The sequence below is a fragment of the Sus scrofa genome, chromosome 1 (genome assembly GCF_000003025.6).
Source record: "Sus scrofa isolate TJ Tabasco breed Duroc chromosome 1, Sscrofa11.1, whole genome shotgun sequence".
Lineage (NCBI taxonomy): Eukaryota > Metazoa > Chordata > Mammalia > Artiodactyla > Suidae > Sus > Sus scrofa.
The window spans coordinates 82,183,953-82,328,131 of record NC_010443.5 but is presented as its reverse complement, the minus strand read 5'-3'; the positions used below and the strand labels follow the sequence as shown (position 1 = coordinate 82,328,131).

The following is a 144,179-nucleotide window of genomic DNA, read 5'->3' as shown; positions in this document are numbered from 1 at the left end:
CATTTTGTTATTTTACATTAAAAATGGGTAAACATATAATTAAGGGCTTCTGTTTCCTTTCTAACTCTGAAGCCCTATAGTGGTTTTGATTCCGTGGTATTAGTGATTCAGATAATCCTTCAGCTCCTTCTTTGTTTCCTGTACTTCAAGAAAAGTCGCTTTGTAACATTTCAATGATTCCCTCTGTTTCTTCCACCTTAGCCTTCTTTCTTAGAGCTTTATCTTTTAGAAGTACAGCGAAATTAAGAGCTCTAGGACTTTCAAGTCTTTTTTTTCTTAATGTGTACATAGGTCTTTCCCATCCACTGTTGGATAAAAGTAGTGATAGCAGGAATCTTGTCTTCTCACTGATTTTAAATGTATTAAATGTTTTGCTATTGCATATGATGTCTGTGATGAGGTTTTGGTAGATTTTGTTTTTCAGGTTAAGGAAGTCACTTTTCTCCCTAGTTTGCTCAATTTCCACTATGATTGTTCTGCATCTATTCAGGTAATGATTCAGGCTCTCTCTTATTCCCTAGTAATGTGGATATACTATGTTAATAAAATTTTAAGCCAATCTTGAATCTTGAAATAAATCCCCCTTGGTTATATCATGTTTTAAACATTGCTAGATTTATTTTGCTCATATTTGATTTAGAAGTTTTCATCTTGTCAGCTGCATCACTTGAAACTGTTTTCTCCCATTCTGTAAGTTGGCTTTTTGTTTTCTTTTTGGTTTCCTTTGTTGTGCAAAAGCTTGTCAGTTTAATTAGGTCCCATTGGTTTATTTTTGCTTTTACTTCCGTTACTTTGGGAAAATGACCTGAGAAAACATTTGTAAGGGTGATGTCAGAGAATGTTTTTCCTATATTCTCTTCCAGGAGTTTGATGGTGTCTTGTCTTATATTTATGTCTTTCAGCCATTTTGAGTTTATTTTTGTGCATGGTGTAAGGGTGTGTTCTAGTTTTATTTATTTGCATGCAGCTCTCCAGTTTTCCCAGCAATTCTTGCTGAATAGACTGTCTTTTGCCCATTTTATGTTCTTGCCTCCCTTGTCAAAGATTAATTGACCATAGGTGTCAGGGTTTATTTCTGGGTTCTCTATTCTGTTCCATTGGTCTGTATGTCTGTTTTGGTACCAGTACCACACTGCTTTGACGACTGTGGCTTTGTAATATTGCTTGAGGTCTGGGAGAGTTATGCCTCCTGCTTGGTTTTTGTTCCTCAGGATTGCTTTGGCAATTTGGGGTCTTTTGTGGTTCCATATAAATTTTTGGATTGTTTGCTCTAGTTCTATGAAAAATGTCATGGGTAATTTGATAGGGATTGCATTGATCTCTAAAATATACAAACAACTTATACAACTCCACAGCAAAAAAAACAACAACCCAGTGGAAAAATGGGCAAAAGACCTGAATAGACATTTTTCCAAGGATGATGTACAGATGGCCAATGAGCACATGAAAAAATGCTCAACATCTTTGATTTTTAGAGAAATGCAAATCAAAACTACCACAAGATACTACCTCACACCAGTCAAAATGGCCATCATTAATAAGTCCACAAATAACAAATGCTGGAGGGGTTGTGGAGAAAAGGGACCCCTCCTGCACTCTTGGTGGGAATGTAAGCTGATACAACCATGATGAAAAACAGTATGGAGATACCTTAGAAATCTCTACACAGAACTACCATATGACCCAGCAACCCCACTCTTGGGCATATATCTGGACAAAACTTTCCTTAAAAAACACACATTCACTCACATGTTCATTGCAGCTCTGTTCACAATAGCCAAGACATGGAAACAACCTAAATGTCCATTGACAGACAATTGGATTGGGAAGATGTGGTATATATACACAATGGAATACTACTCAGCCATAAAAAGGAATGAAATAATGCCATTTGCAGCAACATGGATGGAACTAGAGACTCTCATCCTGAGTGAAGTAAGTCTGAAAGAGAAAGACAAACACCATATAATGTCACTCATATCTGGTATCTAATATACAGCACAAATGGACCTTTCCACAGAAAAGAAAATCATGGACTTGGAGAATAGACTTGTGGTTGCCCAGGGGGAGGGGGAGAGAGTGGGATGGATTGGGAGCTTGGGGTTAATGGATGCAAACTATTGCCTTTGGAATGGATTAGCAGAGAGATCCTGCTATGTAGCACTGAGAACTATGTCTAGATACTTATGACAGACCATGACAATGGGAGAAAAAAATTATGTAAACATGTATGTGTAACTGGGTCTCCATGCCGTAGAGTGGCAAAAAAAATTCGTGTTGGGGGAAATAACAATAAAAAAATAAAAATAAAAATAAATAAAATTTTAAAAGTTTTCATCTATGTTTATGAATATACCATCAATGCTTGGAAAGAATATAAAATGTCAAAATTCTTTGAATATCACTATTCAATTAATTTATCCATGATAGATTTGATACAATTTTTAGTGATTCAAGACTTTCCAGTATCCCCTCTAATAGTAGCAAGAACCCAACAGGCTGGATTGAGGACTGCTCTGTGGTGTTCCAAACACTTGGACAGGATTAAGGGGAAAAGAAAGATTCTTCTGGACTGCAGTGCTTGACCTAAAACTAAGCAAATTGAAATGCCACTATCATCTAAGGGAGGAATAAATGTGCTAATAATTTAGGGATGAGGGAATATGTTACTAAACTGGGGAGGTTAACAAGTCATGAATTTCAAAGGAGATGGTAAACAAAGTGCCTGGAGCATTTTCATTAAATTCAGGAATTTTTTTTTTTTTTTTTTTTGGTAGTGACTCCAGTCTATTCTTGAGCCACCTTACTCATTCCATACAACATTACCTCGGTGGCACCAGTCATCCTATGTTCTAAAAAGTGAAATATAAAAAATAACCTATTTTTAGAATGTATGGTTCAGGGCCATTTATTTTAGTCAAAATTCTTTTATTGTTATAGGGAAATATAAAACAACTAGGGTAACTAAAAAGCATATTAGGTATGAGTTCTGAATGGGATATGCTTCTAACAAAAATCCTGCTTGGTTTTTAAATACATTTTATTCCATGTAAGCCAAAACAGGTCAGCTTTTACAAAGTATTTGCTCTTGGTTCCATATCTGGTTTCTTTATATGTGCCATCAGAAATGACAATAAATGCATTTCCAATGGCCTTATATAACAGAGATTTGAGATTTAACTTTTTTTTCTGATCCTAAGTGGTTATCTAACTGTAGTCTGTGCTTTCAATGTCTGAAAAATGGCACATTTGCACACACATATTACCAAACCAGAATGAAGTCTGACACAGGTGGCCCATCCCTCAAACTTACCAGATTTTGGATATATAATTATAAAGACATCATCATCTCTAATTTCAAAATCATCTAGATGTTCTAGAAGGTCAACTTTCAATGAAAAACAATGAAAATAACAGTCTTTAAAGTTCAATAAATATTCGTTGGTGTTGTCCATAATTATCACCTACAAGTAAAATCAGATAAAATTCTTTTCATGTTGTTTGTATTTTATAACAATGACTAATACTTATTAAGTGCTCAGTGTGTGTCAAGTACCATATAAATGTCTTATGTCTATCAACTCATTTACTGTAATAACCACCTTACACATATTAAATCATTTAAACTTCACAGCAACTCAGTGTTACTAGAAGTATTGTCATTATCACTGTGTTGAAGATGAGGAAACTAAGGTAACTAAGAGCTGATGCAACTTTTTCTAAAACCATATGAAGGCAGCATAATCATGATTCCAAACATTTAGATGAGGAAATTGAGGCAAAGGAAGTTTAGCAAACTTTTCATGGTGGTTCAAGTAGCAAAGCTGCAAGATTTGGTGCCAATTTGTCCAGAGTGTCCATACTTTTAATCACTTTATATTTTCTTAATTTGTATTTTTAATCTTTACATTTTCTCATCATTCTAGAAATTCTTTAATAAGTGTGCTTTTTCTGTTTTGTTTTGTTTTTTGTTTTTTTTTTTTCTGGAACAAGAATAATTTGTTTCTGAAAGACACTTTTGAGGGTTTGGATCTCATATGCAGTTTCAAAAGAATTGTGGTATATGCTCTACATGAGTAATAGGAATTGGGTTTACTTTGAAAATGTTGCTCTCATATAGTTATGTGACATCATATAGTAATTATTATATTTTCCAAAAGAAGTTTTTATCAAAAATCTTAAAGAAATCTAAATAAGAAAGTTAAAATAAAAATAGGGAGAAAATAGTCTAAAAATATATCTGTTCAAAAATCAGATCAACCAAGCATTCCCTCATGAGCTCTGCCTGAGAAACCTATTCTTGTGTGTTAAATATATGAGGAATCCCAGAAGTTCTAACATTAGGTTAAAACCAGCATATGTTTCCCTTAGATACTTAAAAATTTTTGTGCACATCAAGAAATCAAATTTGTTAAAATTGTGCAAGTATGACTTTGTCTAATTGCATGTTAAGAAAGTATCCTTTTCAAACCACATAATTCACCTGATCAATATAGGAAGTAAAAGGCTAGAGTTTTGCTGAGTAAGAGTAGAAAATGACATATAAGAATCACCTGGGTTTTTGGGTAAACATTCATGGTTCTAGGTCCCAGACCAAGTTGGTAGAATCAGAGTTTCTGGGAAGTGTGATTTAGAACTCTGCATCTAAAAAACCCAGCCATTCTCTCTATACACACACACACACACACACACACACACACACGCACGAGAGAGAGAGAGAGAGAGAGAGAGAGAGAGAGAGAGAGAGAGAGAGAGAGGAAGATAGAAAGAGGGAGAGAATTAAAATAGTAACAAAGCACAGTCTTTATTGGATATTTTATCTCAATCCCAGAGGAGCCTTTGTGGGATGTTATTTGACTTACAATGATAATGTCCAATTAAGGGCCTACCAGTAGTTTCCCCACTCAGGTAAAGTCCAGGCAATATCAACTATGGAATCAGGATAGAGTAGATTTGGCTGATGAACCACAAATAATGGTTTCAATAGAGGAAGACAGAACACTATTTTGACATTGGCATGGCAAGTTTTCAAGGAAAAAACCCTAATGAACTCAGCCTGCAGAGTGTGGTGAAGAATTTATACTGTGTAACATGGGAAAATGCAGAAGGATTTTGTAGGATATATAGCTGAAGCAAAAGGCTAAGATGAAAGTGTGTGTGTCACTATCAATCACCTCCTGACATCCAACAATGTCACCCCAAAAGCAATGAGAAATCAGAGCAATGAGCAAGCAAATATAAAGTCCAGATCTTGATTTCTAAATAACATTCTCTGCTTTGAAGATTCAAGAGAAATGTTGTTTCCAGAGATGGGGCAAAGAAAGTACAAATGATCACGGAATATTTTATTATATCAGAAAGTGAAGAAGTACACAATAATCTGGAGACATGTCAGAAACATACCAGGGCCAGCCTGGACTTATAGTATCTGACCAATTCTTGGACAGTTTGTACATTGAAATAAATCATGATTGTATGGAATATAACTCTTTGAACAATGACTTTTATTACTTTGCCCTATCTAATTGTTCTGGTAGGACTTCAAATACTGTGTTGAATAGCATTGATGAGAGTGTGCATCCTTGTTGCCGTTTCTAGAGGAAAAGTTTCAAACATTCATCATTCAGGATGATGTTAGCTGTGGGTTTGTATTTATTATGTTGAAATATTTCCTTCTATACTCAATCTATTTAGATTTTTATTTACCAAAGAATGTATTTTCTCTAATTCTTTTTCTGTGTCTATTGAGATGATGATAGTATTATTTTTTAGATTACTGACTTGGCCTACTGTATTTATTTATTTCCACTTGTTGAACCATCTTTGATTCCAGGATTAAATCCCACTTAGCCATGGTGTATAATCTCTTTAATAGTGAACTAATATTTTTTGAGATTTTTTTGTGTGTATATTAATCAGGAATATTGATCAATAGTTTTCTTATAGTATTCTTATGTGCTTTTGGTATCAGACTAATTCTGCCTTCCTAGAATAAGTTTGGAAATGTTCCCTCCTTGATACTTTGGAAGAGTTTTAGGAAGATTGGTATCAATTCTTTAAAGATTTAGTAACATTCACTTATAAAGGCCTTTCATCCTGGTGTTTTCTTTATTGAGAAATTTTTGATTGCTTAATCCCTTTACTCGGTATTTTTCTGTTAGGATTTTCTATTTATTTCTTATTCAGTCTTGGTAGGTTGTGTTTCTAAAAATGTATCTATTTCTTCTGGGTTATGTAATTCATTGGCATATAGTTGTTTTTAATAATCCCTTATGATTCTATGTATTTCTGTAGTATTTGCTGTAATGTTCCCTCTTTCATTTCTATCTGTATTTATTTGTCTTCTCTCTTTTAATCTCAATCTAGCTAAAAGTTGGCCAATTTTATTTATCTTATTTAAGAAGCAGCTCTTAATATTATTGATCTTTACTTTTGTTTTTCTTATTTCCATTTCATTCACTTTCACTCTGATTTTATTATTTTTTCCTTCTACTAACTTTGGGCTTAATTTGCTATATTTTCTAGTTTCTTAACTTATAAAGTTTCATTGTTTAATTGAAATCTTTCTAATTTATTAATGTGTATATTCATTATTATAAAATTCTTCTCAGATCTGCTTTTGCTGCATCCCATAAAATTTGATATGTTGTATTTCCATTTTCATTTTTTTAAAGATAATTTTTGATTTCTCCTTTGATTTCTTTTTGACCATTGTTTAATCAGAGGTTTGTTTAGTTTCCACATATGTGTAGTTCTTCTCCTTGTCCTTTTGTTGATTTCCAGTTTCTTATCATTGTGCTCATAAAAGATATTTGGTATGATTTCAGTCATCTTAAATGTTTTAAGATTTTATGTGACTTCTATCCTCTGTTCTATCCTTTACAATGTCATGTGTGCACTTTAGAAGAATGTGTACTCTGTTGCTGTTGCAAGGAATGTTCCACATGTCTGTTAAGTTGCTTTGATTGCAAGAGTGGTTCATTCCAATATTTCCTTATTGATTTTCTGTCTAAATGACCTATGCATTGCTGATAGTGGGTATTGAAGTCCCCTAATATTATTTTCTATTGTCTATTTCTCCCATAAGATCTCTTAATATTTGCCTAATATATTTCAGTGCTTGGGTTTTAAGAAAATGTATATTTGAAAATACATCTTCTTGATGTATTAAAACTTTATTATTATATAATGACTTTATTTGGCTCTTGTAACCATTTTTGGTTTGAAGTGTGTTTTGTCTTATATGGAAAGCAGGCTATACCATCTTTCCTTCAGTGCCACTTGCTTGGAATATTATCTTCCATACTTTCACCACTTTGAACCTATGTGTGTCTTTAGAGCCGAAATAAATTCTTATATGCAGCTTATAGTTGGTCTTTCTTATCCTTCCAGCCACTTGGTGGGTTTTGATTGATTCCCATTTGGAGTGATTATTGATATGTAAGGACTTACTGCTGCCGTCTTATCTTTTGACTTCTGGATATTGTGTATCTCCACTTTTTTTTCTCTTTCTTTGTAAATTGGTAGTTTTCATGGTGAAGTACTCCCCCTTTCTTTTATGTTTCTTATCTTTGCTTTAGATTTTTGCTTTGTGGTTGTCATGAGGCATACATAAAACATCTCATAGTTAAAATATTCTTTTCAGTGCTGCCAATGTTACTATTGTGACTCCCTTGGCACCTCCAAGGTCCAGTTCATCCAGTCATTGATGCTCAGATTGACAGGTCTTTCAGGTGTCCTCGTGCATTTGCAGTTAGCTAAGAAACAAACCACAGTATCAAGACGCTGATGTCACTCTCTAGTTTTCTCATTTCATTGGTTCTGATTGAGAGATTGAAAATAAGAAATCTCTTTTATCTGGAATTTTTTCTAAATGAGAATTGAGTTAAGGCTTAATTGAAGTACAGTTTTTATCTGGATAAAGTAGGTATCAAGGAAAAGTCAGATAGAGAACAAGTACTGGGGCGTTTTTTCTGATCAAAAATATTTCTTCTACTGGAATAGAGAGAATCCTACATGGGAGTGAAGACTTTGTCTGAGGTCATTCCAGTCTATAGAGCTTAAACCCCATCCTGTTCGTTCAAAGTTTCATAAAAACCTAGAATCAAATCCTTTTACTAAAATTATGTTTCCTGGATGGTGGCATAACCCCCTTCAACCTATCTTTCAAACATTAATGAACTCTTGGCAAGGAAAAAAAAAAACACAACTAGCTAGGATGCCAAAGAATAAACAAAGACAGGTATTTTGTGGAGGAGAGATAAAAGTTGAAGAAATAGTCAGGATCAGGGATACGTTTTTCAGATTTTATTTCTTGGTTTTGATTTTTGCTACCTTTGTCTTGGAGCAGTCATCAGTTGTACAACAGTGCTGGCAGATGAAACACTATAGATTTTTGACTACCAGAAGGCACTTGTGAGCCCAGCATTTTCAAGATTATTTTGATAGATAGCAATGGTTTCCTTTTCATGATCAAAGGAAGATTTTAAATTTAACATCATTTGCATATTCACCAGAGCAAGTAGTCTCATGAATACATCCTGCACTCAGCAAGAGGAACTTTATTAAGAACAAAAAGTTTCTTATGATGCATGTCAACTAAAAAAAAAAAAAGAAACAAGTGCAACATGAGGGTTTTAAGTTAAGTTTTACTTGTAGCAAATGAGGACTTAAGCCTGAACTGATCTGAGGAGGTGAGGGGGACCAGGATATAAAGGAGTTTTGCAACAAAAGGCAGGTAGTCAGAATGAAAGATTATTGTTCGTAATAGAAAACTAGATATCTCAAGTTAAGGAATTTAGCACTTTTCTATGAATGAGAAGATGCAATGATCTGGACTCACTGAAATCATTCCTTTGATATGCACCTCAGCTGTCTGGAGCCAGTATCTTGTATTATGACAGCCCCAGTTTCCCTGGGGTTCACCACTGGGAGTGGCTGCAGTGTTAAAGTTGCTACATGGCAGGGTTCTTTGTTTCCTCCCAGAGTTCCCTCAAGGCTCACCAGAGTTAAAGGTGGCTGCAATCACTAGTGACTGTGATATCCTTTGTTTACTGATATGGCAGGCAATATTTTATTTCTTGAAAGATAATGATGTATTTGTATCATGGCAATTCTGATTAAAATTCATAAAAATTAATTCACAGCTATGTCAGCTAAGCTTGGGCATGGGCTTATTTTTCATCATAAAAATATGCCAAAAGAAAAAACATGCCGAAAGAAAAGAAACTCATCTCATTTGCTTCAATGCAAACACTGCTGTCTTGGAAATAATAAACTCAATATTCTTGAAGTGTAAAATGCAGGACTTACATGATTTTCCCTATTCAAGAGGATTTTTTTTTTTTTTGCTTTTTAGTGCTACCCCTGTGGCATATGTAAGTTTCCAGGCTAGGGGTTGAATTGGAGCTGCAACTGAAACTTTTGACACATTCACAGCAACAGGAACTCCTCAAAAGGATCTTTAATAGATATTCTATGCTTATTCATTAGCTAAGGGGCTTCCTCAAAGCTGCTTCCTAGCACACATTCAAATACAAGAGAGGCTTTAATTATATCATCTCATTTAATTCTTCTGAGTTAATGGATTACACTATTACTCTGCATTGTGTGTAAAAAAAGTTATTTTTTGTTTTCTGTACCAATTCATCTTATTCTCAAATCCTTATTCTCACTAATAAATAAATAAGTAAATAAATAATAAATAAAACCTATAGACTGTTGGGGACATGACTCGGATCATCAGTATCGAAAAATGAGACACATGAACATGGGGAGATCTCCACAAGGCTCTTCATTTCTGCAGAAGGGCGCAGGTACTTCAAAAAGTGGGCACACCGAACAAAGGACCCTCCCCTGTTTATCCCTAAAGCAGATGATTTACTGTCCCCTTCCCATAGGTCAGGTCGGGGCGCACATTCTTCCCGGTTGGCTAATTTGAAATAAATTGTTACTGGGAGAAGAGGGAAAGAAGGAGGGGTGTGGGGTCGCAGGAATGCAAACAGGAGCAAAATGGAGTAACCAAGATTTCCTTTGATAGAAAAGCTATTATGTTACTTTCCACAAGACCTATCTTCTCCCATGTCTTTTTACTTTCTCTTTTTGATATTTCATTTTTAATGTAAAGAAGTGCAACAAATTCCTATATATTAGTCTTGTATCCTGCTACCATGCTCAACTCATTTATTACTTCTTATAATATTGGTGTGGATATTTTAGGGTTCTCAATATAGACTATCATATCATCTGCAAATAATGACAGTTTTTCCTCTTCTCTTACAATTTGGATACATTTTATTTCTTTTTCTTTTCTGATTATTATGCCTACAACTTCCAATACCATGTTGAATAAAGTGGTGATATTGGATAACATTGTCTTTTTCCTAATTTTAGCACAAAGGCTTTCAGCTTTCATAGTTGAGTATTAAGTTGGTTGTGGGTTTGTTGTTAATGGCTTTTGTTATGTTGACATATGTTCCCTCTATACTCATTTTGGTGAGAGTTTTTATCATGAATGGATGTTTAATCTTATAAAATGCTTTTTTGTCTTTATTGTAATGATCATGTAGTTTTTGTCTTTCCTTTTGTAAATGTGGTGATCACACTCATTGATTTTCCTATGTTGAAATATCCTTGCAACCCTGGAATAAATCCAACTTGATCAAGGTGTATGACCATTTTTAAGTATTATTGGTTTAGAGTTTCTAATAATTTGTTGAGGCATTTTGCATTTACATTCATCAAAGTTATTGACCTGTAGTTTTCTTTATTTGTAGTGTCTGTCTGGTTTTGTTACTGGGCGGGGGGCAGTGTCTTCATAGAATGAATTTGGGAGTATTCACTCCTCTTCAGTTTCTTGTAATACTTTGAGAGGAACAGGTATAAATTTTTCTTTTGTAAAATTCTCCGGTGACGTTGTACTATTATTGTATTCCTGTCAATTTCTCCCTTTATGTCTCTTAATACTTGTTTTATATGTTTAGGTGCTTCTGTGTTGGTTGCATATATGTTTAAGAGTTAATATCCTCTTCTTGTATTGATCCTCTTACCATTACATAATATTCTTCTGTGTCTTTTTTTATGGCCTTTTAAAAAAGTTTGTTTTGTCTGATATGAATATTCTTACCCTACTTTCTTGTAATTTTTGCTTGTGTGCAATATCTTTTTTCCATCCCCCTCACTTTCAGTCTGTTTGTGTCTGTTGCCTTGAAGTGAGTGCCTTATAGGCAGCATAGTGTTGGTTCTTATTTTTTAATCCAGTCTGTCAATCTGTGTCTTTTGACTGGAGACTTACTCCACTGACATTTCAGGTAATCATTTATAGTTATGTACTCATTGCCACATTAAACCTTGTATTCCAGAATTCTAGGAATTCTCTCAGTTGCCTAATTATTTACTACACTACCTCTCAAAGGAAATCAATTTCCTTCTAAACCCATAGATTAATTTCACTTGTTTTTTAAACTTGAATAGTAAGTCATGCAGTAAATATCTGCTTTTCTTTCCCACTGATTATCATGTTTCTGAGATACATGTATATTTTCCAATAGTTGTAATTCATACACCCTTACTGGTATGTATTCAGTGTTTCCATATATGAGTGCCATAATTTACACTTATTTTACTGTACGTGAATGCTCGATTGTTTCAATTTCTTAATTGTCATGGAGGGTGGTGCCTTGAAATGTTTGATTGTAAATTTGCTAAATTTTTTTTTTAATTTTCTTTTGTTGCTTTTATGGTTTACAAGTTCTCTCATGTTGTGAATTATAAATTAATTTATAATCTGTATTTTATAGTTATTCAAAATGATTTTATCTTAAATATTTAACTCATATACATGTGGAATTTGTTAGTCACATATTATGGATACAACTTTTTTTTTTATCCAAAGAGTTACATGATTGAACCATTAAAAAATTTACCCACCTTTGGAGTTCCCGTCGTGGCGCAGTGGCTAACGAATCTGACTAGGAACCATGAGGTTGCGGTTCGATCCCTGGCCTTGCTCAGTGGGTTAACGATCCAGCGTTGCCGTGAGCTGTGGTGTAGGTTGCAGACGCGGCTCGGATCCCGCGTTGCTGTGGCTCTGGCGTAGGCCGGTGGCTACAGCTCCGATTCAACCCCTAGCCTGGGAACCTCCATATGCCACGGGGAGCGGCCCAAGAAATAGCAACAACAACAACAAAGACAAAAGGCAAAAAAAAAAAAAAAATTTACCCACCTTTGAACCTTTGATCCTTTGAATTCTAAAATAAATTAAAAAAAAAGTCAAAATAAAAATTGGCACACAGGATCTAAAGACATATTTGTTCAAAAATCATACCTGCCAAGCATTTCTTCATTTACTCTGCCTTAAAATCTATTCTTAAGTATTAAATAAAGGGGGAAATCCAAAGAGTTCTAATAACATTAAATTTAGAACCAGCATATATTTCATTTATGTACTTTTTAAAAATTTCTGTGCACTCCAAGAAAGTGAATTTGTTAAAAAGTTGCAAATATAGTTTTGTTGAAATTACATGTCAAGAAACAACATTTAATCATTTCAAACGATGTAACTCACTTGATCTATAGAAGGAGGCAAAAGTTAGTTTTGCTGAGTAAAAGAAGAAAAATATTACCCGTATTAGGAATTCTCACTGTGAAACAATGGGATCAGCAGTATCTCTGCAGCACCAGGATGAAGGTTCAATCCCCAGCCCAGCACAGTGGGTTTAAGGATCCACAGCTGCAGTTGTAGCTGGAATCTGATCCCTAGCCCAGGAACTCCATATGCTGCAGAGTGGTCAAAAAAGAAAAAAAAAAGTTCCTGTATTAGAATCACCTGGGAGGAGTTCCCAAGTTGCACAGAGGATTAAGGATCCAGTTATCCCTGCTGTGGCTCAGGTTTCTGCTCTGGCACTGGCCTGGGAGTGCCTCCCCGCCGCCACAACAAACTAAACAGAATTACATGGGAGTGTGGATAAACTTTCATGTTGTAAAGCCTATTTCAGCCTGGTAGAATCAGAATTTCTGGGGAGTATGACTTAGAAAATTGCGTTTTAATGACCCAGCCATTCTAAAACTAGGAATCAAAATAGTGTTAATTTATTATCTTGGTTTCAATGGATATTTTATCTCATGTTCCAGAGAAATTTTGTGGTGTGTTATTTGATTCCCAATTAAAAGATTCAACCAAGGCCCCACTAACCTGTTGGCAGTTTTCTCACTCAACTTGAAGTCCAAGAAACCTCAACTATTGAAAATTGAGAGCAGAATAGACGATAAGCCACAGATAATGGTTTTAATAGATGGAGATGGAGACCTCTTTTAATTGGAGAATTCAGACTGTGGAATGTGGTGAGGCAGAATTTATCTTTTTTTTTTTTTTTTTTTTGGCCATGCCTGCAGCATATGGAAGTTCCCTGACCAGGGATCAAAACAAAGCTGCAGCTGCAACCTATGCCACAGCTATGGCAATGTGGATCCTTAACCCACTGTACCACAGTGGGAACTCCAGAATTTATACTTTGTAACATGAACAAATGCAGACGTTCATAAGTGGAAAATAGAGTTGAAGTGAGTAAAGATGAAAATATGAGTCACTATCACAAACCCCCTGCCACCCCACAATGCTACCCCAAACACCCCTTAAAAAGCACCAGTTCAGAAACTCTGAATGTTGAGTGTCACGCAGCCTGCACAAACATTTTGAACACTACTTCTTCTTTGTTATTTATAATTTAGTCTGTTTTGCACACTCTCAGGAGAGAATTACAAGAGCTGTTACAGAAACAAGAGAAAAATAGTAAGTTCTGAGATGGATTCTTACAGGATCTCAGCATTGGTAGGACTTACTTTGTATCTCCATAATGAATACAGGAAAAGGTGACTATAAAGAGAAAGGGCATCTCTTGTTTCTCTTTATTCCTGCACTTAAGTCCAAAAGAAAATGAGAAAAAAAATTGAGGAGAAAAAATTAAATATATTTGTATGCTGAAGAGAGTATGAGACTTGAAAGAGAGCAAGTCTACCCTTTCACTATTCTCTTTTATAGATGAACTAACTAATGAAGCAAAATCCACTTCTGATAAGATTTGAAGGCTGTTTGGGATAGTTGTATTGCTGAAAAATAAATATTCTCTGCAGGGTTAGTCTTGACCAATGAATAGTGTTCTACAATGTAAGCAAGTAAGATAAATAAATTGAGTAAGATTCTGTTGATGTTAGGAAAGGATATCAAGTTGCTCAGAAACAGCAAAGTAGTCAAAACTGTTGGAGATACTAAAGATATCTGCATGGAACCAGTAGTTATTAACATTAACTTATCTTTGACAACTATACAATACAGAAAATGATCTATTTGAAAGCTGTAGCAACTACTTTGTTGGGCCTGAAGAAAAGTTAATAAAACCCTATCTCAGAGGGCAGGTGTGCATTCTTCATTTCTTTCTTTATATCATCCTATATAAAACTGGCTATGGCTATGGGAGTTTCCAAGGGCCTCGATGAGTATTTAAATACATTTTTTGAAATGCCCAGTATTGTCCATCCCCTAATGAAGACCTTCTACTCCTCTTTATTTTTTAATAGATGTTACAAAAGGTTCAGCCCATCTTTTCTGTATTCTAAATAACTGACAATTGTCTCAGGTCTGTGCTAGTTTTTACTCATTTTTCTATTATATAACCTATATAAGCTGCTCTTTGATAACAATTCTCAGTTTTCCACTAAAGAGAGTATTTGATACTAGAGGAGATGTTTAATCTTTCAATGTGCAGATCTTTGCTGGTATGAGCTAGTGTTAAACCTGAGGGTAAATTAAGCTTCTAAATGTTCGGTCTACTCTTGTTTTACATAATGTTAAAGTAAGTGCTAATCAATGTGAAAGTGGCATAGGTTTTAAGGTAGAAATCCTTTTTGCAAGAGTGATATAGCCTGAAAGATAGGAATCAGTGAGAATAAACTACTTATGAAAATTAATAGCTGAGCCAAGATAATAAGAATTTTCATTGAACTAAATACTTTAGAGATCTTTTGAGATGCTGAGATCTTTCCCTCATTCTCTCTCTCAAAGTCATTCTGTAGTAACACATGTGGAAAAAAAAAACAACCGTACGGCATCAGTGATCAAAGACATTATTTTAGTTTTCTCAATTGCTATACCAAAACATGATATGTTGCATGTAGCAACTAAGAATATTAGTAATCTTTTTTTTTCCCATTTTATCCCAACTTCTTGACGTGCCCCCAGACTCTTTGGTTCCTTCCCATTGATGTGAATTCAGGATGCAGGTGAGAGGCCCAGTTGCTCACCAGGGAGCGTGTGGATAGTAACACAGGTGTAATACCTGCTCAGTAGTCCAGATTATTGATAATGTTACTGGTCAGCTGAGCACACAGGCCCACATAGGGCACAATTACTGTGCCCTATTTGTCACACTGCATCTTTTTGACTAGCTTCCTTTTTTTCATTCTTTTTTGTTTTCTTTATTGCAAAGAAATCTGTTTTTTTCCCATGGAGCTTTCCAAGGCTTAGTGAAATCTTAGTTTCCTAAGGTTTTAGATGGTACCTATTCCAATTATTATCTATTCAAAATATTAACTAAAGGCAGAGTGGAAAAGAGGATTAGAAAGTCCCGAATAGCTATGATGTGATAACTAGTTCTTCTTCCTCACTCCAAATAATAGATTCATCTTTTCTTTTATATATTTTAAGAGCTTGTAGAATTCAAGTAATTGGGAGCACATGATATCATATCGGATGAAATTGTACCATATCATATTCCCTGTGTCTGTCTGCAGAGAGACATAAAAGCAATGAGAAATGAGATAGTGAGCAACATAAAGCCAAGACTTTGGTTTCTAAATACTTTTCTATATTTAGAGGAATCAGGAAAAATGACTGATTACAAAGACGGGGCAAAGAAAGTACAAGTGAGTATGGACAGTCTTATTATACCTAAAAGTAAAGAGGTACAATCCTGGACACATGTCAAAAGGACACCAGAGCCAGCCTTGAAATATGACATCTGACCAGCTCTGGAACAATTTGAATATTAAATCCTTCCTCCCATTTTGCCTTTAGTTAGTATTTTGAATGTATATACAAGGTGCCATGATGGCATAATACCTTATTTCTAAAACTGGTTGATAGATACATTGCTCATTATATAATTACGAAAAAAAATTTTGGTCTTTTTTAAGGCTGCACCTGTGGCATGTGGAGGTTCCCAGGCTAGTGTTCAGATAGGAGCTGTAGCTGCCAGCCTACACCACAGCCACAGCAAAATGGGATCCCAGCCATGTCATCAACCTACACCATAACTCACGGCGATGCTGGATCCTTAACCCACTGTGTGAGGCCAGGGATCAAACCTGTGTCCTCAGGGATACTAGTCAGATTCGTTTCTTCTTAGCTACAATGGGAACTCCATTATGAAATATTTTTGTATTCCATACTAAAATAATAAAAGGCAACCTATTGTTCTCTATCATCATTTTTATCTCAACTTCTTGACATGCCCCAGGCTCCTGGATTCTTTCCCACTGATATGAATTCAGGGTGCAGGTGAGAGGCCCGGTTGCTCACTGGGGAGCTTGTGGATAGTAACACAGGTGTAATACATACTCAGTACTCCAGATTATTGTTAACGTTACTGGTCGTCTGAGCACACAGTCCCCTTTGGCTCTCTTGGTCAGACTGCACCTTTTGGACTAGCTTTCCATTTTTTAAGTGCTTCTTTTTTGTGTTATTTATTGTCAAGAAATCCTTCACTAAAGTCCATCCTAAGGAGTTACTAAGGTCCATCTTTAAAGGACGATATGCCATTCTTTGTTGTGAGGTGTCAGAATTTTTGACTTCACAAGATACCCCTTTTATTGGATGAAGGGCCTACTCTACTCTAGTAACTGAACATCACTAATTCCGTCTACCATGACCCTATTTCCAAATATAATCGCATTTTGAGGTAATCAGGATTAAGATTACCTTTTGGGGATAATTCAAGCTAAACAAGAATAATAAATGCTTTTTTTTTTAATGATCTTATCCAGCAGGTTTCTAGTGATGTGTTTGTACTCCATTGCTACTTTGCCTTGATGATAGGTTGATTGCTAAGGGAAGCTAATGTGACCTAACCTATACCATTAAGTTTCTATTTCTGGAATTTGAATTTGAATTCAACAACAGCCTACATCTTTTGGTGTGTAATATGAGGTCATTTGGACATAGCATGTGATGGCTTCTTGCTGAAGCAGCCAGTCTTTAGAAATTAGGGAAGGAAAAATGTATCCTGCACTTGAAGATCACAGAAGTGAGAAGTATGAAACTCTACGATAAGAGAGAAAGAGATGAAAGTTTCATACTTCTTGGTTCTAGTTCTTCAGGAATTTTTCTTTCTCTTTTTGGTGGCACCCATGGAATGTGGGAGTACCCGAGCCAGGCTGAACCCACACACAACAGTGACAACACCAGTTCTTTAACCTGCTGAGCCACAGAGAAACTCCCAGAGTCCTTCAGGAAGTTTAAGACAATTCTTTTTTCTGGGGTTGCATGAATTGTTTTGATGAACTACCTTATTTTGCATAAATTGGTTACAAGTAAGTTATTCCTCTTTGCAACAAAGTGCTTGACCAAGATGCCGGCAGAAAATTTCAGATTTATCTTCTCCACAAAATATAGAGATATGTCATTTGTGCAATAAAAATAAGGCAATTTCATGGCCATGAAAAAGTACGTTAATTAAAATGAGTGTAATCAATACATTTTAAACTGAATAAAATTGATTTAATTTTAAAAGTTCAGAAATTTCCTAGAAATAAAATTACCGTATCATAGGATGTGGTTATTTTAAGATTTTTGATTCCGTTTAAAATTATTTTAAAGATTTGAACTGATTTGCGTTTCCACAAAAATATATGAGAACATTTATTTCACCCTACACTAATATTTCCCTGTTTTTATTTTATTTATTTATTTATTTTTGTCTTTCTCTCTCTCTCTCTCTCTTTTTTTTTTTTTTTGTCTTTTCAGGGCCACACCCATGGCATATGGAGGTTCCCAGGCTAGGGGTCCAATCAGAACTGTTGGCTTCCGGCCAGCGCCAGAGCCACAGCAACTCAGGATCTGAGCCGCATCTGCAAGCTACACCACAGCTCACAGCAACCCCAGATCCTTAACCCACTGAGAGAAGCCAGGGATGGAACCCGCAACCTCATGGTTCCTAGTCAGATTTGTTTCCGCTGAGCCACGACGGGAACACCCTTCCCTTTCTTTTTAAATGTTTGTATTCTGAATCTTCAAGTTATAAACTTTAAGATTTTTGTTTGTATGGTTTTATAGAAAGCCTTTGTGTTTATATGAGAAGTATGAAATTCTATAAGAAGTGAGAAATAGATGATATCACCAATTTTGTTAATATATGGACAAATACAGAAAAATCATAAATCATATGCACAGAGCCTGATAAAAGTCACAAATTGACCAGACCTCTGGTACCAGCACTAAGATCAATAAAGAGAGTATTACCAAGACCACAGGAATTCTCTCATTTGCCTGACCATGAGGGAATTGGGGTAGTTTACTACTACCCCAACTAGTAAACAGTCTTTTTCTAAAAGATAGTGGGTAAAACCCATTATTTTTACCTATTTTTCATAATTTATTCAGTGCTTTTTAATCATAGTTGTCACTATATTATACATACATTTTTGATTAGTAACTGAGTAGGTAGTAAACTGCAGAAAAATTATAAATTCCAGAAAGTAAAAATACTTTGTTAATGAAATCAGCCAGAGTACACAAAGAGAACTACTATTAATTGGCAGATTTCATATTTTAACTATAATTTCATTTTCTTTGATAAGATGTCTTTTTATTTTCTTTAATAGATAGATGTCTTTTTTACCAGTGAGTTTGGATAGTTTAGTCTTTCAAGGAATTTTTTTTCCTTATATAATGTTTAATTCAATAAGTGACTGGCTTTTTTCCACTTAATAGTATGTTTCTGAGATTCATGTGTATTTACAATGTAGTTGTAATTCACTCATCATTAGTGTTCTATTTTGTTTCTTTATATCATATGGGACAATTTACCTACTCATTTTCTGTACATGTGTATTGGGTTGTTTCCATTTGTTGACTGTTGTGGATGGTGGTGTCTTGAAATGTTTGATTGTAAATTTACTAAGATTTTCTTTTAAAAAGTTCTTCCATTGGCTTATAGATCACAAATTTTACCCATTTGGCAATTATGATCAGATTCACTAACTATATTTTTCTAGCTATCCAAAATGATTATATCTTAAATTCAATATTAAATACTTCTGAAATTAGTGACATATATTTTGTTAGGTATTTTTTCATTCAAATAGTTAGTGAACCATTAGATTATTTTTCTACCTTTGGAGCTTTGTTCTTTAGTGTAGACTTTGTGATCTGGTAAATTATTAAACAAATGCATGTGTTTCATGTGAGTTCTCTATTTATTTCTACGTTCATATTGGTTTTTACCCAATGAATAAAATTTACTTAGAAGAATAAGAGAGTTTTTAATATTTGATCTTGCATTTAATTGTAGATAAGGGAAAATACACACAACAGAGAATTCTCTCAAGATATTTAAAATTTGTGTTGCTGGGTTTCTTTTCTTCTCTCTATCATATGGGCTACCAATGCAGAGCATCTCTCAGATCATTTTAATTTTTGAAATTTCAAAGTGGTCATCAAACTCATGGCAACTAATCTAAGTATAGATTACTCATTTTGTTATTAATAAAGTTGTATAATTGATATTTGTAAGGGAAGCACAAATTAATGTGTCTGTTATATATACTCTCTAGTTAGATTTTTGTATGATTCTTTTGCACTGAATGTACTCCTCATTTAAATTCCAGATGAACATCAGAGGAGTATCTTCCATCTTCCCTTGTAATATTCTATCAAAACCTTCATTTTGCTCCATGGTCAAGTGATGCTTCCGGTCTCCAATGGTACCTAGTGGGACAAGAACATGGACAGCTCCTGGGTGAGGAGCTAGCACTACCAGGGCAAATGTTTTCTCTAACACAATTTAATCTCTTCTCCAAGCCAAGCTAAATATCTGTCATTTGTCACTTCCTTATCTATTAGTCCTCAGCAAACTACTACAGTTAAATTATAACCTGTCTTTAGAAAAAATAAACCAAATTATATGAAGAGGTTAGCATATTGAATATATTTTACTAAATTCCAAGCATCATATCTGGAAAACTAAATCTGTCATGTTATATTATTTCTTAACACAATTTTTCAAGGTTAAATATTTCTTCATTTGTAAAATTTAGAAAGTGATACCCAAAGTTTCTTGGGTAATGAAGTCAAGATCACAGAGGCTGTCCAGAATTGTTAGTGCTGCAGTTGTAGTTTGATGGAAGTTTGAAACCATTATTTAAACAATTTTTAATAAGGATTAATAATTTGGACTCTTCAGCTATGAGGATTTGTTGTGTAAACATTATTGTTGACATTGGAATGCTAACCTCAAAAATCCTCAACAAAATACTAGCAAATATATTAATATTTGCATCCAACAATACATTAAAAAGATTGTACATCATGATCAAGTGGGACTGATCCCAGGGTTCTTCAATATCCATAAGGGTTCTTCAATATCCACAAATCCATCAGTGTGATACGCCATATTAACAAACCAAAGAATAAAAACCATATGATCCTCTCAATAGACATGGAAAAAGCCTTTGACAAAATCTAACACCCATTTCTGATAAAAACCCTTCAGAAAGTGGGCATAGCAGGAACCTACCTCAACGTAATAAAGGCCATATATGACGAACACCATTCTCAATGGTGAAAAGCTGAAAGAATTCCTGCTGAGATCAGAACAAGACAAGGATGTCTCCTCTCTCCACCACTCTTCAACATAGTTTTGGAAGTCCTAGCCATGGCAATCAGAGAAGTAAAAGAGATAAAAGGAATCCAAATTGGAAAGGAAGAAGTAAAACTATCACTATTTGCAGATGACATGATACTATACCTAGAGAATCCTAAACACTCCACCAGAAAACTGTTAGAGCTCATCCATGCATTTGGCAAAGTTGCAGGATGCAAAATTAATACACAGAAACCAATGGCATTTCTATACACCAACAATGAAAGATCAGGAAAAGAAATTAGGGAAGCAATCCCATCTACCATCACATCTGAAAGACCTAGGAGTAAACCTACCTAAAGAGACAAAAGACCTGTACTATGAAAACTATAAGCCACTGATGAAAGAAATCAAAGATGACACAAACAGATGGAAAGACATACCATGTTCTTGGATTGGAACTGTCAATATGATCAAAATGACTATACTACCCAAGGCAATCTACAGATTCCATGCAATCCCTGTCAAATTACCAAGGACATTTTCCACAGAACTCAAACAAAATATTTTAAAGTTTGTTTGGAAGCACAAAAGACCCAGAATAGCCAAAGACATCCTGAAAAAGAAAAATGGAGCTGGAGGCATTAGGCTCCTGGATTTCAGAATATACTACAAAGCAACAGTCAACAAAACCGTATGGTACTGGCACAAAGACAGAAATATACATCAGTGGAACAGGAGAGAAAGCCCACCATTAAACCCATGCACCTACAGCCAACTCATCTATGACAAAGGAGGCAAGAATATACAATGGAGAAAGGACAGCCTGTTCAATAAGTGGTGCTGGGAAAACTGGACAGCCACATGGAAAAGAATGAAGTGAGAACACTCCCTAACACCATACACAAAAATAAACTCCAAATGGATTAAAGACCTAGACATAAGACCAGACACTATGAAACTCTTAGAGGAAAACATAGGCCAAACCCTCTCTGACATAAATGACAGCAACATCTTCTCAGATCCACTTCTTAGAGTATTGACAATAAAAACAAAAATAAACAAAGGGGACCTAATTAAACTTAAAAGTTTCTGCACAGCAAAGGAAACCCTAAGCAAAACCAAAAGACAACCCACAGAATGGGAAAAAAATCTTTGCAAGTGAATCCACTGACAAGGGATTCATCTCCAAAATTTATAAACGTCTCCTACTGCTCAATACCAAAAAACAAACAACCCCATCAAAAAAACAAACAACCCCATCAAAAAATGGGCAGAAGATCTAAACAGACAGTTCTCCAAAGAAGACATACAGATAGCCAAAAAACACATGAAAAGATATTCAACATCACTCCTCATTAGAGAAATGCTAATCAAAACCCCTCTGAGATACCACCTTACACCAGCCAGAATGGCCATCATCAAGATATCTATAAACAATAAGTGCTAGAGAGGGTGTGGAGAAAAAGGAACCCTATTACACTGTGGGTAGGAGTGTAAATTGGTGCAACCACTGTGAAAAACAGTATGGAGATGCCTCAGAAAACTAGGAACTATCATTTGATGCAGCAATCCCAATCCTGGGTATCTATCCAGAGAAAACCATGACTCACAAAGACACATGTACTCCGATGTTCATTGCAGCACTATTTGCAATAGCCAAGACATGGAAACAAGCTAAATGTCCATCAACAGAGGAGTGGATCAAGAAGATGTGGTACATATACACAATGGAATATTACTTAGCCATTAAAATGAAGTGAAGTCAGCCATACAATGAGACACCAACATCAAATTCTTTCACTGACATGTGGAATATGAAAAAAGGACATACTGAATTTCTTTGCAGAACAGATGCTGACTCACAGACTTTGAAAAACTTATGCAAGTGAATCCACTGACAAGGGATTAATCTCCAAAATTTATAAACACCTTCTGCAGCTCCATACCAAAAAAACAAAGAAGACAGTTTGGGGGGGCGGATTGTAGGATGGAAATCCTATAAAATTGGGTTGTGATGATCATTGTACAACTATAAATGTAATAAATTCATAGAGTAATTTAAAAATTCATCACCAGAAACTGTCCCTGCTAGATCTTGATCTGGGACTGCCAGCCTTAGAACAATGAGAAAATAAATTTCTGGGGGTTTTTTGTTTTGTTTTTTTAAAGACTGACAAAATAGGCATTAGCAAAGATGTGCAAAAATGGAAATACTCATCTGGGTGGAAAAATAAATGATACATTCTCTTTGGAAAACAGTTTGGCATTTCCACTTGCAGATATCTTCCTGCCCCCCACCCAATGAAAACATGTATCCTCTCAAAGACTTGTACATGAATGTTCATAGCAGCATGATTTACATAGCCCAATGTGGAAACAATTCCAAAGTCTATCAACTGGGAAACAGATAAAATGTAGTATGTGTGTCCATAAAATGGTACACTATTCAGGGGGGAAAAAGGAACAAAATATTCATAAGTGCTACAACATGAATGAATTGCAATGTCCAAAAAACAAATGAATGAGTTAGGCAGATTTTCACTTTCAGCCACCTCTCCTGGAGCCTCCACCAGGTGCCTCGGCTGCCAATGTTACTACTGTGACTACCTTGGCTCTCGTTGACAACTCCAAGGTCCCATAGACACATTTGTTTGCACTGATGGATGGCTCTCTCAGGTGACCTAGTTGTGCTGTTCCTTTGGTTATGGATATTAGGCTAGTCATAAACCATTGGGAAAGGCAAAAGAAAGGACACACACCACCAAGATGCTGCTGTCACTCCTGTTTCCTCTAATTTCAATGTTGTGGTTGAGAAACTGAAAAGAAGAAATCTCTTCTCTGTGGAATTTTGTGTAATTGGGACTGTGTTAAGGTTTAAATGCAGTACAGTTGTTACCTGGAAAAAGCAAGGATGCAGGAAAATTTAAACTGGGAATTTATGATGGGTCAAGGGACAACTATAGGTGCTTATTTTTCTGGACAATAATATTACTCATGCTGGAAGAGAGAGAAAATCCTACCTGGAGTCAGGATACTGTCTAGAGGAGCTAAAAGCCTATTACTATGATCCAAGCTCCATTAAGTCCTAGAATCCAAACCTTTCATTCAAGTTCTGGTTCCGGGATGGTGGCATAATCCCCTTCGGCACGTTTCAAATGTCTACACTTTTCGCAAGGAAAAAAACAAAAACAAAAAAACCTAGCTGAGAATGCCAAAGAGTAAACAAAGGCATTTTGTGGAGGGGAGATGAAACTTGAAGAAGTGTTCAAAATAGGTCATAGATTTTTCTGGCTTTTTTTTTTCTTTGATTTTGATTTTTGCCCCCTTTGTCCTTGGAACCATCTCAGTTGCACAACAGTGCTGGCAGCTAAAAACACAGTAGATTCTTTAAACAATGAATGATGCTCGTGAACCCAGCACCTTCCAGATGATTTAACTCACTTTAGTTGTTAGATGACAATGATGACCTTTTCAAGAACAAAAGAGGTATTTAAATTTAACATCATTGACATATTCACTAAAACAGTCTCAGGAACACACCCTGCATTTAGTAAAAGGGACTCTATTATGAACAAAATGTTTCTTGTGAAATGGTAATAATTCATTTGTGTCCCATGGTAATTTCTAATGAAATTCGCATAAATGTCATTTCTTTCATTCACAACCAGGTCAGATAAGCTTGAGCATGTGCTCACTTTGGATCATTTTTTCAGCATGAAGGTTATGAGCAATGAAAAGAAACTCATCTCATTTGTTCCAACACAAACTCTGCTGCCTTTTGATAGTACTAGCCATGAGTATTGTTGAAGTAGAACTGTAGGACCTATATCTTTTCCCTGTTCACAGGAAACTTTGATAAATACTGAAGGCTTATTCATTAGCAAAGGGACTTGTTCCCTCATAGCTACCTCCTAGGATTTGTTCAAATTCAAGACAAGGCTTTAAATCTAGGATCTCATTTAATTCTGATACAATTAAGTAAATGGATTACACTCCATGATCCAGCACTGTTTGAGAAAAACAAAAATTTTTTTCTTCTGTTTCCAATTCACCTTATCCTCAAATCCTCCTTCCACTGTCAAAAAAAGAAAGAAAGAAGCCTATAGAATAAAGGTCATATATGTTTTACTTCAGGTCCATTGACCTGAAGGAAATTTACTTCAGATAATTTAAAACCCCATCAGGACTGTGTCGCCTCCTCACAGATCTTCCCTCCTATTTCTCCTTCCCCAAAGGGCATAGGAAACAGAAGAAGCTTAGTGTCTGCAAATTGGTGGAGGTCGGCTCTGCTAGTCTGGTCTATGTTCTGTCTTCTGGAGCTTTGCAGACTCCATGGAGACATCTCTCCTTCCCCCCGGGCCTCCAGGACAGGTATCTATTGCATGAAACTGGCAACTGCTGCTGGGGACCATGGTCCTTGCCTTGCGTCAGGTGTCAAGTTCCTCCTTCTCAGGAGAATCTTATCTCCCTGCTCTGGGTCTCCTCTTGTTAGTAGATTCTGTTGTCACTCTTCATCCTTTATTGGAGATTGCTAAAAATTTTTATGTCCTAGAAAAAGAGTACTGGACAATATCATACCCCAACCCCCACCCCGGTTTTCCCCATTATACTCTATTTAAACTGAAGTGTAATTTATATCCTCTAAAATTCGTGAATGTTAATGTATAGTTGGTGAATTTTGTAAATTTTATACATTTCCCTCTCCCCAAAATGTTCCCATATGATCTTTTCCAATAAATCTTCAGACATAAACATAGATTCCATTTTCTAAATCAACATAGGTTAGATTTCCCTGTTTTAAAATTTCATATAAATAGCATCAATTGCCTTTTGCTAAACATCATATTGTTAACATTCATTTCTATTGAAATGTCTATCAGTAGTTTACTCTTTTCTATTGCTGAGTACCATTGTATTGTATAGAGATAAGACAGTTTGTTCATTTACCTGTTGTTGACAATTTAGATTGTTTCCAGTTTAGGAAAATTATGAATAAAGTTGCAATGAAAAGTCTTGTACAGGATGTATTTGAACATACATTTTTATATCTCTTGCTTAAATATATGGGAATGAAATTACTGGATCATAGAGTGGATGTATTGTTTACTTTGTAAGAAATGTCTGGTTTCCAAAGTTTAGTATCATATTACACTCCCAACATCAGTGTGAGAAAATTCCAGTTGCTCCATATCCTCATCATTTTTGGGATTGGTAGTCTTTCAGTTTTAAACATGGTAGTGAGTGTGAAGTATTTTATTGTGATTTCTTTATCTCTTTATCTTTAATACTCTAACTAGGTTTTGATGGATCCAGTTAATGGGGGCTGTTAGAAGGTTTAATTTAGGGATGGGTTGTTTCTATAGCCTATGTGTTTTTTATATGAATAGTAATTTCCAGAATGAAACAAATTCTAGACAAAAAAAAATATTTGTACTTGAAAATTGTTATAAATGTGTATGTTAGTATCTAAACAGTACCTGAATGTATGTAGATTTAAAACATAAATTGAAATGTCTGTTTAGATGCAACAAACCAACACTGAAGAACTTGAATGTCATTTTTTTTCACTTGAATGATGGTTGCATCAATGTTAGCTTTATAGAGGAATTATAATTATATACATATATAGTTCATGAACTTTGAGAATTTATTTTACTTGATAATTTAAACCAAATTTTTTAAAAGAGATAGACTTGGAGAACAGACTTGTGGCTGCAAGGGGGAGGGGGAGGGAGTGGGATGGACTGGGAATTTAGAGTTAATAGATGCAAACTATTGTCTTTGGAATGGATAAACAATGAGATCCTGCCGTATAGCACCAGGAACTATAACTAGTAACTTATGATGGAGCATTACAATGTGAGAAAAAAGAATGTATATATGTATGTGTGACTGCGTCATCTTGCTGTACTGTAGAAAATTGACAGAACACAGTAAACCAGCTATGATGGAAAAAATCAAAATCATTTAAAAAAGCAAATACAATGAAAACATAAAAAGAAATAAAATGTATTACAAAAAAAAAGAGAGATAGACTATGAGACAACAGAAAGACTTGTGTGTTTACGAATACAAGGTTCAGCAGTAAAATCTTGAGGATTCATCTGGTATCTGTGTGGCCAGGGTTCTCTGACTTACATCTGCCAGGGCTTCCTGCCTGCCTTTCAGGAAAAAGAGCAAGTCCTTGCCACTGTCCCCTGCACTGAGTTTCTCAGAGGGACAAGCATTACAGGGATCCTGGAGAGAATGTGATGGATAATTATGTTTAAATAAGGATCCAGATAATTTGATAGTGGTCAGAATAATACATACAAGTTAGTAATTTAAAAAAAAAATCAATTTTCAGCTCATTCAAGATCAGATCCTCTGAGGATACATTGATAACTGGCTAATAGCTGTCACATTTATGTTCCTCATGATTTTTCCTCAACTTTTGCCAAAAGTTAATAAATGACACTCTCATTGGTTATTTTTAGCAGTGCTATATCCTCTCTCTCAACACTTTCTTTCATATTAATAAAAAAAATGATGCTGGTTCACTTTAAGATTTACTTCTTTAAATAAATTAATCATTTGAGGAGTTCCCGTCGTGGCGCAGTGGTTAACGAATCCGACTAGGAACCATGAGGTTGCGGGTTCGGTCCCTGCCCTTGCTCAGTGGGTTAAAGATCCGGCGTTGCCGTGAGCTGTGGTGGAGGTTGCAGACGCGGCCTGGATCCCGCGTTGCTGTGGCTGTGGCGTAGGCCGGTGGCTACAGCTCCGATTCAACCCCTAGCCTGGGAACCTCCATATGCCGCAGGAGCGGCCCAAGAAATAGCAACAGCAACAACAACAACAACAACAACAAAAGACAAAAAGACAAAAAAAAAAAAAAAAAAAAAAAAAATTAATCATTTGAGAGCCCTTTCCAGTACATAGTCGATATTTGCTGTCCCCAAGCACTACTTCTTCCCATTTGTGGTCTGTCCTATATGTATACAAATCCATATAACTTTTCCTGTGATATGATCAATGATGTTTCTCCTTTTTGAAATTAAGCTTTCTGATGAACTGTAAAGGCCAAAATTCCTGTAATGACTTTTATTCAGTAGATTATCATCCATGTAATGCTTAGATGATTTAAATAATAACAGGTTTATTCATAGAAATTTTCCCAGTTAAATGTAAAATCTTGCTATCAATTTAGTAAATAAGACCACTCTAATTATACTTCTCTGTGTGTTTTAATAAATAAAATTTCTTATCTTTCTGTTGACATTTTGTGAACAGTTCAAGATAGAATATAGATAAATGAAGTGTATTTTTCGGTGAGAGTATTTTTTGGTGAGAGTGTCATTATTCTCTGTCATGGTATCCAATCATTGCTTTTCCCTCCATTGGTAGCATGTGAGTGGGAAGATGTAATAAAATGAGTGTCTATTAAGAAAACAAAATATTTGTGACAGAGCTGAAGGCTTATGTTAACTTTCAGAGTTGCTGAGAATCCTGATCCACAAAATTCTTTTCCGTCATGGCATGATGAGCATGAAAAACTCATTCAACTCAAAGAAAAGAAACCCAAATTTAAAAAATGCAGAGGGCCTGAATAAGCATTTTTCAAAAGAAGACATGCAGATGGTCAACAGGCACATGAGAAGATGTTCAGCAAAATTAATTATTAGTGAATTGCAAATTAAAACCACAGTGAGATACCAACTCATGTCTGTTAGAATGATTATTACCAAAAAAGGCAAGAAATAACAAGTATTGTCAAGGAAGTGGAGAAAAGGGAACCCTCACACACTGCTGAGGGGAAAGTGAATTGGTGCAGCCACTATGGCAAACAGTAGGCAAGTACTTCAATAAATTAAGAATAAAATTGTCATATGATCTTACTTCTGAGTATTTATCCAAAAAATAAAAAGTAATTCAAAAAGATATAAGCATCTGTATGTTGTTCAGGACATTATTTACAATAGCAAATTTATAGGGACATCATTGTGGTTTGTAGTGAGACAAGCAGCAGTGGGAAGCAAAGAGCTTGCAGAGTGCCAGTATTGTCTCTGCCACAGTTACTCAACTGGGGCCATGATAATGCAAAAGCAGCCAGAAGAATGTGGGAGTCAATAAGCATGTGCCAATAAAACTTCATTCTTTATATTGAAATTTGAATTTCATAAAATTTGTTTGTGTCACAAAATATTATTCTTATTTTCATTATTTTTCTTTTTTTGTTTTTATTTTTTTGTTTTTGTTTTTTAGGGCCCCACATGTGGCATACGGAAGTTCCCAGGCTAGGGGCCAAAACAGAGCTGTAGCTGCCAGCCTATGCCACAGCCACAGCAACGCTGGATCCAAGCTGTGTTTGCTGCTTACACCACAGTTCACGAAACACTGGATACCTAACCCACTGAACAAGGCCAGGGATCGAACGCAAATCCTCATGGACACTAATAAGGGAGCTGAGCCACAATGGGAACTCCTCATTATTTTTCAATCATTGAAAATTATAAAACCACTCAGCTCAGAGGTCATACAAAAGGGTGACAGGCTAGATTTGGCTCACAGCTGTAGCTTGACAACCCCTGATCTTTACTGATAAGAATGATTGAATGAATGAATGAATGAATGAAAAGGAAAATAACTTCTTTGGACTAGAACACCAAGTAATCAGTATAGACGTAAAGACAGGGAGAATCATCTATTTATATTAGAGCTACTGAGAAAAATTTGAGTGAGCAAAAGGATATTTATATGTTTTTAAAGTGCACCTCAACAAATTATTTGTTAGTCACAAAAGGCAAAAAATTTAAATTTCTAATGTAAGCCTTAGCAGATAGCACCTTAAGCAAATTATCAAAGGTATCATCACTGGTATTGAGATATAGTGGCTTGATATACCTCCTATTATGATTTGCGAAAACACGTAACTTCAGTATATTCACATCAAAATGCTCAACTTCAATCTATCATAAAGAGACATCAGATGAATTCAAAATAAACAATATTCTGGCATATATTATTCAGAAATAATAAGATCAAGTAACACCAAAAAAAAAGGAAAACTATTCTGGAGTAGAGACGACTGGAAAGTCACAGCAACAAAGTGTAATGGATAGTCTGGATTTGATCATGTCCCAGAAAATAATGTATAAATGGGTATTATTCTTACATGTGAAAAATTTGGAATACAATTTTGTGGGTTATGTAATAGTATTGTAGTAATGTTACATTCCATAATATTTTGGTAATTGTAGTGTGTTTATGTAGATAAGATCTTATATTTAGGAAATATGCACACACAGGTAATTAGTAAAAAGTGCAATGATTCAATAAGTAGTTGAGAGAGAATGCTAAAGCATTTGGAGCAAAAATAAACAATTGTTTATTAAGGGTGAAAGGTACAATGCAATTCCTTGTTTAATTTTTGTAACTTTTAAGTTCAAAGTCATATAAAAATTAAAGTTTCACTCTTATCCAATAGAATAGAGGTTATTTGTAATGCATGTATATCTGAAAGAGTATAATTCATTGTGTGTAAAAGTTCCCATGAACTACAAAAAAATACCAGACACAAAATTATGAATAGACAAGCTTATAAACAGAAGCAAAAGAAATCAAACCAAATCTAAATGTTTTGCTATCAGTCATGGAAATGTGACTTTGAACTACTATATACCCCTCGGAATATGCAGAAAGTAAGTGATAAATTCTAACTGTAGGAGCTGATGTGGAGCAATAGAAACTCTGAGGTATTGCCAGTGGAAATAAAATTGAGTACAATCAGCTCGGAGAGTAATTTGACAAGGTCTTGTTTAGCTGAATAAACACATATCTATGGACCAATGGCAGTAAAGTACTTGCTTTCCATCTGTGTGAGGTGGTTGGGGTAGTGGGGAAAGGAAAGCACTTAGGGTGACATAATACCATATTTCTAAAGCTTCTTGGCAGTTATACTTTTTAATTATAATATTGTCTATTCCCTCTGAGGTTAATAATAAACCAATAAAAGACAATCTTATGTTCCTGATTACCATTATTATCCCAGCTTGTTCCCACTTCCCCAGACTCCTGAGTTCTGTCCCATTGCTACCAACTCAGGGTATAGGTGAGAGACTCAGTTTCTCACATGGGAATGTGAAATGTAATATATGTGATGTAATAACTGGTCAGTAGTCCAGATTATTGATGTTGTTACTAGCCATCTGAGCACACAGTTCCACTGCACTAATTGGCCAGACTGCATGTACCTGACTTGATTAATTCTTTTAAGTGCTTATTTTCCGTGTTCTTTATTGAAAAGTTATCCTTTATTAACATTCATCTTTACGAGTTGCTAAGGTCCATCATTAAAGGAGGCAATGAGTTTCTTATTTGTGAAATGTCCATATTTGGGGGACTTTCCTCCAAATATGGACATTTTAGACTACATTCTGAACCCGTGGTAACCACAAATCAAAAACCTACCATAGATACACAGAAATTAAGAAGAAAGGAACACAAGCATACTATTAAAGAAAGTTATCAAACCACAAGGGAAGAAACAAAAAGAAGAAATGAAAAGAGAACTACACAAACAACTGGTAAGCAAGTAATGCAATGGGAATAAGGGCATAACTATCAGTAATTAAATGTCAGTGGACTAAATGTTCCAATCAAAAGACATAGAATGGCTGATTGTTTTTAAACAAAACAAAACAAAACAAAACAAAAAACAACCCTTCTATATGCTGCCTAAAAGATACAAACTTGAGAGCAAAAGACATGCACAAGCTAAAAAGGGATAGAAAAAGGTATTGCATACAAAAGGAAACAAAAAGAAAGTAGAGTTAACAATACTCAGTCAGAACAGATTTCAAAATGTAATTGATGACAAAAGACAAAGAATGGTATTATATGATGATAAAGGGATCAATACAAGAAGACGTCATTACACTCATTGACATAGATGCATCCAATATAGAAGCACCTAAATAGATAAAGCAAATAATACTAACAAACATAAAGGGAGAAATTGGCAATAATACAGTAAGAGTAGAGGATTTTAACACTCTACTTACATCAAAGGACACATCATCCATACAGAAAACTAACAAGGCAAAAGATGTTCTAATCAGCACAACAGACCAGTAGGACTTGATAAATATGTATAAGACATTACATCAAAAACAAAACAAAGCAATACACATTTTTTTAAAGTGCACATGGAACATTCTACAGAATAAATTACACATTAGGCCACAAAATAGGTCTCAACAAATTTAAAAGAATAAAAATTATGCCAAGTATTTGTGTGAAACACAACAGTATGATATTAGAAATCAACTACAGAACAAAAATGGAAAAAGAAAAAATGGCATAGATGCTAAAAAACAAGGTAATTAAAAAAGCAATTGGTCAATTGGTCAAGAGATAAAACAGTAAGTCAGGAAATACATTTGGACAAATATAAATGGAAACAATACTCAAAGATCTATGAGATGCAGCAAAAGCAGCTCTAAGGAGATGTATAGCAAAACAGGGCTTCCTTAAGAAATAAGAAAAAATCTCAAATAAACACTATGCTTCCATTCCAAGTACATACTTCTGCACACCAGAGACAGTGAAGTAGAAAATGATTCTTCATAGTCTTTATGAAGACTGTTTGGTGGGACAATCACCTCCAAATCTGTGGGAAATGTGCAAAATTTTCTGAGATAAACTAAATAGGCTCTGTTTTTTTTTTTTTTTGGTTTTTTTTTAATGCAGTTACAAGTTGAAAACCAGGTATAAACAGTATTAGGTAAAGTGACTGAGAAATTTATAAGAGATACTGTAGACAAGTGAAAACCTCAAAATCTTCACCAACATTGATGGATACCTAATTGCTTGAACAAATTGTTAATCTAAAAAAAGACTTAAAGCACAAAAGCTTGAGTTGAGTAAAGTCTATCTTTCTCAAAAGAGAAAGTTAAAAAGATTCTCTGCTTATTATGTGATTAAGAAAAAAATTTTAAAGCTGAAGAAAACACTAGGTCAAAAATACATTAAAAATGGGCTACTTGGTGGAAGGTAAGAGAAAAGTGATACCTGGTTATAGTAAATTAACTTCTGAAAAGAGAAATTGTCAAGATATTTTGCATAGTTTATTCTGTGATCTCTATGTCTGAATTTTCAGTAAATTATACTGTTTGTGAATACTTTTGCTATGAGCACATTCTTATAGGGGAAGTTCAAAATGGAAAATTAGGAAGGGAATCACATTTGCATTTTGAGATGATAACTCTGGTTGAGATAGAGAGTAAATGGGGATAGGCTAAGATTTTGCAGGTAGGTGGACCAATTAGGAAAGTTGCTCTAGAAACTAAGAAAAAGATGATGGTGACCTGAATTAGGGAAGGGGCAATATAGATTGAGATAACCTTGCATCTTCCACAATAGTGTTACAAACAGAATTCACATGACTTGTTAAGTGATGGATGAAATGAAGATGCAAGGCTGAAGAGGTGATATGTATTAAACCAGGTTTCTGATTTAGGTCACTTGAGATAGAGTGCATTTTGTGGGAAAATAAGCAGCTTTTGTTGGGTGGTGATAACTTTTGTTTTGAATATGATTTATCTGAAATTCAAATATTAGATACATAAGTAGATATATACAATACAGTTGCAATATATATGTGTCTGGGATGGTGACATATATTTTAGATTCACCAATTTATTCTCTTCCCATTCCAATTTGGTTTTCTGTAGCTTCACACTATACTTTGTGTCCTGAAATTTCATAGCCCTTTTAAACACTCATTTTTACTTGATGCCTCAAGCCTTAAAGAGTAAAATGATCTTAAAGTTCATTTTGACACACCCTCTTGGCTATATCATCACACATGCCTCATTTTCTTTTTAAATCTCTGACTTTCTATCTCATCTCTCTTTCCTTAGTGGGATCATTCCTTTTTATCCAGAGATTATAGTTCCCCTTTCTTCTCCCTCCTTCCCTTCATCTCCCTCCCTACTTTGCTTCCTCTCCTCTGGCCCCTCCCTTCTTACTCTCAATGTCATGCATACTAAATGCACTTGTGAACCCAGTATTTTCAAGATAATTTTACTCAATTTGGTTGATAGATGGTAATGATATCCTTTTCAAGATGAAAAGCGGTACTTAAAATTAACATCATTGACATATTATATATATTTAACTATATCCTGAAAAATATACAAAGGAAAGAATACACAATTTTTCTCATGCTTAATAAAAAAGATTTAATTACAGAATAGGAAAAAGTTCAACAGATCATGAAAGGACATGTTATATTCTTCCAATATTTGGAAATCTAGACAAAATGGGGATAATTTACTTTGAACATACTACTATAAAACTAGTTTAGATATGCTGATGTGAAAAATGAAAATGTTACAGCACTAATAAATCTAGCAAGCACAGATATATTTATAATGGACTTGAATCAAATCTTCAAGAAATTCTTTCTATTTACATTTTTAAACTTGATAATTTAGCAAAACTTTAAAAAACTTTGAAAGATATTTTTAAGACTAGAATTACTGATACTAAAATCAAATAGTAATCATTAAAAATAAAGTCTCATTTTTAAATAATTACAAAAATTCCTGAGTGAAAATTAACAAAATTTGTCCAACAGTATGTTAAACAAACTCTATACTAAAAGCAAGTAGGATTTATTCCAGAAATAGAACATTTGTAAATTGTTAGTGTATTTCATTTCACACTAGATTAAAGGGAAGCAGGTTGCCAGGGGGACATGGAAGGTACAGAATTACAGAAAAGGCATTTAATGTGAGTAGACATTTTCTGAATAGCATAAAGAGGTTTAAATAAATTATAATTGTTACCTGGATAAAGTAGGGATGCAAGAAGAATTAGGCAGAGAAAATAAAAAAGCCAGGCTCTAAGGAATAACAATAGGTGCCTCTTTTCCTGTAAAAAATAGTACTCATACTGGAAGCAAGAGAGAGAATTCTACTTAGAAGTCAGGATTTTGTCTAAAATCAGTCCAGTTTAGAAGAGCTTAAGCCCATTATGGTTGTTCAAAACTTCCTCTCACTCAAGTTCCAGTTTCAAAGATGGTGGCATAATCCCTTCAGCACATCTTTTAAACAAATATAATCTCTGGACAAATAAAATAAAAACCCACAGCTAGCTAAAACACCAAAGAGTAAAATCAAGGCTGACATTTTGTGGAGAGGAGATAACACTTGAAGAAGTGGCCCCAGTGGGTGGGTGGGTGGGTGGGTCTGTGTGTGTGTGTGTTCGTATGTGTGTATGAGTTTTCCTGTTTTTTCTTTCTTTTTGATTTTTGCCCCTTTGTTCCTATCAACTAAAAGCACATCGATTCTGTAACCACTAGATGGCACTTGCGAGCCCAGCATTTTCAAGACAGTTTGCTCAAGTTGGTTGATAGGTGGCAATGCTGTCCTTTTCATAGAAGAGCTATTTAAATTTGATATCATTGGCGTATTCACTAGAACAGGCAGTCTCAGAAATACACCCTGTGCTTAGCAAAGAGACTTTATCATGAACAAAAATGTTTCTTATGAAATAGTAATAATGCATTTGTAACGTGGTAATTCAGGATAAAATTCACATAAATTTCATTTCTCCCATTCGCAACACTGTCAGATAAGTATGGGCTTATTTTTTATCATAAAAAAATATGAACAACAAAAAGAAAAGAAGCTTAACTCACTTGCTGTAACACAAAACTGCTGTCTTGAAATAGCAGTATTCTTGAAGTAGAACTGTTAAATCTGCCTGATGTCACAAGGATTAGTCATTAACTAATGTGCTTGTTCCTTGGAAGCTTCTTTCTAGTACTGAGTCAAATTTAAGACAAGGCTTTAATTACATTATTTCATTTATTCTCCTACAAGTGAATACATGGATTGCACAAAATGACTTATCAGTATGTTATTTTTTAAAAAAGACTATTTTCTGTTTTCTATAACCAAATCTTCTTATTCTAAATTCCTCCACCATTGTATCCAATTGTCGTTTTTCCCTCCATTGGCAGCATATGTGTGGGAAGATGTAATAGAATGAGTGTCCATTAAGAAAACAATATTTTTGATGGAACTGAGGGCTTATGTTAACTTTCAGAGGTTTGTGTGTGTGTGTGTTTTGTCTTTTTTAGGGCTACACCCACTGCATATGGAAGTTCCCAGGCTAGGGGTTGAATCGGAGCTGTGGCTGCCAGACTGCACCACAGCCACAGCAATGCAGGATGCTTAACCCAGTGAGTGAGGCTAAGGATCAAACGCACGTCCTCATGGATACTACTGGGTTTTGTTACCACTGAACTACAATGGGAACTCCCAGAGTTACTGAGAATCCTGAACTGAGACATAAAAATTCCTTCCATCATTCTACTCTACCTGCTCTGGTGATAAAAGATGATGAAGAAAAAAAATGTACCTCCAAATTTAGGACTTTATATAAAGACCATATAAGAAGTAAAAATGTTTGTTATATTCTGGGTGGTATAACAGATGGATTTTCTCCAGGTTCTTAACAGCTTTACTTAACAGCTTTATATATCCTAAAACTCATCCATTTTAAGTGCATGAATCAATGGTATTTAGTAATTTACAGCATTGTTCAACCATCAAAATTAAGTTTTAGAATGACTCTTATCAATTCCCCCAAATCTCAGAGGTCCTGTGGTAGTTCATTTCCATTCCCATGCTCCATACCTAGGCATGTACTAGCTGCCTTCTGCTTCAATTGATTTGCCTTTTCTGAACATGGAATTTCATTTATTATGTATCATGTACTCATATTGCATTCATTGTTCTTTGTGAATAATATGCCATTGTATGGATTTGCCACATTTTGTCTATTCACCAGCTGATAAACTTTTGAATTGTTTCTATTTCTGGCTCTTGTAAGCAATGTTGCTGTGAACATTCTAGGACCAGGACCTGTGTTTTCATTTCTTTGTGTAGATACCTAGGAGTGAAAATGCAAACCTGCTTTTCCACCATAGGTGACAATTCCCATTTTACCACTCTTTACTAATGTGTGTTATTGCCTGTCCTTTTTATTGCCTCCATTATTGGAAATATGATGGGGTATATCTTTGTGCTGGAGATGGTTCAATAATATTAAAGAGGGTTTTTAATTCAAAATACTAAGTAATAGTGCTTTGCAGAGCCATATTGGCACCAGAGGCAGAAAGGAAAATCAGTAAGTATTTTAAATTGGAATATTTTATCTATCATTGTTTTTACATTTTTAATTTTTTAAATATGGCATTAAAATATTATTTAGCTTGATTACTGGGTTTATGGTACTTTCTTAATTCTGCTAAGTGCCTCATTCATCTCCAGTAGTCCTTGGTAACTCAAAAAGGCTCTCGGTTTCCTTAGCTTCAGGCCAAAGAAAGTTAGGTAGAAAGGCCAGAAGGTGGAACCCAGTGGAGCTTTCAGGGAAAGGGGGAATCTTTGCATAAGTGATTGTGCTCAGTAGACAAACAAAAAGAATCCATATTGTTCATATTGTTGACAGCCTCAAGCTGAGAGTTAAGGTAAACAATTACTGATGTGAAAATTACTGGAATGTGGAGATACTGTCACATGCCCAAGTTGGGTTATGGCTTTGACCATACCATAGTAAACATATTTAAGGTGATGTGATGATTAAAGGAAAATGAATTATACTCCAAATTTGGTGGTATCTTTAATAGATTAACTCTTGGGGAAAACCAGAATGTTTTCCACTTATTCTTCTTGCATAAATTGGTTTTTTTTATTATTTCTTGACAAGAATTTAATATTTTGTTTTTATAGTATCAGATGGAGTCTTATCTATCTAAAGGCCCTTAAGACATTTGGATCTGTTACTAAATGTGTTTGTTTTAAAAGGTAAATATTGATGCTCAGGTCTTTAGAGGAGAGCAGTAGGACATTCTCAAAGGTGTGCATTTATGTCTTGTAATTTTCTTTGATTTTACCAATTAGATTCATGGGATCTTATTTGCAATAGGAAGTGTCTCTTTACATATGTATTTTTTATGTAGGGAAGTGGGAATTTCTCTCTGACTTTGATGTTCATTTCATATGAATCAGCACACTTGGAGCCAGCTCCAGGGAGCTTGAGCACAAGGGGGGAAAATGTGAAGATTTAATATTTAATACTGATTTAGTTCACAAAATCAAATACATTGCTCAGTATGAAAATATATAAGGTGGTTCTGGTTTTTAAAAACAGTGAGAATTGGGTTAACAGGCTCTTCTATTAGCTGTGGGAGCTTGAAAAAAGTTCACATGACTTCTGATCCTCAACTTTCTCATCTATTAGAGGTACTACCTGTATATGGAAATTTTATTTTAAAAAGATAATTAGTAAGTTCAAAGTTGGACAGTTAACAGTGAACTTCTTCATGGGGCTCTGTCTATAAATCTTTCCCATCTTTTCTCACTGTACCTTTTCCACCTGCTCTACGCAATCAACTTGTAGTGAAGACATCTACTGCTATGGACTGGATGTTTGTGCCCCCTGATAGTTTCTATGCTGAATTAAAACCCCCATAGTGATAATGGTGGGAGTGAGAGCTTTTGGGAAATGATGAATGGGATTAGAGTCCTTCCCAAAGAAGGCCTTGGAATCTCCCTCACCCTCCGTCATGTAAGACACAGAGAAAAGACAGCCAAAGAGATAGATTCTCACCAGACAAGAATCTGCTAGCAACAGAACTAGTAAAGTTAGTTTTAGAAACTCTTTATAGATTCTTGATTGAACTTTAAAAAATAAACTGTATAAAATATTTTCATGGAAAGAGACATGGATAATACACACACACACACACACACACACACACACACACACACCAGATAATTCCTCTGATAAACACAAGGAAGCCATGCATTAATATCACATCAAGTGTAGGGTGGCGCCTTGAATTCTATATTTTCACATGCTGATGACCAGGATAATTCTATATACTTACAGTTCAAAAAACTGCTATCACAGTATATGTGTCCATGTGTATTCTATTTGGAATAAAACTTTGTCCCACTAATGGAAGGTCATTTGGAGAAGGTAATTTCTCAGATGTTTTGTGTAAAAAACTGTGAGAAATATGTTTTTCTTATAGATAAGAGCTTCTACAAATATATTGTGAAATAATTAAGCCTAGTTATGCAACTGGAATATAATGCAATATTTTTCTAGTTTCCATATCAGAAATCTTGGTTTTTCCTCAGATGAACATAGGTTCATCAGTTTATCCTCTTCTTGGAATATATGATAGTTTAATATAATGACACACAAAGGTGCTTTCTTTGTAAACAAGACAACTGGAGCAACACTCAGGGACCATGTTCAGAGGAATGACTTTATGTGACAAAGTGTCATGTTTAGGGATTCATTAGGTAAAACAGTTGTGCTATTTAGCATCATGCCTTTGGACTAGCTAATTTACTTATAGATTATGAATTTCATTCTCTCACTTAAATCCCATGATTTCTGGCACATGTATTTGAGGGTAAAAAATACCAAGAATGAAATTCCAACCACCAAAGTGTCTGTTGGCATTTATGGCTATAGCTGAATGATAAACAAGCTGATCTCTTCAGAATTGGAGGGTGGCCACCATAACTGGTCAGTTATAACAGCTAAGTGGGTAACTATAGTAATAAAATATAAATCATCATTAAAAACTGGGTTATAACTCTCTTTCCTAAATAGGGAGGAATTTAGTTCATGGAAGGCCTTTGCTCCTATGATAAAAACCAGTAAAAAAAGACAGAAAAAATACAAAAATTATACTCTTAAAAACCTTAGATCTCCAGACACTATAAGGACTAGATGAGCTAAAATTCTAGAGAGAGAAGTGTATTTGTATAGGTGAAGCGTGACTGACTTTCTTTTCAGGATGCATGTGCCACTTCTGGGCTTGGGCCAGTATTTGACACCCAAGGACAAGAGACCATAAAGAACTTAAATCAGCACCTGAGAAAGAGAATTCAATATTCCCAGTTTTATTGGGCTCTCAATGGAATAAGGATAAACCAAAGGTAAACTTGAATCATATTAAAATAGTCTCCAAACAACTCAATCCTTAAAAATGAACTAAAAGCCAAGAGCAGAGTCTTAAAGTGTTTTCAGTTCTATAGTCAGAGCAGGTTTTGCATCATAGAGCTACGACTTAGTAAATATTTGCTGTTCAGAAATTTATCTTCTCCATGCCTCTTGTTTTCTCTTTTATGAAGTGGCACCTACCTCCTTTGGTTTTTGTTAATAATAAAGCAGATAATTCATATGATAATTTAACTCCATCATGATATGCAGAAAGTGCCTGTATTTATTTTTTTTAAGTACAAAATTAATGTTCCATTACTAACTGAAACCCTTGATGGAGAAGGACAAAAGAAGGAGAAAAGGAAGGTTTCTCTTGAGACATATAACTCTTCTAATTGATTCTAGGGAAGTTATGAGCCCTTCGATCAAAGGAGATTGGAAAGGCTGGAGTCGTGCAAGATGAACAAGGTTTAGAGATTTGTACCATACAGTGCCTGCAGTTTAAAATACTATTTTGTATACTGAAAATTTTGTTATGTGAGTCAGTTTTGTGGTATATGCCCTTACCACAATTTTAAAAAGCTACCTAATTGAAACAGGAAATAACGTTAATTTTTTAAAGAAAAAGAAAAGAAAGCCTGGAGGTGGTGAACGAGCAAGAGGCACAAGGAATGAGAAGTCCTTCCCAGCGCAAGAATCAGAGTCCTTTATATCCTTGTTTAAAGCAGCACCTCGTGAATGTCATGTGCATTTCTTAGGAAGAAGGAACAAAGTGATGAACAAATTGAAATAAAAGTAAAAGTGAGGCAGGCAGAGGCTCTGCTCATCAGGGAACAAAAGAGAGATACCAGTGGGTGCAGAATCTGATGTTAGGAGGTGGTAACATCTTCTCCACTTTTGGCCTCAGACAAATGGCATTGACTCCCACTCAGCCACACTTGATGTTATGGATGAGCCTCCCAAAATTTGTGAGCAGTTTGAAATTGTAGGTGGAAAAACTAACCTACGCTCCATAGCTACAAATACCATCTAGATGTGCTTAGAAATAAAATTAACAAGAATTAAGCAATGCTTTTATAGGAACTATGTTCTTCACCAAATGACTTGAAATAAAAACATAAAAAATGGTGAATATACACCATTTCTGGAGGAGAAGCCTCAGCTGTAACAGTTCAGTTTTTTGAATGTTTCTTAAGAGTAAAGCAACATTGTCATAATCTCTAAAGGAAAGAATCCAAATACAACTGAATCACTTTGCTGTATACCTCAAACTAACACAACATTGTAAATCAACTATATTAAAAAAAAAGTAAAACAACATGAAAAAATTCTGGTACAGGTCTCTATGAACATTTATAAATTTATTTGAAATTAAAATGTCAATTTTTGTAAAAGTTTATCAGCAGGTAATATGCCATTACATATGTATCAGCTCCTGTACATACAATTATTTTGAATATGATATATTCTATTTTAGAAAGTAAATTCTATTTTATTATTATTATTTTGTCTTTTGTCCTTTTTAGGGCCATACCCATAGCATATGGAGGTTCCCAGGCTAGGGATCCAATCGGAGCTGTAGCTGCCAGCCTATACCACAGCCACAGCAATGCCAGATCTGAGCCACTTCTGCAACCTACACCACAGCTCACAGCAACACTGGATCCTTAACCCACTGAGCGAGGCCAGGGATCAAACCCACAACCTCATGGTTCCTAATCAGATTCGTTTCCACTGCGCCATTATGGGAACTCCAGGAATTCTATTTTAGTAAGAGTAAGTCAGTAAATGATGTTAGTTCAGTTTGCTATATATTTGAAAAATAGATAGGTTCTTTGCAACAGAAGAATGATATCTAGATTAAATAAAGGTATGAATTACATGAAAATATTTGAGGTAGAGATGCTCAAGTTAAACCCAGAGCTGCTTTTTTTTTAAAATTGACATGGCTTCTATTACAATATAACTGATTGACCACATGTTGTGTCCTTCTCTTTTCTTCAAGAACTTAGGAATTAATTAATGTAAAATTTTAAAATAATCCATAATTGCCAAAACAATAAATGAAATCTTCTTCTGGTCAGAAACTGAGAAATCCCTGGAATGGAAGATGGGCCACAAATGCAGATGATATAAAGACTATTATATTAATATTTATTAAGCACTGAGGTTTTTCAACAATGATTCAATGACAGTCACAGATAGAAGTATATAAGTACATACCCTTCTGAAAAGGTTTTCTTAGAATTGTTTTGCTAAGCTTAGAATTTTATTCTTCATTTATTTCCCAGATGAACTTCAAGGAGAAATCTTTCATCTTAATTTGGAAAATCTTGTCAAACCTTTCATTTTGATCCATAGGTGGTTTTTCCAGTCTCCAATGGTCCCTCGGAGCCACAGAAAAGAAATTGTGTTAATGAAGTTTTGAGGGTGGGGTAACACAACAATATAATGTTGAGAAAACCATAATTTTTTCCTCTTTTTTTCTCCTTACTAAGTTCCCAGTTTTGCTTCCACATAGCCATGACTCACCCACTTTATGGCAGCAAAGAAAGTTATCATTGCAATTTACTATAACTAGATATTAATGCGCCTTCAACCACTTGGGAAAAAAGGAAAATTACTACAAACTGATCACTGTTTTGTTCTGGGCTAACAGTGCTTACCAGATTTTACAGACATACCTTAAAAATTCCATAAGATCATTGAGCTAACATTTAGTGATGAGGACATGCATGCTAACAGAGATTTTTTTATAAGTAGCCCAAAGTTATACATTTATAGTGGAAGAGATAAAATAACTCCATCTTTACTCCTTTTTAGGTGTGAGACAAAACTTAAAGAGATATTGATAAAGCTGACAGAAGGAGTGACAATAAAAAATTGCCAGACATTACATCTACTTTTCTTTTCTTATTTTTTACATAATGAATATGTACTGGTAATAAAATAATAAATATTTCACAAATGCATATTTAATTGATATCAACACAATTTAAAATTTAAACATATATAATTTTATTTCCTTTTATATCTCAATAAAGCTAGGGAACAAAAAATTTATACCATCAGACACACTGCCAGATTGGACTGAATGGAATAAAAAGAACTGTGATGAAGGAGGAAGTACAGAGAGATGCACCAGGGCTGGCTTTGAAGATGCAGGAGGGGAGCCATGAGACAAAAAAAGCAAGTGCCTTTAGAAGCTAGAGAAAGCAAGGACACGAATCCTCTCCTAGAATCTCCACAAGTGAAAACTGGTTATAACCCAGCAAGACAAAATTTGGACCTCTGATCTACAAAATTGGAAGGTAATGGGAGTGTGCAGTGGTGAGCCACCAAGTATTAGTTATTTTGTACAATAGTACTAGAAAACTAATGCAAAACTGTAACACAGAACTTTACCTTCAAAAGGCCAATTGCTTTTTTAATTACCTTGTTTTTTAGCATCTATGCCATTTTTTCTTTTTCCATATATATTAGTACAATATATATGTAAATATTCTACTCTTTTAATATGTTCTAGTTCTATTTTTGTTTTTCCTAAAGAAAGGTTACAATTTAATACAGCATTTATTGCAAGTCTAACAGATAAGGATGTGCTCTATAATTCTTTCTTCTGTGTTACTACATCCTATGTTTGTTTCTTAGCTCATCCCTGTATAAGGAGAAGTGAAGTGTCAACCCTCCATGAAGAACTAACAGAATTTAGCTTGGCTTGAATGACAGATCAGAGTGGGCTCCAGGAAGCTTTTACCCTGATAGTTCTACCTCCTCACCCAGGAGCTGTCCTTGTTCCAGGTTTCTAAGTTGAACTTGTCTTTTAGAGCAGTCCTTTTTGCTCTTATGGTTTTATTAAATACACACTGCAATTGTCCATGTTCTTGTTCCACTAGGTACCATTGGAGACTGGAATCATCACTTGACCGTGGAGCAAAATGAAAGATTTGACAGAATGTTCCAAAGGAAGATGAAAGATTTTCCCTTGAAATTCATCTGGAACATAGATGAGGAGTAGTGTCAGTGCAAAAAATCATATTAAAAATCTGCTAGCTAGAGAGTATATTTTAAATATACATATTAATTTGTGCTTCTCATATAAAAATGTCAACTTTAAAACTTTATTAATAAATTCAGTGAGGAAAGAGTGCTTACTAATTGCCATGGGTTTGATGGACTTTTTGAAATTTTTCAATTAAAATGATTTGGGCAATAATCTGCATTGATAGTCTGCAGGGTAATGGAAAAACAGCATATGACATGAATTATAAGTGTCTTGAGAGATTTCTGTAGGATGCAATGTTTCTTTATCTACAATTATGTTTAGGATTAAACAAACTATAAATTCTTTCATTATTCTAATTAAAATAACTGTTTTGTTTAAAATCATTGTGAATGTTGAAATAGAGAAAACACATGTATACACATGCATATATTAAAAATTTATAAGCTCCCAAATTTTGTACTGAAAATTGGAGTTTCAAAAGCAGATTAATAGTTCAATTAGTTAGCTATTTGGATAAAAAGTAGTTGTATTTGTAGCATATCTCTCACTAAAACAATTCCAAATGTATTTAATAGTTAAATATTTTAGATAAGATAATTCTTATTCTGTTTATACTTCCTCAACCTTGTAGATTATGAAAGCAGTGGAAGAAAAAAGAAAAAAATTGGTAAATGTTCAATCATAAACATTTCAAGTCATTCATAGTAGTCAGCAAATTGAAACAACCCAAGGTCCATGACATTAAAATGAACAAGTAAATTATGACATTTCACAAAAGAAAAAACAGTAAGGATGCATGAATTACAACAACATGGAAAAATCCTCAAGTCTCAGAAACATACTAATTCAGTGGAAAAAAACCAGACACTTATTGCTCAATTCACTATATCAGATTTTTAAAAAAGAAAAAAATCTACTTGTTTAGAAAAAGAGTAGTTACTTTTGGGCAGTGGTGTAGAAACTGGTCAGGCAAATAAGAAAATTCCTGAGTTTTGCTAATATGCTCTTTATTGATCTTAAACCTGGTTTCATAGGTGTGGTCACTGTGAATATTCATTGGGCTATGCATGTATGATTTGTGAGCTTTCCTGCATTTTGTCATGTATTAATAAAACTTGTGAAATAACTCACATGCATGAAAACTTTATATAGCACCAGACAAGTGAGATGTTTGCAGTTTATAAAAGAGACAAAACGTTGGTTTATAACTGGCAAAAGTTTAAAAGCCTGGGAATGTTCAATGTTAGAGAGAGTAGGGTGAAATAAATGTTCTCTCATATAAGTTATCGAAAGGAAAATCGGTTCAAATCTTTACAGCAATTTTGATGCAGAATCAAAAGTCTTATAAATTGTTACATTCTATAACCTGTAATTTCATTTCTAGGAAACTTCTGAACACCTATTCAGTTAACTCAGTTTTCTGCAATTTAAATTTTACCTTCACTACATTTCCTACTTGAACTAACATACACTTCCATGTGCATGCAATTCGTTTGTTTTCATTGCCCAGCTAAAATATATATATATCTTTGCAGATGACAAAAATTTGAGGTTTTCTCTCATTTTTAAAACTCTTTGCATCTTGTTCAAGCACTGTATTGCAAATAAGAATAATCTACTTCTAATCAGCTTGTGGAAAATAGTGCAGTTCATCAAAATGATTTATGAAATACCATAAAAACAATTTTATTGACCTCCCTGAAGAACTATAAACAAGAAGTATGAAGTTGTCAGAGATTCATATATCTTTTCAACATCTCTCTCTCTCTCTGTCTCTCTCACCTTAGAGCTCCTTGGCCTCTCATCTCTGTGTTCTTCATGTGAAGGATACATCCTTTTCTCTATCTTCCTCTGATGTAGGTCACAGACGTGGCTCATATCTATCAGTAGCTGTATCTGTGCAGTAGGCTGGCCACTGGAGCTCTGATTTGACCCCTAGCCTGGGAATTTCCATATGCTGCAGGTGCAGCCATAAAGAAAGAAAAAATTCTCACATCTTCATCTCTTGATTTCCACTTCTAACTGTATGTTGCATATTTTTTGTAATTTCTAGGACCACTAACTCGAGTCTCAGCTGGTTAATCACGGTCTCCTCCAATTCCGATGAGAAGCTCATTAGTTGAGTGATCACATAATAAAAGCTCTTCCCCAGCTCTTATACATATGTGTGTATATACACAAATATACATATATATGTATTATGCATAATATGTATATATTGCATTGTTTTTATTTGATTTTACTATTTCTTTTATTTTACCATTTATATTTATTTTCATTTTCAGTTTTTTTAATTAAAGATATTTAGTTTACCCGGAATATTAATTTCATTGATAGTATAATGGTATGAATCAATTTTCTTTCACATATACTATTATTCATTTGTCTTATGAATAACCCCCTTATGTTTTGTTAGTTACATATTATTTTTATGTGCATACTAAATTCTCGAGATTCCTCTACCTTGAACTAATGTCACACTATATTGATCATCCTTGTTTCATAGTAGCTCAAATAAGTCATATGTTCCTTAGTATCCTCTCCTCTATGTACATTAATACACTCTTTTTGAAAATGTCATACAATAGTCACACACATTTTTGTTTATTTTTCATTTAAATTCACTTTTTGAAGGAGCTTATTTAGGTTTCCGATTATCATTATATCATCTTCATATAGTTATAAGACGTGATTTTTTGAATTTTTTGTATGTTTTTGCTTCTTTTCCGTAGTAACTGGCACTACATCCTCTCCTAAGCCTCAAAGGGCACCTCTGAGATTGCTCTTCAAGAGAACCTGCCATGAGGACTGTACCTGGATGATATACCTCGGATGTGCCACAACTTCCACTCTAAAGTCTCCCCTGGTTGCTTCAAGGCAAGGACTGGATATGGAAGTGGTATTCGTTGCAGGCATTTCTTCTTGACATAGGACTCCGCTAATGGAAAATCTTGAATCTGGCCTCCCACTGGCCTTTCAAGAATTTTGTAGAGCTGCATGAAAGTGTAGGGCTCACCATCCCCTCACTTCCTTTCTCTTTTGCAGGTGTCAGAATTGCATTACACTTCTACCACTCTCTCTCCTCTTATACTCTTTGCCATTTATTCATCACTGGTATATCCCCAGTAAATCTATTGCTGGCTAATGGAGGCACACATATTTTCAAGTGATTATTCTCTATTCCTTTATCCTCTTTGGTAAAGTGTCTTTCAGGTTTTTTGGTTACCCTATTGTGCATAAGCTGTTTGAAAAACTCCTATTTGCAAGAGAGTGCTTCACCTAAATACAAGAAAAAAATGTGTCCAAACATGACATAAATCCTCAGATTCCTGCACTTATAAAGGTGTGTAGAGGCTGTACCTGTGCATCAAAAATAAACCAACTTCATAGACACAGAACAGAGTATTTGTTGAAATAATACATGCAGGGGAAAGGTAAAGTTTAAATTGTAGAAAATTGAGTTAACTGAAGAAAAGTTCAGATGTTTCATAAAAATGAAATTACAGAATCATAGCATGTAACTATGTTTAATATTTTGATTCTGCTTCAAAATTGCTATAAAGACTATTTAAGCTGATTTTCCTTTCCACAATTTGTGAGAGAATATTTATTTTGCTCTGCTCTCGATATCAATGAGCAAACCTCAGTTTTTAAACTTTTGCCATTTTGATCCAATGTTTTGTCTTTTCTGTAAACTGCAAGCTTTTCAGGAAAAGGTCAGGTCTTACACAGAAAGTCTTTCATGCTTATGAGTTATTCCACACATTTCATTAAGACATGACAAATACAGAAAAAGTAACAGATCATGGTGACACATACAATCTGATGAATATTCACACCTAAGGAACCAGCACGAAAATCAAGAAACAGAATGCTACCACCATTTCAGGAATTCTCCCACTCGTCTGACCAGTTACTGTCCCACCACCCAAAGGTAACCACTCTCCTTCTAAACACACAGATTAATTTTACCTGTTTCTCAGTCTTATAATGCAATCAGTGTCTGTATATTTTCCACTGAGGAGGCTGTTTCTGAGATTGGTTGATGTTTACATGTAGTTGGAATTCATGCATCCCTACTGTTTTTCCTTTATGAAAAGCCACAAATGTGTATTTTACTGTCATAAACCTTGGCTTGTTTCCATTTGTTGACTGTAATGGATGACCTGAAATGTTCAGGATTGAAAATGTACTGGACCTTTTCTTTTATGTTTTTTCCACTGTGTATGCGTTTCACTAGGTTTTCCCTTTAGGGGATTTATAAACAGATTCAAATATATTTTTCTAGTTTTTCTGCAGTATTTTATCTTAAATATTTAACTACTAAATACACTTGGAATTAGTTTATTTGGATGAATGCTACAGCTACAACTACTTTTTTATCCACAGAGGTAAATACTTGAACCATTAGATGAATTCATCCACCTTTGAAACTTTGATCTGCAGTGCAAACTGTGTTAATCTTGTAAATTATTAACAGATGCATGTGTATACATGTGTTGTCTCTATTTCCACATTCTCATTGATTTTATGCCAAAGAATTAATATTTAATTTTTAAAATGAAAGCAGTTTTAATATTTCTTTAATCTTAAATAGAATTGTAAAGAAATAATACACCCAACAGAAATCTCTGTCCAGACTACAATCATAAAGAATGGATATATATATATGACTGGGTCAGTTTGCTGTACAGCAGAAATTGGCACAACATTGTAAATCAACTATACTTTAATAAGTAAAAATAATACAATTCATGTCACATGCTGTTTCCATTTACCATACAATCAATGCAGGCTATCACCCAAATCATTTTAATTGAAAAATTTGTGTCCATCAAACACTAATAGAAACTAATAGGCACGACTTCCTCATTCTATTTATAATACAGTACAAAATTAACATTTAAATAAGAACAAATTAATATGTATATTTAATATATGCTCTCTGGTTAGTACAATTTTTATATGACTCTTTGGCACTTGATTCTACTCCTCATCTATATCCCAGATGAACTTCAAGGGAAAGTCTCTCATCTTCTTTTGGAATATTCTGTCAAATCTTTCATTTTGTGCCACAGTCAGGTGATTCTTCCAGTCTCCAATGGTACCTAGTGGGATAAGAACATGGTAAGCCACTGGGTGAGGAGGTAGCACTGTCAGGGTAAAAGCTTCCTCCAACCCACTCTGATCCGTCATTCAAGCCATGCTAACTCTGTTAGTTCTCCATGGGGGTTGACATTTCATTTCTTCTTATGCAGGGATGAACCAAGGAACAAATGCAGGATGCAATAACATGGAAAATGGAGTTATGGTCCAGGTCCTTATCTGTTACACTTCCTCAACCACTACCTTAAATTACAGCCTTTCTTTAGAAAGAAAAATACTACAATATACAAAGAGATTAGAACATTCAAATATATTTTACAAATGCCACACACCATAATTTGGAAACTATATCTAACATGAAGGTAACTCTTACTGCACCTCTTCAAAGTACTTCTTTACTTTCATAATTAAAAAAATTAGACCCAACGATGTCAAGTCATCAAATCAATGTCACAGAGGGCCCCCAGCGCTGCCAGTGCTGCAGTTTTACAGGCTGAAAGCTTGAGGCCATCATTAAGACCACTTTTGAGTAAGGAGGAATAATTTGGCATCTTCATCTACCAGATCTTCCTGTGCAAACATTATTATTGTCATTTGGCACAGTTAGTAAGCTATTACAGTCATGAGAAACACTGTATATCTGATCTAGTTGAGCAATGAAAAGTGAAGTGGATAATAAACAGGACAAAATTCAAAAACAATAATTTTTAAAATTCCAGTACCTTAAGCAATTTCAATAAGATGTTCACAAAATTAAGCTTAATCAATGTCCTTCACATAATGAAAAGTGATGAATATCTGAGATAATTTAAAATGAACAAATTAGGGAGTATCCATTATCTTTTAGAATGATATGCATTGAAAGATTAAATTAAAAGTTTTTGAACACAAGGAGTAACATAAGGAAAAATACTCTTAACAATACCTGGAATGTTACAGGAGTATAATAAAAGTCCATCCCATGTTTTTGAATAATTTAATCCACAGCAGATTGGGTTAATAACATACCAATCTACTTTTTGCAATGAAGAAATCTGACACATGAGAAAATTACAGTATCCAAAGCCTCTTCCTCAAAACAATATACATATTAAAGTTACTTTTAGAATAGCCTATGAGAAATAAAAGAAAACAAAGAAGTGGAGTTCTCCTGGTCACATTTACCCTTTGCACTCAGATAAAATTTGATAATAAATTTTAAACACTAAGGTCATGTGGAGTAGAAGGAAAGAACTTAATAGCTATTAGTCAGAACTCTTCTGGGCCATTTTCAGTTGGAAACTTTATTGTCCTTGGAGCCCAAATGGCGTTATTTGGAAAGATGTGTGGGAGGCACTTATTAACTAGGTTAGGGGCCAAGGACTTGGGGCAACTCTCAACACTCTTGCTTCTATAAACCAGAGAGATCACCTTTGCGCAGAAAATGTCCATCCTTTGTTCTTGTACAGTTTGCAGAGTTTAGCAAATGATCGAGATCTGCTTGAGGATCAAGCTTCATGTTTTCAAATGTAGCCTGGTTGACGACAGCATCCAGATCCTCTTCACTCAACTCTTTTTCAAGAAAACTACTGATTTTCAGCACAGAACTTCGGAGATCCTGAAAAATTGTGAATATGAGAAACCAGTGAGCCTCTAAGGAATGTTTGAGTTACACCCCAACATCTTTGTCACATTTTAAAAAATGGAAAATGCGTAGGTTTATTATAATTTTAAAGTTTTGTAGGGAGATATTGCTTTCTATTCCTTCTATGAAAATGAGTGCTCTCATTGTCAGACAAATAAAACATTAGAGAAGATCAATGAAACCAAAAGTTGGTACTTTGAAAAGATCAACAATATTGACAAATTTTAAGCCAGACTCATCAATAAAAAAAATGGAGAGGGTTACAATCAATAAAATTAGAAACTGAAAAAAGAGAAGTTACAACTGACACCACACAAATACAAAGGATCATAAGAGACTACTGTAAGCAACTGTATGCCAGTAAAATGGAAAACCTAGAAGAAATGGACAGATCCTCACAAAGGTACAACCTACCAAGACAAACGCAGGAAGAAACCGAAAATATGAATAGCGGAAACACAAGAACTGACATTGAAACTGTGATTCAAAAACCTCCAAAAAACAAAAGTCTTGGACCGGATGGCTACACAGGAAAATTCTGGCAAACATTCAGAGAAGAGTTAACATCTATTCTTCGGAAACTTCCAAAAAAATAGTGGAGGAAGGAACACTCCCAAGCACATTCAAAGAAACCACCATCACCTTGATACTGAAACCAGACAAAGATACTGCAAACAGAGAAAATTACAGGGCAATATCACTGATGAACATAGCTGCAAAATCCTCAGTAAAATTTAGCAAACTGCATCCAAATATATATTAAATAGATGATATACCAAAATCAAGTGGGACTTATCCCAGGTATGCAAGGATTCTTCAATACCCAAAAACCCATCTGTATGGTGCACCATATAACAAACTGAAAAGTAAAAACCCACATGATCATCTCAGACAAATGCAGAAAAAACTTTGGACAAAATCCAATACACATTTCTAATAAAAACTCTCCAGAGAGTGGCCGTAGAGGGGAACTAACTAAGAACAACCAAAAGGATATATGACAAACACACAGATAACATCATTCTCAATGGTGAAACACTGACAGCAATCCCGCTAAGATCAGGAACAAGACAAGGATGTCCACTTTCACCACTGTTATTTGATATAATTTTGGAAGTCCTATCCAGGGCAAGCAGCGAAGAAAAAGATATAAAAGGAATCAAGATTGGAAGAGAAGAAGTAAATCTATCACTCCTTGCAGATGACACAATACTGTATCTAGAAAATCTTCAAAACACTACCAGAAAACCGTTAGAGCTCACCAATGAATTGGGTTAAGTTGCAGGATACAAAATTAATACACAAAAATCAACTGCATTTCTTCCACATGTAAAAGAATGAAATTAGAACACTCCCCAACACCATACACAAAAATAAACTCAAAATAGATTAAAGACCTAGATATAAGACCAGACACTATAAAACTCTTAGAGGAAAACATAGGCCAAACACTCTCCGATGTAAATGACAGCAACATCTTCTCAGACCCACCTCTTAGAGTAATGACGGTAAAAACAAAAATAAACAAAGGGGACTTAATTAAACTGAAAAGTTTCTGCATAGCAAAGGAAACCCTAAGCAAAACCAAAAGACAACCCACAGAATGGCAGAAAATCTTTGCAAGTGAGTCAACTGACAAGGGATTCAGCTCCAAAATTTACAAACACCTCCTACAGCTCAATACCAAAAAAACAAACAACCCCATCAAAAAATGGGTACGAATAACTTGAACCCCTTGCTGTACAGTGGGAAAATTAAAAAAAAAAATGGGCAGAAGATCTAAACAGACAGTTCTCCAAAGAAGACATATGGATGGCCAAAAAACACATGAAAAGATGTTCAACATCACTCATTATTAGAGAAATGCAAATCAAAACCACTCTGAGGTACCACCTTACACCAGAATGGCCATCATCCAAAAGTCTACAAGCAATAAGTGCTGGAGAGGGTATGGAGAAAAAGGAACCCTATTACATGGTGGGTGGGATTGTAAGTTGGTGCAACCACTGTGGAAAACAGTATGGAGAGCCTCAGAAAACTAAATATAGAACTACCATTTGATCCTTCAATCCCACTCCTGGGCAGGCATCTATCCAGAGAAAACCATGACTCAAAAAGACACATGTACTCCAATGTTCATTGCAGCACTATTTACAATAGCCAAAACATGGAAACAACCTAAATGTCCATCGACAGAGGAGTGGACCAAGAAGCTGTGGTACATATACTCAATGGAACATTACTCAGCCATTAAAAGGAATGAAATACTGGCATTTTTAGCAACATGGATGGACCTAGAAATTATCATGCTAAGTGAAGACAGCCATACAATGAGACACCAACATCCAATGCTTTCACTGACATGTGGAATCTGAAAAAAGGACAGACTGAACTTCTTTGCAGAACAGATACCAACTCAACAGACTTTGAAAAACTTATGGTTTCCACAGGAGACAGTTTGGGGGCTGTGGGAATGCGCTGGGGTTGTGGGATGGAAATCCTATAAAACTGGATTATGATGATCATTGTACAACTATAAATGTAATAAATTCATTGAGTAATAAAAAAATTCTAAAAAAAAAAGAAATCAACTGTATTTCTATATACTAACAATGAAAGATCAGGAAAAGAAATTAAGGAAACGATCCCATTTACCATCACATCAAAAAGAATAAAACACCTGGGAATAAAGCTACATAAAGAGAAAAAAGACCTTTACTCTGAAAACTATAAGATGCTGATGAAAGAAATCAAAGATGACACAAACAGGTAGAAAAATATACCACGCTCTTGGATTGGAAGAATCCATATTATCCAAATGACTATACTACCCAAGACAATCTACAGATTCAATGCAATCCCTATCAAATTACCAGTGACATCATCACAAAACTGAACAAAAGCCTCCAAACAGCCAAAGAAATACTGAAAGAACTGGAGGAATCAGGCTCCTTGACTTCAGACTTTACTACAAAGCTACAGTCATCAATACAGTATGGTACTGGCACAAAAACCGAAATACGGGTCAATGGAACAGGATAGAAAGCCCAGATATAAACCCATGCACCTGCGGCCCACTAAACTACGACATAGGGGGCAAGTATATACAATGGAGAAAAGACAGTCCCCTCAATAAGAGGTGCTGGGAAAACTGGACTGCTACATGTAAAAGAATGAAATGAGAACACTCCCTAACACCATACACAAAAATAAACTCTAAATGAATTAAAGACCTAAATATAAGACCAGATACTATAAAACTCTTAGAGGGAAACATAGGCTGAACACTCTCTGACATAAAATGCAGCAATGTCTTCTCAGATCCACCTCCTAGAGTAATGACAATAAAAATGAAAATAAACAAATGGATCACAACTAAACTTAAAAGTTCTTGCACAGCAAAGGGAACAAAAAAAAAAGTGAAAAGACCACCCTCAGAATGGGAGAGAATCTTGGCAAACAATGCAACCATCAAGGCCTAATCTCCAAAATATGCAAAGAACTCATACAACTCAACAATAACAACAACAGAACAAATAATACAATTGAAAAATGGGCAGAAGAGCTAAACAGACATTTCTCCAAAGAAGACATAGAGATGGCCGGCAAGCACATGAAAAAATGCTTAACATCACCACTAGAGAAACACAAATCAAAACTACAATGAGGTACCACCAAACACCAATCAGAATACCCGTCACTAACAGGTCAATAAATAACAAATGCTGGAGAAGGTGTGTTTCAAGAGAACCTTCTTTCACTGTTGGTGGGAATATAAATTGGTACAACTGCTGTGGAAAACAGGGTAGAGGTTCCTCAGAAAACTAAATATAGAATTATCATATAATCCAGCAATCCCACTCCTGGGCATATATCTGGACAAAACTTTCATTCAAAAAGATACACGCACCCCTATGTTCACTGCAGCACTCTTCATGATGACAAAGACATGGAAACAACTCAAATGTCCAACAATAGATGAATGAGTTAAGATGTTCTACATATGTAAAATGGAATATTATTCAGCCATAAAAGGACAAAATAATGCCATTTTAGCAACATAGGTGCAACTAGAGATTCTCATACTAAGTGAAATAAGTGAAATACCATATGATATCACGTATATGTAGAATCTAAAATATGGCACAAATGATCCTATCTACAAAACAGAAACAGATCATAGACACAGAGAGCAAAAAAAAAAAAAAAAAAAATTGTGTTTGCCAGGGGGAAGGGGGAAGAGAGTGGAATGGACTGGGTTTTGGGGGTTGGCAGATGGAAACAATTACATTTAGAATGGATAAGCGATGTGGTCCTACTGTACAGCACAGGGAACTATTTCCAATTTCTTGCGTTGCAACATGATGGAACATAGTGTTAGAAAAAGAACGCATATATTTAGAGAGAGAGGGAGACATACACATATATGACAAGGTCACTATGCTGTGGGGCAGAAATTGAAGGAATATTGTAAACAAAATTTAATAAAAAATTTAGTAAATAAATAACATGCTTAGGTTTATTATAATTCTAAAGGTTTATAAGGATGTATTACTTTATATTCCTTCTATGATAATGAGTGCTCTGTTAGGGCTTCATATTGTTTGATTGATAAGGAGAATTCACCTTCATTAATTCATAGAGCCAGAACATTCAGAATATCCTTTAGGTTTCAGAATTTGTGCCAGGTGCTTGAGATGGCCAAGAGAAAAATAATAAGATATCTATCTTGTATAGAGTCTAAACCTTTATGAGGAAAACGGGCAAGCAATGAAATATCATGAGCACAAGAAAGAAAAGCCCAGGTCTAGATGGCTTCACTGACTATTTCTACCAAATATTTGAAGAATTAGCCAATCCTCCTCATATATTCCATAAGTTGAAGAGGAGGGAATACTTTTAATAAGGAGCATTATCCTCATACCAAGTCAAAAAAAAAAACTAGAAATAAAGAAATCTAAAGACCAATAACTTTTAGGAAAGGTAAAATACAAACATCCTCAACAAATTACTAGCAAAATAAATACAAGAAACTATTAAAAGGATCATACGCCATGAAAAGTAGGATTTACTCTTGGGATACAAGTAGGGCATGACATGTGATAATTAATTAATGTAATACCACATTTACAGAATGAAGAAGAAGAAGCTGCATGATCATCTCCATTGATGTAGAATAAGAATTTGACAATATTCAACACCTTTTAAGGATAAAAACACTAAACAGAAGATTACAAGTAAACTACCTCGATATAAAAGGCTTATGTAACATAAAATACCATTGTTGATATTATAGTCAATGGTGAAAGACTGAAAGATATTTTGTGAAGATCAGGGACAAGGCATCGTTGCCCATTCTCGCCACTTCTATTCAACATAGTAAAAGAAGTCCTAGCCAAAAAAGTTCAGTAAGAAAAAAATAACTCAAAAGCATCCAAATTGAAAAGGAAGACATAAAATCATCTATGTTCACAAGCAACATAATTTTATATGGAGAAAAGCCTACAGGTTTCTTCAAACAGAACAAATAAACAAAGAATTACACAATATAAAACCAGCAGTCAATAATCCGTTGCTTTTCAATACACTAAGAATGCACATTCCAAATGGAATTTTTTAATTCCATTTAAAGCTGCATCAATAAAAACAAAATACTTATAAATAAACTTAACCAAGAGGGGAAAGACTCGTGTACCAAAAACTGCAAAGCATCACACACACAAAAAAACCCAAAACAATAACAACAACAACAACAACAACAAACATTTTAAAAACTTTTCTTGGAATTCAAGAGGGAAGAAGAAAAATGTCCCTGGAAAAGTAGAATTCCTTTCAGTGTGTAAAATTAAGTGCCAAGTTACAGAAACTTGAAATATTTTCCATATTTAGGGAAAATTGAACTTCAACATGCTTAGTGCTTGATAAACTCACAAGGCGGAGAGGCAAGTTCTAGAAAGGATAAAGGGACTTAAGTGTGGTAAGTATCTTAGTATTTACCTTCTAAGTGACAAAAATCAGTAGAAAAGCCTGAGTGTCATTGGGCAAATAAAATAACAAGGCATTAGTGATCGCATTATTTCTACAAATAATTTTTGTACCATAACCAACATGTAATAAAGGTATGCAGGAATAAAAAGAAATAAGGCCACAAACCAGAACAATGAAGACAACAGAAAGAAAACGAAGATATTATGCATAGTGCAATTATCAGAAAGAATATTTAATTTACCATGCTTACGATATTCTAGGTATAGAAGACAAAAGTGAAAATTTGTTAGAAAACTAGAAGCTATACAAAATAAGATAGCTGATTTTAAAGAGATCCCAATGCATGAATAAAAACAAAGACTTTGATGAATACTTTTAACTGCATAATAGACTCAGATGCCTAGGGAGCTAGTGAACTGGGAGATGGGGACAGAAGGCACATTCAGAATGACCCGTGATAGAGAGGTAAAACAGACATTGGCTTACTTGAAGAAGCATGCCTTTCTTGTAAGACAGGCTGAAAGTCTCTTTCCTACCTCTATCTAAAGTTTTCCACTTAATCTTCAGCACAGGAGCAATTTCCCAACACTACCCCTTATTGCTCTCCACAATTCTAAGCCAAGTGCCTCAAAATAGTAAACTATTCTTCATGTGAGTCAATGAGCACCCCTCTCCATGAGTGACACGTGACTTCAGTCTCCAAAGATGCCTACAGACAGGCTTACAGGTGCGTATGAATTTCTTTGCTGAAGGCTTCCACCAATTACAACATACAAAGGGAAGGTCACAGAAGGGAAAGATTCACTTCTCACCAAAGAAGACTTTCACCAGGATATATCACTCTTTAGCTCTTTAGCTTCTCCTTTCTATTAAGATGAAAATCTTAAGACGATCTTTTTAATTACTCAATGAATTTTATTAAAATCTTAGGATGATTTTTTATATTTTAAAATAAGAAGCAATGGAGACAATATTGAAAACAAATACACAGTTTAATGAGTTAGTATGACAGAAACACATGATTCCAACAAGCACATCAAGAAAATGAACAATGCCAGAATCACTGAAGTACTTGAAACTTATCTCTTTCCTAATCATCAAAGTAGCCCACCCCCATACAACTGCTGTCCTTATTTTTATAATAATTACCTTTTAATTTTAGTTAGAGTTTTACTATTTAAACATGAACCTGGAAAGAGTATGACTATTTCTGACTCCATTTCAACTACATACAACTGGACACTCGCTATAGGGAAGCAGAAAATATTTCTTCATAGTTGCCATGTTCCTGCAAGAGCATGCCCAAATCCGTGGGAAATGTACTAAGTCATCTCAGGTGGTCTTCACAGACTTTGGGGGTTTCTGACACAATTACCATTGGAGAAACAGTCATAACCATTATAAGGTCAAATAGTCAAAACATTTCCAAGGGAACTAGAAAAAGGAAAGTTTACAAAACCTACATCAACATTGGTGGATACTTAATTCCTTGAGAAAATTGGGAGCTTTTTCTAGAAGGATCTTTAAGGCAGACAAACCTGATTGACTAAGGTCTATTCTATCTTCCAAAACAGGGGAACTTGAAAGAAGATTCCCTCCACGTTATATGCTTTAAAAACTTGGTTTGAAAAACTGGTGGATTCAATGGAGAAAAACTGAAAGCCTTCCCACTAAAATCTGGAACAAGACAAGGATGCACAGTCTCAACACTCTCATTCAACATAGTACTGGAAGTCCTAGCCACAGCAATCAGACAAACAAAAGAAATAAAAGGCATCCAAATAGGAAGAGAAGAGGTAAAACTGTCACTGTATGCAGATGACATGATACTATATACATAGAAAACCCTAAGGACTCAACCCAAAAACTACTTGAACTGATCAACAAATTCAGCAGAGTAGCAGGATATAAGATTAACAGTCAGAAATCAATCACATTTCTGTATCCTAACAATGAAATATTACAAAAGGAATACAAAAACACAATACCTTTTAAAATTGCACCCCAAAAAATCAAACACCTGGGAATACACCTGACCAAGGAGGTAAAGGACTTATATGCCGAGAACTATAAAACACTAATCTAGGAAATTAAAGAAGATGTAAAGAAATGGAAAGATATTCCATTCTCACGGGTTGGTAAAATTAGTATTGTAAAAATGGCCATACTACCCAAAGCAATCTATAGATTCAGTGCAATCCCTATCAAATTACCCATGACAATTTTTCACAGAACTAAAGCAAACAATCCAAAAATTTATATGGAACCACAAAAGACCCAGCACTGCCAAAGCAATCCTGAGGAACAAAAACCAAGCAGGAGACATAACTCTTCGGGCACTATTACAAAGCCACAGTCGTCAAAGCAGTGTGGTGCTGGTACCAAAACACACAGACAGACCAATGGAACAGAATAGAGAACTCAGAAATAAACCCAGACACCTATGGTCCATTAATCTTTGACAAAGGAGGCAAGAACATAAAATGGGAAAAAGACAGTCTTTTCAGCAAGGATTGCTGGGAAACCTGGACAGCTGCATGCAAATCAATGAAACTAGAACACACCCTTACACCATGCACAAAAATAAACTCAAAATGGCTGAAAGACATAAATATAAGACAAGACACCATCAAACTTCTGGAAGAGAACATAGGCAAAACCTTCTCTGACATCAACCTTACTAATGCTTTCTCAGGTCAGCCTCCCAAAGCAACAGAAGTAAAAGCAAAAATACACCAATGGGACCTAATCAAACTGACAAGCTTTTCCACAGCAAAGGAAACCAAAAAGAAAACAAAAAGACAACTTACAGAATGGGAGAAAATAGTTTTGAATGATGCAACTGGCAAGGGCTTAATCTCTAAAATACACAGACAACTTAGACAACTCAACAGCAAAAAAGCCAATAACCCAGTGGAAAAATGGGCAAAAGACCTGAAGAGACATTTCTCCAAGGACGATATACAGATGGCCAACAAGCACATAGAAAAATGCTCCATGTGGAATTCCCATTGTGGCGCAGCAGAAACGAACCCAACTAGGAACGATGAGGTTGTGGGTTCAATCCCTGGCCTCGCTCAGTGGGTTAAGGATCCAGCGTTCCCATGAGCTGTGGTGTAGATTGCAGAAGCAGCTCGGATCTGGTGTTGCTGTGGCTCTGGTGTAGGCCAGCAGCTACAGATCCAATTAGATTCCTAACCTGGGAACCTCCATATGTCATGGGTGTGGCCCTGAAAGACAAAAGATGACCAAAAAAAAGAAAAAGTAAAAAGAAAAACTGTTCAACATCACTGATTATTAGAGAAATGCAAATCAAAACTACCACGAGATACCACCTCACATCAGTCAGAATGGCCATCATTAATAAGTCCACAAATAGCAAGTGCTAGAGGGGTGTGGAGAAAAGGGAACCCTACTACACTGTTGGTGGGAATGTAAGTTGGTACAACCACTATGGAAAACAGTATGGAGGTACCTTAGAAATCTATACATAGAACTACCATATGACCCAGAAATCCCACTCTTGGGCACATATCCAGACAAAACTTTCCTTGAAAAAGAGACATGCATCCGCATGTTCACTGCAGCACTATTCACAATAGTCAAGAGATGGAAACAACCCAAATGTCCATCGACACACAATTGGATTAAGAAGATGTGGTATATATGCACAATGGAATACTACTCAGCCATAAAAAGGAATGAAATAATGCCATTTGCAGCAACATGGATGGAACTAGAGACTCTCATCCTGAGTGAAGTCAGAAAAAGACAAATACCATATGATATCACTGATATCTGGAATCTACTATATGGCACAAATGAACCTTTCCACAGAAAAGAAAATCATGGACTTGGAGAATAGACTTGTGGTTGTCAGGGGGGAGGGGGACAGGGAGAGAGTGTGGTGGATTGGAAGCTTGAGGTTAACGGACACAAACTATTGCCTTTGGAATGGATTAGCAATGAGATCCTGCTGTGTAGTGTGGGAACTATGTCTAGTCACTTATGATGGAGCATGGTAATGGAAGAAAAAAGAATGTGTACATGTATGTGTAACTGGGTCACCATGCGGTACAGCAGAAAAAAAATAATCTATTGGGGAAATAAAAAAATTAAAAACAAATGAACTAATAAATTAACAAAAATTAAAAAACTGGTGGAGACCATAGACTAAAAATATAAAAAAGGGAATTCCCACTGTGGTTGAGTGGCTTGAGACATCAACATGGTGTTCATGAGGTGTGGGTTTGATCCTGGGCCTCACTCAGTGGGTTAAGTGTTTGGCATTGCTACAAGCTGCAGTGTAATTTGCAGACTCAGCTCAATCTCATGTTGCTGTGTCTGTGGTGTAGGCCTGCAGGGGCAGCTCCAATTCAACCCCTGGCCAGAGAACTTTTTATGGCAGGTGCTGCCATAAGAAAGAAAATCTATGTCTATATATATATATATATACACAATGGGCTACTTGATGAAAGTTAAAACAGTTGATAATATTCTATTGATGGCAAAACAGAAATATTCAGAGATTTTTCAGAGTTTATTCTGTGGTCTCTATGTCCAAATTTTTCATAAATTCTATTGTTGTCAGATATTTTGTTGTGACCATATTCTTATGGAGGAACTGGAATGTAAAAACAGGGAAGGAATCAGGCTTACATTTTGAGATGATAACTCTGGATAAACAACGGAGAATAAATGGAGATGAGCTGAGATTTTTTTCATGTTCACTGTTATTACTTTTCAAACCACTAATGGGAATGAAATTCCAAGAATATTAATTCTATCATACTGCCATTTGCCTTATAAGGGCCCCTCACTGCATTTAAGACTTTATAAAATCACTATCATGAAGATAGCCTATAGACCATACACAGCCTGGCTTCTAAAGACCCTTATATTAATGTTTTGTCATTTCCACCTTGCTCTTTAACTTATTCCTCAATTCTTCAAAAATGGCATGCACTTGACTGCTTCAGAGAATTTGCACATTCTCTTTCCTTGGCTTAGAATTCTCTTTCACCACGTGTCTTTTCTAAACTCATACTTATTTGCATGCAGATCTCCCGCTAAATAGCTGTCTTCCTTGTTAGATGATAAACTCTATAAATAAAGGGTTTAGTCCTATTTTTCTGTCACTTAGAAGGTCTGCAATATGTTTTGGAAAAAATGGGTGAATAAGTTATGTATTAGTGAATCAACACATCAATGAGAAATCACATAACAGTGAACTTCAAATGTGTTTTGTTTGTTTGTTTAGGCAACGTTTTAAGAGAGCTTTGATTGGATGTCAAAGTGTAAACCTCATGCAATATCACTGCAAAGCCATCTTTCAATATTCTCTCTAAAAACCAAACCAAACCAAACAAAACAAAAAAACAGGAAGTATTTACATCTCAGAGCACATGTTCACCTCTGGCTAATTAGCCATATCTTAGCATCTCAGGGACTTCTCACCCCCATATTTCACAATGCCCTTTCTCTCTTTTAAGCCATGGCTTCTCTACATTTGACTTTGTTTTAACAACTACAGATTTTTACATGAAAAGGAATCATAAGAGATTACTGTGTGCAATGAGAAAAGAGCTCTGGGGAAGACCAGTATTGAAAGGATGGATGGAAGATTAGAAACCCCCAACATGCCTGAATAGTGGTGAGAGGAAAAGATGATGTGGAGGATGGGGTTCATCAGACCAAGATACAAAAGAGTCTCAAAAAGAACGAACTTCTTAAAATGAACAAAACATGCCTCCTACCTTCTTCATCTCCTCATACATCATGAACAGAATATTGAAGTCATGTCTGTGCTCATACCAGCCTCGGATGTGATCAAACCAGAGACTTCCAAACACTGTGGGAAAACTGATCAATTATAAGGTGCACATACTGCAGTTATTGAACAGTAAACCATAGCCTGTCTTTCTCTTCCAAAATCCTCCGAAAGACAAATATGTCTCCCCCCACCGGACATCTATGCTGCCTTTTCAAAAGGGTGTTTTCGGAAACAATTACATCATTTTAACAGAAAGCTGCCTCTTCAGGGTTCTCTCTGACTGTAAGAAAAAAAGAAATGTGGGAATGAAAATTCCAAAGTATGAATTTTTAAGACTTCTGTAAATTAATCTCCTTTTTTGTCTGCTTCCTCCACCTGAAAAGATATTTTATATTTCCCCTTTTATTCTTTATTTTAAGATCTATGGATAGCAATTTTAGTTACCTACAACTAGAAAGAAGCTGAAGGTAATTTTCTAAATGGGTGAGAGGCCCCATTCCACATTCTACAGCCCATCTGCCGCAATTGATCCTTTGGGGTGTTGTAATGACCACTTCACAACGGTCACCTAAGGCCTACCACAGGCTCAGGACAGACCACAACAGCAACAACAGCAACAGCAACACACCCATCCTGAACGTTGGCTATTCCGGAACCTATGTCTCTAGCTTTGGATCTAGCCAGCTGGAACCTCTAGGCCACTTGCCGGTCTTTGGATCTGGTCAAAATACCTCTTTGAAATCTTGACAAGACCCAGAGTGGTCCTAGTGAGGACAGAAAGGCCCCTGGGTGGCAGATTAAGTGGATAACATTTAGGGACCACAGATGTGCATTGCACCGTCTATGACAACCCTTCTCCATCTGCCTAAAATATGTTCCCAGCGTTTGAGAAATTTGGCTAAATGGCAACATGGTCTTGTGAACATGTTGCTTGAAAAATAAACTCATAGTTACCTTTCCCATCTAGAAACTTTTCCATGAAATGTTCGATGTCATGTGAAGGTTCTAATGTAAGCAACCAATTTGAAAAATGAAAATATGAGATCAAAACATCCTTGGGGTTTCTATAGATGTAAATAACCTGCGGAGAGAATAGTGAAACAATTTTGAGAATTCCTTTTTTTTTTTTTTTTTTTTGGTCTTTTTGCTATTTCTTGGGCCGCTCCCCTGGCATATGGAGGTTTCCAGGCTAGGGGTCTAATCGGAGCTGTAGCCACCGGCCTATGCCAGAGCCACAGCAACGCAGGATCCAAGCCGTGTCTGCAACCTACACCACAGCTCACAGCAACGCCGGATCGTTAACCCACTGAGCAAGGCCAGGGACCGAACCCGCAACCTCATGGTTCCTAGCTGGATTCGTTAACCACTGCGCCACGACGGGAACTCTGAGAATTCTTGATTATCATCATGGGTTTCCTAAAAAATGACTACACAGTATTTTGTTTCATCATGTGGATGCATAGTAATTGATTTCATCCACTTTAGTACTTATGAACATTTCGATTGCTCCTAATTTCTGCTGTCAAAAAGACTGCTGCATTAAATCAATGGTTCATATTGCATATATCCAAGCATATAAGATTAACTGCTACTTACATGAGAAATTATGTATTTGTAAGTTTAATACTTCAAATCACTTTGCATAAAAGCTCCATGAGCACTAATATTTGATGCACCACCAAGATAGTCTTGAAGATAAGTGAAAAAAAAGAAAAGCAACTTAATCAATTATGTTGAAATAAATATCATCTTTTCAAGCTCCTACTGTGGCTCCATGGGTTAAGAACCCAACATAGTGTCTCTGAGGATGCAGTTTTGATCCTTGATCTTGCTCAGTGGGTTAAAGACCTAGCTATATAGGTCACAGATCTGGTGGCTGTGGTGTAGGCTGTCAGCTGAAGCTCTGATTCAATCCCTGGACTGGGAAATTCCATATACTGCAAGTGAAGCCATTAAAAAAAAGAAGAAGAAGATGACATCATTTTTTCAATATCCATAATAAAAAAGAAATAAAATCAATTTTTACTTCACCTTACACAAAGTCACTTAAAAGTAGACTGAAGGTTTAAGTATGAAGTAAAACTCTGACATTTAAGAAAATAAAGACTATGTTTCTGGTTTTGGATATACCTGAAGCATTTTCCAAATGATAAAAAATTCATTAGAAATAAAAATGAATCAACTATACTACATTAAAATTTTAAATGCTGGTAATCAACGGGAATCACAGAAATAAGAAAAAAACAAGAAGACATAAAAGAAGAGTTGCAACACATAAAACCAATAATAGGTTAGTATCTGGAATATATATATGTATATGAATATATATACTTAGATATAAAACAAAGCCATAAGAAAAAGACAACATAACAGAAATTGAGAAAAATTTACAATCATTTCACAAAGAAGTAATTATGGCCAATAAACATATCAAAACACCTCAATTTCATTACTGATGCAAAGTACCCTTTAAGATAATGGACTTAATTATTCAAAAAATTATATTGATTTACACTTTTAAAACTACTTGATAGCTTAGCAAAAATATATCCAGCTTCTAAATTTATGTTACAAAACTGGAATTACAGGTATACTAAAATCAAAAGTAGAGCAATCACAAAAAATTAAAGTCTGCTAAACTTTGCTGCAACCTACCTGTCCATCAAAACACATTCAATGTTTTGTAGTCATACAACAAAATCCACCTAAACTATCAAAAAGAATAGAATTTTATTTGCTGATATAAATAAATGTTTGCTCTATGTTCTATAATTACACTGCAAATAATGTGTGTAGTGACTCAAATTAAGAATATATTTATAATTCCATATATATACTTTTGGACCATACCTTCAACAAGCAAAAGTTCCTGGCCAGGGATTGAAACTCTGCCACAGAAGAGACCTGAGCCTCTGCAATGACAATACCAGGTCCTTAACCCACTGAGCCACCAGGAAACTCTAATATTTTTAATATGTAAAATACAGTCAGAAATATAATAATCACATGAAAGGATGTAGATAAGTGGACCTGGAGAAAAATATCTGAAGAAAGTATTTTTGTTTCTGAAAAAGGTCTATGTAAGCTCTTTCTGTGACATACTTTAGGCTTTTTGTTCTTGAGACCTTTTGGTGCTAAATAATAGGGGAGGTGGGAAGAGAAGAGGCGAGGAGATGGTCTCTTGACATAGTCCACTTTTTCTGGATTGTATTCAAGGAAAAGGACTCTATGATATATTTCCACCATTTCAGTTCTGGTACGATGTCCTTCAAAATAAATCAAGCTTAATATCTGCTGAGCCCAGATGGTACCTGTAAAAATAAATAATCTTGTTTTCAACAGTGAAGTGACATTGAATGGTAGGCATCAATGGTAAGGCCACCCACCCATCTCAAGATCATTTGAAGCTTTTCAGTTCTTTTAATCTCACTGAGATGCCAATGAATTTGTCCAAATGTTTTGGTTTATTTGTGTTTTACACAAAAATTATTCAAGATAAATTCAAGGGCTCTAGTTCCTTCCTCCCTCTGAAGAGCTGTGGTGACTCTGATTCCCTGGGATTGTGATTCAGAGTCCTTCAGTTCATTCTGGGTCTCTTGCACTTCAAATAAAATCCCTTTTATATGATTTTTCTGAGGCTGCCTCCATTTTTCTTTCCTTAGTCTCCTTCTTAGAGCTTCATCTTTCAGAAGTATAGGCAAACTAAGAGCTCAAGGCCCCTTTCACTACTTTTTCTGTTTTATTAATCTATAGCATAGGTCTTCCCACACAATGCTTAACAAAAGTAGTAACAGCAAGTAGTCTTGTCTCGGGCCAGATTTTAAATGTAATATTTCAAATGCTTCACTACTGCTTGAGATGATTATGGTAGTTTGGGGGTAGATTCTGTTGATCAGGTTAAGGAAGTTCCTTCTTCTCTCTCTTTCACTAAGAGATTCCATTTTTGAAAAGCTGCTGAATTTTATTGAATGCTTGTCTACATCTTTCGAGATGATAATACAGGTTTTCTCTTTTGCTCTAGTAATGTGAGTGAAACCAATCATGACCCTTGAATGAACCCTGGTGGGTCAGAGTATATTTTTGAATGTTGCTAGATTTGTTTTGCTTATATTGGGTTTAGGATTTCTGCCACTAATACCTGGGAATGACAAAGAGTCAAGGGAAGACTCTGTGATGGACTTCACTTCTTGACCTAAAGCTAAGCAAATAGATGTGGCATTAACATCTAAAAGGAAAAAAGGAGTTCCCATCATGGCACAGTGGTTAACAAATCCAACTAGGAACCATGAGGTTGCGGGTTTGATCCCTGGCCTTGCTCAGTGGGTTAACGATCCGGCGTTGCTGTGAGCTCTGCTGTAGGTTGCAGACTCTGAGCTGTGCTGTAGGTTGCAGATGCGGCTCGGATCCTGTGTTCCTGTGGCTCTGGCATAGGCCAGTGGCTACAGCTCTGATTAGACCCCTAGCCTGGGAACCTCCATATGCCACGGGAGTGGCCCAAGAAATAGCAAAAAGACAAAAAAATTTAAAAAATAAAATTAAAAAAAATTTAAAAATAAAAGGAAAAAAGGTACATCATTTATAATGATATTTAGAAGACAGGCAGAATCCAGGCATAAGGGAAGGTGTCTCTAATTTGGGAAAAGTAAACAAGGTCAGGAATTTCAAAGTGGATTAAAATATAGATACTGAAGCATTTTCATGAAATTCAGGAATATTTTCTTTCTTGACATAAACTCCAATGTATCTTTGAATGACATTAACCACTCCAATACAACATTGCTTCAATGGCACCAAATCATCATATGTTCTACAGAGTGCAGTATTTATTTTTAAAAAATAAGCCAATTTTGGAATGTGAGAACGAGGGCAATTTAATTCAGTTTAAATGATTGCATTATTGCAGTTCCCATTGTGGCTCAGAGGTAACGAACCTGACTAGTATCCATGAGGATGTGGGTTGGATCCATGGCCTTCCTCAGTGGGCTAAGGATCTGGTGTTGCCATGAACTACAGTGCAGGTTTCAGACCAGACTCAGATCTCGCATTGCTGTGGCTGTGGTGTAGGCCAGCAGCTCTAGCTCCGATTCGACCCCTGGTCTGAGAACTTCCATATGCTGCAGGTGCAGCCCCAAAAAGCAAAAATAAAATATAATATAATAAATATAATAAAAATAAAATAAATTACTGTATTATTTTAGGAAATGTAAAGGATTTAGAGTAATTGACTAGCATATTAGGAGTTAGTTCTGACAGAGATATGCTACTCACAAAGTTCTGCTGGGTTTTTTAGCATATTTTTCCCCTTGTGAAACCAAGTCAACAGGCCAGCATTTACAAAGTATCTGCACTTAGCTCAATAGTTACTTTCTAGATACTCCCCCATAGAAATGACAAAATAGGTACTTCAAATAGTCTTCTAGTTGAGATTTTTTTTGGGCATCATAAATTTTCTAATCATAGGGTGAACTACTGCCAATGTCTGGAAAAGTGGACATTGGCACACATGTATTCTCAAACCAAAGTGAGGCCTGAAACAGGTGGTCCATTCCTTAAACTTACCAGATTTGGGGTATGTAATTATGAAGACATCATCATCACGAATTTCAAAATCAGCTAGATTTTCTAGAATGTCAGTCTCAGCTAGAAATCGTTGAAAATAGTAGCCTTTAAAGTTCAATAAATATTGGTTTGTATGGTCCATAATTATTCACCTACAGGTAAACACAGAAAGAATTTTTCAATTCTTAGCATGTCAAAATAATAAGATGTAGCACATGTTCCATACAGGCCGATCACCATGTAGGACATTTACGTATCCAATCACTCACTTCCCATAGAAATAAGCTTATATATGGTAAAACATTTAATTTTCATAGGAACCCAATGTGGCAAAAGGTAGTGTCTTATCACCATGTTAAAGGAGAAATTAAGTTACTACAAGGTTAAATAGTTTTTCTTTAAAATCCCATGAGGAAGTTATTTTCATGATTGCAAATATGCAAATGAGAAAATAAGAACCAAATTGTTCAAGGTGGTTCAGCGGGCACAGGTGCAAGATTTGATGCCAGATCATCTGGCCAGAATGCCCATGATTTAATCACCTAATTGTACAATTTGTAGTCTTTAGTATTTTCAGTCTTTTACATTTTTTTTCTTTTTAAGGCTCCCCCCATGGCATATGGAAATTCCCAGGCTGGGAGTCAAGTCAGAGCAGCAGCTGCAGGCCTACACCACAGACACAGCAAAGCCAGTGTCTGGGATGTGCCTAGAATGAGCCACGTCTGGGATCTACACCACAGCTCACAGCAACGCCTGACTTAACCCACTGGGAAGGCCAGGGATCAAACCCGCATTCTCAGAAACACTATGTCAGGTTGCTAACCCATGAAGCCACAACAGGAACTCCTAATCTTTACATTTTTGTATTGTTCTAGAAATAGGAAAATTTTTAAGAAAATATACTTTCATTTCTGGTTTTTTGTTTGTTTTCTGTTTTTCCTCTCAAGCATGAATCATCTTTTTTCTGTGGAAGGAGTTGCTGAGGCCTTGGGGGGGGGGGTTTATTCTGTTTCATATGAACTGTGGAAAATCATCTACAGGAGAAAGGCCCATTGGATTTACTTAAGAAATGCTCCCTCACATAGTTGCAAGATATCGTATTGTAAGTATTACCTTATCCAAAGTAGTCTTCTCTCAGATTGAAATAAATGTAAAAAATAGTGAAAATAAAAACTGAAAGCAAACATTCTAAAGACATTTCAGTTCAAACACTGGAACAAACAGGTATTTCTTTTAGCTCTGCCCAAGAAATCTATTCCTGAAACAAGTGTTCATAATATTTGATCAGGATCAGCCTGTATTGCAGCTACTTATTTGAGGGAACTTCTGAACCCAGCAAGAAACCAGCTTTGTTAAAAGGGTGCAACAAATATGGTTGTTTTTCTAAACTGCATGTCAAGACACATCTAATTTCTTTGCAAACAACCTATCTCACCTAGTTTCTGGAGGGAGTCAAAGGTTAGAGTTTGGCTAAGAAAGAGTAGCAAATTACCTGTTTTAGAATCGCTTAGGTTTCAGGGTAAACATTCATGGTTTGAGGCCTCTACCCAGACGGGTAGACTAGGAATTGGGCGAAATTAGGACCTAGAAATCTGCATTTAACCACACAGCCATTCACATGAAACAATGACAATCATAATGCTGATAAAGCACTGTCTTGGTTTTTTTGTAGATATTTTATCTCAACCTCCAGAGAAGCTTTTGGTGGATGGTATTTGACTCCCAATTAAAAGACTCACTCAATTAAAACCCTACTAACTTGCTAGAGGTTTCCTCACTCAAGCAGAAGTCCCAGCAACCACAATGATTAAGAATTGAGGAGAAAAAAAAAAAAAGAAAGAAAAGAAAAAGAGGGGTTCTCTTTGGGGCTCAGCAGAAAGAATTTGACTAGTATCCATAGGATGCAGGTTTGATCCCTGGCCTCCTTCAGTGGGTTAAGGACTGCATTGCCATGAGCTGTGGTGTAGATCACAGACACAGCTCTGATCCTGTGTTGCTGTGGCTGTGGTGTAGGCTGCCAGCTAGAGCTCTGATTCTACCCCTAGCCCAGGAACCTCCATATGCTGTAGGTGCAGCCCTAAGAAGACCAAAAATAAATAAATAAATAAGTAAAATTATGGATAAAATAGACTGGCTGATAAACCACACACACACAAAAAAAAATAGTTTCAAAAGAAAAAACACGGAGAGCTATTGTGACATTAGCATCACAAAGTCACCTTGGGAAACATAGCCTATGGAATGCGCTGAGGGAGAATCTACCCTTCACAGAGAGGACAAATGCAGAAGCCTGTAAGTAGGAAACAGAGGTGAAATGAAAGGCCAAGATGAAAGTGTGCGTCACTATCTCACACCTCCTGAGACCTGACAGTGCCACCCCAAACCTTTCCTAAATAGCAGAAGTTCCAGAAAATCTGGATGCTGACAAAAGAGTGTCAGGCCACCCCCACAGGCCACACCGCTTTGCTATGTATTTCTTTATTCTACCTCGAAACATCTCAGCAGAAAAAGAACTATAAGAACTGCTTGACATAGAAACAGGAGAAAAAAATCAGGGTACCAGTGGATTCATGTGTGATCTGGGGACTGACAAGGCATATAATGTCCGCCTCTCCTCGATGGATACAGGAGAAAGTACTTGTATCAGGAGAAAGGACATCTGGTGTCTCTCACTTGCTCTTTCAGAAGACCAAAAGGAAAAAAGGAAAAGCAGAAAATTGAGGAGAAAAAACTAATTACTTTCATACACTGAAGAGGGTGAGACTTGAAAGAGGCTCTAAGTCTACGCTTTTATTACTCACGGTTACAGATGAATGGATGAAGCAAAATCCACTTCTGTAATAATTTGAAGGATGGTAGAGATTGCGGCATACCTGAAAAAGAAATAGTCTGTGCAGGTTTTGTCTCAGCCAATGAGTAAATAAATTGGGTAAGATTTCGTTGACATTAAGAAAAAGATATCCAGTTATTCCAGAAAGTCCAAATAACTCAAAATGGTTAGAAATACTGAAGAGAACAACATGTACCCAATCATCCTGCTTACCTAATTTTGGCATCTGTAAAACACACACGGGGATGTCCTTGAAAACTATAACAACAACTTTGTTGGGCATGAAGAATGGTTAGTAATAAATACCTTTTAGACCTTTCTCAGAGGGCTATGTTCAATCTTCAGGTCTTGTACTACTCTGTGTAAAACTGGATATGGCTATGGTGGGTCCCAGGGCCTTATCAATTCACTGTTTATTCAATCCATTTTAACACTCGGTCAGGTGTACATCCCATCTGTTACACTTTCATTCTACTTTCTTAAAAAAAAAAAAAAAAAAAAAAACTTCAGAAAACTCAGCCATATTTTCTGTGTTGTACATCAACTGACATTAGCATCAGACTTGACCTAATATTTCCTTGAAATTTCATCCATTCTCCAGCCATCTTGCCTACATAGCCTCATCTTTAATAAGGATACTCAGATATCTGCTAGACACAGAATTTGATGCCAGAAGAGATTTTTAATCCTTTCAATATACAAGTCTTAAGTGATAGGAAATCAAGTTTAAACTGAGGGTGATTTAAACCTCTGTGTGGTTCAGACTTCTTTTGTTTTGCATCATCTTTGTAAATTCAACACGAAGCCATTTGTGACAGTGGCATAGCCTGATAAGTCGCAATCAAAAATAGTAGACTCCGTATTAAAACGAAGAGCCCTGCCAAGAATTTCTGGATTCATAACACAAATTCTCATTGAACTGAATGCATTTGGGGGCCTTTTGAGATGATTAAAATCCATATTCCCTCCGCCTAGACCGGTCTGTAAGGAAGAAGACCATCTGCATCTGTGACAAAAGACATCATTTAAGTTTCTCATTTCCATACCCAACAGTAATATGGTATGCTGTCAAGTTAGAATATTTCTGCCTTTTTTCCCCTTGAAATATCTCTGTAAGCAACCATTTCTTCTGATCCCTCTAAATAGAGAAAGGTATTTGGAAACCAGACTTTGGCTTTAGCTGTGCTAATTGCTCTGGCTTCTCATTCTTTTGGGGTACCCAGCAGAGAGAGCAAGGAAATATGCCAAATTTGCTAGTAATTGTGGAAATACAAGATAAAACTATTTTGTACTCACTGGATTGGCAGAAAGTAAGTGTAGGAAAGGATGTAGAGCAATGGAAACTCTCACTATAGCCAGTGTAAATGAAAATTAGGACGACAAATTCAAACAGCAATTTGACAAGTGCTGGTCTACTTAAACATAAACACATATACATAAACCAATGGCAGTAACGCAGGGATTTCCTCTCTGTGTGATGTGGTTGCACTGGTGGGGTCAGGAATGCGTAAAAAGTGAGTAATGCCTTATTTCTAAAGCTGGTTGGTAGGTACAATTGCCAGTATAAAACTGTCTGTGCTTTTGGGTATTTCATAGTGACAACACAGGACAACCTAATGTTTTCTGTCATGATACTAATCCAGCTCGTTCACATGTCCCCAGGCTCCTCAGGTTTTCTCCATTGGTACCAAGTCAGGGTGCAGGTTAGAGGCCCTGGTTCTCACGTGGGAAGGTGGAATGTAACATTCATAGTGTCATACATAGAGGCTATGCCCTTCTTAGTTGTGAGTTACCCACTTTTGTGATCTCCTCACATTCTGTATAGGGCTACTTTTCACCCATCACTGACTACCATCCTGGACTCCATGGCTCTGATCTTCAAAGCTTTAGAATGGAGAAAAGGAAAGGTTTGGTTAATACCAGAACTTTGCCCCCACATTTGTCTCTAGCCATCCCTATAAGAGGCAGAATAAAGTGCACAAAAGGATATGCTGAACCTCATAAAACTGATGACCACTTGCCATGTGTCCATGCATTCTGGGATAGGGAGAGTTGAGGACCTCTCTACCCAGAAGTTCCCCTGGCCCATTCCTCACATTTGTGCATGTTTGACCTGACATGGCAAAAAGGACTTCGCAGATAGAATGAAGATTACTAATTAGTTAACCTTAAAATAGGAAGACTAGCCTGGATGATCTCGGTGGGCTCAGTGGGAGCCAAGGAACCTGTGAGGCAGAAGGAAATGGCAGAGAGATTTCAGCACAGGAAGGCTTTTATGGGTCATTGCTGCCTTGAGGATTGATGGGTCACCTGTCAAAGAAATGAGAACCTCAGTCCTTAAACCACAAGGGACGAAATCTTCCAACAACCTGAATGAGCCTAGAAGTGGATGCTTATCCAGAGCTTTCAAATAGAAATACAGCCTTGCCAGCACCCTGGAGACTCTAACCCAAAAACCCAGCCATCGTGCTGAACCTCTATCCACAGAATTCTAAGATAAAAATAGGTGACATTTAACTTGTAAATTTGTGATCATTTGTTATAGAACAATAGTAAACTGCTACTCACAATTAAATCTTTAAAACAACACTGTGAGTTAGACGATGCTAGTATCACGATTAAAAGTGCAGTGTCCAGAAATGAACTCTCAGATAACTGAGAAGTGGCTAATGGCTAGACATCAGACCTGTATGAATGCAGAAGCCGTGCTCTTAGAACTGATGCTTGTAATATTGCTGCTAAGCATAGCAGAATCCTGGACCTCTTCCCAATTTAAAATTCTCACATGTTGGGAGCTTGTGTTGTGCCTCAGTGGTAATGAACCCAACTAGTAACCATGAGGACTTGCAAGTTCGATCCCTTAATGAGTTAAGAATACTGCATTGCCCTGAGCCTTGATGTAGGTCACAGACACAGCTTGGATCTAGCAGTTTATGTGGCTGTGGTAGCTGCAGCTGTTTCAACCCCTAGCCTGAGAACTTCCATATGCCGCAGGTGCAGCCTTAAATGAGAAAAAAATTCTCACATCTTCATCTCTTGAGTTCTATTTCTAACTGTATGGTGAATATTTTTTTAATATCTCAGGTCAGTAACTCAAGTCTCAGCTGGGTGATCATGTTCTCCAGTTCTTATAGGAAGTTCATTAGTTGAGTAATCACACAAAAAAAAGCTCTAGAAGAGCGTTAAAAATAACTTTAAAGCTCTTCTCCAGCTTTTATGTGTGTGTGTATATATATGTGTGGGTATATATGTATATATGTACATATATATACACATATGTGTTATATTGCACTCTTTTTATTTGATATATGTGTATGTATTTGTTATATACATATACATGCATATTTATATATTGCACTGTTTTTATTTGATTTTACTATTTCTTTTACATTTGCCAAACGTTTATATTTATTTTCATTTTCAGTTTTTTTTTTAATTTAAGGTATCTGGTTTACCATGAATATTAATTTCATTGCTGGTATAATGATACAATCATTTTTCTTTCACATATGTTATTGTTCATTTGTTTTATGAACAATTTCCTTTTCTTCTGAAGTTACATATTATTTTTACATGTGTATTAATCTCTCCAGATTCCTCTACTTTTGTACTACTGCCACACTATATTAATTATTCTTGTTTTATAGCGTACCAAATAAGTAATAATGTATGTTCCTTAGTGTCTTCTCTATGCACACTAATACACTCTTGAAATGTCCTTGAATAGTCATGCATATTTTTATGTTTAAATTTACTTTTCAAAGAAGCTTCTTTAGATTTCTGATTGTCATTATGCCAAATCCACATGTAATTATAAGACATGTGATCATCTTTTTATCTTATTTCTCTACAGGAAGAAGATCACATTATTTCCAGGTATGTTTTCTTTTGTTAATTTATCTTCAGAAAGTCATTGTACAAATTTTTAAAATAACTTCTTAGGTATTGAAAAAAAATTTTTTTTTTTTTTTTTTGCTTTTTAGGGCTGCATGCATGGCATATGGAGGTTCACAGGCTAGGGGTAAAATGGGAGCCACAGGCACAGCAACGCAGGTTCTGAGCTGAATCTGTGACCTATACCACAGCTCGCGGCAGCACCATATCCTTAACCCACCGAGCAAGGCCAGGGATCAAACCCACAACCTCATAGCTGCGCCACAACAGAAACCCCTAAATTGTTTTGAATATTTTGTGTGTATTTGCTTCTTTTCCATAGTAACTGGCACTATACTCTCTCTTAAGCCTCAAAGAGCACCTCCTAGATTGCTCTTCAAGAAACCCTGCTATGAAGAGTATACCTGGCTGATACACCTTGGATCTGCCACAGCTTCCACACTAAAGTCACAGTCTCCCCTGGTTACTTCAAGGCAAAGACTAGATATGGAAATGTGATTAGTGCAGGCATTTCTTCCTGACATAGAACACCTCTAATGGAAACTCTTGAATCTGGCCTCCCTTTGGCCCCGCCAAGAATTTCTCAGAGCTACGTGAAAAGGTAAGGCCCTCCTTCCTGTCATTTCCTTTCTCTTTCACAGGTATCAGAATTGGATTACACCTCTACAACTCTCTCCTCTTATCCCCTTACCCACTCATCTATCACAAGTATAATCTCCAATAAATCTATTGCTGGCTAATGGAGGTATACATGATTTCAAGTGATTATTCTCTTTCAAGTTTCTTGGCTACCCTATTTTGCACAAACTGGTTAGAAGTGGATTATTCTTATTTTCAACAGTGTAATCCACCAAAATATTAGAAAAAAAATACTAGCTCAAAAATGACTGACACATGCACTCCCATGTTCATTGCAGCACTATTCACAATAGCCAGGACATGGAAACAACCCAGATGTCCATCAACAGATGATTGGATTCAGAAGATGTGGTATATATACACAATGGAATACTACTCAGCCATAAAATAGAATGACATAATGCCATTTGCAGCAACATAGATGGAACTAGAGAATCTCATACAGAGTGAAATGAGCCAGAAAGACAAAGATAAATACCATATGATATCACTTATAACTGGAATCTAATATCGAGCACAAATGAACATCTCCACAGAAAAAATCATGGACTTGGAGAAGAGACTTGTGGCTGCTTGATGGGAGAGGGAGGGAGTGGGAGGGATCGGGAGCTTGGGCTTATCAGACACAACTTAGAATAGATTTACAAGAAGATCCTGCTGAGCAGCATTGAGAACTATGTCTAGATACTCATACTGCAACAGAACAAAGGGTGGGGGGAAAAATGTATACATGTAAGGATAACTTGATCCCCTTGCTGTACAGTGGGAAAAAAAATAAATTAAAAAAAAAGACTGAAATCCTCGTATTTCTGTTCTAAATAAAGGTGTAAATAGATATTTTATCAGTGCAATAACCATAAACCAACTGTGTAGACAGAGAACAGTATAGCTATTGAAATAATATGTGTAGTGTGGAGGTTAAGTTTAAATTGTAGAAAATTGAGTTAACTGAAGAAAATTTCAGATGTTTCATAAAAATGAAATTATAGAATCATAGCATGTAACTATGTTTAATATTTTGATTCTGCTTCAAAATTGCTATAAAGACTATTTAAGCTGATTTTCCTTTCCACAATTTGTGAGAGAATATTTATTTTGCTCTGCTCTCGATATCAATGAGCAGTCCTCAGTTTTTAAACTTTCGCCATTTTGATCCAATGTTTTGTCTTTTCTGTAAACTGCAAGCTTTTCAGGAAAAGGTCAGGTCTTACACAGAAAGTCTTTCATGCTTATGAGTTATTCCACACATTTCATTAAGACATGACAAATACAGAAAAAGTAACAGATCATGGTGACACATACAATCTGATGAATATTCACACCTAAGGAACCAGCACGAAAATCAAGAAACAGAATGTTACCACCATTTCAGGAATTCTCCCACTCGTCTGACCAGTTACTGTCCCACCACCCAAAGGTAACCACTCTCCTTCTAAACACACAGATTAATTTTACCTGTTTCTCAGTCTTATAATGCAATCAGTGTCTGTATATTTTCCACTGAGGAGGCTGTTTCTGAGATTGGTTGATGTTTACATGTAGTTGGAATTCATGCATCCCTACTGTTTTTCCTTTATGAAAAGCCACAAATGTGTATTTTACTGTCGTAAACCTTGGCTTGTTTCCATTTGTTGACTGTAATGGATGACCTGAAATGTTCAGGATTGAAAATGTACTGGACCTTTTCTTTTATGTTTTTTCCACTGTGTATGCGTTTCACTAGGTTTTCCCTTTAGGGGATTTATAAACAGATTCAAATATATTTTTCTAGTTTTTCTGAAGTATTTTATCTTAAATATTTAACTACTAAATACACTTGGAATTAGTTTATTTGGATGAATGCTACAGCTACAACTATTTTTTTATCCACAGACGTAAATACTTGAACCATTAGATGAATTCATCCACCTTTGAAACTTTGATCTGCAGTGCAAACTGTGTTAATCTTGTAAATTATTAACAGATGCATGTGTATACATGTGTTGTCTCTATTTCCACATTCTCATTGATTTTATGCCAAAGAATTAATATTTAATTTTTAAAATGAAAGCAGTTTTAATATTTCTTTAATCTTAAATAGAATTATAAAGGAACAATACACCCACAGAAATCTCTGTCCAGACTACAATTCATAAATAATGGATATATATATATATATATATATATCTGTGTGTGTGTGTGTGTGTATATGTATATATATATATATATATATATATATATGAATGACTGGGTCAGTTTGCTGTACAGCAGAAATTGGCACAACATTGTAAATCAACTATACTTTGATTTAATAAGTAAAAATAATACAATTCTTGTCATATGCTCTTTTTCCATTTACCATACAATCAATGCAGACTATCACCCAAATCATTTTAATTGAAAAATTTCAGTGTCCATCAAACACTAATAGAAACTAATAAGCACAACTTCCTCACTTTCTTTATTAATGAAGTATAAAATTAACATTTAAATAAGAACAAATTAATATGTATATTTAATATACGCTCTCTGGTTGGTAGAATTTTTTTATATGACTCTTTGGCACTGATTGTACTCCTCATCTGTATCCCGGATGAACTTAAAGGGAAAGTCTTTCATCTTCTTTTGGAATATTCTGTCAAATCTTTCATTTTGTGCCACAGTCAGGTGATTCTTCCAGTCTCCAACTGTACCTAGTGGGACAAGAACATGGTCAGCCCCTGGGTGAGGAGGTAGCACTGTCAGGGTAAAATCTTCCTACAACCCACTCTGATCTGTCATCCATGACAAGCTTATCTCTGTTAGTTCTGCATGGGGGTTGACACTTCACTTCTCCTTATACAGGAATGAAGTAAGAAACAAACGTAGTCAAGCACATGAAGAAATGCTCAACATCCCTGATTATTAGAGAAATGCAAATCAAAACTACCACGAGATACCACCTCACACCAGTCAGAATGGCCACCATTAATAAGTCCACAAATAACAAGTCCTGGAGAGGGTGTGGAGAAAAGGGAATCCTCCTGCACTGCTTGTGAGAATGTAAGCTGGTATAACCACTATGGAGATCAGTATGGAGATACCTTAGAAATCTCTACATAGAACTACCATATGACCCAGCAATCCCATTCTTGGGCATATATCCAGACAAAGCCTTCTTTAAAAAGGACACATCCACCTGCATGTTCATTGCAGCACTATTCACAATAGCCAAGACATTCAAACAACCCAAATGTCCATCAGCAGATGATTGGATTAGGAAGGGGTGTGTGTGTGTGTGTGTGTGTGTGTGTGTGTGTGTGTGTGTGAGCAATGGAATACTACTCAGCCATAAAAAGGAATGAAATAATGCCATTTGCAGCAACATGGATGGAACTAGAGACTCTCATCCTGAGTGAAGGAAGTCCAAAAGAGAAAGACAAATAGCACATGATATCACTTATACCTGGAATCTAATATAGGGCACAAATGAACTTTTCATAGAAAAGAAAATCATGGACTTACAGAATAGACTTGTGGTTGTTAGGGGGGAGGGGGAGGGAGTGGGGTGGTTGGGGAGCTTGGGGTTAATAGATACAAACTGTTGCCTTTGGAATGGATTAGCAATGAGATCCTGCTGTGTAGCATGGGAACTATGTCTAGTCGCTTATCATGGAGCGTGATAATGTGCGAAAATAGAATGTATACATGTATGTGTAACTGGGCCACCATGCAGTAGAGTAGAAAAACAATTGTATTGGGGAAATAACTATTTAAAAAAAAAGAAACAAACGTAGGATGCAATAACACAGAAAATAGAAATACAGTCCACATCCTTATCTGGTAGACTTCCCCAACCACTACCTTAAATTACAGCCTTTCTTTAGAAAGAAAAATACTATAATATACAAGGAGATTAGAATATTCAAATATATTTTACAAAAGCCACACGCCATACTTTGGAAACTACATCTAACAGGAGTTCTTACTGCAACTCCTCAAAGTAAGTAATTCTTTATTTTCATAATTGAAAATATTAGACCCAAAGATATCAAATCATGAAATCAAAGTTACAGAGGGGCCCCAGAGCTGCCAGTGCTTCAGTTTACATGCTGAAAGTTTGAAGCCATCAAGACAATTTTTGAATAAGGATGAATAATTTGGCATCTTCATCTACCAGATAGTCCTGTGTAAACATTATTATTGTCATTTGGTTAGTAAGCTACTACAGGCATGAGAAATACTTTATATCTGATCTAGTTGAGCAATGAAGAGTGAAGTGGATAATAAACAAGACAAAAGAAAAAACAATAATTTTAAACATACCAGTACCTGGAGTTCCTGTTGAGGCATAGTGGAAACGAATCTGACTAGGAACCATAAGTTTTCAGGTTGGATTTCTGGCCTCACTCAGTGGGCTAAGGATCCGGCATTTCGTTGAGCTGTGTTATAGGGTAAAGATGCGGCTCAGATCCCAGGTTGCTGTGGCTGTGGCATGGGGAGTAAACACAGCTCCGATTTGACCCCTAGCCTGGGAACCTCATATGTGTGCAACCTTAAAAAGCAAAAAAAAAAAAATTAAATTAAAATAAAAAACCAGTATCTTAAGCAATTTCAATAAGATCTCCACATAACTAAGCTTAATCAGTGTCCATCACATAATGAAAAGTGATGAATATGTGAGAATTTAAAATGAACAAATTAGAGACAACCCATCATCATTCAGAATGATATACATTTAAAGATGAAATTAAAATTTTTGAACTTAAGGAGTATCATAAGGAAAAATATTCACTCTTAACAATTCCTGGCATGTTATAGGAGCATATTAAAAAACAGTTTCATGGTTTTGAATAATTGAATTCATAGCAGATTGGGTTAATAAGGTAGTAATCTACTTTTTTACAATGAAGAAATCTGACCCATGAGAAAATTACAGTATCCAAACCCCCTTCCTCAAAGCAATACACATATTAATGCTACTTTTAGAATATTCTATGAGAAATAAAAGAAATAATTGGAGTTTCTTAGTCGCATATCTTTGCCTTCTTGTAAATTTTGTAAAACTTGCTTGTAAATTTTTAAAACTAGTATCATGTGAGTACAAAGAAGAAAACTAATATTTTCTAGTCAGAACTCTTCTGTTTCCCAGGATTTTTTTCTTTTCTTTTCTTAGGGCCTCATCTGCAGCATGTGGAAGTTCCCGGGTTAGGGGTCAAATTGGAGCTACAGCTACCAGCTGACACTACAGCTCACGGCAATGCCAGATCCTTAACTCACTGAGCAAGGCCGGGGATTGAACCCACATCACATTGATACTAGCCAGGTTCGTTACCACTGGGCCACAATGGTAACTCCTCCTTGGATATGTTTGAAGGCCATTTTCAGTTAGAATCTTGATTCTCTCTAGAATCCAAATGGCAACACTTGCAAAGACATGTTAGAAGTACTCCTTAATTAGTTGTGGGGCCAAGGACTCTGGGCAACTCTCAACACTCTTGCTGCTATAAACCACTGAGCATCACCTTAGCGCAGAAAATGTCCATCCTTTGTTCTTGGCTTCATTTTAAGTTTTATAATATGATCATAATTTGCTTGTAGATCAAGCTTCATGTTCTCAAATGCAGCCTGCTTTACAACAGCATCCAGATCCTCTTCACTCAACTCTTTTTCAAGAAAACTGCTAATTTTCAGCACAGAACTTCGGAGATCCTGAAAGAATTGTGAGTATGGTAAACTATTGAGCCCATAAAGAGCACATGAGTTCAAGTCTAACACCTTTATCAAACTGGAAAACTAAAAGTGCTTAGGTTCTTTTTCATTCTAAAATTTTATAAGGATGTATTTCCTTCTATGAAAATGAGTGCTCTCATTGACAGTTCTTTTAGATTGTTTGATTGTTTCCTTCATTAATTCTTAAAATTCATATATTCAGTATATCTTATAGTTTGAGAAATTGTGCCAGGTGCTGGAGAAGAACAAGAGAAAAATAGATATCTGCATTGAATAGAGTCTAAAACTTTCTGAGGAAAACAGTCAGGCAAGTAATTAAATATCATGGACACAAGAAAGAAAATCCCACGTCTAGATGGCTTCACTGGTTATGTCTACCAAATATTTGAAGAATTAATATCAATACTTCTCATATCTTCAGAAGATTGAAGAGGAGGGAATACTTTTAATAAGGAGCATTATGCTCATACCAAGGCAAAAAAAATCTAGAAAAGAGAAAACTAAAGACCAATATTTTTTATGAAAGGTAAAATACAAACATCCTCAATAAATTACTAGCAAAATAAATACAGCAAATTATTGAAAGGATTATATGCCATGATAAGTGGGATTTACTCTTAGGATGCAAGTATGGTGTGACATAGGATAATTAATTAATTAATGTAATACTGCCTGTACAGAATGAAGAAAAAGCATGATGTTCTTGTTCTCAATTGATGTAGAGCAAGCATTTGACAATATTCAACACCTTTTAATGATAAAAACACTAAACAGAAGATTAGAAGTAAGCCACTTCAATATAAAAGGCTTATGTAACACAAAATACCACTGCTGATATTATAGTCAATGGTGAAAGACTGGAAGATATTTTGCGAAGATCAGGGACAAGGGTGCCCATTCTTGCCACTTCTATTCAACACAGTACTAGAAATCATAGCCAAAGCAGCTCAAAAAGAAAAAAAATAACCCAAAAGCCTCCAAATTGGAAAGTAAAAAGTAAAATTATTTCCGTTCACAAGTAACATAATTTTATATGCAGAAAACTCTCAAAATAGTAAACTACTCTTCATATAAGACAATGAGCACCCCTCTCCATTAGCGACATGTGACTTCAGTCTCCGAAGATGACTACAGGCAGGCTTACAGGTGTATAAGAATCTCTTTGCTGAGGGTTTCTGCCAGTTATAACACAGAAAGGCAAGATCACAGAACGGAAGATTCACCTCCCACCAAAAAAGACTTTCCCCAGGATATACCACTCTGTAGCTCTTTAGCTTCTCCTTTCTATTAAGATTAAAATCTTAACTTTTTTTACATTTTAAAATAAAAAATAATGTAGAAAATGTGTAAAACAAATACGCAGTTTAATGAGTTAGTATTATGTAAACACACAATTCCAAATAACACATCAAGAAAATGAACTATGCCAGAATAACTGAAGTACTTGAAAGGTATCTCTTTCCTAATCATCAAAAAGACCACCCCCCCCAATAACTACTGTCCTTATTTTTATAATAATTGCTTATTTACTTTTAGTTAGAGTTTTATCATTTAAATGTGTCTCTCCTAAGACTATAGCTAAACAGTGTAGCTCTTTCTGGCTCCATTTCAAATACATATGCTGAATGCTCAAGATAGGGTGGTAGAAAATGTTTCCTCACAGTCACTATGTTCCTGGGAAGAGCACCCCCAAATCCATAAGAAATGTACCAAGTCATCTTAGATAGTCTGCATGAGCTTTGGGACTTTCTGATGCAATTATACCCATTAACCATAGCCATTTTCAGGACAAATTATCAAGACATTTCTCATAGAACTAGAGAAAAGGAAAGTTTGCAAAACCTACATCAACATTGGTGGATACTTAATTGCTTGAGAAAACTGGGAGTTTTTTCTAGAAGGATCTTTAAAGCAGACAAACTTGAATTGACTAAGGTCTATCTTACCCAACAGAGGAACTTGAAAGAAGATTCTCTCCCCATTATATGCTTTAAAAACTTGGTTTGAAAAAATGGTGAAAACCCTAGGTTAAAAATATATAAACAGAGGTTCCCATTGTGGCTCAGTGGGTTCAAACCTGAAATAGTGTTTGTGAGGATGCAGTTTCAATCCCTGGAGTTTCTCAGTAAGTTAAGGATCCAGCATTGCTGTGCAAGCCATGGTATAGGTCTCAGATGTGGCTAGGATCGGGGTTGCTGTGGCTGTGTGGTGTAGGCCTGCAGCTGAAGCTCCAGTTCAACCCCTAGCCTGAGAACTTCCATATGCTGGAGGTGCAGCCATAAAAAGAAAATAAGATATACATATTTAAAATATATATATTTCCTATATTGTATATATTTTCTGTATTGTATATATTATACTATATAATTATAATATTTAGTATATATAAAATGTATATTACATATAAAATATATATATAAATGTATATTAAATATATATGTAAACAATTAGCTACTTGATGAAAGGCAAGTTAAAAGAGTTGATAACAGTATGTCAATGGTAAACAAGAGAAATATCCAGAGATTTTTCACAGTTTATTCTGTTGTGTCTATGTCCAAATTTTTCATAAATTCTACTTTTTATAGGTATTTCATTGTGAGCACATTCTCTCTCTCTCTTTTTTTTTTTTTTTTTTTTTTTTTTTTTTTTGCCTTTCTAGGGCCACACCCAAGGCATATGGAGGTTCCCAGACTAGGGGTTGAATTGGAGCTGCAACTGCCTGCCGATGCCACAGCCCCAGCAACCCAGGATCCCAGCTGCATCTGTGACCTACACCACAGCTCATGGCAACACCAGATCCTTAACCCACTGAGCAAGGCCAGGGATTGAACCTGCATCCTCATGGATACTAGTCAGGTTCGTTAACCACTGAGCCACAACAAGAAGTCCTGAGAGCACATTCTTATGGAGCAACTGGAATGTAAAAATAGGGAAGAAATCAGATTTGCATTTTGAAATGATAGCTCTGGATAAAGAATGGAGAATAAACGGAGACGAGCTGAGATTGATGGTAAGTAGAGCAATTAGGAAAGCTGTTATAGAAATTGAGCAATAGATGACAATGACCTGGACTAGGAAAGGGGAAAATATGTATTGAGAGGAGTTTATGGCTGCCACTAAAGTTTCAGAAACCAGACTCACATGGATCATTGTTGGATGAAGTGAGGATGTACAGGTGCGGAAGGTGATGATTACAAAGGCTGCTTTCTCAGTTGGGACACTTGAGATAAGATGTATTACGTGGGAGATGCACACCTTTACTTAAAAGGTGATAAATCCTAATTTGGACCTGATTATTGATGTCCAAATCCTGGATTTACAAGTAGGTAGATAGAGGGCTGTTACAATATATGTGTGTCTGGGCTGGTGATACATAGTTGGGAGTCACCAATTTATTCCCCAACCCACTCCAATCTGCTTTATTTACAGTATCTTAGGCTGTATTTCAGGTCAGTAGATTTAATGAACATTTTAAACTCTCATTTTTACTTGACTTCTCAGCCCTTGAAATTAAAAAAGTTAAAGCTCTTTCTTGACACACCTACTTGGTTTCTGTCACCTACACACCTTCTTTGAGCTTTCGACTTGTATTTTTCACTCATTTTCAAATACCTTCATTTGGATACTTCTAAGGTTCCTTAAACTCCACCTGTCAAACTCAAACTCAGAATCTTCTCCCTTGAGCCTTATCCTTCATCAGCCTTTCCTACACATCTTTATGAACAATTCCATTATCTACAAAAATAGATGATTCAGAAATCTACGAAGCATCATTGATACTTATCTTTCACATTTTCTTACACATTCTCCTTCCATTTGACTTTATGAACATGTCTTACAACTCTGCATTCTCTCTGATCTCAACCATACCATTCTAATTCAAAGACCATTGATTTTCCTTGGATTAGCACACTGTTCTCTAACTAGTTTGTTTATATTCACCAGCATCACTTTTCAAACCCACCAACAGAATTTATATTTTAAGAATATTAATTCTACCATATTGACATTTGTCTTATAATTCTTAAAGGGCTCTTCCTTGCATTTAAGTTTTTTAAAAATTGCTGTCATGAATATAGTCTATAGACCATATACAGTCTGGCATCTACACACACCTGAATTACTATTTTGCCATTTCCACCTTGCTCTTTAACTTCTTTTTTTGGTTCTTCAAAAATGGTGTGTACTTTAACAGCTGCAGAGAAATTGCACATTCTCTTTTACCTCATGTCTTTTCTAAACTCATACTCATTAGTACACATCCTGTCACTTTTTCCAGAAACACCACCTTCTCTTTGGTCCATATCAGATTCCCTTATTTCACATTTTGATATCATTCCTGAAATTTTCCTTCATTACACTTATCACAGTTTTTTTTTTTTGGTCTTTTTTGCCATTTTTGGGGCCGCTGCCACGGCATATGGAGGTTCCCAGGCTAGGGGTCTAATTGGAGGTGTAGCCACTGGCCTACACCAGAGCCACAGCAACTCAGGATCTGAGCCATGTCTGCAACCTACACCACAGCTCACGGCAACGCCGGATCGTTAACCCACTGAGCAAGGCCAAGGATCAAACCCACAACCTCATGGTTCCTAGTTGGATTCGTTAACCACTGAGCACTACAGTTTTTAATTATATATACTTGCTTAGGAGTATTTGTCCTCTCTGGTAGACAATAAGATCTATGAATAAAAGGGCTCAATCATCTTTTTCTCATGATTTAGAGACTGTCAAATAAAAGGCCTGCAATAAGTTTTGAAAATAATGGATGAATAAATTATGGAGTAGTAGGAGTTCCATTGCAGCTCAGCAATAACAAACCTGATCAGTATCCATGAGGATGGGGGTTCAATTCTTGGCTTCACTCAGTGGGTTAAGGATCCCGCGTTGCCATGAGCTGCGGTGTAGGTCTCAGACACAGCTTGGATCTGGTGTTGCTGTGGCTCTGGCATAGGCCCGTGGCTACAGCTCCGATTCAACCCCTAGCCTAGGAACTTCCATATGCCGTGCGTGTGACCCTAAAAAGACAAAAAAAATTGCATATTAGTGAATCAATATATCAATCAGAAATCTCAAAATAGTGAACTTCAAATGTGTTTTATTTGGTTTATGCAATGTTTTAAGAGGGCTTTGCTTGGATGCCAAAGTGTAAACTTCATGCACTATCACTGCAAAGTTCTTTCAATAACATCTTTTAAAAAAAAAAACAGGAAGAACTTGCATCACAGAGCACATGTTCACCTCTGCTAGTTAGCCCCATCTTAATGGCTTCTTTCTCATCCCAGTACTTCACAATGCCTTTTCTCTCTTAAGCCATGGCTGCTCTACATTTGACTTGGTTTTAATAACTACGTATTTTTTGGATTTTCCTCTTGGCTCAGTGGTAGAGAATCCAACTAGTATCCATGAGGATGAGGGTTTGATCCCTAGCCTCACTCAGTGTGTTAAGGATCCAGCGTTGCCGCAAGCTTTGGTGTGGGTCACAGAAGAGGGTTGGTCCCACATTGCTGTGGCCATGGCATAGGCCAGCAGCTGCAGCTCTGATTTGACCCCTAGCCTGGGAACTTCCGTATGCCGTGCACGTGACCCTAAAAAAGACAAAAAACAAATAAATTAACTACAGATTTTATGTCAAAAGCATTTATAAGACATTACTGTATACAATGAGAAAAGAGCTCTGGGGAAGACCAGTATTAAAAGGATGGGTGGAAAGTTAGAAAACACCAAATAAGCCTGAGTAGTAGTGAGAGGCAGAGATAACTAGGAGGATTTGGTTCATTAACCAAGATATAAAAGAGTTTCAAAACAGAAAAACTTTTAAAAATGAACAAAACATGCCTCCTACCTTCTTCATCTCCTCATACATCATGAACAGAATATTGAAGTCATGTCTGTGCTCATACCAGCCTCGGATGTGATCAAACCAGAGACTTCCAAACACTGTGGGAAAATTGGTGGATGAATTACAAGGTAAATACACAGCCGTTATTGAACAGTAAACTATAGCCTGTTTTTCTCTTCCAAAATCCTCTGAAAGACAAATAAATCTCCCCCCACTGGATATCTATGCTGCCTTTTAAAAATGGTGTTCTCAGAAGTAATTACGTCATTTTAATAGAGATCTGTCTCCCAGGGTTCTCTATGACTGTAAGAATAAAAGAAATGTGGGAATAAAAATTCCAAAGTATGAATTTTAAGATTTCTTTAAGGTAAGCCCCTTTTTGTTCTACTTCCTCCACCTGAAAACACATTATATACTTCCTCTTTTATTGTCTATTTTAAGATCTATGGATAGAAATTTTAGTTACCTACAACTAGAAAGAAGCTGAAGGTAATTTTCTAAATGGGTGAGAGGCCCCATTCCACATTCTACAGCCCATCTGCCTCAGTTGATCCTCTTGGCTGTTGAAATGACCACTTCACAATGGTCACATAAGGCCTACCACAGGCTCATGAATGATGACAACAACAACAACAGCAACAACAAAACACCCATCCTGAATGTTGGCTATTCTGGAACCTATGTCTCTAGCTTTGGATCTAGCCACCTGGAACCGCTAGGCCACTTGCCGGTCTTTGGATCTGGTCAAAATACCTCTTTGAAATCTTGACAAGACCCAGAGTGGTCCTAGTGAGGACAGAAAGGGCCCTGGGTGGCAGATTAAGTGGATAACATTTAGGGACCACAGATGTGCATTGCACCGTCTATGACAACCCTTCTCCATCTGCCTAAAATATGTTCCCAGTGTTTGAGAAATTTGGCTAAATGGCAACATGGCCTTGTGAACATGATGCTTGAAAAACAAACTCATAGTTACCTCTCCCATCTGGAAACTTTTCCATGAAATGTTCGATGTCATGTGAAGGTTCTAATGTAAGCAACCAATTTGAAAAATGAAAATATGAGATCAAAACATCCTTGGGGTTTCTATAGATGTAAATAATCTTCAGGGACAATAGTGAAACAATTTTAACAAATCTTAATTATGTTTACAGGTTTTTTTTAAAAAAATAACTACAGAGTATTTCATCATACGAATCAATAATTTATTTCATCCAGTTTCCTACTTATGAAAGTTTAGTTTTTCCTCTTTTTTTTTGCTGTCAAAAGACTGCTGCAATAAATAAATTGTTCCCATGACATTTCCATGTGCAAGCATATAAGATGAATTGCTATATGAGACATCATTTATTTTTAAGTTTGATTAATATTTCAAATTACTTTGCATAAAAGTTATTCAATTTACCCTCCATGAGCACTGATATTTGATACACAACCAAGACAGTCTTGATGATAAGTGAAGAAAGAAAAAACTACCTAATCTATTATATTTAAACAACTTTCTTTTTTTTTTAATTCTCTTTATGGCTTAGTAGGTTAAGAACCCGACATAGTGTCCATGAGGAAGCAGGTTTGATCCCAGGCCTCACTCAGTGGGTTAAGTATATTGCATTGCCACAAGCTGTGGTGTAGGTGGCAGACAGGGATTGGATCTGGTGTTGCTACAACCATGGTATAGGCCAACAGCTGTAACTCTGATTCTACCACTAACCTGGAAGTTCCATATGCCACAGGTGCAGCCATAAAGGAAGGAAGGAAGGAAGGAAGGAAGGAAGAAGGAAGGAAGGAAGAGAGGGAGAAAGGAAAGAAGAAAGAAAGAAAGAAAGAAAGAAAGAAAGAAAGAAAGAAAGAAAGAAAGAAAGAAAGAAAGAAAGAAAGAAAGAAAGAAAGGAAGGAAGGAAGGAAGGAAGGAAGGAAGGAAGGAAGGAAAAGAAAGAAAGGAAGGAAGGAAAAGAAAGAAAGGAAGGAAGGAAAAGAAAGAATGAGGAAGAAAGAATGAGGAAGAAAGAAAAAGAAAGAAAGAGAAGGAAAAAGAGGGAAGGAGGGAAGGAAAGATGAAAAGAAAGGAAGGAAGGGGAAGAAAGGAAGAAAGAAATAAAGAACAATTGTCATTCTTTCAATACCTGTAATAAAAAAGTAATAAAATTATTTCTACTTCATGCCTTACAGAAAATTACTTACAAATTAATTAGGGTTTAAGTATGAAGTTAAACTCTGACATTTAAGAAAATAAGAATGTTTCTGATCTTTGATATAGGAAGGATTCCCAAATGGGAAAAAAAAAATTATTAGAAATAAAAATTGATCAACTATACTATATTAAAATCTTAAATGATATTGATCAACATGTACCATAGTGTTACAAAAAGCAAGACAATATAAGAGTTGCAACACATAAAACCAATAATACATTAGTATCTAGAATATTTAAATACACATAGGACTATATTTACTTATATATAAAACAAATAAAAATATATATATAAACAACATAATAAAAGAGCAAAATTTACAATCATTTCATAGACTAAGAAATAATTATGACCAAAATTTACAATCATTTCATAGACTAAGAAATAATTATGACCAACCTATCAAAAAATGCTCAATTTCATTACTAATGAAAAATGCACATTAAGTTCATTAATTAAATATTCAAAAATTATGTAGATTTTTAAAACTACCTGATAACTTAGCAAAAATACAGGCAACTTCTAAATTTATTTTACAAAACTGGAATTACAGTTATATAGAAATCAAACAAAATAGAGCAATCATAAAAAATTAAAGTCTATTAATTTTTGCTTCATCCTACCTATCCATCAATACACATTCTGTTGTGTAGTCATACAACAAAATCCAACTAAACTATCAAAAAGAGTAGAATTTTATGTGCTGATATAAATAAATGTTTGCTCTATGTTCTATAATTACACTGCAAACAATGAGTTCGGTGACTTGAATTATGCATATACTTATAGCTCCATACATATATTTTTTGACCACCCACGCAGCATGCAAAACTTCCTTGCCAGGGAAGGAATTGAAATTAATCTAAAAAAGAAAGAAAAATAAAAATTGAAAGCAAACATTCTAAAGATATATAGTTTCTAACACTGGACCAGGCAGTTATTTCCTTATTAGCTCTGCCTGAGAAATCTGTTCTGGAATGTTAGATGCAAGTTCAAATACCATTAGAATAGAAACAGCATATATTCCAGTTAAATACTTTTTAAAACATTCTGTGCAAAGCAAGAAAACAAATTTGTTAAAGAGTTGAAGATATGGTTGTTTTTTTTTTCCTGAAGTGCATGTCAGGAGACATTTAATTTCTTTGCAAACAACCTATCACAGTTGATCAAATGGAGAGAGTCAAAGGTAGAGTTTTGCTAAGGAAGAGTAGAAAATTACCTGTTTCAGAACCTCTTAGGTTTCAGAGTAAATATTCATGGTTTGAGTCTACCCAGACTGATAGAATAAGAGTCAGGGGAAATTAGGACCTAGAAATCTGCATTTAATTACACAGCCATTCACATTAAATAATGACAATCATAATAGTGACAAAGGACTGCCTTAGTTTTTCTTGGATATTTTATCTCAACCTCCAGAGAAGCTTTGGGGGATGATATTTGACTCCCAATTAAAGGAAACTCTCAATTAAAGCCCTATTAACTTGCTAGAGGTTCCCTCACTCAAGCTGCAGTCCAGGCAACTTCAATGATTAAGAATGGAGGATAAAATAGACTGGCTGATAAACCACAAAGAAGAGTTTCAGTAGAAAAAGATGGAGGGCTATTTTGACACTAGCATCACAAATTTGTTTAGCAAAACTTAGCCTAAGGAGTGTGCTGAGGGAGAATCTACCCTTCACAGGGAGGACAAATGCAGAAGCCCATAAATAGGAAATAGGGGTGAAATGAAAGGCAAAGATGAAAGTGTGGGTCGCTATCTCATACCTCCTGAGACCTGACAGTGCCACCCCAAACCTTTCCTAAATAGCAGAAATTCCAGAAAATCTGGATGCTGAAAAAAGAGTGTCGGGCAGCCCACACAAACATTCTGAACATCATGCATTTGCCACTTAATTGTTTATTCTACCTCATAACATCTCAAGAGAAAAAGAATTACAAGGACTGCTTTACCTTAAAATAGGAATAAAAAAAGTAGAGTATGGGGGGATTCATGTGGGATATTGGTATTGGCAAGACTGTTTGCCTCTCCTAGATGGATATAGGAGAAAGTACTTTTATCAGGAGAAAGGACATCTGGTATCTCTCATTATTCTTTCAGAAGACCAAAAGGAAAAAAGAAAAAGCAGAAAATTGAGGAGAAAAAAATAATTACTTTTGTATGCTGAAGAGGGTAAAGCTTGAAAGAGGCTCTAAATATACCCTTTTATTACTTACTGTTAGAGATGAACAGAAGATACAAAATCCACTTCTAACTTTAGCATGATAGGGATTGATGTGTTCTTGAGAAAGAAATATTCTCTAAAAATTTGCCTTGGCCAATGAGTAGTGTTCCAGGGTGTCAACAGATAGCTCGGTTTGAATAAATTGAACAAGATTTAGTTGACATTAAGAAAAGGATATCCAGTTGTTCCAGAAACAACAAAGGAGTCACAGTATTTCTTAAGAAATACTGAAGAGAACTACAAGTACCTGTCGTCCTGATTACTTAATGTTGGCACCTATGGAACACACAAGAGAATGTACTTGAAAGCTATAACAAAATCTTTGATGGGAAGGAAGAATGGTTAGTAAGATCTTTTAGACCTTTCACAGAGGACTTGTGTTCAATCTTGATGTCTTTGCACTATCCTATGTGAAACCTGCCATGGCTGTGGAGGTCCCAAGGGCTTTATCAACTCTCTGAGTATTAAAATTCATTTTTAAAAATGCCTAGGGTTGTACATCCAATGGTTGGCCTTCCAGTCCTCTTTAAAAGAAATAAAATAGACGCTTCAGAAAATTAAGCCATATTTTCTGTTATACAAAAATTGGCATTAGTGTCAGACCTGTCCTAATATTTCCTTGAACTTTCACCCATTCTTCAGTCATCTTGCTTCCATATCCTCCTCTTTAATAATGATTCTCAGATTTCCACCAGACACAGATTTTGATGCTAGAAGAGATTTTTAATGCTTTCAATATATTAAGTCCTCACTGACAGGAAATAGGGTTTAAACTGAGGGTAGTTTAAGCCTCTGTGTGTTCAGACTTCTTTTGTTTTGCATACTGTTTTTAAATTCAACACAAATCCATTTTGTGACATTGGCATGGCCTTGAAAGTAGAAATCAATTATAGTAGACTCCTTATTAAAATGAAGAAGACTGCCAAGAGTTTCTGGATTCATAACACGAATTTTCATTGAACTGAATGCTTCTGGGGCCAGATGCTTAAGGTCTTTTCCCCATTCTGTCCCTCTAGACCAGTCTGTAAGGAAACCGATGAAAAAGACAATCTGCATTTACAGCTGAAGGTGCTAAGTTGCTCATTTCCATACCAAACAATGCTATGGTATGCTATCAACTTAGAATACTACTACCTCTTTTCCCTTGCCATATCTTTTTAATCAACCATTTATTCTGATCCCTCTAAATTGTGAATGGTTTTTATAAACCAATGCTTTGGCTTTAACTGTGCTTCTTTTTTTAACTCTGGCTTCTTTTTTTGGCTTTAACTGTGCTTCTTTTTTTAACTCTGGCTTCTTTTTTTTTTTTTTTTTTTAGGTACTCAGCCAATAGAGCAAGGGGACATGCTAAATTTGCTAGTAATCACACAAGCACAAATTAAAACAATTTCATACTGATTAGATTGGCAGAAATTATGTGCAGGAAATGATATGGAGCAATGGAAATTTTCAGTATAACCAGTGTAAATGAAAATTGGTACTACCAATTCAAACAGCAATTCCACAAGTGCTGGTCTAGTTGAAGAAACACTCATACATAAACAAATGGCAGTAAAGTTAGTGATTTCCTCTCTGTGTGTTGAGGTAGTAGTAGTGGGGTTGGGAATGCAGAGTGACTGATGTCTTATTTCTAAAGTGGCTTGGTGGATGTATTTGTTCATTATAAATCTGTCTAAATCTTTAATATTTCATATTAAGACAATAAAAGACAACCTAATGTTTTCTATCATCATTATTAATCCAGCTTGTTCACATGTCCCAAGACTCCTCAGTTTTTCTCCATTGGTACCAAGTCAGGCCCAGTTTCTCACTTGGGAAGGTGGATGTAACATACATGATGTAATAGCGGGTCAGCAGTCCACATGATACTTGACATTATTGGCCATCTGAGCACACAGCACCAGACCGTGCCTTTCTGACTAACTTCTGGATTTTCATTTAACTATGTCCTCTCTTCTCTAAGTTCTTATTAGAAAGTAATCATTCACTAAAGTCCATCTTTAAGAATCAGTAGGTGGAAGAAGACTATGCCATTCTTAGTTTTGTGACCGCCTCATGTTCTGCATTTAACCTGTAGCACTACTTTTCACCCATCACCACTACCATCCTGGACTCCATGACTCTGATCTTCTAAGCTTCAGAAGGGAGAAAGGGAAAGATTTGGTTAGTAAGGGGACTTTGCCCCAACTTTTGTCTCTAGCCATCCCTATAAAAGGCAAAAGGATATGTTGTACCTCATAAAAATGATGACCACTTGCCATGTGTCCATGCATTCTGGGGTAGGGAGAGATAAGGACCTCTCTACCCAGAAGTTCCCATGGACCATTTCTCACAAATGTGCATGTGTTACCTGACATGGCAAAAAAGGACTTTGCAGATATAATTAAGATCACTAATTAGTTAACCTTAAAATTAGAAGACTAGCCTTGATAATCTAGGTGGGCTCATTGGGAACTAAGGAACCTGTGAGGCAAAAGAGGAGGCAGAAGGAAATGGCAGAGAGATTTCAGCACAGGAAGGACTTACAGGTCATGGATACCTTGAGGATTGAGGGGTCACATGACAAAGAAATAGGAACCTCAGTCCTTAAACCACAAGGGAGGAAATCTTCCAACAACCTAAATGAGCTTAGAAGTGGATGCTTATCCAGAACTTTCAAATAGAAATACAGCCTTGCCAGCACCCCAGAGACTCTAAGCCAAGAACACAGCCATTGTGCTGGACCTCTATTTATAGAATTCTAAGACAAAAAGTGGGTGCTATTTAAATTGTAAACTTATGATGATTTGTTATGGAGCAATAGAAAACCACTATTATAGTTAACCTTTAAAACAATATAGTGAGTTAGATGATGCCAGAATCACAATTAAAAGTGAAGTGTGCAGAATTCTCAGAAAACTGAGAAGTGGCCACTGGCTTAGAAACTAGGCCTGTATGAATACAGAAGCCATGCTCTTAGAACTGATCCTTGTAATACTGCTGCTAGCAGAGCAGGACCTCCTCCCAATTTAAAATTCTCACATCTTCATCTCTCGATTTCCATTTCTAATGGAATATGTTGAATATTTCTTTTTAATCTTTCAAGCCACTAATTTGAGTCTCAGCTGAGGGATCAGGTTCTCTATTTCATTATTTGGGTAACCACACCATAAAAGCTCTAGAAGAGCTTTAAAGATATTTAAATTCTGGCTCTCCTGGAGCTATTATGTATATATGCCTGAGTATTATGTATAATGTGCATACATTGCACTGTTTTTATTTGATTTTACTATTTCTTTTACATTTACAAACCATTTATTTTTATTTATCTTTGAAGTTAGATTTTTCCAATTTATGACATTGGTTTACCAGGAATACTTATTTTAGTGTTGGTATAATGATACAAATAAATTTTCTTTCACATATACTATTATTCATTTGTTTTATAAATAACCCCCTTCTGTTTTGTTTTTTGTTTGGGGAGAGGTTGTGTGTGTCTTTTTGTCTCTTCTAGGCCTGCACCTGAGGCATATGGAGGTTCTCAGGCTAGGGGTCTAATCAGAGCTGTAGCCGCTGGCCTACACTAGAGCCACAGCAACTCAGGATCCGAGCCACGTCTGTGACCTACACCACAGCTTATGGCAATGCTGGATCCTTAACCCACTGAGCAAGGCCAGGGATCAAACCTGCAACCCCATGGTTCCTAATTGGATACATTAACCACTGAGCCATGACAGGAACTCCCCCCTTCTATTTTGAAGTTACATATTATTTTTATGTGTGTACAAACTTTTCAGATTCCTCTACTTTTTTTTTTTTTTGTCTTTTTGTCTTTTAGGGCCACATGGGTGGCATATGCAGATTCCCAGGCTAGGCATCTTCAGATTCCTCTATTTTTGAACTAGTACAACACTGTATTGATTGTAACTATTTCACGGTAGTTCAAATAAGTAATATGTTCCTTAGTATCCTCTTCTCTATGTATATTAATACACTTTTTGAAAATGTCATAGAATAGTCACACACATTCAGCAACACTAAACCAGCTTTACAACAAATACTAAAGGAACTTCTCTAGACAGAAAAAAAAGCCACAGCAGGAAACAAAAATACCACAAATGACAAGGCTCACCAGTAAATGTATATATACAGTAATGATATGAAATCATATAGGCACAATTATGCTACCAAAAGCAGAAATCATGAGAAGAGGTGGGGACAAATGCAGGATACTGGAGATGCAGTTGCAGTTAAGAAACCAACAACCTGAAACAATCTCCTGTATATATACACATGAACTCTTATATCAAAACTTCAGAATAACTGCAAACCAAAAGTCTACAATTGATACACAAACAAATAAGAAAAATCAACTCAAATACAACACTAAAGATAGTCATCAAACCACAAGAGGAGAGAACAAGAGAAGTAAGAAAGAAAAAAGAGAAACAAAAACAAATCCAAAGTAATGAATAAAATGGCAATAAGAACATACATACCAACAATTACCTTAAATGTTAATGGACTAAACACCCCAACCAAAAGACATAGACTGGCTGAATGGATTCAAAAGAAAGACCCATATATATGCTGTCTTCAAGAGACCCACTTCACTTCTAGGGACACATACAAATTGAAAGTGAGAGGATGGAAGAAAATATTCCATGCAAATGGGAATCAAAAGAAAGCTGGAATAGCAATACATGTAAGACAAAACAGACTTTAAAATGAAGAATATTTTAGGGGACAAGGAAGGTCACAACCTAATGATCAGAGGATCAATCCAAGAAGAAGATGTAACAATTTTAAATATCTCTGCACCCAAATTAGGTTCACCACAATACATAAGGCAACTGCTAACAACCTTAAAAGGACAAATCAACAATAACACAATAATAGTGGGGGACTTTAACACCCCACTTACAGCAATGGACACATCAACAAGACAGGAAATCAAAAAAGAAACACAGGCCCTGAATAAAGCATTAAACCAGATGGACTTAATAAATATTTATAGGACATTCCATCCAAAAGCAACAGAATACACATTCTTCTCATGTGCACATGGAACATTCTATAAGATTGATCACATCCCTGGCTACAAATCAAACCTCAGTCACTTTAAGAAAAATGAAATCATATCAAGCATCTTTTCCAAAAACAATGCTATACAACTGGAAATCAACAACAAGAAAAAAACTGCAAAAAACACAAACACATGGAGACTCAACAATGTGCTACTAAACAACCAATGGATCACTGAAGAAATCAAAGAGGAAATTAAAAAATACCTAGAAGGAAAGGACAACAAAGATATGACACTCCAAAACCTATGGGATGGAGCAAAAGCCATTCTAAGAGGAAAGTTTATAGAAATACAAGCCCACCTCAGGAAACGAGAAGAAGCTCAAATAAACAAGCTAACATTACATCTAAAGCAGCTCGAGAGAGAAGAACAGACAATACCTAAAGTTAGCAAAAGGAAAAAAATCGTAACGATCAGAGCAGAAATAAATGAAATAGAAACAAGGAAAACTACAGAAAAGATCAATGAAAAAAAAAAAGCACATTCTTTGAAAAGATCAGCAAAATTGATAAAGACTTAGTGACACTTATTAAGAAAAAAAGAGAGAGGACTCAAATCATTAACATGAGAAATAAAAAAGAAGTAACAACGGACATCACAGAAATACAAAGGATCAGAAGAGACTACTATATGCAACTATATACCAATAAAACAGAAAACCTAGAAGAAATGGACAAATCCTTAGAAAGGTACAATCTTCCAAGACTAAACCAAGATGAAACAGAAAAGATGAACAGACCAATCACAAGTACTGAAATTGAAACTGTGATTAAAAAACTTCCAACAAACAAAAGTCCAGGACCAGATGGCTTCACAGGCTAGATCTATCAAGCATTTAGAGAAGAGCTAATGCCTATCCTTCTGAACCTATTCCAAAAGATCACAGAGGAAGGAAATACTTCCAAACTCATTCTATGAGGCCACCATCACCCTGATACGAAAACCAGACAAAGATACCACACAAAAAAAGAAAACTACAGGCCAATTTCACTGATGAACATAGATGCAAAAATCCTCAACAAAATGCCAGCAAACAGAATCAAACAATACATTAAAAGGATTATACATCATGACCAAGTGGGATTTATCCCAGGGATGGAAGGGTTCTTCAATATCCACAAATCCATCAGTGTGGTACACCACATTAACAACCTGAAGAATAAAAATCGTATGGTCCTCTCAATAGACACAGAAAAAGCCTTTGACAAAATCCAACACCCATTTCTGATAAAACCCTTCAGAAAGTGGGCATAGCGGGAACCTACCTCAACGTGATAAAGGCCATATATGACAAACCCACAGCTAACATCATTCTCAATGGTGAAAAGCTGAAAGAATTCCCACTGAGATCAGCAACAAGACAAGGATGTCCACTCTTGTCACTACTCTTCAACATAGTTTTGGAAGTCCCTAGCCACAGCAGTCAGAGAAGTAAAAGAGATAAAAGGAATCCAAATTGGAAAGGAAGAAGTAAAACCATCACTATTTGCAGATGACATGCTACCACACCTAGAGAATCCTAAAGACTCTACCAGAAAACTGTTAGAGCTCATCCATGCATTTGGCAAAGTTGCAGGATCCAAAATTAATACACAGAAACAGATGGCATTTCTATACACCAACAATGAAAGAGCAGGAAAAGAAATTAGGGAAGCAATCCCATTTACCATCACATCCAAAAGAATAAAATACCTAGGAGTAAACCTACCTAAAGAGACAAAAGACCTGTACTCTGAAAACTATAAGCCACTGATGAAAGAAATCAAAGATGACACAAACAGATGGAAAAACATACCATGCTCTTGGATTGGAAGAGTCAGTATGATCAAAATGACTATACTACCCAAGGCAATCTACAGATTCCATGCAATCCCTGTCAAATTACCAAGGACATTTTTCACAGAACTCAAACAAAATATTTTAAAGTTTGTTTGGAAGCATAAAAGACCCAGAATAGCCAAAGACATCCTGAAAAAGAAAAATGGAGCTGGAGGCATTAGGTGCCTGGATTTCAGACTATACTACAAAGCAACAGTCAACAAAACTGTATGGTACTGGCACAAAGACAGAAATAGAGATCAGTGGAACAGGATAGAAAGCCCACCATTAAACCCATGCACCTACAGCCAACTCATCTATGACAAAGGAGGCAAGGATATACAATGGAGAAAAGACAGCTTGTTCAATAAGTGATGCTGGGAAAACTGGACAGCCACATGGAAAAGAATGAAATGAGAACACTCCCTAACACCATACACAAAAATAAACTCCAGATAGATTAAAGACCTAGACATAAGACCAGACACTATCAAACTCTTAGAGGAAAACACAGGCCAAACCCTCTCTGACATAAATGACAGCAACATCTTCTCAGATCCACTTCTTAGAGTATTGACAATTAAAACAAAAATAAACAAAGGGGACCTAATCAAACTTCAAAGTTTCTGCACAGCAAAGGAAACCCTAAGCAAAACGAAAAGACAACCCACAGAATGGGAGAAAATCTTTGCAAATGAATCAACTGGCAAGGGATTCATCTCCAAAATTTATAAACACCTCCTACTGCTCCATACCAAAAAAACAACCCCATCCAAAAATCGGTAGAAGATCTAAACAGACAGTTCTCCAAAGAAGACATACAGATGGCCAAAAAACACATGAAAAGATGTTCCACATCACTCCTCATTGGAGAAACACAAATCAAAACCACTCTGAGGTACCACCTTACACCAGCCAGGATGGCCATCATCAAAAAGCTTACAAACAATAAGTGCTGGAGAGGGTATGGAGAAAAAGGAACCCTAGTACACTGTGGGTGGGAATGTAAATTGGTGCAACCACTGTGAAAAACTGTATGAGAGATTCCTCAGAAAACTAGACATAGAACTACCATTTGATGCAGCAATCCCACTCCTGGGCATCTACCCAGAGAAAACCATGACTCACAAAGACACATGTACTCCGATGTTCATTGCAGCACTATTTGCAATAGCAAAGACATGGAAGCAAGCTAAATGTCCATCGACAGAGGAATGGATCAAGAAGATGTGGTACATATACACAATGGAACATTACTCAGCCATTAAAGTGAAAGAAATACTGGCATTTTTAGCAACATGGATGGACCTAGAAATTATCATGCTAAGTGAAGTCAGCCGTACAATGAGATACCAACATCAAATGCTTTCACTGACATGTGGAATCTGAAAAAGGACTCAAGGAACTTCTTTGCAGAACAGCTACTGACATATAGACTTTGAAAAACTTATGGTTTCCAAAGGAGACAATTTGGGGGGTGGGGTGATGCTTTGGTGTTGTTGGATGGAAATCCTATAAAATTGGATTGTGATGATTATTGTACAACTATAAATGTAATAAATTCATTGAGTAATAAAAAATAATATAAAATTGAATTAGATGCAAGAGTTAAAATAAAAAATAATAAATAAAAAAAATGATCACACTACCCAAAGCAATCTGCAGATTCAATGCAATCCCTGTCAAATTACTCATTACATTTTGCACAGAACTAGAATAAACAATCCAGAAATTTATATGGAACTGTAGAAGACTCAGAATTGCCAAAGTGACACTGAGGAATAAAAACTAAGCCGGAGGCATAACTCTCTCAGACTTCAGACAATATTACAAAGCTACTGTAATTAAGATAGTGTGGTACTGGTGCAAAAACAAATATACATACCAATGGAATAGAATAGAGAACCCAGAAATAAACCCAGACTCCTATGGTCATTTAATCTTCAACAAAGGTGGCAAGAATATAAAATGGGGGAAAGACAGTCTTCATCCAGCAGTGCTGGCAGAACAGAACAGCTGCGTGTAAATCAATGAAAATAGAACACAAAATAAAGTCAAAATGGCTTAAGGACTTAAACATAAGGCAAGACACCATAAAACTCCTAGAAGAAAACATGGGCAAAACATTCTCTGACATCAAACATACAAATGTTTTCTTAGGTCAGTCTCTCAAAGCAATAGAAATAAAAACAAAAATAAAACAATGGGACCCAATCAAAGTTACAAGCTTTTGCACAACAAAGGAAACCATAAAAAAATCTAGAGACAACATATGGGAGAAAATAGTTGCAAATTATGCAGCAAACAAAGGCTTACTATATAAAATATACAAACAACTCATTAACTCAACAACAAAAACAAACAATCCAACTGAAAAATAGGCAGAAAACCTAAATAGACATTTCAAATAAAGAAGACATAAAAATAGCTGATAGACACATGAAAAAATGCTCAACATCACTAATTTTTAGAGAAATGCAAATCAAAACTACAATAAGATACCACCCCACTCTAGTCAGAATGGCTATCATTAAGTCTACAAATAACAAATGCTGGAGAGGGTGGGCAGAAAAGGGAACCCTCCTACACTGCTGGTAGAAATATAAATTAGTACAATCACTATGGAAAACATTGTGGAGCTTCCTCCGAAAACTAAATATAGAACTACCATGCGATCCAGCAATCCCACTCCTTGGCATCTATTTGGACAAAACTTTCATTCAAAAACATATGTGCACCCCTACGTTCATTGCTGCATTATTCACAATGGCAAAGACATGGAAACCATCTAAATGTCCATCGACTGATGAATGGATTAAGGAGATGTGGTACATATACACAACGGAATACTACTCAGTCATAAAAAAATGCTATTTGCAGCAATATGGATGCAACTAGAGATTCGCATACTAAGTGAAGTAAGTCAGAAAGAGAAAGAGAAATTCCATATGATATCACTTATATGTGGAATCTAAAACATGGCACAAATGAACCTATCTACAGAACTGACACAGACTCATGGACATAGAGAAGAGATGTATGATTGCAAAGAGGAAAAGGGAGGGAGTGGGCTGGACTGGGAGTTTGAGGTTAGTAGATGCAAACTATTGCATTTGGAATGGATAAGCAATGAGGTCCTGCTGTGTAGCACAGGGAACTAAATACAATCACTTGTGATGGAACAAGATGGAAAATATCATGCATAAAAAATGTACATATGTGTATAATTGGGTCACTTTGAAATACAGCAGAAATTGACAGAACATTTAAAATCAACTAAAATAAATTTTTGTAAAATATAAACAGTGAAGAACTGTCACATATTAAATACATCTATTTGTTTTGGGACTAGATAATGAAGGTCAGAGAAAACAACTATGGAAACTGTGTATCAAAATGTAAACTTCTAAATGGTAGGAAAAGAGCAAACACTTAAATCAGACTGGGTCAATCTGTACGCCCCTTGCCAAATGTGCAAATATTTCCAATCATATGAAATACAATATAATATTTTAAATTAATTTATAAAATAAACCCATAAAGTTAACGCAAAAAAACCTGGAGTGTATGTGTATAATCTTTCTGGTGAAAAGTGTTTTCTTAGTAAGGCAAATATCCAGAAACTATGAAAGAAATAGCAATAATTTAGACCCAAAGATGTCAAGTCTTCAAATCAAAGTCACAGAGGGCCCCCAGAGCTACCAGTGCTTCATTTTTATGGACTGAAGGTTTGAAGTCATAATTAAGACAATTTTTCAATAAAAATGAATAATTGGGCATCTTCATCTATAAGATCTTCCCATTATTGTCATTTGGCACAGTTAGTAAGTTATTACAGTCATGAGAAATGCTTTATATCTGATCGAGTTGAGCAATGAGAAGCAAATTTGATAATAAATGGGACAAAAAATAATTTTAAAAATATCAGAATCTAAAGCAATTTCAATAAGATCTTCCAATAATTAAGATTAATCAGAGTGGTGTAGGTCTCAGACGCTGCTCTGATCTGGCGTTGCTGTGGCTGTGGCGTAGGCCAGCAGCTACAGCTCCGATTAGACCCCTAGCCAGGAAACCTCCATATGCTGTGGGTGAGGCCCTAGAAAAGGCAAAAAGACAAAAAAAAAAATTAATCAATGTCCAATATGTAATACAAGGTTATGAATATGTGACATAATTTAAAATGAGTAAATTAGAGGAGTTCCCATTGTGGTTTGGCAGTAACGAACCTGACTAGTATCCATGAGGTTGCAGGTTCCACCCCTTGCCCTGCTCAGTGGTTAAGTATCCTGCATTACCATGAGCTGTGGTGTAGGTCACAGATGCAACTCAGATATGGCTTTGCTATTGCTGTGGCTGTGGTTGTGGCCAACAGCTCTGATTAGACCCCTAGCCTGGGAACTTCCATATGATGTGGGTGCAGCCTTAAAATAAATAAATAAATAAATAAATAAATAAATAAATAAATAAATAAATAAAATGACTAAAATTGAAAGTACCCATTATGTTTTAGAATGATATACATTAAAAGTTTTTTAACTTAAGGAGTATCAGAAGGAAATATTTTCTTTTTTTAATAGTTCAATGAATTTTATTTTATTTATAATTGTACAACAATCATCACAACCTAATAATTTTGGAACTTTTCCATCCCAATCCTCTAGTCCACCTTTCCCCCCCAACATCTGTCCTCTTTGTTAACTATAAGTTTTTGAAATCTGTGAGTCTGTTCTATTCTGCAAATAAGTTCATTTGTATCCTTTTTTTAGATTCCACATGTAAGTGATATAGTATGATGTTCGTCTCTCCCTATCTGAGTAACTTCGCTTAGTATGGATAATCTCTAGGTCCATCTATGTTGCTGCAAAAGCCATTATTTCTTTCTTTTTATGGCCGAGTAATATTCCATTGAATATATGTACCACATCTTCTTCATCCATTCCTGTGTCTATGGACTTTGAGGTTCCATCCATGTCTTAGTTCTTGTATATAGTGCTGCAATGAACACTGGAGTACCTGCATGTTTTTGAGTCATGATTTTCTCTGGATAGATGCCCAGGAGTGGGATTGCTGGATCATAAAGTAGTTCTATTTTTAGTTTTTTAGGAACCTCTATACTGTTTTACACAGTAGTTGCACCAATTTACATTCCCACCAGCAGTGTAGGAGGGTTCCCTTTTTTCCACACCCTCTCCAGCATTTGTTACTTGTAGACTTTTTGATGATGGCTATTCTGACTGGTGTAAAATGGTAGGTACCTCATAGTAGTTTTGATTTGCATTTCTCTAATAGTTAACAATGTTGAGCATATTTTCATGTGTTTTTTGGCCATCTGTATGTCTTCTTTGGAGAACTACCTGTTTAGATCTTCTGCCTGATTTTTGATTGGGTTGTTGGGGGTTTTTTTGATATTTAGCTGCATGAGGTATTTACATATTTTGGAGATTAATCATTGCCAGTCACTTCATTTGCAAATACTTTCTCCCATTCTGTGGGTTATATTTCCATTTTTTTAATGGTTTCCTTTGCTGTGCAAAAACTTTTAAGTTTAACTAGGTCCCATTTGTTTATTTTTGTTTTTATATCATTACTCTAGGAGGTGCATCTGAGAAGATATTGCTGTGGTTTATGTTAGAAAGCATTCAGCCTATGTTTTCCTCAAAGACTTTTATAGTGTCTGGTCTTCCTAAATAAGTATTTTATCTATTTTGAGTTAATTTTTGTGTATGGTATTAGAGAGTGTTCTAATTTTATTCTTTTACATGTAGCTGTACAGTTTTCCCAGCACCACTTATTGAAGAGACTGTTTTTTCTCCATTGTATTATATTTGTGCCTCTTTTATAATAGATTAGCTGACCATATGGGTGTGGGTTTATTTCTGTGCTTTCTATCCTGTTCCATTGATCCATATTTCTGTTTTGTGCCAGTACCATACTGTTTTTCTGACAGTAGCTTTGTAGTATAGTCTGAAATCAGGGAACCTGATTCCTCCAACTCCATTATTCTTTCTCAGGATAGTTTTGGCTATTTGGGGGTCTTTTGTGTTTCCTTGAAGTTTTAAAATATTTTGTTCTAGTCTTGTGAAAAATGCCACTGGTAATTTGATAGAGATTGTTTTGAATCTGTAGATTGCCTTGGTGTATAGTCATTTTGGCAAAATTGATTCTTCCAGTCCAAGAGCATGGTATATATATCCATCTGTGTGTCATCTTTGATTTCATTCATCAACATCTTATAGTTTTCAGAGTAAAGTCTTTTTCTCTTCAGGTAGCTTTATTCCTAGGTATTTTATTCTTTTTGAATGGTAAATGGATGGTTACCTTATCTTTCTGATATTTCATTGTTAGTATATAGAAATGCAATTTATTTCTGTGTATTAATTTTGTATCCTGCAACTTTACCAAATTAATTGATGACCTCTAAATATTTTCTGGTAACATCTTTCAGACTTTCTAGGTATAGTATTATGTCATCTGCAAACTAATATTTTTAATTCTTCCTTTCCAATTTGGATTCCTTTCATTTATTTTTCTTCTCTGATTACCATGGCTAGGACTACCAAAGCTATGTCGAATAAAAGTGGTGAGAGCAGACATCCTTGTCGTATTCCTGATCTCACCAAGAATTCTTAACAGCTTTTCACCATAGAGAATGGTGTTAGCTCTGGTTTTGTCATGTATGGCCTTTATTATGTTGAGGTAGGTTCCCTCTATGTCAACTTTCTGGAGGGTTTTATCAGAAATGGGTGTTGGATTTTTTCAAAAGTTTTTTCTGTATCTATTGAGAGGATAATATGGTTTTTATTCTTCAGTTTCTTAAAGTGATGTATCAAACTGACTTGCAGATATTGAAAAATACTTGCATCCCTGCCATAAATCCCCCTTGATCATAGTGTTTTATCCTTTTAATGTAATGCTGGATTCAGTTTGCTAGTATTTTCTTGAGGATTTTTGCATCTGTGTTTATCAGTGATATTGTTCTATAATTTTCTTTTTTTGTGGTGTCTTTGTCTGGTTTTGCATTCAGGGTGATGGTGGCCTCATAGAATAAGTTTGATAGTGTCCCTTCCTCTGAAATTTTTTGGAATAGTTTCAGAAGGATGGGTGTTAACTTTTCGCTAAATTTTTTATAGAATTAGACTGTGAAGCCATCTGGTCCTAGACTTTTGTTTGTTGGAAGTTTTTAAATCACAGTTTCAATTTCAGTTACTTGTGATTGGACTATTCACCTTTTCTATTCTTCCTGGTTTAGCCTTGGAAGATTGTACCTTTCTAAGAATTTGTCCATTTCTTCTAGGTTGTCCATTTTATTGTCATATAGTTGCTTATAGCAATCTCTTAAAATCCTTTGTATTTCTGTGATGTCCATTGTAACTTCTCTTTTTTCATTTCTGATTTTATAGATAAGAGTCATCTCTCTTTTTTTCTTGTTGAGTTTGGCTAAGGATTTATCAATTTAGTTGATCTTTTCAAAGAACTAGCTTTTTGTTTCATTGATCTTTTTATTGTTTTATTCATTTCTATTTCATTTATTTCTTCTCTGCTCTGTGTTTTCTTTCCTTCTGCTAACTTTGGTTTCTGTTTGTTCTTCTTTCTCTAGTTGCTTTAGGTATAAAGTCAGGTTGTTTATTTGAGATCTTTTTTATTTCCTGAGGTAGGATTGTATTGCTATAAACTTCCCTCTTATAACAGCTTTTGCTGCATCCCATAGGTTTTGGATTGTTGTGTCTTTGTTGTCATTTGCTTCCAGGTATTTTTTAATTTCCTCTTTGATTTATTCAGTGTTCCATTGGTTGTTTAGTAGCATGTTGTTGAGTCTGCTTGTGTTTTTTTTTTTTTTTTTGGTCCCATTTCTAGGGCCGCTCCCGTGGCATATGGAGGTTCCCAGGCTAGGGGTTCAATCGGAGTTGTAGCCTCCGGCCTACGCCAGAGCCACAGCAATGTGGGATCTGAGCCGTGTCTGCAACCTACACCACAGCTCACGGTGATGCCAGATCGTTAACCCACTGAGCTAGGGCAGGGACCAAACCCACAACTTCATGGTTCCTAGTCAGATTCGTTAACCACTGCGCCACGACGGGAACTCCTGTGTTTGTGTTTTTTGCAGTTTTTTCTTGTTGATTTCTAGTTTTACAGTGTTATGATTAGAAAAATATGCTTGATATGATTTCAGTTTTCTTGAATTTACTGAGACTTGATTTTTGGTCCAGAATATGATCTATTCTAGAAGAGTGTTCTGTGTGCACTTGAGAAGAATGTATATTCTGCTGCTTTGGGGTGGAATATTTTATAAATATCTATTAAGCCCATCTGGTCTAATGGTCATCATTTAAGGCTTGTGTTTCCTTGTTGATTTTCTGTTTGGATATCTGTCCATAGTTGTAAGTAGGGTGTTAAAATTCCCCACTTCTATTGTGTTACTGTCAGTTTCTCCTTTTAAGGCTGTTAGCAGCTGCCTTATATATTGAGGTGCTCCTATGTTGGGGGCATATGTATTTACAATTGTTATATCTTCTTTTTGGACTGATCCTTCGATCATTATGTAATATTCTTCTGTGTCTCTTGTAACTTTTTACATTTTAAGGTCTGTTTTGTCTGATGTGAATATCTCCAGCTTTTTTTTTATTTCCTTTTGCACAAAATATCTTCTTCCATCCTGTCCTTTCAATTTGTATGTGCCCCTAGAACTGAAGTGGATCTCTTGTAGATATCTAGATAGATAGATAGATAGATAGATAGATAGATAGATAGATAGATAGATCGATCTTGGTTTTGTATCCATTCAGCCTGTTTATGTCTTTTGGTTGGAGTATTTAGTCCATTTACATTTAAGGTAATTATTGATATGTATGTTCTTATTGCCATTTTATTAACTGTTTTGAACTTATTTTTATTGATCTTTTTTCTTCCCTTCTCTTGATATCTTCTCTTGTTGTTTAATGACTATCTTTAGTGTTGTATTTGCATTGCTTTTTCTTATTTGTGTGTGTATCTGTTGTAAATTTTTGGTTTGATTTTACCCTGAGGTTTTGATATAGGAATATATCAAAACACACACACACACACACACACACACAAGACTGTTTTAATTTGCTTGTCTCTTAATTACAAATGCATCTACAGTATTCTGCATTTGTATGCTCCTCTCCTCATTATTTCTGGTTTTGGTAACATATTTGTGAATGTTTTCCTACCTTTACTATATGTTTTCCTTTAACAGTGATCCTTATCCTTTGTAATTTTCCTGATTCTAGTTGTGGCCTTTTCTTTTCCACCTAGAGAAATTCCTTTAGTATTTGTTGTAAAGCTGGTTTAGTGGTATTCAAATTTCTTACCTTTGCTTGTCTGTAAAGCTTTTGATTTCTCCTTCAAATTTGAAAGAGAGCCTTGATGGGTAGAGTATTCTTGGTTGGAGATTTTTTCCTTTCATCATTTTAAGTATTTATTGCAAGTTTCTGCTGGAAAATCAGCTGATAACCTTATGGGGTTCCCTTGTGTGTTATTTGTTGCTTTCCCCTAGCTGCTTTCAATGTAGTCTCTTTATCTTTAATTTTGGTCAGTTTGATTAATGTGTCTTGAGATGTTCCTCCTTGAGTTTATTTTTTTATGGTAGTCATTATGCTTCCTGGATTTGAAAGAGTAATTCCTTTCCTATGTTGGGGAAGTTTTAAGCTATTATATCTTCAAATATTTTCTCCAGCCCTTTCTCCTCTTTTATCCTTCTGGCACACCTATAAGGCTGATGTTGCTGCATTTAAAGTTGTCCCACAGTGCTCTTAGATAATCTTCATTTCTTTTCATTCTTTTTTCTTTATTCTGTTCTGCATCAGTGACTTCCACCAGTCTGTCTTCCACCTCACTTATTCACTTTTCTTCCTCCTGTATTCTGCTATTGGTTCCTTCTAATGAATTTTTATTTCAGTTATTGTATTTTGTGTCTCTGCTTGATTATTATTTAAATCTTGTATTTCTTTGTTCAATGTTTCTTGTAATTTATCAATCTTTAATTCCAGATTTTTTCCAATATGTTGAATTATTTTCACTATCATTACTTTAAAATCTTTTACATGGAGGTTGCTAATCTCCAGATGATTTAGCTCTTTTTCTGGGGTTCTTTCTTATTCCTTCATCTGGGTCATATTTCTCTGTCTTTTCATTTTGTATAGATTTTTGAGTGGACTTTTTGGAGGCTATAGAGTTGTAACCTCTCTTGCTTCTGGTGTCTGCTCCCTTTGGGTTTAAGTTGGTATAGGGGCTTGTTGTGAGGTTCCTGATGGGAAGGACTGGGGGCCTTCCCACTGGTAGGTGGAGCTGATTCTTGTCCCTCTGGTAGGTGGGGCTTTGTCTCTGGGTGTGATTAGAGGAGGCTGTGTGGCTAGGAGGATGCCAGGCTACCTGTTTTCTGGTGGGTGGGGCTGTTTTCCCACCCTATTTGGTTTTTGGTCTAGGGCTTCTCAGCCCTGATGGGTGGATCCAAATTTTTCCAAAATGGCCACCTCCAGGGAAGTTCACACAATGAATATTCCCAAGAGCTCTGCCTCCAATATCCTTCCCTCACAGCAAGCCACAGCTGCCCCCTGTTTTCCCAGGTGATCATCCAAGACCCTGAGGTAGGTCTGACCTAGATTCTTAGGGAGTCTGCTTTGCCTTGGGATCCAGTGCACATGAAAGCCTGTATGTGCCTTCCAAGAGTGGAATCTCTGTTTTCCCAAGTCCTGTGTAGCTCCTGCACACAAACCCAGACGGCCTTCAATGCCAAATACTCAGAGGGCTCCTCCTTCAAATGCCAGACCCCCAGGTGTGGGAACCTGACAGGATCTGAAAACTTCCACTTCTGTGGGCGATCCTCTGCAATAATTATTTTCCAGTCTGGGTTTGCCCACCCAAAGTGTATGGGATTGCTTATATCATGAAAGTGCCTCACCTACCACCTCGATGTGTCTTCTTCTTTGTCTTTGTGTGTAGGGTAACTTTTTTGGTAGTTTCATGTCTATGTTGTTGATGACTGTTCAGCAGTTGAGTGTAATTTTGGTATTTTGGGGCGAAAAGGTGAGCTTAAGTCCTTCTAATCCACCATCTTAATCACATCTCAGAAAGAAAATAGTTTAATTCTTAACAACTCCTGACTTTATAGGAGCAGAATAAAAATGTATTATATGTTGTCTAATAATTGAATTCATAGAAGATAAAGTTAATAAGATATAAATCTACTTTTTACAATGAAAAAATATGAAACATGAGGAAATTGCAGTAATTCAAACCCCTCCCTCAAAACAATATACACATTCACCTTACTTTTAGAAGGCACTATGAGAAATAAAAGACAGAAAAAAAAAATTGGAATTCTTCCTGGTTACATATGCTTTTTGCCTTAAAGTAAGATTGCTAACAAATGTTAAAGAGTTGAGTTATGTGTACTGGAAAGAAAGAATCCAGTATTTATTACTAGGGATGGTTCTATTTCCAGGGATATTTTTCAAGGCCAATTTCAGTTAGAATCTTTGATTTTCCTTTGGGCCCAAATGGTATCACTTGGAAAGACATGGTAGAAGCATTCCTTAATTAGTTTAGGGGCTGGGGACTCAAGGTAACTCTCAATACTCTTGCTTTGATAAACCACAGATCATCAACTTTGCTCAGAAAATGTCCATCCTTTGTTCTTGTCCAGTTTTCAGATTTTAAAATATAATCAAAATTTGCTTGTGGATCAAATTTCATGTTCTGAAATGTAGCTCAGTTTAACACAGTATCCAGATCCTCTTCACTCAGCTCTTTTTCAAGAAAACTGCTGATTTTCAGCACAGAATTTCTGATATCCTGAAATAATTGTGAACATGAGAAACTGAAGCTATTGAGCCAATAAGAAATGCATAAGTTACAGTCCAACACCTTTATCACAATTTGGAAAAGAGAAAATGCTTAGGTTTATTATAATTCTAAAGTTTTATAAGGATGTATTATTTTCTTATGCCTTCTATGATGAGTGCTCTTGTTGTCAGCTCTGTAAGAGCCTCCAACTCTTTGATTGACAAGGATAGTTCACCTTCATTAATTCATATGACCAACTCTTTTAGAATATCTTATATGTTTCAGAAACTGCACCAGGTGCTAGAGAAGATTAAGAGAAAAATAATAAGCTATCTGTCTTGTTTAAAGTCCAAATTTTCATGAGGAAAAGAGTCAAAGGAGTAACTAAATACCGTGGGCACAGAAATGAAAATCCCAGGTCTAGATGCTTTCATTGGTAACTTTTATGAAACATTTAAAGAATTAACATCAATCTTCCTCATATTCTTCAAAAAAACTGAATATGATGGAGTACTTCCACACTCCTTCAATAAGGACAGCATAATCCTGACACCAAAGATAAAGAAAACCAGAGATCAATATCGCTATGAAAAGTGAGATGAAAACATTCTCAACAAATTATTAACAAATATAAATACAACAAAATAATAAAAGGATTATACACCATGATCAAGTGAAACTTACTCCTTGGTTGTAAGCATGTCTCAATATATAATAATTAATTAATGTAATACCACATTCACAGAATTAAGAAAAAAACTGCACAATCATCTCAATTGATGAAGTAAATACATTTGACAAATCCAATACATTTTCATGATTAAAAACACTGAACAGGAATTCCCATTGTGGCTCAGTGTGTTACGAACCAGACATAATCTCCAAGAGGATGTGGATTTAATCCCTGGCCTGACTCAGTGGGTTAAGAATCTGGCATTACACACAAAGCTGTGGCATAGGTTGCAGATGTGGCTCAGAACTGGCATTGCTGAGGTTGTGCTCTAGGCCAGCAGCTGCAGCTCCAATTCAACCCCTAGATTGGGAACTTCCCTATGCCACAGCTACGGCCATAAAAAAGAAAATTAAAAATTTAAAAATGCTAAACAAAGGGATATTAGGAGGAAACTACCTCAACATAGAAAAACCTGTTCAATATGAAATACCTACTGCTAATTTATAGTCCATGTTGAAAGACTTTCATGAAGATCAGGAACAAGGCAAGGATGTCCATTCTCACCACTTCTTTTCAAAACAGAACTGGAAGACCAAGCCAGAGCAATTGGTAAGAAAAAGAAATAAAAGACATTCAAATTGGAAAGTAAGAAGTAAAATTATCTCTGTTCACAGATAATATAATTTTAAATCTAGAAAAATCCTAAAGATTCCATAAAACAACTTTTAGGACCAATAAATAAATTCAAAAAAGTCACACAGTACAAAACATACAAAAATCAGTTGCATTACTTTACACTAAAAGTGAACAATCCAAAAGAAAATTTAAAAATAACTACCTATAATGGCAACAAAAATAATAAAATACTGAAGAATAAACTTAGCCAAGAAGTGAAAGGATAAAAATTTTAAATAAAATAAAATTATTACTTTATTATAGAGAAATATAAAGTAGTTAGACTAATTAATATGCATATTAGGAATTGGTTGTGTCTCAGATATGCTTCTAACAGAAATCCTTCTGGATTTTTAAATACGTTTACTTCTATTCTCAGTGCAAGCCTGCATTCATAAAGTATCTGCTCTTGGCTCAGTATTTGGTTTCTTCATATACAGCATCAGAAATAATATATGGAGTTCCCATCATGGTGCAGAGGAAACGAAACTGACTAGTCAGTGGGTTAAGGATACAGCGTTGCCATGAGCTGTGGTGTAGGTCACAGATGCGTCTTGGATCTGGCGTTGCTGTTGCTGTGGCTGTGGCGAAGGCCAACAGCTACAGCTCTGACTGGACCCCAAGCTTGGGAACCTCCATATGCTGCAGGTGCAGCCCTGAAAGAAAGACAAAAAAGACAAGAAAAAAAAAAGAAATAACAATATATGCATTTTGAATAACCTTATATCATACAGTTTGAGAGTTATTTAACTTTTTCTGAATTCTCAAACTGTAGTCTGAACTACTGTTAATGTCTGCTTTGTACACATGTAAAAACCAAACAATAGTGAAGACAGAAACAGGTGGCCAACTCCTCAAACTTACCAGATTTTGGATATGCAATTATGAAGACATTATCATCTCTAATTTCAAAATCATGTAGATGTTCTAGATAGTCAACATTAGCGAAAGAACAAAGACAATTACAGCCTTTAAAGTTTAGTAAATATGTGCCTGTGTTGTCCATAATTATATAAAATTCTTTTCAAATTCTAAGCATTTTATAATAATAACTAAGACTTACGAGTGTTTGGTTTCTGCCAATCATACAAATGTTGTATCATAAATTCGTTTACCATACTAACCAGCTTATACATATTACAACCTTTAATCTTCACAGGAGACCAACATTACTAGAGTACTGTTCTTATCACCATGTTAAAGATGAGGAAACTAAGACAGTACAATGTCAAACAGGTTTTATTTAAAATCATAAGAAGGTAGTATTATTGTGATTCCAAACATACAGATGGGGAAATAAGGGATCAGAAGTTCAGCAAACTGTTTAAGGTGGCCCAGCTAGCAGAGTTGCAAGACTGGATGCTAGATAATTTGGCCAAGGAATTCATGCTTTGAGTCCCTTTATCATACAGCTTCACAGTATTTTATATTTTTATTCTTTACATCTTTCATTGCTCTACAAATGGAAAATTTGTTAATAAATGTACTTTTTATCTCTTTTTTTTTCTGGAGCATGAAAAATCTTCTATCTGTGAAAGAAGCTTCTGAGGCTTTGAGATCTATTATGCTGTTTCATATGAACTGAGGGCAATGGATTCACTTTTAAAATGCTCTCTTACATATTTGTAAGATATTACATGATAATTAATATATTATCCAATAGTAGTTTTCAATAAGAATACTGAAATAAAAAAGAAGGTCAAAGATTTCCTTGGTGGCCTAGTACTTAAGGATTCAACATTGTCACTGCTGTGACTCCAATTTGATCCCTGGCTCCAGAACTTCTGCATGTCACAAGTGCAGCCAATGGGAAAAAAAAAAAAAAAGTCAAAATAAAAATTAGAAGAAAACAGTCTAAAGACACTTTATGGATCTAGGACTCTTTGATGCTGCCGAAAGAATAATTTTTGGTTGATATGACCTAGAAATCTGCATTTAACAACCCAGCAATTCACACTAAAAAATGAGAATCAAAAGAGTGATAGATCACCGTCTTGGTTTCCATGGGATGTTTTATCTCAACCTCCAGTGAAGACTTTGAGGGAAGGTATTTAACTCCAAGTTAAAAGGATCACTTGATTCAGGTCCTACTAATTTGCTAGATTTCCCCACTCAAGTTGAAGTCCAAGCAAACTCAACGCCAAGCATTAAGGATAAAATAGACTCACTGATAAACCTCAAAGAAGGGTCTCAATAGTTGTAGATGAAGAGCAATTTGACTTTGGCATCATATCTCAAGAAAAAAACTTGGAAAACTCAAGTCTGTGGAGTGTAGTGAGGGAGAATCTATTCTTCACAAAAGGGATAAATGCAAAATTTCATAGTAGGAAATATAGTTGATGTGAAAGGCAAAGATAAGAGTGTGAAACTTTATCATATACTAACTGACACTCTACAAAGGACACCCCAAATATTTCCTAAGAAGCACCAATTCCAGGAAATCTAAATGCTAAAAAAAGAGTGTCAGGCAGTCCACACAAACATTCTGAGCATCACTCCTTTTCTGCTATTTGTCTGTTTATTCTGTCTGCACAGTCTCAGGAGAGAACAGATTATAAGAGCTGCTTGTCACAGCAAACAAGAGAAAAAGAGTGCTTTATGGTGTGGATTATCGTAGTCTCCATATTGGCAAGACATACATTGTTTACCTCTCCTTGACTAATATAGAGAAAAGTGCATGTATAAAGAGGAAGAATAGAGTTTCCACTGTGGCACAGTGGGTTAGTGATCTGGCATTGTCTCTGTGGGGGCGCAAATTCTATCCCCAGCCCAATGACGTGGGTTAAGGATCCAGTGTTGCCACAGTCATGGCATAGTTTGCAGCTGAGGCTTCTATTCAAGCCCAAGCCTGGAAAATTCCATATGCTCTGGGTATAGCCGAAAAAGAAAAAAGAAAAGGAAGAACATCTTTTGTCTCTCTCCTAGACCAAAAAGGAAAAGGAAGATGACCAAAAGAAAAAAAAAGAAGGCAGAAAATTTGGGCCAGGGGTACATTTGTATCCTGAAGAAGGTGAGATTTGAAAGAAATTTTAAATCTACCCTTTTACTACTCACTGTTACAGATGAAACCTATGAAGCAAACTCCAGTTTGTAATAACTTAAGGGTGATAGGGAGATTTATGTGTTGCTGAGAAAGAAATATCTTGGGCAGAGTTTCTATTGCCCAATGAGTTGTGTTCTAGAGTGTCAAAACTAGATAACTCACTTTAGGAGTTCCCGTAGTGGCTCAGTGGTTAACGAACCTGACTAGTATCCACGAGGATGAGGGTTCAATCCCTGATCTCGCTCAGTGGGTTAAGGATCCGGCATTACTGTGAGCTGTGGTGTAGGTCACAGATGTAGCCCAGATCTGGGGTTGTTGTGGCTGTGGCATAGGCCGCGGCTACAGCTCTGACTGGACCCCTAGTCTGGGAACCTCCATATGCCACGGGTATGGCCCTAAAAAGAAAAAAAAAAAAAAGATAACTCACTTTGAATAAATAAATCTGGTAAAATTTAGTTGAAAAGAATACCTGACTACTCCTGAAGCACCAAAGGAGTCAGAATGGTTAGAAATACTAAAAAGAACTGTAGGAATAGTCCTTTTTACTTAATTTTGTTATCTGTGGAACACACAAGGCTATAGCAACAACTTTTCTGGGCATGAAGAATGGTTAGTAAGATCTTTGAGTCCTTTCTCAGAGGGCTTGTGTTCAATCTTTAGGTCTTTGCACCATCCTACATAAAACAGTTTATGGCTATGGAGGTTTTCCTAGGGCTTTATCAACTTGATGAGTATTTAAATTTGTTTTTCAAAATGTGCAGGCTTGTACACCCTCAGTGATGTGTTTCTACTCCTCTTTTTTTTTTAATTAAGCAAATATATCATAAAATTCAGCCATATTTTCTGTGTCTACAAAAATTGGCATTAGTGTCAGACCTTGTCCTAATATTTCCTTGGAACTTTCACCCATTCTCCAGTCATCTTGCCTCCATAACCTCCTTTTTGATAATGATTCTCAGATTTCCACTAGACACAGAATTTGATGCTAGAAGAGAATTTTAACCCTTTCAGTATACATATCTTCATTGATAGGCAATAGGGTTTAAACTGAGGGTAATTTAAGCCTCTATGTGTTCAGCTTTCTTGTTTCACATGTTTGTAAATTAAACCATGGCATAGCCTGAAAAGTAGAAATCAGTAATAGTGGACTTTTTATTAAAATGAATAGATCTGCCAAGAATTTCTCATTTCATAACATGAATTTTCATTGAACTGAATGCTTTTAGGATCTTTGAGATCTTTTCCCCATTCCATCACCCTAGGTCATTCTGTAATAACATTAATGAAAAAGACAGTCTGCATTTGTGACCAAAGGCATTAAGTTTCTCTCCAAACCAAACAATGATATGGTACACTAGCAACTAAGAATATTATTACATATTTGTTTCCTTGCCACATCTTTGCAATCATCCAATTTCACCTGATTCCTCTAAATAGAGAAAGGTATTTAGAAACCAAGATCTTTGCTTTAGGTGTACAAATTGTTCTGACCTCTCATTATTTTTAGGTCCCTGGCAGGCAGAGATCGGAAATACTATATTTGCTGGTAACCATGGAAATACAAATTGAAAGCTATAAAAGACAACCTAATGTCCTCTATCTTTCTTATTATCCCAGCTTGTTCACATGCCCATCAGACTCCTCAATTCTTTCCAGTTGGTACAAATTCAGGGTGCAGGTGAGAGACCAACACTTGGGAGCGTGAACATAGCATATGAGGCATAATATCTGCTCAGTAATAAAGTTTAATAATGTTTCAGGTGATCCGAACACACTGGCCAACTGTGATGAATTGGTAACACTGGGTCTTTCTGACTAGCTTGTTTCCTCTGAAACATTCCAACCAAGAAACCTAGAATAAGTGCTCTCCATTCTCCCTCCAGTCTCCTTCAAAATTTCTTCCAAAGCCATTGTTTTAATCAAGCCAGAAGCCAGAGGGCAAGGTTGCCCGCTGATATAATCTTCAGCTCCAAGTACAGACAGAGGAAAGAATGATAGATAGTAAGTATGAAGAGGCACATGGAAATAACATAGCCCTTTCATGGGTTGAGTGTAGGTACTTAGAAAATAATTTGAGTCTACACATGTGAAACATCTATTAAACATTAGATACATTTCCGTTCTTCTTTCCCCATATTTCTGAATCAACAGTTATATAATGGGTCCGAATTCTTCATAAATATTTAAAGAAAATTAACATATGTTTAGGCTTTAACTATTGGGAGTGTTAAGAAGGTACTCTGGAACCTATCATATTAAATTCAGGTCTTATCTACACTTTCAATGTACAGTGAGGACAAAAAAAGTACGCAACATCAAATAGTTGATGTTGAGGGTTAAATGAAAAAACACACATTTGAAATAGTTCCTGGTACCATTAAATGTTATCTACTTTTTAAAATACTCTGGGTATTCCTCTTATAGCTCAGTGGGTTATGAGACCAACTAGTATCCATGAGGATGCAGGTTTGATCCCTGGTCTCATTCAGTGAGTTAAGGATCTGGTATTGCTGTGAGATGTGGTATAGGTCACAAACACAGCTCTGATCCCTGCATTGCTGTGGCTGTGGCTGTGGCCGGCAGCTGCAACTTCAATTTGACTCCTAGCCTGGGAAGTCCCATAAGCCTTGGGCGTAGCCTTAAAAATAAATAAGTAAATAAATAATAAAAATACTCTGCATGCTTTTGTGTTCCACTACTTTTTATTTTCACATCTATTTGTTTAATGGATTATCAAAAAAAAAATGTCATGGGCAAATTTGTCAGAAAACCAATGTCTGCTTTTAACTGGGTCCACAACAGGCTGGAAAAAAATATGGATTGAATTATGTCTCTCCTATAATTCACGTCAAAGCCCTAACCCCCACCTTCTAGGGATGTGACTCTATGGAGACAGGGCCTTTCAAGATGTAATTAAGTTAAAAAGATGTCATTAGGGTGGGCTTTAATCCAGTATAACTGGTGTCTAAATAAAAGGAAGAGATTAGGATAGAGAAACACATATAGAAAATAGACCTGGTGAAGACAAAGAAGAGAAGATAGCCATCTACAAGTCAAAAGAGGGACCTCAGAAGAAACCAACCTTGCTCACACATTGACCTTGGACTTCCAGCCTCCAGAATTGTGAGAAAATAAATTTCTGTTGCTTAAGGCACCTACCCTAGGTACTTTGTTATGAAAGCCCTAGAAACTACTACATAAGAATGAGGAGATCAGAAGTTCCCACTGTGGCTCAGCAGTAATGAACCCCACTAGTATCCATGAGGATGCGGGCTCTATACGTGGCCTCACTCAGTGGGTTAAGGATCCAATGTTGCCATGAGCTGCAGACTAGGTTGCAGACACAGCTCAGATCTGGTGTTGCTGTGGCTGTGGCTGTGGTGCAGGCTGGCAGCTGTAGCTCCGATTCTACCCCTGACCTGGAATCTCCCATATGTCACAGGTGAGGCCCTTAAAAAAAGACAAGGAGTTGCCATCAGGGATCAGTGGTTAACAAACCCAACTAGCATCCATGAGAATGCAAGTTCATTCCCTGGCCTTGTTCAGTGGGATAAAGATCAGGCATTGCCATGAGCTGTGGTATAGGTTGCAGACACAGGTTGGATCCCATGTTGCTGTAGCTGTGGTGTAGGCTGTCAGCTGCAGTTCTGATTGGACTCAGCCTGGTAACCTCCATATGCCACGGGTGTGGTTCCTAAAAAGACAAAAAGACCAAAAAAAAAAAAAAAAAAAAAAAAGAAAGAAAGAAAAAGAAAGTTATGTGATTGGTGCACTTATACTTCAATAATCATAGTAAAACAATAGTAAAAAAAAGAAACAATTTTAAAAAGACCAAAAAAATGAAGAGGTCATAGATAATTTGATTTTCAGGTTCCTTGTGCTTATAAAGAGACAAGGTATTCAGTATGAAGGGCTGAAATGAGTGGGTAGAAGGGTTACTGATTATTTAAGTATTGTCTCCTCTATTAGATCTGCCAGATTATAACATATCACATCTTTTTCAGAACACCTCAGCGATATCTATGTCAATCCATTTTTCTTCCATATCACATACTGGCTACCTGAACACTTGATGTAATATGATCTTTTTTTAATCCAGGGAGCAATGGGCTTCACACTCATCACTTAGAGGTCAGGGAACCTCACGACTTGGCCATTCCCTAAGTTAACCGTTGATAGACATAGTTTTATCCACCTCTGCTAAGTTGCATTTTGCCATGTGAAAGGCCCATGGCAACTGGTAAGAATTTACGTAGGGACATTTTTTTGCCATTTTTAAATAAATTTTTTTGGAGTATAGGTGAATTAGAAAGTCATGTTAGTTTCAGGTGTAGACCAAAGTGAATCATATATATATATATATATATATATATATATATATTTCTCCATCACTTTTCAGATTCTTTCCCCATAGAGGTTATTATACAGTATTGAGGAGTTGACACCCTGCTATACAGTAGGTCCTCGTTAACTATCTATTTTATATATAGTGGTGTGTATGAAATAAGAATCTTTTTGATGATCCTGTAGCAAGTCTAGTGTTCTCAGAGAGCTTGACAACAGAGAAGTGAGTGTGTAGCTACATGAACAGAGTGTCCTTGGGGACAAGGAGGCTGCAGTAATATAAGCGCAGGTTGTAGCAAATGGTAAAGCAAATTTCAGTGTCTCTAGCCCGATGATGTTTACTGGAAAAACAAACCAGCTTCTACTCCCTAGCATTCAGCTGCATATGAAAGTATTAAAACTGCATATGAATCTGCAGGACTATGGGATTACCATGTAAAAATTATCATGCTGGTGTTAGTTGATTTTTTTGCTTGTTTGTTTATAGGGCTGGTTTCCTGATTATAGCAAGTACTTCAAAGGCTCAGAGGAAGGGGACAGAATTTCCACATGCTAGAAGTGAGAAGCCTGTAAAATTCTCTCCCATAAAGAAATGGTAACACTAGATATAATTATCAAAAAGCAACCATTCCATAAATCTTGAAATTGACAAAAGGCAAACAACCAATAGAAAAAGTATTTCTTTGAGAAAAACAATTGCATCTCAGTAACAACAGGGGCTTGATGGCATTTAACTGGGGGCTGGTTCCATCATTTACCCTCTCTGCCAACTTTGTTCCTTGGAGATTCTATCTACCTACTGGCTTGAGGGAGCTGATCTGATTTGGAATAGAGCTTGGAAAAAACCCATGCCTAGGGGCTGTGTTGAAAACAATTGTAAACTTGGTGGCAAACACTCAGGAAAAGCCAGTTTCCCAGCTGTGGATATTGGCTATATAAGCAACAGAACAACCAGAAATATAACGGAAGAATCCAGAGAATGAGAGAGCCATAGCGAACTTTGTTAAGCACCTGCATACTCCTGAGAGCCTAGAAGTCTGCACACAGGCACAAGGGTGCATGCATACACAGGAGAGATTAAAGTGTTCACTATCAACTCTTCCCTGGATAAACATGAAGACTTGTACAAGAAGAAAATAAAAACCATGGAAGATTTTTTAATTCACCTGAATTCTGAATTTGCACCAAAATATACACATATACTTCAATAAAATGGAAGAAGCCTTACTATCTCAAGATACACACATAACTTAGGACAGTTACTGGCTGATTAGGAAGCCCGGCAAGTGCAGGGTTGACGACTTGAAGTCCAAGCCTAACAATAAAAATCACATTAAATAAACCACACAGGCAGAAACATCAGTGTTTGTTGTTTGGAAGAAGCCTGTAGAATTAGTCAAAGCAAGTCACCAAGGAAAACAAACAAACAAAAAGCAACAATAACAACAAACAAGCAAACAAACAATAACAAAAGAGCAGAAGGGGCAACTGAAGTAAACAGAATCAAGGTATTTAACAAATAAACTGAATTAGTAATTAAACACCTTTTTCTTCAGAGGCAAGTCCAGTCTATATGGCTTCTTGGTGAGTTCCATTAATGTAAAAAAAGAATTCCCACATACTTTCAGAAAATAAAGATAGAACATTGCCCAACTCATTATAAGACTGTCGTATTTCCCTGATAACAAAGCCAGACAAAGAGACATTGCAAGAAAAGAAAGCTATCAATATCCCTAGTAAATACCAAAAAATCTTCAACTTGTTATTAACAAATTGTATCCAGCAACATACGAAAAGATTACAAATTAAAACCCAGAAATGCCAGTGTGGGCTTAACATCTGAATATAAATTAATATAACACATCATACTAATAAAATAAAGGACAAAAACCATATGATCATTTCAACTGATGCAGAAAAAGCATTTGACAAAGTCCAACAGTCTTTTTTTTCTTTTTTGGTCTTTTTAGGGCTGTACCCATGGCATATGGAAGTTCCCAGGCTAGGGGTTGAATCGGAGCTCTAGCTGGCAGCCTGTACCACAGCCACAACAATCATAGATCTGAGCCACATCTGCGAGCTCCACCACAGTTCATGGCAATGCAGGATCCTTAACCTACTGAGTGAGGTCCAGGATTGAGCCTGTGTCCTCATGGATACTATTCCGGTTTGTTAACCGCTGAGCCACGAAGGGAACTCTGACAAAATCCAACAGCCTTAATGATAAAAAGCAAACAAACTCACCACAAATTTGGAATAAAGGAGAATTCTTCAACACTATAAAAAGCATCTATTAAAAACAAAACAGAACAAAACAAAAAAACAACCTGCTAAGGAAAACCGAACAGTTTCTCTCAGGTTTAGGAATGAGGCGAGAATGTCCCTCTCATAATTTGTGTTAAATATGTTGCTAAGAGTTCTTGCCAGAGAGAAAGAGACAAAAATCAACTTCATGTCTGTACACTAGAAACATGTAATTCAGTGAACACAGTTTCATCCACAATAACAGCAAAAATAATAAAATACTTAGGAATATTTTTTTTTTAAGTGCAAGAATTATACACTCAAAACTGCAAAGCAGTGAGTTCCTGTCGTGGCTCAGTGGTAACGAACCCAACTAGTAACAGCATGGGTTCAATCTCTGGCCCCACTCAGTGGGTTAAGGATCCCACATTGCCATGAGCTGCAGGTGGAAGACATGGCTGGGATCCTGTGTTGCTGTGGCTGTGGTGTAGGCTGGCAGCTACAGCTCTGATTCAACCCCTAGCCTGGGAACTTCCACATGCCTCAAGTGCAGCCCTAAAAAAAAACCCCAAACAAACAAACAAACAAAAAAAAAAAACACAACGAAGTATGTTTGAGGAAAAATTTTAAAGATCTAAATAAATAAATATTCCATGCTCATAGTATTGAAAAAAAATAACTGCTGTTACTGATATTGATTCTGAAATGTTTATGGAAATGCATAGAAATTAGAGTAGCCCAAAAGACTTTAACAATATCAAAAAGTGGGAGGACCTACTATTTTCTGATTTTAAAACTTTATATAAAGTACAGTAATCAAGAGAGTATAGTACAAGTATGAAGGTAGATATATATAGGTAGATGAAATAGGATTGAGATTCCAGAAATAAACTTTTATGTTTATGGTCAATTATTCTCCACAAAGGTGCAAAGGCAATTCAAGGAGGGAAAAGGAAGTCTTTTCAACAAATGAAGTGATACTGAAATACTTAAAAATCCACACCCCCAAAAAATTTGTGACCTTACTTACAAACACAAAAATTACCTTAGAATGGATCAAAGACAATATTGCTGAGCTAAAATGATAAAAGTAAAAGAAGCCCAGGAGAAAAATTTACTTGAACTTTTAAGAACTAAGATTTCTTAGATAAGACAGAAAAAGCAAGATCCATGGGGGGGAAATTGCTATTTTTCAAAAACTTTTGTAGTGCAAAAGACACTATTATGAAGATGAAATGATGAACTATAGACTAAGAGTATATTTGCAAACATTTTATCTGATGCTAGTCTTGTATCTAGACTATGCCAATAACTCTTATACTCAATAGCTAGAAGATAAGCAACCTAATTTTAAAATAGGCAAAAGAGGCGTTCCCATTGTGGTGCAGCAGAAACAAATCTGACTGGGAACCATGAGGTTGCAGGTTCGATTCCTGGCCTTGCTCAGTGGGTTAAGAATCTGGCATTGCCATGAACTGTGGTATAGGTCACAGACACGGCTCGGATCTGGCGTTGTGGCTCTGGTGTAGGCTGGCAGCAACAGCTCCGATTAGACCCCTAGCTTGGGAACCTCCATATGCCATGGGTGCAGAAATAAAATAAAATAAAATAATAAAATAAAATAAAAAATAGACAAAAGATTTGAACAGACATTTTTATGAAGACATAAAATTACTAATTAGTACAAGAAAAGTTAACTTACATCATAATGTTATAAAGGATATAAAAAGTAAAACCACAAATATATACCAATTCATACCCCCTAGAATGGCTATAATCAAAAAGGCTGACAAAATAAGCATTAGGAAAGATATGGAAAAATGGGAATCCTCACATATGTTGAAGACATAAATAGTGCAGTCTCTTTGGAAAGCAGTTTGGCATTTCCACTTCCAGGAATCTACCTCCAAAAAATGAGAATGTATGTCTTCTCAAAGACTTGTCCATAAATGTTCATAGCAGCATTATTCATAAGATCCGAAAGTGGAAACAATCCAAATGTCTATCAACTATAAATAGATAAAATGTAGTATATTCATATACTGCTATACTACTTATGAAACAAAATGAACAAAATGTTAATATATGCTACAACATAAATGCACTTCAATATCCTGGGGAAAAAAAAATCAATAGAGGAAGAAAGTAGCTTCATTTCTGCCTGGGTCTAAGGTATAAGGATTGGAATTACATAACATAGGACATAAGCAATTGGGGGATTTGATGGAATTGTTCTAAAAAGAAACCAGTGGTGATGATAGCACAACTCTGGAAATTATGAAAAAATCCTTGAATCATACACTTAAAGGGGATGATTTTATGATTGTAAATAACCCACAATAAAATTGCTGGGAAAGAGAACAGAGGAAGTTTATCTGACATGCAACTCAGCATATAGTAACCATTTTTCACTGCTAGTAGGATCTTGATACAATCTCTAAATTCAGAAGTAAGTTACTCTCTCCCTTATCTTTCACTCCCATCAGCAGATATAGTAGAAAGAAAGAAGAGACTTTTGTAGTTCAGCTCAGGATTCTCACTAACTCTGAAATTTAGCATGATAGCCCTCCATTGCAAACCTTTTGTCTTCTCAGTAGATTCTCCTCTTATTGCATCTTCTTCCCATATACCTCAAGTAGAGAGAGAAAAAAACAAACAAACAGGAATTAAATACAATGATGGGAAATGAGTAATAGTCTCATTAAAAATATTCTTTAATTAGCTATTCTCAAGTGTAATGCCTATGTCCATTATGGACTATTCACAAAATATTCTTAGACCTTTCTATGTTAAAGCACAAAGAGAAGTACCACTACAGTTATCTAATTTACTGGATTGAGATAAACATTTTAAATATCCTTGGGAAAATCCTTATGAGTAAAACTTTTTTGATTTACAGAATCTAAAGAATTAAGTTGATAACCTAATGATAATGATAATCGTAATGATAACCTTAATGATAAGTTAATGATAAGCTACTGAAGAAATCATTACAGGAATTTCCGACTTTACAATTCTTTGCAGAGCTTATTGTAAAAAATATTGACTATATCCAGGAAAGGTTGTTTGTTTTTTAATGAAACAGAATTGCGAATAGAAGGTGTGAAGGGAGTTCCCGTCGTGGCGCAGTGGTTGATGAATCCGACTAGGACCCATGAGGTTGCGTGTTTGATCCCTGGCCTTGCTCAGTAGGTTAAGGATCCGGCGTTGCCCTGAGCTGTGGTGTAGGTCGCAGACGCGGCTCGGATCCCGCATTGCTGTGGCTCTGACGTGGTCTGGCGGCTACAGCTCCGATTCGACCCCTAGCCTGGGAACCTCCATATGCCGCGGGAGCAGCACAGAAATGGCAAAAAGACAAAAAAAAAAGGTGTGAAGAACCAAGAAAATGAGAGGAGAATGTATGTCATATATGCAAGTAGTAAATAGATTTACTTTGAAGGATTAGGCATATTCTCAAATTCTACAGTATGCTTGACTTGTTTAACTATCAATCCACATTTATCTGCCATTTCCCCCCTCAGTTGGGCAAGTGTTGGTAAGGTCTTTATACTACATATCACAGAGGCAGAGATAGGTCCAGGGTGGGATCTTCGGATGCTGCTTTGTATCATCTTTTTGATGGTTCTAAGGGGAAGTTGTCTTCTAAGTGGAATGGCCATAAAGGATAAATTTCCTAAGGCCTATTCAAATTCCCCGTATATTCACTTGAGTTATTCACCTTGACCTCTGCTTCTCTTCTATGGTTTGTGCTTCTTAAATAACAGTTGTTTCTTTCTGTATGCTAAAATAAATCATAACTACTTTACACTGGGCACACTATCCAATTGGGAACATGACTCAAGCTCTTTCTCACACAATTCCCCTCACCTGTCTCTTGAAGGCACTGCATCAGGCAAGGCACGTTGTGTTGCTTACTGAGAACAGTAGTAGTCACTTTGGAGTTTATCTTTCCTCTTGTCACCTTTCAAGAAATAAAAATTTGATCCAAACGTAAATCTCCCTTTTATTGGAGAAATACTTACAGCTAAGAAAATAGGGTTTAATATGACAGAAATTTGACCTTGTGGTTATTGATTGCCTTTTTGTTCTGTTTGTTTGTTTGTTTTTGTTTGTTTGTTTGTTTTTGTCTTTTTGCCTTTTATAGGGCCAATCCCACGGCATATGGAGGTTCCCACGCTAGGGGTCGAATCGGAGCTGTAGCCACCAGCCTAAGCCAGAGCCACAGCAACGCGGGATCCGAGCCGCGTCTGCGACCTACACCACAGCTCACGGCAATGCCAGATCCTTAACCCACTGAGCAAGGCCAGGGATCGAACCCGCAACTTCATAGTTCCTAGTCGGATTCATCAACCACTGTGCCACGATGGGAACTCCCAGGTTGCCTTTTCTTAACAGGGATTTCTAAATTTGGAAAAATAACCCCTTTATAGTAGAAAATGTGTGTTGCTTGTTAGAAAATAATAATTGTGAGAGAGTTCCCATCGTGGCTCAGGGGAAATAAATCTGACTAATATCCATGAGGACACAGGTTTGATTCTGGCCTCACTCTGTGGGTTAAGGATCCAGTGTTGCCGTGAGCTGTGGCATAAGTCGAAGACACGTCTTGGATCTGACGTTGCTGTGGCCATGGCATAGTCTGGCAGCTACAGCTCTGATTTGACCCCTAGCCTGGGAACTTCCATGTGCCACTGTTGTGGCCCTAAAAAAAGACAAAAAGAAAATAATAATTGTGAGATTTCCCCCAAGATGAATAAATTGAAGAAAGTAAATTAAAATTTACAGAGGTGAATTTTTTTACTTTTCACCAAACTTCAAAGGTGAAAATCTTACCAATTTAAGGTGTTTTGGCAGAAGCTCTGACATCTTATGCACCAACCACTAAGCTATGCTTTATACCAGAAGTATAAAACAAGAATTTTTAAAAACAACTCTGGGAGTTCCCATCGTGGCTCAGTGGTTAACGAATACGACTAGAAACCATGAGGTTGAGGGTTCAATCCCTGGCCTTGCTCAGTGGGTTAAGGATCTGGCATTGCCGTGAGCTGTGGTGTAGGTTGCAGACACGGCTCGGATCCCTGCATTGCTGTGGCTCTGGTGTAGGCCAGGGGCTACATCTCTGATTTGACCCCTAGCGTGGGAACCTCCATAAGCCGCAGGAGCGGCCCAAGAAAAGGCAAAAGACCAAAAAAAAAAAAAAAAAAAAAAAAAAAATCTGAGTGGAAATACTAAAGGCTACATACTGTTTTGGGAAACAGAATTCATAGAATTAGTTCTAGTAACTCTCTAAAACAAATAATTAAAAGCAAAAACAAAACAAAACAAAAAATACAGAAACAACAACCACTTCCAGGGGGAGATCAGAATCCAACAAAACTATAATATATTATCTAAAATGTCCAGATTTTTTACAAAAAGGACCCTGTGCCAAGAAACATGAAAGTGTGGCATATATGCAGGAAAAAAAGAGCATTTAGTAAACACTGTCTCTGACTTGACCCAGATGCTGCTGGATTCAGCAAACAAAGCAGCTATTAAAAATATGTTTTACTGGTATTATATATAATGTACAAATACATATTGTGTGTGTAACTGAATCACTTTGCTGTATATCTGAAACTTAACACTATAAGTCAACTAGATTTCTAGTTTTAAAAGTTTAAATAAATACATAAAAGGAAAAAAAGTTCTATTTGATGAGTCCTGGGATCTCGATAGCAAGTTTGATGTGGCAGAAGAATCAAGTGACATGAAGATAGAATGAAGAAAAATGAATAAAGCCTCAGAAATCAGTAGAAAATATCAAGCATATCAATATATGTATGAAAGAAAAGGGCAGAAAAAATATTTGAAGAAATTATGACCAAAAACTTTCCAAATTTGATGAAAAACATTCATCTTAATCTACACAGCCATGAAGCTCAACAAACAACAAATAGGATAAGCATGACTAGATCCACACCTAGGCATATCACAGCAAACACACATTTTAGGATTATTTCTTCTATATCTGTGAAGTGTGTCTTTAGTATTTAATGGGAATTACACTGAATCTGTAGATGGTTTGGGGTAGTATAGACATTTTAGTGATATTATTTCTTTGGATCAATAAATATGGGATACCTTTCCATTTATTTGTGTCTTTTACTTCTTTCAACTAAATTATGTGGTTTCCACTGTATAGATATTTCATTTCCTTGCTTAAATTTATTCCTAAGAATGTTGGTTTTATTGCTATTTTGTAAATGGGCAGTTATCTAGTTGTTTTTAGTTCTTTTCAAATGATTTATCATTAGTGTAAAGGAATGCAGTTGATTTTTTTTTTTTTTTTTTTTTTTTTTGTCTCCACTCAAGCATGTGGAGGTTCCCAAGCCAGGGATAGAACTGTACCACAGCAGCGACCCAAGCCACTGCAGTGACAACACCAGATCCTTAACCCACTGCACTACAAGAGAACTCCTGCACTTGATATCTGTATACCAATTTTTTGTCCTGCAACTTTATCGAGATTATTTGTTCTAACAGTTTTGGGGTTGACTATGGAATTTTCTATTTATAAAATTCCATCATCTTCAAATACTAAAAATCAAACTTCTTCCTTTCTGATTTGAATGCCTTTTATTTCTTTAGCTTGCCTAACTGTCCTGGCTAGGACTTCCAATACTATGTTGAATAACAGTGGTAACAGTGGCCATCATTGTCTTTGTCCTGATCTTATAGGAAAGCTTTCAACCTTTCACCACTGACAATGCTGATAGCTGTGGGTTTGTTGTACATGGCTTTATTAGGTTAAAGTATTTTCCTTCTGTACCCAATTTATTAAGGATTTTAATCATGAAAAGATGTATTTATCAAATTCATTTTCTGTCTTTACTGAGATGATTATGTGATTATAATTATAGTATATGTTGAATCATCCATGATCCCAGAGATAAATCCCACTTGGTCATGGTGTATAATATTTTCAATATATTCTTAAATTCAGTTTGCTAATATTTTCTTGAGAAATTTTGCATTTATGTTCATCAGGGATATTGGTCAATAGTTTTCTTGTGATATTCTTATCTGGTTTTGTATAGGGGCAATGCTAGCCTTGTAGAATGAACTTGAAACTGTTCTCTCCACCTTGATATCTTGGAAGATTTTGAAGAGGGTTAGTGTAAATTCTTTAAATGTTTGGTACAATTCACCTGGGAAGATGAAGCAGTTTTTCTTGTTTTGAGGTTTATGATTACCTATTTCATCTCTTTACTTAGTATTTTTCAGTTCAGATTTTCTATTTCTTCTTCATTTGGTCTTAGTAGTTTGTATGTTTCTAGAAATGTACTCATATCTTCCAGATTATGTAATTCATTGGCATATAATTTTATAAAGTAATCATTTATGAATGTATATATTTCTGTAGTTGTAATATCTCCCTTTTCCTTCCTAATTTTGTTTGAGTTCTCTCTTTTTCTTAGCTAGTCTAGCTAAAAGTTGATCAACAGCCCTTAATTTTCTCCTTTCTATTGTTTTCCTGATCCATATTTCATTTAGTTCCACTCTGATCTTAATTATTTTCTACCTTCTTATAACTTTGAGCTTACTTTGTTCTTCTTTTTAGTTCCTTCAGGTGTAAAGTTACTTTTTTTTTTTTTTTTTTTTTTTTTTTTTTTGGTCTTTTTAGGGCCGCACTTTTAGCACACGGAAGTTCCCAGGCTAGGGGTAGAATCCGAGCTGTAGCTGCTGGCCTACACCACAGCCACAGCAATTCAGGATCCAAGCCACATCTGTGACCTACACCAGAGTTCACAGCAATGCCAGATCCTTAACCCACTGAGGGAGGCCAGGGATCAAACCCGTGTCCTCATGGATAATAGTTGGGTTCATTAACCACTGAGCCAAGATGGAATTCCCTATAAAGATATATTTTTAATTGATATCTCTGTAATTTCTTAAAATGTGTGTTTGTTGTTTCCTCTCACATCTCCTATTGCTGAATCTGAAAAGATTTGATAGGTTGTATTTCCACTTTTATTTTTTGTGATAAAAATTTTTTCTCTTTTGATTTCGTTTGACTTATCATTTATTCAGAAGTATCTTTTTTCATTTCCATAGTAAATCATCTGACTTTTTTCGTATTTGTTGATTTTTAGTTTCATAACACTGGTGAGAAAGGACAGTTGGTATGGTTTCAATCTTCTGAAATTTGCTAATATTTGTTTTGTGTTCTATCGCATCATCTATCCTGGGCAGTGTTCTGTGTGCACTTGAGAAGAATGTTGATTCTATTGCTGTTGGTTGGACTCCTCCATATATGTCTGTTAAGTTACTTTGTTCTCAAAAATGGTTCAATTCTAATGTTTCCTTATTGATTTTCTGCTTATCACCCATTGCTGATAGTGGGTTATTGTATATTGTCTCTTTCTCCCTTAAGATCTGTTAAAGTTTGCTTAATATATGTCAGTGTTTCAAAGTTGTGAGAATATATATTTTCTGTTGTTATATCTTCCTGAGGTATTGACCCTTTTATCTTTGTATGACTTTCTTCAGCTCTTGTTACCAGTTGTTGTTTTTTTTTTTTTTTCTTCTTTTGGTTTACACTTACTTGGAATATCATCTTCCGTCCCCTCACTTTAAGTCTATTTGTGTCTTTAGAGCTGAAATGATTTTCCTATAGGTAGCTTATAGTCAAGTCTTATTTTTTAATCCATATGGCTACTCTGTGCCTTTTGATGATTTAGGGTGATTATTGATATGTGAGAACTTGCTATTGCCATCTTAACTTTTGATTTCTTGTTATTTTATATCTCCATTGTTTCTTTTTCATTCTGTTTCTGTCTTCCTTTGCAAATTAGTGGTTTTCTATGATGATATTCTTAGTGTCCCTTTATTTTATGGTTTGTGTCTCTGTTCTAGATTTTTGCTTTTTGGTGACCATAAGGCTTATATAAAACATTTCATAAATAAAACAATTATTTTTCTGCTGATAGCAATGTATCTTCATTAATAGTTTTACGCTTTCTCCCTATTTTATATTTTTGATGTCAGACCTTACCTCTTATTATGCTATCAATTTGTTAGTCACTTGTAGTAGATACAATGATTTTAATGCTCTTTTTTTAAACTTTTTTCTTCAATAAAGTGGTTAACCTGCTATTTTTAAAGTACCATAGTTATCACCTTTATCAGAGTTTCATGTACTTTCATTTTTTTACATGTGTCTAATTAGTGTCTTTTGTTTTAGCTTGAAAGATTCTTAGTTTTTTTGCTAGGAGTCTGGTGGTGGTAAACTCCCTTAGTTTTTGTTTATCCAAATAAAGGAAAAGTCTTTATTTCTCCTCCTATCTGAAAGTTAATTTTGCTAAACAGAGTATTTTTGGCTGGCAGTTTTAATCTTTCAATACTTTGAATATGTCATTCCACTCTCCTCACTAGTCCAGTTTCTGCTGAGAAATCTGCTGATAGTGTCATGGTGATTCCTTTATAGGTTACTCACCTTTTTCCTTGTCTGACTTTAAAATTCTTCCTTATCACTGATTTTTGACAATGTCATTATAATATGCCTTGAAGAAAGTGTTTTTGTATAGAAATAATAGAGTATTCTATTGCTTTGTGAGCATGTTTTTGAATTGCCTCTCTGAGTTTTCTTATACCTTATTGGATATCTTCGTAAAAGCTATTTTGAACTTTTAATCAGTTAGATTGCAATATTCCATGTCTTTGAGATCAGTTGCTAGAGATTGTCATTTTTTGCTGTGATATCATATTATCATTATTTTTCATAACAATTGATAAAATGTGCCTTGGCTGTTTTGGTTGACGTGGCAAACAATCTTCTTTTTTTTTTTTAGGGCTGCACACACAGCATATGGAGGTTCCCAGGATAGGGGTCAAATCAGAGCGGTAGCTGCTAGACTACACCACAGCCACAGTAACACAGGATCTAAGCCATGTCTGTGACCTACACCACAGTTCATGGCAACACCAGATCCTTAACCAACTTAGCAAGGCCAGGGATGGAACCTGCCTCCTCATGGATGCTAATCAGATACGTTAACCACTGAGTTATGAATGGGAACTCCCCAAACAACCTTTTATACTTAGGGAAAATTTTGTATTCTTTGACTCTAACAGTTCAATAGATTTGCAGAAAAAAAAAATTGTTATAATAAAATTTGTGTTGAACTATAGCACAAATTTTGGTTTCTCTTACCAGGCTTAATTTGCTGTTAAAGTTGGAACTACGCCTAAAAATCCAGGCATTTTAAAAAAACTGATAGAGAGTGAAGGAAAAGTGTAGGCTTAGCACATGGAGTTTGGGGTATGTCCACAAGCCAGTAGGGGTATCCTCAAGCTGGGGAGGATCTGAGGTTTTTGGGCGGACCACTTGTTGAAATCCCATGGCAGAGAGTAGGAAACATATTCATTCCAATCTCTTGTCTGCCTTCTTCCATTTTCTTTCCTTCCCCTCAGTCATGGAAGTCCCTTCACAGACATCTATACCGTGCTGAAGAACAGCAGATCCTCCTGCTGTACCTCAGCAGCCTGACAGACTTTCACTGAAAACTTCCACTTTCCCACACTTCTGCTAGAGAGTCCACCAATTGTCTCTGCTGCCAACACTACCACCTTGACTCCATTGGCAATCCTGGAGTCTTCCAAGGTTCAGTCCTTCTGCATCCATTCACAGATGGATGGATCCCTGGTGTGCTAGGCAAAGCCATTTTGTTTGGCTATGGATGTCCATTTAGTTATAAATCAATGGGAGGGGAAAAAAACTAATCATGCCACCAAGATGTTGATTCTCTCATTTCAATGATGGTTATTGAGAAATTGAAAATAAGAAATTTCTCCCTCTGGAATTTTTTCTAAATAAGGACAGAGTTAAGGTTTAAGTGCAGTGCTATTGTTACCCAGAAAAAGCAGGGCAGCAGGAAAAGTTAAGAAGGGAACCTTAGACAAGCCAGCTTCCAAGGAGCCACTACAGGTGCCTGATTCTACCTGAGAGAGGTCAGGACATTGTCTGAGATCAATCCAGCATAGAGGAGATTAACACCCATCGTGGTTGCCCCAAACTCCATAAAATCTTAGAATCAAAATCCTGTTACTCAAGGTCTGGTTTCAGGATGGTGGCATAACCCTCTTCAACCCATCTTTCAAGCCTGTATAAATTCTGGACAAGTTAAATAAAAATGCACAAATAGCTGATGAAACCAAAGAGTAAACAGGGACAGGCATTTTGTGGGAGGAAAGTAAATTCTGAAGACGTGACATAAGTTTCACTCTTTCTTGTTTATTTGGTTTTGATATTTTGCCCTTTTGTCCCTGGAGACAGCCTGTTGCCCAATTGTACTCACAACTAAAAAAAACCAATAAAATACAATTTGCAAAAATGCTGAATTGCTAAGCTGTAAATTAACTATACTTCAATTTAAAAAAATTTTAAGTAGATTATTTAACCACTAGATGGCAATTGTGAACTCAGAATTTTCAAGATAATTTCCCTGATTTGGTTGATGGAGAGTGAGAGGGTCCTTCTCATGGTCAAAAGATATATTTACATTTAATATCATTTATATATTTATTGGAAAAAACAGTCTCGGGAGTACACCCTGTGCTCACTTAGCAAAAGGGATTCTAATAAGAACAAAAGGTTTCTTATGAAATGGCAATGACATTTGTATCATACGATGATTTAGAATAAAATCTACACAAATTTTGTTTTTCTCATTCTCAGCCATGTACTCGATAAGCTTGAGCATGTACTTGTTTTTATTTACTTTTTATCATAAACCACATGAACAACAAAAAGGAAAGAAACTCATCTCACTCACTCTAACACAAGCACTGCTGCCTTTTTTTTTTTTTTTTTTTGATAGTTCACACTTAACATTCTTGAAGCATAACTGTAGGACCCGCGTGACTTCTATATGCACAAGGATATTTAATAGAATATACTCTATGCCTATTCATCAGCTAAGGGACTTGCTCCCTAGAAGCTGCCTTTGAATCACTGATTTAAAGCAAAACAAGTCTTAGTTGTATGATCTCATTAATTCTCCTACAGTTGAGTAAATGGATTACACTCCATGACTCATCCACGTGTTAAAAAAAATTTTTTTTTTCTACAGCAATTCATCTTTTTGTTTTGTTTTTTATTTTGAGGGTATATGGCATATGTAGGTTCCCAGGCTAGGGCTCGAATTGGAGCCGTTGCTGCCGGCCTACACCACAGCCACAGCAATGCCACATCTGAGCTGCGTCTGTGACCTACACCACAGCTCAAGGTAACGCTGGATCCTTAATCCACTGAGTGAGACCAGGGATTGATGGATACTAGCGTCTGCATGGATACTAGCAGAGTTCCTTAACCACTGAGCCACAACGGGAACTCCCTACAGTAATTCATCTTATTCATATCTCCTCCAATGTCAAACATCTTCTTGAATTGAATTTAATTAAGATGATTTTAACTCCATCAGGCCTATTTTCCCCTCTGAACAGATTTTACTTCCTGTTTCTCCTTCCCAAAAGGTAATACCACCCAGAAGAAACTTAGGATATGCCTATTAGTGGAGGGATGCTCTTCTATATTCTGTCCTCTTCAGATCTGCAGACCAATACAAAGGCGTCTCTCATTCTACCTGAGCAAGAAGCACAGGTGTCTGTTGTATGAAACTGGCAACTACTGCTGGTGACCATGGACCTCACTTTGCTTATGATTTCAAATTCCTCCTTCTCAGGAGCCTCCTTATTCCTACTCCAGGTATCTTCTTGTCAGTAGTTTGTTTTGTTTTTTTTTTCTTTTTTTTTTAATTGAAATATAGTTGATTTACAATGGTCTAGTAATTTCAGGTGTACAACATAGTTATTACAAAAGAATGACTATTTCCCTCTGCTGTACAGTGTATCCTTGCTGCTTACTTATTTTATACATAGCAGTTTGTTTCTCTTAATCCCAACCCCTATCTTAGCCCTCCCTCCACCCCATCCTTTATAGGAATATGGTATGAGAAATATAGAGACAAAGGTCTGTAAAGAACTTCACAGTAACTGAACAATTTGAACATCTTTATCAATTTTCCTTGTTTAATAAAATTTTCATATTAAGCAAGTTTTATAATCCCCACATTACAGAAGAGGAAATTAAGGATCAGAAGTTATATGGACATTTTTCAAGCTCCCACAGTTAGTATAAGAGGCTCTTATTCCAATTCTCACCATTTTCTCACCAGATCCATCTCACGTATTTTCATACTAAGCCATGTGTTAAATTTCAGTAGTGAACTAATTTGTTAAGGATTAAATATTAACTTTCACTTTTTACCCCTTTGCTAAAGCTCCCAGGATCTGGCTCAAAGTGTTCTGATAATAAATAAGTAGATAATTCAAACCATAACAAGTATAATTATTTTTTTTATATCTATCTCATCCTTTCAAGGAAACTACAAGGTTTTATGTTCTGTGCTCACAGCTACTTTGCCTTGATCATAAGCTGACTGCTCAGAGAAGCTAAGTGATCTAACCTACACCATTCAGTTTTTCTCCCTGGAATTTGAATTTGCATTCAACACTAGCCTTTCTGTTTTGTTATTTGAACTAGGTTCATTTGAACATAGTTTCTGACTGCAATCGTCAAAAGCAAAGCTAGGCTTCAGAGACAGAGAAAAGAATGTCTGCTTCACAGGAAGAACATAGAAATGAGAGACCAAGAAACTCGAAGATAGAGAAAAAGAAATGAAAGAAAAAAAAAAAAAAAGGATTCCCTAATGGCTTCATACTCTTTAGCTCTAGTTCTTCAGGAAAGTCAAGACAATTTCTTTTGATTCCTTGAATCATCTTGATACATTACCCTATTATACATAAACTGGTTTGAAGTAGATTATTCTTATTTTCCTCAATGTACTTAACCATGATGTCAGGGAAATAGTTTTTAAAATGAGGGAAAACCTCAGATTCATATTCTCCACAGGTATGTAAATAGATGTTTTATCTGTGTTTTAAAAAAAATCCAATTGTATGGATACAGAAAAAATATGTGAGTTTAAAAAAATAAAATAAAATAAATAAATAAATAAGAGTTCCGGTTGTGGCTCAGCAGGCTAAAGACCTGACAAGTATCCATGAGGATGTGCATTCAATCCCTGGCCTCACTCAGTGGGATAAGGATCCAGAGTTGGCAGGAGCTGCAGCATAGGTCACAAGGCAGCTCGGATCTGGCATTGCTGTGGCTGTGGTGTAGGCCAGCAGCTATAGCTCCAATTCAACACCTAGCCTGGGAATTTCCATATGCTGTGGGTGTGACCCTAAAAATAAATAAATAAATAAGTAGTGGAGGTAAAAATTAAATGATAGAAAATTGAGTCAATTGAAGGGAATTAAAAAGTTATCTACAAATGAAATTACGGGATCATAGGATGTAATGATTTTTAAGACTTTTGATTCTATACCAATATTGTTCTAAAGAAAATTGGAACTGATTTCCATTTCCACAAAAAGATATGAGAATTTTTTTTTCACCGTACTCTTTCTAACATTAAATATTCTGCATTTTAAACTTTTGCTAATGATGAATAAATGTTTGGTATTTTCTGTAAGTGGCAAACTTTTGTTTGATCCCACAAAATGTTTACATGTTTAGAGAATATTTCACCATTTTTATTAATTATGTCATAAGTACAGAAAAATTCACAAACTATACATCCCAATGAAAATGTAACCAGAATTAAGAATCAGGAAAAGGAGTTCCTGTTGTGGCTCAGCAGGTTAAGGACTGCCAGAGGGCAGCTCCAACAACCAGGTCCAGCAGCCAGGGTGTATACATCCTGATAGGAGATGGACAGCGTTGGCGTTAGAAATGGAGACAGCCTCTTTGTCCCTTCTTTTAGGGCTCTGGACTGCTCAAATTTTATTAGCATAAGTGGTTGATTATGTAGACAGTTTTTTACTACAGATTACATCATAGTGTTAAAAGTACATTGGTTAGCTATTAGGCTTTGTTTTTTGATCACATGGTACAGCAGCAGTACGTCATGTTTTAAAATCTTCAGTTTAACTAAATTTAATGAGTACAATTCAAGGACAAACAGGCACAGCATATCACATGGAAAAGAGGAGACTCAGCACAAACCATCTCATGGCCAGCCAATTCCCACAAGCTGAAGAAGTTACAGACACAAAAATCTCGTTTTCAGACTAGTGTCTATCTTCAAAGTGTCCTTGGCAGGGAGACAGTGTGAGAACATACAAATCAACTCAGCTAGCTACTGCTAAAACTTTCTAACATCAAGGACAAAACTCACAGCTGGGTTTCTTTTGATCAAGAATAAAATGTGTGTAACTTCTATAAACCTCATTAAAATCCTAACTCTAAAGTTTACTGTATAACTAGTTAGTAGATAAACACTATGCTTTTAATTATGTTGGATTTAAATAGGGGAAAGTCCTTTAGGATGAAACTCTTATTATATTATTATTGTAATTTTGTTAAATCACAAATCACCACAGGAAAATAAGAATGGGAAATAAGAATAATAGGCAAATAATCAGCAAAGACTGAGGAAAACTGAATAACAAATAAAACAATAGGAAAAACTAGGTCACCCAAAAAACAATCCATGTTCTCCAGCGTGAACATGGAAATTGTTTTTTCAGGAAAGCCCCAATTCTTCCCCATCAACATCAGCATGAGAGCCATGTAACCTGAGGCCTGCCCTCGGCTTGTACCGTACAGGCAGGCTTTTATTCTGACCAGAAGCCCACCTTCAGCATGTACTGTTCAGGTAGGCTTTCATCCTGTCCAGAGGCCCACTTTCGGCGTGTACTGTTGAGGTGAGCTCCCTTCCTTGATGAGGAACCTGTCTTCAGGTTTTTCTGCCATTAAGCAAGGTCCTTTTTTTGAGTCCCTGCATCTCCTCGACTCCCCGCAAAGGACCTCAAGACATTGTCTCTGTGAGGATGTAGATTTGATCCCTGGCCTCACTCAGTGGGTTAAGGATCTGGAGTTGCCACAAGCTGCAGTCACAGATGCAGTTTGGGTCAGGTGTTGCCATGGCTGTGGCATGGGCTGGCAGCTGCAGATCTGATTTGAGAACTTCTGAGAGAAGCTCCATACGTTACATTGCAGCCAGAAAAAGGGGAAAAAATTATTACCAATACTTCATTTTGCTGTCCAGATACTGCAGCATCCTCAAACGTAACAAATCTCCTTCTAACCCATGGATTAACTTTGCTGGGTTTTAATCTTATCTTTTTTTTTTTTTTTTTTTTTTTTTTTTTGTCTTTTATCCTTTTAGGGCCACACCTGCAGCATGGAGTTTCCCGGGCTAGGGATCAAATCAGAGCTACAGCTGCCAGCCTGCGCCACAGCTATAGCAATGCAGGATCCAAGCTGTGTCTGCGACCTACACCAGAGCTCATAGCAATGCCAGATCCTTAACCCTCTGAGCGAGGCCAGAGATCGAACCCGTAACTTCATGGTTCCTAGTCAGATTCATTTCCATTTTGCCACAATAGGAACTCTGGTTTTTTATCTTTGAAGTAATCCTGGCTTTTCCCCACTGAATGTGATGTTGCTGAAATTCATGTATGTTTTCCATGGAGTTGTAATTCATGCATCCTTACCGTATTCTCATATTTGAAATGCCACAATTTACTTGTTTGTTTTACTGTACATGGATAAAGATTTGTTTCCATTTGTTGGCTGTTTTGGATGGTGGTCCCTTGAAATGTTTATGATCATAAGTTTCCTAAATTTGTTTCTTTTACATTATTCCACTACTTTTATGCTTCATAAGTTTTTCTCTATTTGGGAATTATGAACAGACTGACCTATATTTTTCCAATTACCAAATTAACTTTATCTTAAATATTCAAATATTAAATGCACATGGCAGAATTATTTTAGTGAATGATGTTATGGGTACAACTATTTTTTTTCATCCAAATAGTTAAGTAATTGAACTATTAAATGATTAACCCATTTTTGAATTTTGTATCTTTCTGCAAACTTGGTTGATCTGGTAAATTATTAATAGATGCATGTGTTTACTTGCAGTTGCTCTACATTGATATTCGCAACAATTTTCAACCAAAGACCTACGGTTTAAATAAAAGAATAACAAGATTTTTAGTGTTTGATTCTAAATTTAATCAGCCCATAAGTAAATATAAAACTAGAACTTTTAATTACTTTTAATGAGTGGAGCTTCTGAAGTTTGCATCCTGCTGGGAAAACAGACTCCATAGAATTAATTCCATTCTTGAATTCATTAAATTGAACTCAGGAATAGAACTAAGTTATATTGAGTTATTTTGTACCATATTGAATGTCTTTAGACCAGCCCTTTGAATTCCTTATCAGTTAGATTGCAGTATTTTTTGTCTTGGAGTTCCTTTGCTGAAGAATTGATACATTAATGTGCTATTTCATAGCGTGATAAGAATGTGCCTTTGCCATCTCCTTTGAAATGCAAACATCTTTATTCTTTAGGGGAGACTTTGTTTACTTTGATTCAACAGTGCAAAAAATTGGGAATTAGAAACCTTTCTGTAGTTTCCCAGAAGCTGGCTCTTAGCACAGATTTTTGGTTTCTCTCACTGGAGTTGACTTGCATCGAAAGTTGGGAGCAACCCTAAAAGGTATGACCTAAAATCAAGCTGGTGGCAGAGTAGGGGAGTCTGTACATAGCGCCGGGGGTTCTGAGCGTGCCTGTAGCCCGGTGGGGAATCCTCAAGACAGGGAGTCCCAGGGGCCTGTAGGTATTCCTCTTCCTGAAATCATGGAATGGGTGAGCCGGAAGGAGAACCTTCTATTCTTTGCTGGCCTTATTTCTTTTTCTTTCCCTCTCAAAAGTTACAGAGGTGGCTTCACAGATCCAGGTCCTGCTGGAGATCTTCGGCTGTCCCTGAGAATCCAGGAAGATTTTTACTAAAAATTTACTTTTCCATCTCCTCTGCTAGAAAGGCCGCCACTGTCGCTTTGGCCTCCACAGAGGCCACAACACCCTCAGCTCCAGAGTCTTCACTGAATGTACCTGCTTTCACATGAACAAATGGATGGATCTTTCAGGTGTCCTGGTGCACTGTGCAGAGACATTTTTGTTTGTTATGAATTTCCAATTAGTTTTAAATCCACGGAGAGAAGAAAGAAAGTGTCTTATGCCACCGAGAGGCTGATGTCACTCCCTTTTTCTCTTATTTCAGTGGGTATAATAGAGAAATGGAAAAAAGAAATCTCTTCCCTCTGGAGTTTTTCTAAATGGGGGCTGAGTTAAGGTTTAAGTGCCATACAGTTGGAAAAATCAGGGATGCAGAAAATACATGCAGGGAACTAAGGCAGGGCATGTTTCAAGAAACAACTACAGAGTGCCTGTTTTTCTGTTTAAAAATATTACTCATCCTGTAAGAGAAAGAGAATTCTACCTAGGAGTCAGAATTTTATCTGAGATCATTCCAGTCTAGAGGAGCTTAAAGCCCATCGTGGTTGCCCAAAACTCAATAAAACTCTAGAATCAAAACCCTATCACTCAAGTTCTGGTTCCAGAATGGTGGCATAACCCATTTCAGCCCATCTTTCAAACATCTATAAACTCTGGACAATAAAATAAAAATCCACAAAGAGCTGGTGATACAAAAGAGTAAACAAAGGTATATATTTTGTGGAGGGAACACAAAAATTAAGTGGCCATGACAGGAGGTGTTTTTCTGCTTTTTGTTTGTTTAGTTTTGATTTTTGCCCCTTTGTCCCTGGATCCAACCACTGTCGTTCAATAGTACTAGTGGTTAAAAATGCAATAGATTCTTTAACCACTAGATGGCACTAGTGAACACAGCATTTTTCAAGACAATTTACTCAATTTGGTTGCTAGATAGCGGTATTGTCCCGTTCAAGATCAAAAGAGGTATTTAACATCATTTACAGAGTGAACAGGCAGTCTCAGGGATATCCTTGTGTCTAGCAAAAAGGACTCTATTATGAACAAAAACTTCTTCCCAAATGGTAATAATGTACTTTTTTCCTGAAGGAATTTAGAATAAAATTCACATCAATTTCATTTATCCCATTTACAACTATGCTCTGGCATGTGCTTATCTTTATTTTTTCATCAGAAAAAATATGAAGAACTGAAGAAAAGAAACTTATCTCACTTGCTCTAAGAACTGCTGTCTTTTTTAACAGCTGGCACTTAATATTCTTGAAGCATAATTTCAGGACCCACATGATTTCTATACCCACAGTTATTTTAATAGAGTATGCCCTATGCTCATTTATTAGCTATGCAGCTTGCTACCTTGAAGCCAGCTCCTACTACTGAGTCAAGTTCAAGTCAAAGCTTTAATTATATGATCTCAGTTTAATCCTCCTACAACAAAATTAAGGAATTTTAAACTCCACGCCTAAGCACTGTGTGGAGGAAAAAACATTCAATTTTCTATACCAATTTATCTTACCCTAAAATCCTCCCTCCCACTAATAAGAAAATTAAATTTAAAAAATCATTCTATAGGAGTTCCTGTTGTAGCGCAGCAGTAATGAACCCGACTAGTATCCATGAGGATGCAGGTTTGCTCTCTGGCCTCACTCAGTGAGTTAAGGATCCAGCGTTGCTGTGGCTGTGGCTGGCAGCTGCAGCTCTGACTTCTAGTTCCCTAGCCTGGGAACTTCCATATGCTGTGAACCCTAAAAAGACTAAATAAATAAATAAATAAAACTATAGGCTATGATCATATATATCTCTTCCAGTGTTGAACATGAACTTGAGGGAATTTGTTATTGTTGTTGTTGTTGTTGTCTTTTCAGGGCACACTTGCAGCATACGGAAGTTCCCAAGCTAGGGGTTGAGTCGGAGCTGTAGCCACCAGCCTATGCCACAGTCGTAGCAACACGGAATCTGAGCCATGTCTGCGACCTATACCACAGCTCATGGCAACACCCGATCTTTAACCTTCTGAGCAAGGCCAAGGAATCCAACCCAAGTCCTTGTCGTTGCTAGTCAGGTTTGTTAACCACTGAGCCAGACAGGAACTCCCAGGGAAATTTAATTAAGACACTCCAAGCTCCTTGACAGGCTGTTTCATCCCTCCTCACAGATCTTCCCTCCTATTTCTCCTTCCCCAAGAGGCATACCACACAGAAGAAGCTTAGTGTCTGCAAGTTGGTGGAGGGCAGCTCTGCTAGTCCTGTCTGTGTTCTGTCTTCTGGAGCTTTGCAGACTCCACGGAGACGTCTCTCCTTCCCCCTGGGCCTCCAGGACAGGTGTCCTTGGCATGAAACTGGCAGCTGCTGCTGGGAACCATGGTCCTTGCCTTGTGTCAGGTGTCAAGTTCCTACTACTCAGGAGAATATTATCCCCCTACTCTGGGTCTCTTGTCAAGGGGATTCTATTGTTACTTCTCTATCCTTTATTGGAGCTTGGTGGAACCTATGCCATAGAAAAATAGTCTTCAACTCTATCATAGCCCCCCATCTTTGGGGTTTTTTCCCACCCTTTTTTTCACAATACCCTTTGTTTAAATTGAGGTGATTTACATTCTATAAAATTCATGAATGTTGTGTGTAGTTGATGAATTTTACAAAATATATACATTTCCCTCAACCCAGGAATTCCCATGTGATCTTTTCCAGTTATCTCCCATAACTTAGTGGAAATAGTTGCTTTGTCTTCATCAGCATTGATTAGATTTCCCTGTCCTAAAACTTTAAATAAATAGCATGAATTATCTTTTACTAAACAGAAATTGTTGCTATTTATCCATGTTTGAATGTGTCCTAGTAGTTTGTTCCTTTTTATTACTGAGTAGAATTCTGCTGTATGAATATAACACAATTTGTTCATTTACCTGTCAATAGCTGTTTGGGTTGTTTACATTTTAGGATAATTATGATTAAAGCTGCTGTGTATATTCTTACACGAGACTGGGAGGGGACATATATTTTTACATCTCTTGCAAAAATGGCTAACAGTAAAATTGCTGGGTTATAGTAATTCATTGTTTACTTGTTTGAAGCATCCAATTTTTCAAAGTGCTCATGCCATTTTACACTTTAGCATCAGTGTGAACAAATTTCAGTTACTGCACATCTACACCAACATTCAGATTGTTGGTCTTTTTAAATTTTCAGACATTCTAGTGAGTGTAGAGTATATTGTTGTAATTTCCTTTTTATTTTTTAGATGTAATTCCTTTACTTTCCTAAGATAAAATCCATGGACAACATGACCTAACTACATATGAAATTTTGAAAAAATAAACCAATATAATGCCCTGATTATAAAGAAAAAATATAAAGTTACAAAATAAAAATAATATGTATTTACACATGAAATACTCAGGTATCACTGCATTGTAAGACACCACAAAGTAGACCCATCATTTCACCCATAAGCAGACTCACCATAAATGCAACAACTCTCATGAGAATGCAATAAAGACATTGCCTAGGTAATTCATGTATAATGTGAGGCAGTGTTATCTGCAATGTTATTTTTTTTAACGTCGCAACATTTTTTATAAATTTCTCCAAACAACAAAGTATCATACAATTTGCATGATAACAGCATTCTGGGATTATTAAAATAGTGCAAAACAAACATTGGGTTCATATGCAACTGGAATTAGTTCAACATTAAGGTAGTTGGGTTTTTCACAGCCATGAATGTCCAGAGGAATGTGAGAAATGTGTGCAGGATTCAGAACAGATTTTCACACTGTCAGATGGTCATCCCACCAGAATATGTCTAGTGTCTCTGGCTTCTCCCCACCCTAATATAATGTGACAGCCCCAAATGCTCCCACACCTTAACAACACCCTCCCAGAATCATTTCACTAGTAGCACTTAGGGTCTGTGAGCAGCTAAGGGCACTGGTCACAGGACCATCCCAGCAGTCTCTGCTCTCAGGTGGTTCAGCTCTATCACTGCTCTGTCCTTGGGTCACCATGCTAATTTCACTTAAATTATATTGGAAGATGTTTTAGGTTGGGTCCTTCCAGGAAACAGACTGAGATGTGCATGCAGGCTGGGAAGTGGTCTCAGAAACAATACCTGAGAGGAAGTGAAGGAAGCAAGGCTGGGCAGAGCAACAAAATCCATAGCTGATCACAGACAGGAAGCTAAGGAGCTGGGATGTTCCAGCCCTGCAAAGCTCTTCACTTTAGGCAGTGCTGCTGCTACAGATGCAAACACAGGACAACATTTGCACAGCTGTAGCTAAAGGAGGTGCCACCAACACTGCAAATAATCTTTTGTTTTTTCCTTGGATTCTTTTTTTTTTTTTTTTTTTTTTTTTAATGAAATAACGGCAGAAGGAAGATGGATGGAGGAGTATTTGCCTTAGTTTAATTCAGGCAGTTCTAACAAAAAACCGTGTTCTGGGTGGCTTACAAACAATAGAAATTCATCTCTTACGGATATGGAAGCTGGGAAGTCCAAGGTTATGACACCAGCAGATTTGTGTCTAGTGAGAATCTGCTTCCTTGGCAGTCTTCTTACTGTAAGCTGACGTGGCAGAAGTCTCAAGGGAGCCTACAAGGACTCTGCTTATAAAGGTACCGATCTCATCTATCACCTCTGAAAGGCCCTACTTCCTAATACCATCACCTTGGGGGTTAAAATGCCAACATTTGGATTTCAGGGAATGCAAATCTTCACTTCATAGCCGTAGGCGTCTTCATTATCATTTGATTGAGTAGGACAGATAGGATAAGGTGCAGTGGGAAAAGGGGTAGAGATTTGTAGACAAAGTCCTGGGTAGAAGTTCACTGTTCACTGACCAGCTTTGATCGTGTTTGTTAATTTCCATTTTAAAAATAACTTCTTCATGTTAAGGAACTTTCTAAACTCCCCTTACAGATGAGAAAAATTGAGGGTCAGAGGTTATGTTAATTTTTTAAGCTCCCTCCATTAGAAGAGTCCATTATTCCAATCCACATCCTTTTTTCACCAGAACTATCTGATATTTTTATGCTAAGCCATCGTATCCAATTTCAGTGGTGAACTATTAAGTATTAAATATTGAATCCTTACTTTTTTCCTTTTGTGCTCAAGCTCCAAGGGGCTGGCTCAAAGTGTGCTTGGCTTATTATCAATTGAGCACCAATGACAAAGAGAAATCTCAACCAATTGTTTTTGTAAAAAAAAATTTATATATATGTGTGTGTATATATATGTGTGTGTGTATGCAGAAAGACACTTCCATAGAGGTGGATCACTCTGATACCTTCAACACAAAATTTAAATGTCCAGCAATACATTCAAATTAGTATCGTTAAGTTTTTTAACTTTATCTCAAAAGTAT

General features: G+C 36.0%; 2 protein-coding genes and 1 long non-coding RNA gene across 7 annotated transcripts; all 3 read right to left on the bottom strand.

Moving 5' to 3' along the window:
• On the bottom strand, window positions 48,445-77,355 carry LOC100152150 (amine sulfotransferase-like). 5 transcript variants are annotated; one of them, XM_001928570.5, is made up of 9 exons: window positions 76,744-77,350; window positions 71,062-71,233; window positions 70,727-70,798; window positions 67,926-68,077; window positions 65,469-65,677; window positions 63,321-63,447; window positions 62,350-62,444; window positions 50,392-50,578; window positions 48,445-48,983 (listed from the first exon to the last, which is right to left on the bottom strand). In XM_001928570.5, the coding sequence occupies exons 4-9, from the start codon at window positions 68,065-68,067 to the stop codon at window positions 48,862-48,864; spliced, it is 882 nt and encodes a 293-aa protein (XP_001928605.1). In that variant the 5' UTR covers window positions 68,068-68,077; window positions 70,727-70,798; window positions 71,062-71,233; window positions 76,744-77,350; the 3' UTR covers window positions 48,445-48,861. The 5 variants fall into 5 exon arrangements, with proteins under 5 accessions (XP_001928605.1, XP_020947282.1, XP_020947291.1 ...); XM_021091623.1 differs by lacking the exons at window positions 71,062-71,233; window positions 76,744-77,350 and adding an exon at window positions 70,486-70,603 and having other exon boundaries at window positions 48,587-48,983; window positions 70,727-70,793; XM_021091632.1 differs by lacking the exon at window positions 67,926-68,077 and having other exon boundaries at window positions 48,665-48,983; window positions 76,744-77,355.
• Window positions 80,758-94,264, bottom strand: LOC100521054 (amine sulfotransferase-like). Its single transcript, XM_021084646.1, has 4 exons — window positions 94,257-94,264; window positions 87,798-87,958; window positions 86,825-86,919; window positions 80,758-80,958 (listed from the first exon to the last, which is right to left on the bottom strand). The coding sequence occupies exons 1-4, from the start codon at window positions 94,262-94,264 to the stop codon at window positions 80,773-80,775; spliced, it is 450 nt and encodes a 149-aa protein (XP_020940305.1). The 3' UTR covers window positions 80,758-80,772.
• Window positions 110,352-134,843, bottom strand: LOC102162764. The gene is made up of 5 exons (XR_300842.3): window positions 134,103-134,843; window positions 124,770-124,863; window positions 123,482-123,532; window positions 111,091-111,180; window positions 110,352-110,469 (listed from the first exon to the last, which is right to left on the bottom strand). It is a non-coding gene; the product is annotated as an uncharacterized LOC102162764 (long non-coding RNA).

Excerpts from the sequence above, each read along its gene's own strand:
- LOC100152150 (XM_001928570.5), bottom strand. The coding sequence starts at position 68,067 with ATGGACCATACAAACCAATATTTATTGAACTTTAAAGGCTACTATTTT. Across the intron at positions 63,448-65,468 it reads TCAAGAACAAAAAGCCTAAA|GTTATTTACATCTATAGAAA; the intron begins GTATGTCACAGA and ends TTCTCTCCGCAG. Across the intron at positions 50,579-62,349 it reads TGTATGAGGAGATGAAGAAG|GATCTCCGAAGTTCTGTGCT; the intron begins GTAGGAGGCATG and ends ACAATTTTTCAG.
- LOC100521054 (XM_021084646.1), bottom strand. Across the intron at positions 86,920-87,797 it reads AAAGTTTCCAGATGGGAGAG|TGTTTGGAAGTCTCTGGTTT; the intron begins GTAACTATGAGT and ends ATTTTCCCACAG. Across the intron at positions 80,959-86,824 it reads TGTATGAGGAGATGAAGAAG|GATCTCCGAAGTTCTGTGCT; the intron begins GTAGGAGGCATG and ends CAATTCTTTCAG.